At 43.1% G+C, this 143681-nt stretch overlaps 5 protein-coding genes across 6 annotated transcripts; 3 read left to right on the top strand and 2 right to left on the bottom strand.

Annotated features, from left to right (window-relative positions):
• Window positions 1-7109: 7109 nt before the first annotated feature.
• TGM4 (transglutaminase 4) lies at window positions 7110-17571 on the top strand. Its single transcript, XM_083871525.1, has 13 exons — window positions 7110-7417; window positions 7552-7655; window positions 7979-8108; window positions 8754-8872; window positions 10252-10359; window positions 10916-11090; window positions 11561-11696; window positions 11958-12061; window positions 13313-13564; window positions 14206-14553; window positions 15988-16157; window positions 16633-16769; window positions 17261-17571. The coding sequence occupies exons 1-13, from the start codon at window positions 7150-7152 to the stop codon at window positions 17400-17402; spliced, it is 2193 nt and encodes a 730-aa protein (XP_083727651.1). The 5' UTR covers window positions 7110-7149; the 3' UTR covers window positions 17403-17571.
• A 758-nt stretch (window positions 17572-18329) lies between these two features.
• Window positions 18330-52273, bottom strand: ZDHHC3 (zDHHC palmitoyltransferase 3). 2 transcript variants are annotated; one of them, XM_083857071.1, is made up of 8 exons: window positions 52216-52273; window positions 40655-40977; window positions 37790-37914; window positions 34486-34582; window positions 32504-32585; window positions 30579-30709; window positions 21991-22265; window positions 18330-21655 (listed from the first exon to the last, which is right to left on the bottom strand). In XM_083857071.1, the coding sequence occupies exons 2-7, from the start codon at window positions 40958-40960 to the stop codon at window positions 22023-22025; spliced, it is 984 nt and encodes a 327-aa protein (XP_083713197.1). In that variant the 5' UTR covers window positions 40961-40977; window positions 52216-52273; the 3' UTR covers window positions 18330-21655; window positions 21991-22022. The 2 variants fall into 2 exon arrangements, with proteins under 2 accessions (XP_083713197.1, XP_083713198.1); XM_083857072.1 differs by lacking the exons at window positions 18330-21655; window positions 21991-22265 and adding an exon at window positions 26168-27846 and having other exon boundaries at window positions 52216-52265.
• A 3134-nt stretch (window positions 52274-55407) lies between these two features.
• EXOSC7 (exosome component 7) lies at window positions 55408-76265 on the top strand. The gene is made up of 8 exons (XM_083871901.1): window positions 55408-56244; window positions 57591-57692; window positions 58346-58440; window positions 63074-63236; window positions 67683-67753; window positions 72349-72472; window positions 73420-73575; window positions 76130-76265. The coding sequence occupies exons 1-8, from the start codon at window positions 56188-56190 to the stop codon at window positions 76232-76234; spliced, it is 873 nt and encodes a 290-aa protein (XP_083728027.1). The 5' UTR covers window positions 55408-56187; the 3' UTR covers window positions 76235-76265.
• Window positions 76266-83206: 6941 nt separating this feature from the next.
• Window positions 83207-93496, top strand: CLEC3B (C-type lectin domain family 3 member B). The gene is made up of 3 exons (XM_083871911.1): window positions 83207-84451; window positions 89092-89190; window positions 90523-93496. The coding sequence occupies exons 1-3, from the start codon at window positions 84340-84342 to the stop codon at window positions 90921-90923; spliced, it is 612 nt and encodes a 203-aa protein (XP_083728037.1). The 5' UTR covers window positions 83207-84339; the 3' UTR covers window positions 90924-93496.
• A 9380-nt stretch (window positions 93497-102876) lies between these two features.
• CDCP1 (CUB domain containing protein 1) lies at window positions 102877-127904 on the bottom strand (the record flags this gene model as incomplete). The annotated part of the gene is made up of 9 exons (XM_083884646.1): window positions 102877-105605; window positions 106798-106879; window positions 108103-108468; window positions 108788-109168; window positions 109848-110075; window positions 112235-112603; window positions 113898-114254; window positions 115584-115760; window positions 127829-127904. 9 exons carry the CDS (start codon window positions 127902-127904, stop codon window positions 105155-105157), a joined length of 2487 nt encoding a protein of 828 aa, XP_083740772.1. The 3' UTR covers window positions 102877-105154.
• Between the last annotated feature and the right edge of the window lie 15777 nt (window positions 127905-143681).

The following is a 143681-nucleotide window of genomic DNA, read 5'->3' on the forward strand; positions in this document are numbered from 1 at the left end:
GTGGTGCTGGGTTGGGCACAGGGTGATACAGTTTTCATTCTTTCTGCAGGTGAATGCCCAAAGCCAGTAACCTGTATCCCTAATTTAGGTCCAAAAATCCTCTTTCAGTGTTTAGTTGGAAGGAAGGAGTTGGGCTTCAATGACCCTTGTGGGTCCCTTACAACTCAGGATATTCTATGATTTCATGATACTATGAAACAGTGGAATTTCCATTATAATTATAGTGGCATCAATCACTTCTCAGGTATTTGCCTCTGTGAAACTCATTACCAGGTATCTGGGGCCAGATGACTTGGAATCAGTTAAGATCTGGGCTTGGCCATCTTGCATCAACCCCTGACGTCCAAATGCCTACCACAAGTTGGCTCATGTTGGATGAGAAGTGAATTTGCCTGCTGGATACATGGGATGCCCTGTGGGCACAGACCACTGCATGGTCCATGTATGTGAGTGAGAAGTGATCAAATCAATGTTCCTTTCAGAGTAACAGCAGCACTGGCATGTCAGGATCATTGCGTGGACGTGATGTGTCTCAATACTAGGACATTCCTGAAGACTGAGGTACAGCTTAATGAAATTGTGAGAGCAGGACCAAGGTAGCACCTCAAATCCAGCTCAAAAGAGATGGACCAGATCCTCAGCTGTTCTCCATCTGTGCGTTTTTTGTCTTTGACACCCCCAAGATTTCTTACTACTTATCATTCCCTAGGCTGTGATTCAAGCAATACTCAACACCTACTATGTGGTGCACATGGGAGCAGTCCTGCTGTGGTCAGTTGAGGACATCTCACTGTGGTGCCCCTCAGGACCCAGACAGGGGCTGTGTCCATGTGTACCATACCAGAAGCACTGCTCACCCTCTGACACCTCAGAGCAACCCCATAGCAAAGCTGAGAGGATGAGTTCACCTTTGCAGAGCACTGAAAAGGAAACCTGGGCTGCTTTTGATCTGTTATTTATTTTGAGTGTAACTCTGACTAGACATAGAAAAAAAACCAGACAAAACAAAGGCAACTTGAAGCCTCAGGTGTTTATAAAAAATGTAGCTCAGTAAATTGCTGTTATAAAAGGCAGCTTCTCATGGGGTTGCCAATGAATGAAAATGTAAAGCTAAGGATTTGTCTTTCCTGCTTGGCATCAATACCTGTGGTCATGCTCTGGAAGTTTGACTTGTTTTGTCATTTTTGATACACAAAACAAACAAAACCTGAGACAAAGGGCAAGCTTGTAAATAGGGGAGCAGCCACTGGGGAATTTTATTTTATTTGTTTGTATTTTACTACCTTCTAGTTCCAGCTAATTAGATGACCTTGCAACAGACCGATGCAGATAAGGCTGACCGCCTCTGTTGTCTCATTTTGCAAACTGGGAATAAGCTGCTGAAATTATTGGGAATAGGGAGATTTCCTGAGGGGAAAAAAATCTCCTGCTACTGTTAATTAAAAGAGTATAGTTTAATGAGACAATTTGATGTGATTAACTGTCATAACTGTTTGGGGGTAAAAAAGTGAAATTAAAATGGGCTGGTATTTTTCATTGCTTCACCAAGAAGAAAAAAGCCATGGTGCTGAATCCAAGGTGGATTGCCTGTAAAAAGAGGCAGAGACGGAAAAAATTCCTGTAGTTAAAGCTGAAATTCCTCTTCTCAGACTTTGCCAGCAACTCTTGGAGAGTATCAGAGTTTAATGGCCTTTCCTGGCAGGGCAAGCTTGTACGAGCCAGGGGCGGAAGGTTGTGTTGGGAGCGTGGTACTGTGCCAAGTTTAGTTTTGTTGAATTGAGGTACTACCAGTGTGTAGAGAAAGATAATGGGAATGGGCTAGATCAGCAGCTGCTCAAAGCAAAAGGAGAACTGAAACCATGCCCTGATGGCCAACCCCTCACACACACCCCCAAACAGGTCAATCACCTTCCAAGATGAAGTAGGTTCGTGGCAGGGCAGAACCCACACCTATATAATTTTTACAATCTTTCCTCGAACTCTGAGGTTTAAAGCAAGGGTCAGGACATGCACACTGTTGAAATCAAGGTTTTGCAAACTCCACAGGAGTGGAAGTATGACTGTCCCTGGTGCATACATGCCTGCTTCCCTTGCTCACCCTCCCAGCACACATCTAGAAAATTTCTTTTCAGAAGCAAAGTTTTGCCAACATAAATCTCTTCCTGTTTGCAAAAATCTGTAATTTTGCTGCAGGACTATCATGTCAACACAACTTAAGATGCCTCCAACCAAGCATTGAATGATGTATAAAACAGGTTGAGACTGGATTAGGAAGCTATTGTCGGTGACTTCAACTGATGTGGATTACTTTTGCTGCAGTTAGGTGGAAACCGGTAAGATACATCGTAAATGTTCAGATTACATGCATTAGTGGTTATGTTGTTGTACCGACATTCCATGTATACTTTACTTCATCCCATACTGCTTCTAAACAAAAATGTCTTCCACTCTCTAAGAGGAAGGAAATGCAGAATAAAAGCAACACAGAAAGTTAAATCAGGGCTGCAGTGTTCTTGTCAGTAGTGAAATATGTAGGTGCCAGTGCATTGTCTGGTGCTGAATGATGAGTGATGCTCCATCTGCTAAGAACATTGGTGGTTCAGATGTTCTTGCAGATGTCCTGTGAGATTATGGATGTGTGCTGAACCCTCAGTGCCCTGTGGTGCCCTAGTCATGCTCTCAAGTAAGGACACCCAACATACACCTGCCAGCAAGCAGTGACATGCTCAGAGGGTGGCATCTGCTAACTCAGCTCCTCGTTTGCACCAAGGGAAACAGTCTTCCTAAAGGAAATACCTACTTACCTAAACCAATGGAGAAAAGTCAGTGCCTTTGAAAGCTTCCAGAGGGAGATCCTCTTTAGGAAGAACCTACATTTAGATGTGGCAGCCTTGCAAACAGAATTCTACTTTGCTGAACCCTGGGCTGCTGCCCTTGAGGGAGGCATCAGGAGACTGAGTCTGCTCCTACAGCTGGGCCACCTCTACATTTCTGGGTGCCTGGGGACATATGTATCTCTTTCTGGACACTGTGCCCATGTCACTGGTGGCCTGTATACCAGCTCTCCTCTCTGTGGTGTAGACTCATCTCTCCATCTTTGGTCACCCTGAAGACCAGGGTGGCAGTGGGGCATGTGGAGTTCAACCAAGGCAGACACCTTTGACAGAACTGTCAGCAAAGAGCAGCCAGCAAACAGCCCCTTTTCCACCACGTTTCTTTCTCTTCCTGGGCATAGCCTGATTCTCCTCTTTACCACTCAGTGCTCCCACTGTGCTGTCCCCCTTGGTGTCCACTTCATCCTGTGGGGAGGGGGACAGTGCTAGAATCCTTCAGCTTTTCAACCCCCATGTGTAAACACTGGATTTTAGCCCGTAGCTCCAAGTATTTCTGTCCCAAATGTGATGACAAAAAATTCATTACTTAAAAGAATGTTAGACTGGTCCTAATGGGGAACTCTGCTCTCCTAAGGATTAAATATTTGTGGGCTTCCTTGTAAAGTTAGCCCTGGAGCTGCAGTCCTGGTGACCTGGATATTAGGGCATAGGTGAATTCTTACTCACCTAGCCTGTGATTTTACTGTTTGTCAGTTAAGGGTCTATCCACTTGTCATCTGATTGTGCAAATTCACCTTCCATGTGAGTCGGGATTTAAGTTTCGCTGTTTTTGTCTGACTATGTGCAGAGGGAATTGTAGTCTTTTTTTTTTTCCACGGGAACTTCCTTTCTTGAAACACCACCCCCTTGGCAGTGGACCTGCTGACACCTCAGAGCAACACACAGATAAAAAGGGCAGCCTGTCTTCCTTCTCCACACTCAGAAGCAAGTGGCAGAGACTACTCAGGAGCTTGGAAGCTGCTGGCATTGCAAGCATCTCAGGTAGAAACTCTGACAAGAACCATGTTCAGCGACACAGGTGAGTTTTTAATGCTTTATATGATATGTGAGGTGTGAGGTTTGGCAAGTCTCCTGCAGGGAGGATAGCAGGTCCAGAGGTTCTCACCCCTCTGATTGCCATGGGTGGCACCTTGAGGAAAGAAGTTTTGGTGCCAGCACTGCTCACAGAGGATCAGTTTGCTCTGGCTATGCAAATTCTGCTTTCAACAGATTGATAAACTAACTGCAAAGCTCAATTTATTTTTCATCACTGTTCTTCAACTTGTAGACATCTGGTTCTGTCAGTAATAATGTGAAGGAAATGCAGCTCTTTTAAACTTGCTCCACATCAGCGTTAAAAGAATTTCTTTCTTTCAGGCTACTTTATTATGTCGATTTTTGCTCTTTAGTGATGCTGATAGCATCTGATGGAAGTTTCAAAATAACTGAAAAGAGGATATTTTTGGGCTTGAGCTCTGTCCCATGGCTGTCCTGCCTGCACTGTTGTCAGGAGATCCTGCACCTACCTAGTGCTTGGGTGACTCCTGCAGCAGCTGCTGAACCAGCAGCACTGGCCAGTCCAGCCCCAGAATGCCCAAAACCCCTGGGGTTTGGGATTTAGCTGAGCAGATGCACATGTGGGCTGAGTGGTGCCTGCAGCAGAGTTGGGAGCAGGTCTCCACGGCTTTCAGGAGTTATGACACTGCTCTGAGTCCCTCAATTTCAAACTTCTGTACACTGAGTGTGAATGAGCTGAAATTTTCCAGAAAGTCTTGGACAACAGCATCTTTGGGATGTGATCTCACATCTCTGGGATGTGCATGAGTGTTTGCCTGGAGGCTGGCAAAAATCAGGAGTAAATGCAGGTATCCAAATTATGCTCTCTCTTGAAAAACTACAGTTCTCATCCCAATTCCCTTCTGTCCTTCTGAGCAGCCCTTATTCCCACTGAAGCCAGACATACTATAAATACCCTGCTCCATATTGATAGGTTTTTTTAAACCCCATCACCTCCTCATCAAAAGGGAAAAAAGGCCCCACATACTTACCAGTGCCAAGGTCTCAAGTGCTCATCTTTGATCACTGTTCTCTTGAAGCTCTGAACATCTCTCCAGGCAGGCAGCAATGCAATGGGGCTTGTGGGTTAGCATAGGAAGGAGCTCTATAAAGGATAAATCATGGAACTAGAGGACAAAATACTGCCTTGAAATTTTTTTTTCTATTAAAAAAGGAAAAGAAATCTGACAGCATTTGGGGCTTGGGTTTGCTTTTGGCCTGGCCCAGGAGCAAGCACAGACAGGACTGCCTCTCGCAGCCTGAGCCTCTGTGTCCTGTGAGTGGGCACGTTCTAGATATGCTCAGCTCTTCTATAAATCATTAATTTCCTTGTTGGCAAACCAAGGTGCCTGCAGGCAGCTGGACACAGGGTATGTGGAGGCCCAGGTCCCTGCCCAGGGCAGGAAGATAAAAGCAGCAGGTGAGGATTGCCCAGGAAGGACGAGCTGCGGCCAAGCCCCCTTGGCTGTGGTGATGGGTGTGCCACTGGCTCGCTCTGAGGCATTCCTTGGCACAGGACACTGTGGCAGTCAGATCAGAGGGTATCACGGGTGTGTTTGCACAGGAATAAGTGCAGCACAACTGACGGGCAGTGCTGAGTGGAGACAGGTCTTTGGCACAGTGCTCAGCATGGTCAGGTGATATTCCAGGGCAGCTGTTGTCAGTGAATCTTGCCTGTGCATCCTCAACAAAGGCCGACAACACTGGTGATGTCTAGAAATGGGATGGATATGCAGTCCCTAAGTTAAGAAATGCTGGAAGGATGGATTTTCTAGGGCCCTTTCCCACAGCTATCCTTTGTGTTAAATTCTCTTGAGCATCCCTTTGCAGCCCTCTCCCAGGACCAGGGCTTTCTGGTATCTTCTCAGCCCAGCAGCAGAGTTTTCCATAAAGAACAAGGTTGAGCAGCTTTAGTGTTTGGAGATTTCTTAATGGTGAGGAAGATGCACTTCCTCTTTGTCCTCAAGAGGGTTAAGCTGCTAGTTCCAGCTGAAATTTTTTGACATAAATGCACACACACCCCATTGCGCAAAACATCAGCCCAAAGATGGCAACTGGCATGCAGCAAAAAAACAAAAAGCGCTCAAAGATTGCCTTGGTTAACAAAAGATGCTGGTCAATTTTAAATCTATTTGTTGTGCCACTTGGATCTGTTATGTAATTAAGATAAATATGGTTTATGTATTTACTAAGAAGAAATACACAAAGGTGTGTTGTCTGGTGGGGACCCATGGGTGGTCGGTTCTGTTTACTCAAGGCTCCAGTCACTGCACAGCACAGGTTGCAGGAGGAGGTGTGCCACTGATTTCAGCCTGCCCTGGGACCAGCCTTGCATGTGGCATCTCTCACCCCACACCAGCTACACACCAGCAGATTCCAGCCTCTTCAGTGTTAGGGATGGCTCTTGTTGATACTGAAATTTGCATGGTTGCCAGGTACTACCATGCAAATCTGTCAAGATATTTGGTGAATTAATCTCTTCAACCATTATGCTTTTGACTTGCTAATTTCAAAGTTACCGTAACCCGTTTTTGCCTCTCCCATGCCTTCATCTGAATCACTCATGAGAAGAGTGCTTATGAGGTATTGTTACTCCCTACCTGTTCACACGGAATGCTCTGGCTTTTCCTGCCACTACTGGGCAACCTGCCAAAGCCTGATGCAGTGACCCCCAAATCTCCATCATCACTCAAAGCTGAGGGCTTTCTTTTTGCTCAGTTGTATCACTGGGTTGTGCCTCTTGGAGCTCCACTCCTATGCCACAGCTCTGAACCCAAGCCACTGGGCACAAAGATGCTGAGGCTTTTCCTGGCCCTGCTCCCATCCAGAGTTGCAGGAGAGAAGACGGTCATTTTAAATACTGTTCCTTAAAAATCAGCTGCTGTGTTGGGAATGAATGGGAGCAAGGCACTTGCAAGAGATTCTTGCTGGGGAGTAAAGCTGAAGCTTTGCTGAAGCCAAATGGGAAAAGCAGCAGTTGTCAAGAAGGAGGACAGTGCTCTGTGTTGGGTGTTCTACAGCAATCCATCCAGAGCAGGGACAAGCTCCTGCCTTGCCCTCTGACTATCTGGCCCTGAGCTGCTGCAGCATGATTCTGCCTCCTCCTCTATTCATGTCTGCCCAGGGAGTCTGAGGTTTACCTCTGGGTATTTTTTTAAATTTTATTTTATTTGATTTTATATTGTCTTATGCTAGATCACTTGTTACTCTAGGTATTTTGATGATTCACAGGGCTGCATTAAGAAGAAGAAAACTGTCTTTACTGAGAAAATTACCATCAATCTCTTCTTTTTTCTCTCTCTTTCCAGACTCCAGTCTGAAGGCCACTGGGATTGACCTTCTGAAGAGCCAGAACACCCGGCAGCACCACACAGATGCATACAACATCAAGAACCTGGTGGTGAGGCGTGGGCACCCCTTCCAGGTGCTGGTCAGCCTCAACAGGGAGCTGAGACCTGCTGACAAGCTGTCCCTGCGCTTTGGCATCGGTAAGCAGGAGTCCCTCTGTGGCCACCAGGCAAAGCCAGAGAGCCCCAGGAGCATCCAGCTGCCTCTTCCAGCACTGCACAGGCATTGCAGGCCTGTACAACCCTCACACATATTGTCTTGGGCTTGTTTCTAGGTGAAAATCCAATGAAAAACAGAGGGAGCCTGATGTCACTGAAACCGGAGCGGGAGGATTTCAATGGGTGGAAAATCTCCCTTGTCAAGAAGGGTGGCAAAGAGGTAAAGCCTGTGGGCAAGGGGCTCAATGCCCGGTACCAAGCCCATCAGAAGCTACAGAGCAAAGTATCCTCCTACTCCTGTCCTGCTTTCCCTTAGGCCTATGATTTTGGATGGGCAGCAGCCTTGTCCTGCTTGGTTTATTGCTCCCCCCATGCACAGGCAGGCTTTGCCCTATCCCACTGCCTTCCCCTCTTTCCCTGCAGGGACCTCCATGGCCCCCAGCTTTGCCACTTGTGCCAGTTCTGTGGCACCATGTTCATGCCATGGCTGTGGCCATGGTGGGGTGTCCCTCATGCCATGTCTCTTTTTTTTTCCCTCCTCAGTGCCTGCTATCTGTCACCAGCTCACCCAATGCCCCTGTGGGCAAATACAACCTGCACGTGAAGACTGGCACTAACATTTACAAGCCTGAAAATGGTGTCATCTACCTTTTGTTCAATCCTTGGTGTAAAGGTGAGTGGTCCTGCAACTGGGAGTGATAATTACTGCTACCAGGATTGTCCCGGATGGAATTTTGCCTCACATTTTCTCTATTCTCTTTCTTACATACGTTGCTTTTTCTCCATAAAACACTGTAAGCAGCATCCGCATGGAGCTAATGAGAAGCTGGGCAATAGCAATGAGCCAGCCATTGGATATTCTCCAGTGCCAGGACATAGAAGGACATCTGTCTGTCACATCTGTTTGCACCTCTGTATCATTCCTCTCTGTTTCCCTGAGGCAGGAAAGATTAACTGAGAGAACTGGGCTGGCTTAGGATCCAGAAAAAAATAACCAGAATAAAAAATTGTGTGGTTGGTGGACATCAGTTTCCCAGTTCTCTCTGCTGTCTACCTAGTAGTCTGCAGTCTTCAGAAATAAGATGTTTGCAATAATAAAAGAGTGGTCACATAGCAATGGACCTACAGGGGGAAGTCAAAGATTAGTCTTACAGGAAATTCTTTCATCATAGGAGCAAAAAAAAATGGGAATGCTGCATGGTCGTCTCTTGGTGTGAATATTGCAGATTCTTGGCTACCCCAGTTAGCTTTCCATGGAAAATTTCATATAGGGTGGGCAAACCACCTGATGTCTGAGGGTTTGGGATTTTTTCTCCAGATGATGTTGTCTACATGGCCAATGAGGCAGAGAAGAATGAATATGTGCTCAACGACACCGGCTACATCTATGTTGGGTCTGCGTACAGCATCTACAACAGGCCCTGGAATTTTGGGCAGGTAAAACACAGCTGTCTTGTCAGCCCTATGACCCTTCTTCATCCCTTTGGCATGAAGCCCATGAGTAGCTCAAAGTGCTGGAATGACCCTGCCAGCTTCACTGGGAGGGCTCACCTGCTTAGAGTAATCTATGTGCCTACATGTTCTCCCCACCCACAGCTGGAGAACGGGGTTTAGTGGCACATTTATAGTCAGATATGTGACCCCCTGATAAAGGATGTGGAAACTGGGGACAGGGTGTTTCTGATTGAAAAAATTCCCATAAGGGAATTCCTGCTCTCATGCAAGTGTAGGTGTTGTTAATCAGCTCATGAGACATGGAGAAGGCTGATGGGGAAAAAAATCTGATTTACCTGTTGCATCATAGTTGGGAATAAAAAGGATAAAATTACAGGCAGAGGCTATCACCTTTCAAGTGGTGTTTTCACTGACAGCTAACTATGCAGGACAAAATCAGCCACTCTCTCAAGAGGGGTGTTCCTGCATGCTGCCTCTGAGAAACTCCAGAGGAGCAGGATATCAAATTGGCTTGGGCTAGAGATAAGAAGTGGATTCCAGAGCAGATTTATTTGCACCCTGTAGAAAGCACACAGGCACCCAAGCAGAGTATCCTGCACCCTATCCAGACAGAAATCCTCACCAAAAATGTTCAAATCTGTTGTTTTGGGTTTTTTTCTGGTTTTTGTTTGTTTCATTTTGTTTTATAAGTCTGCAGGATATCTGCAGAATATGTATCTGCAGGACACACATAGCCCAACAAAGGTGCTCACACTGATGCCTTTACACAAAAGGAGCCAAAGGGCATCATCCGTAGGGCTGTTCCTATCCTAATATTTATTCTGCTGCTAAGGAATGAGAATTGATATTGATATTCTGACAAGCTTCATTGGATCAGGTGTTTGACATCTTTCTGAACTGGACCTCAGGGAGCTTTATCAGTAATTGCTACTTAGGAATCTGTGCTGTAATAATTAGCATTTACATACCTTTCTTTCTTCCAAGGTTTATTTTGCACCTATGTCAATAGACTTAATATCAGTGGAGATCTTAAATTTTCATTACTCTTGTGAGTAATTTGCAGAATTGCGGGGGTATGACGTTGGTGGCTTTTGTGCACAGGAGTAAAGATTGCTGGGTCAGGCTCCAACTGTGTTTGCAAGACACACGAGGCAGGCTTTTGTCTTCCAAGGCTGGGTTTCATTTTAGCCCTTCTTTGGGAAAACAGCTTTGGGAGGCCCCACAGCCTTGGAAATTCAATATCATAAAGGAAGTTCAGAAGTAAGAGCTACTCATATATTTTCCTCCAAGTACATGCTTTACAGTGACAAGCAAGTTTTAGAGTGGCATATAAAAATATTTCCATTTTCTCCCCAAAACAGTTTGAGGACTCCATCTTGGATGCCTGCATGTATCTGCTGGACAAAAGCAAGCTCAGTCTGACTGAAAGAAGGGATCCTGCAAATGTGTCCAGAGCCATGTCTGCTTTGGTAAACCTCTCTCAGTGAAGTGCCCCTCCATATCTTCCCTCCTCCTTACTTGCTCTTCTTTCCCTGGGACCATGAACCAGGGAAAGATGCCAGGAGGCATCTGAAATGGATTCCTTAGGGAAACTGCAAGCAAAGACACAGAGGCATTTTTGGGTGGAGGGAAGAGGCAAACAAAAATACAGCATGTTCCCATCTCCAAAGCTTGCAGCTGCCCCAGTGGTTGTGCTTCCTCATCAGTTGTGTTGGTGGGGCCAACACCACTGGTGTTTTGGGCAGGTAACTGCTCTCTGTGGTGGGACCCTTTTGGAGCCCTGTGGTTGAAGATACAAGATGCAGAGTTAATCTTTACTGCCCTGAACAGAGATGCCACCTCCCTCTACATGTCTAGGTGGAGGCTTTCTAACCAGAGGAGCCCCCAGCCAGCACCAGCAGCCTTGCTGGGTCCCACATGGCTGTGGAGCACCTGGGAAGCCACAGGGCAGGCAGAGACCCTGGGGTTTAAGCCTCATCTGCCTCATCCCTTTATTTTTCTCCTCTGCTTGTGTGTGTGCCACAGGTTAATGCCAATGATGACAATGGAGTCGTGCTGGGGAGCTGGTCAGGGAATTACATCGGTGGAACATCCCCTATGGATTGGATTGGGAGTGTCACAATTCTGCAGCAGTACTACAAAACAAAGAAGCCAGTCAAATATGGCCAGTGCTGGGTCTTCGCAGGAGTCCTCAACACAGGTGAGCAGTGACCTGCCTCCTGTCTCTGAGACCCTGATTATTGTGCTAGTAAGCCAAGCTACTGTGCCTCTGAGCAGCAGAGGTGGCAGGGTCTGTCTGTAAGGAGGGGCTGAGGGAGCCAGGACTGCTTAGCCAAAACAAGAGAAGGCTTTTGGGGTCTGATCCGTGTATGTAAACACCTGACAGGAAGGAGTGGGACACAGACAGGCTCTTCTCAGTGATGCTCAGTGACAAGACCAGAGTGAACCTGGGAAAATGGCTTTTTTCACTGTGAGGGTGGCCAAGCACTGACACAGGCTGCCCAGAGAGGGCAAAGAGAGTCTGTATCCTTGGAGATGTTCCAAAGCCATCTGGACACAGTCCTGAGCACCTGTTCTAGAGGACCCTGGGTGGGCAGAGGGGTGAGATGAGAGGATGCCCACCCGTGTGAGGGATTTTGTGACCCTGTGTTTTGTCTGTCTGTGCTGCAGTCATGAGGTGCCTGGGGGTGCCATGCCGCTGTGTGAGCACTTTCGATTCAGCCCACGACACGGAGGAGAACCTGACAGTTGACATTTACCTGAATGAGAAAGGAGAAAAGATGAACATATCCTTCGACTCTGTCTGGTACTGCCAAATGGGGATTTCTATGCCATGTGCTTCCTATGCTCTGTGCTGCCTTGCAGTGCCCCATTTCCCAGCCCCAGCAATTCCTCTGAGAATTTCACTACTGTTTGGGGTTTGTTGCCCTGGAGAGAGAAAGCCAGGGGGTTTACAGGGTTACCTGCAAACACCCATTTAATCTGCCCTTACTAAAGGATTAAGGGAAGAGATCGTGACTCTTCAGGCTGTAACAACTCCCTTTCTTTCCAACCCAAATGCACACAGGAACTTCCACGTATGGAATGATGCCTGGATGAAGAGAACTGACCTGCCAAATGGGTTTGATGGCTGGCAGGCAATTGATTCAACCCCTCAGGAGCAAAGCCAAGGTAGGATTTGCCTAGAAAGGCTCTTCTGCAACTCCTGAGGGAGGTAAGGACATTTTGTGTGAAAAACATGTTTTTCAGTCAGCAAACTAGGTACTCCCCATGCACAACTTCATGCACTGGGGCAGTGACACTCTAAAGCAGCAGGTCTCACTCCTGCCACCTCAGCCCAGGATGGAAGGAACAGCTTTTCTTGGCAGGCAGAAAACCAGCCTTGTGGGAACATGAAAGTTGTTTCAGAGGTTAGACCACATCTAAGTCATTGAGGTCATGAGCCTGTTCATTGGTAGATGAGAGGAGTGACCACCAAAATTGGTGACTACACTCCCTGCGCAGGTTCAGGGAATTTGAAGATGAAAAAAACCCAAAAGGTTAATCCTCAGGGAAGTGCAGAAAGTGAAATATTGCCTAGAGATCAAACATGGGTGTCTGGATGCTGTTGACTTCGTAACCTGATACTGAAATTGGCTAAGGAAGAAACTTTCTAACACAATTTTGAAGCATTAGAAAGCAGGTATACATTATTGCAGCACGCTGGACATCTCCTCTAATTGGGTGTATCATGAAATTTTACAACATGTTATTTATTCCATCATGATCATACATATTCATTAGAGTACACATCCTGGCTAATGCATAGATATCACTTCTCCTAGAACTAATTTGCATGCATCTGCCCTTTACTGGAGGGCCTTTTATGGTCCTGGAGGGTTGTCTGAAGGGGTCCCTGGAGGTCGTACTCACTAAGTACCCCCAGTACTACAGATTTCCTTGTCTTGAACTTCTCTTAGGGCACGTGCTGTTGTTTCTTGTCACATCACACTGCCACAAAAGCCACTCTATTCCTCATTATCTGTTTATCTACTGGTTCCAACTATGTCTAGCATCCTGTGTGGCTACTTTTACATTCTTTTATCTACTTCTTTTAAAACACATTGCCCTTGTTTGGACAAGGCATCGTTATGTTCAGTTCCTTTTATCAAACCAAGCTGTGTCTTTCTAACCTTAAAATTATCTAAATGAGGGGAAACATGCAAAAGCTCCTACCAAACCTTGGTCATCTATAAAAAATTCCCAAGCAGCTATGGGATAAATGAGAGGTTTTGGAGTTCATTACTGAGTTGGAGGACTATTTACTGCTAAGTATCAACTACCATGGCCACAGATTCCTGCTTGAGTGTGTCTGAGTATGGAACAAAAATCGGAGTCACAGCTTGTGTTTGGAAAATGAGCTGATGTTAATGCCCTTTGCAGGTCGTTTCCAGTGTGGCCCATGCCCGGTAAAGGCTGTCAAGGAAGGAGATGTGTACCTGCCCTACGACAGCAAGTTTGTGTACGCCGAGGTGAACGCTGACAGAGTCTACTGGCTCGTCAAGAAGGTGAATGGCAAGGACAAGTACTTCAAGATTGCCACGGAGACCCAGGACATCGGCAAGAATATCAGCACAAAAGCCGTGGGGCAGAACAGGCGGGAAGACATCACCCGGGAGTACAAGTACCCCGAAGGTAACAGCCCCCGTCCTCTAACGTAGTGCCAAGGAGGAGACCTCGACCAAGCAGGTCACTCCACAGCATGAGTTGTTTCCAGGAGAAAACTGCAGGAGTAGCTGTAGTGGCAAACTCGTAAGGCCTGGAGACCCTCCCGGGCATCCTCATGCCCGCAGTGACACCTGTAGGCTGCTCTTCAGGGACACGAGCAAGCTTGCAGGCAGTGAAAGAAACTGGCTGAGTGATGAACCTAGTCCTAAGACTGACCTTTGCTTATTTCTTCATTCTTCTCTGTTTTGCCTTTCCATTCCCCAAACCATACTGGGGAAAAAAAAAAATCCCACATTTCCTCCCCACAGTTCTCAAGATCCAGCCATGTTGTCCTAGACTGTTAAACATTTCTCAGTGAAGAGGGCAAAAATATCAGGCTGAAATATTTAAGAGTATCCATCTTCTAAATTGTTTCTTCCAGGAAATTCTTCCAGTCCAGAATCCTGCAGTTAGATTTGGTGGTAGCATAAACCAAGAAGCTGTCCTGAGCAGAGGGTGGAGGTGCTCTGACATCCTCTCTGCGTATTAGCAAAAGCATAAATAAAGGGAAGATAGCTCTGGGTGAGGAGACTGAGATACAGCTGTCACCCATATTTTTCTTCATCCAGGCTCCAAAGAGGAAAGGATGTCTATGCAAAGAGCTTACAGCTTCATACGTCCTTCGGGATTGATGCCTCGTTCAGGCTATGCTTCAACTGTGCAGGGACTGGGTGGGAACGCCCAGCCTTTGGTCCCGAATGAACCAGCCACCAAGACTGGGCTCCACATTGAGATAAAAAATACAGAACCTTTGCATCCTGGCAATCCCCTTGAAATGGCCATCACAGTGAAGGTCTCTACTCCTGGGAACTGGACCATTGACCTTACTGGCTCCTGCCAGCTGCAGTACTATACTGGAAAAGTTCAGGCCAATCTTGGAACTACCAAGGAGACCTTCAATCTTGAAGGCCCATCTGGTAAGCACAGAAAGCTTGCTGTGTTGTGTAGACTAATTTACTGTGGCAGTCTGGGGTTTGTACTGGCTCCACTACAGACCAGTGTATGGCTCTGTACTTTGTGAAGAGCAGAAATTGCCTGCCTAGAACCTACCTCCCTCTTAACTGCATTTGGAAGTTTCAGTTACAGTCTGGGGTCCCTCTGTAGCAGAGACCTAAATATGAATGCCCTGCTGCAGCTTCAAGGAAGTGGTTAGAAATACATGAGTGTGGGCAGGCAGAGGTTTTCATGGTGCGAGCGAGATGTGCTGAAGCATCTCCCTCCTGTCCTCACTGTCTAAACATCAAAGATGTCAGCACAGGCTTTGTGTGCATCCGTGTGGATCAGATCCCTCACAGGATTTAGATGGCTGGAAATTTCAGCCTTTTCTTGTTATTGTATTTGCCATTCTGATTTGGGTGGTGGTGATGCTGGTGAGTGTTATTTTCTGAATTCTTTGCCCAAGCAAATTCCCACCTCACAACTGCCTGCCTGGCTGATCCCTGGAGCTGTTTGCTGCTGTGCTTTGCACATCTTTGAGTAACCTGGGTTGCATTTTTGATCCCAAGCAATGTAACTGAAATTTGCTAAACAAGAGACTAACGAGTGATAAATAATTAACAACCCTTGCTGATTCCTAGGATGAATCACTCACAAAAAAAAAAAAAAAAAAAAAAAAAAAAAAAAAACCCAAAAAAAAAAAAAAAAAAAAAAAAAAAAAAAAAAAAACACCAAAACAAAAAAAAAAAAAAAAAAAAAAAACAAAACTTTGCTGTTGATGAGCGCTGAGTGTTTTCACTCATATACTGTTGCTGTCAAAATGGAGCAGGGCAGGACACAAAGGTAGCCCCATATATACATGCATACATATATACACTTAGGGAAAAGGAAAAGCATTTTTGGTTTTATTCCCAGAAATCAGGAAGCTTTGGAGCTAAAGCGATGCTCAAGCACCAGCACTGCTGACTTTGTTGCTTTTCTGAGCCACTGGAAGGTTCTCCAGGCAATTAAAGATAAAATCTGAAGTGAAAGGAAAGCCAGCAATTTTATAGCAGGCAGAGAAACCCTCAGAGGTGCAGGCTTAGATGTACCCAACCTTCTGCTCCTCTGCCTCCTCCTGAGTGGCTGGGCAGCCAGAGGTGAGGGCTGCTGAGGTGCTGGATGTGAGCCCAAGTCAGTGCTTTGTCTGAGCAGGGAGATGGTGGGGCTCAGCCACCCTTCCCATGGGCTGCATGGGCAGGTACCACCCACCCAGCCGGGATTCCCCCTACAGGGACTAGGCTAGAAGGGAAAGCAGGATGGTCTCAGCAAATATGGCTCATGCCACACCCTGGGACACCAGCCATCAGAGCCAACTTTGCCACCCAATTCCTGGGCATGTGATGAAGCATCAAGCTGTGATTTCTTTCCTGCAGAGATGCAGATCCCCCTGAAAATAGCCCCTGATGCCTACATGAAGACGCTCTCCTCCGTGGAAGATGAAGTGCTCATCCTTGTCACTGCCATTGCCGAGGTCAGAGAAACAAAGGACAAACTCACCAAGGAGACCTCAATGAGATTCCAGTATCCCCCCATCACTGTCCAGGTGAGGCAGCTGCCAGCTGGGCTCTTGGGGGACAAGGGTTAAAGCTCTGCTCACTGCAGCACCATGGTGGCATTAGCATTCCCAGGGGATCTCCCAAACAGCTGCCTCTTGGGATGCTCAGTTCTTGGGATCTTATTTGGCTATTCGACATTCATTTGAAGACTGAAAGCTGCCATGAAATCAAAGTTTTATTATCGCCCCATCTAAAAGGGGAAGGCAGGGGCTGCTGGAGGGAAAGGGATGAGAGAGGACAGTTTGTACAGGGCCCACCTCCAAGCCCACATCTCTCCCTCCTGAAGGAAAGACATGTTGAGAAACCAGCTGGGAAAACACAGTGCTTTGGGAGGGTGGAAAGGATATGAAGGGATTGTCCCCCACCATGGTGGTGGTGAGCAAACCTGCAGCAGCTCTGGATCTTTATTACCCCTCTAATCCTCAGTCTTTGGGTTTGTTTCTCTCTTTTCTCCTCTGCCAGATGCCAGAAACAGCCAGACTGTACAATGACTTCACCTGTGCATTCATCTTCAAGAACAAGCTGAATGTGACCCTGGAGAACTGCAAGCTGCTGGTGGAGGGCTTGGGCATATTTAAGATGACAACATTTGATCAGGGGTAAGGAGATGAGCCAATGAAATTACCATGGCAGGATACTGCTCTGTTTGTTTATTTATTTATTTTTAATATCCTTGAAGAAGCAGTTAGGGGATTTGGAGTGAGACGAACATTTGCCAGCTGTGGTTGAAACTGCACCATATTTGGCCAGAAAGACCCACAAAGCAGTTGATAAGCTCAGGGCAGAGGGGCATGACAGGGACTCTCCCCAGGCTCCTGCTGTGCTGCCTGACAAGTGTGAGCACAGCTGCTTCCTTCAGAGCTGAATCTTTGGTGTTTCAGCAGTATGGGGAACTCTGGGAAAGGTCCCCAGGATCACCAGGAACACCAGGCAGTACCTCCCTGCCCCTTTTACTGCAAACTGGTCATGGGAGAAGGGGAACACGCACCCTAAACACATGCAGTGACTATTTCTTTAAGAGAAATTATTCAAAAGTGGCAGATAACCTTAATTCATGCTGGGACTATTTTGGTTTTTCTTTTGTCCTTAGGGATATAATGCCTGGCAGGATCATGAAGTCTGAAATAATATGCACTCCGACAAGACTAGGAGAGAGGAAAATTGTAGCCAAGCTGATCTCAAATCAGATCAAAGGGATCTCTACAGAGAAGGGCATCATCATCACTGAGTAGGATTGCTGCCTTGCAAGCGTGCAGATGTTGGCCTTGCTAAATGTATCACACCACTGGCCACTTCTTGCCTTCTTGATTGTTGCATAGTACTTTTAAAGTAAAGAGCAAAATGCCGTAAAGCTAAGGGAATTAAACTGGCCTAAGGGCACAGTTGCATTGATTGCATTTAATTGAGATTCAATAAAGATTGTGAAAATTGACTGTGTGATTTGGTTTAATGATATTGTCACATTGAGATGGCTCTGAATCCACAAGGGGATGTTCCCATCTCAGACCAGGGATCAGAGCTTGTGTTGGTACCAGCTTCAGCCAGAGATGGGTTGAGCATGGTGGGGGGCAGCAGTGCTACATGGAAGGACACACAGGGACCTCACTGCACCAAGGGCTGCTGTGCAGCTCAAGGAACATTTCAAGCAAATCACTCCTGGGCAATTCCCTCTTCCTCCCAGCTCACCATCTGGGGAATGTACCAGCATGTGCCTTTCCTTGTCTTTAGCGCTCAGAAAGAGCAAACCCAGCACAGTCCCCCCAAACACCATTTTTCATACATCTTCCTATCCCCCTTCGTTTGGGGGGTTTCAGGCATTTTTGGAAGAGGTGCCATCTCCAGCAGCATTCATTACTGGTGCTTCCCCAGAAATGTACAACCCCTACTCTTCCCCTTCTACCCTGAACACTGCTGGACTACAGGAAGAACCTTGATGGCAGTGTATGTCAGGGGCTCCTCCAGCCATAGTGACACTGCAGAAAACAACAGCTGTGCACAGCTGGAGCCCACCCCTGCACTGCACACCCCAGAAACTCCTGAGCCCGCCTTTAGCAAGGGATTTCTCTGTCCCCCAGAGTGGGCAGCAGCAGAGTGGCACTGGGTTTGCCAGCTTTCCACAAGCAAAGAGGAAATCAGGTCACACAGTAGTATAGGGGGTATTTTATCTGTTTATTTAAAAGGCAAATGCTCAAGTAGTAGAGCGGAAAAAAGAAATGGTGACTACGTGGTTATGTGCCAGCCCATATAAAGGGAAGAGGGGGAAAAAAAAGGAAGGACATAAAAAGGCAAAAAGGTTTTAACCACTCTCTTGTTTTTCAAAGATTTGGGGAACTCCCAGAGAGCAGGCAGGTGGCTGCCAGGCTACAGAAGGAGGTAAAGGCTGCCCTGACCCCTGCTGGCCCCCAGTGTTGTGTTGCTCCACAGCAGCAGAGGGTCCCTGAGAGGCCACCTCCTGTGGTGGCACAGCAGGGAGTGGGAGCTCCTCTCCACAGGCAGAGCAGGTGCAGGGTCCATGTGTGTCCTGTCCGCAGAGCAGGGAAGAGCAGGTGGTGCTTGGCAGATGAAGTATTAGTTCTTTAGGAAGTACAACAGCAACCAAAGGCACAAACAGAGTTACAAACAGCAAAAAAATACATTTTTTCAAGAGATGTAAATTCCCTATTTGCATAGAAAACCTGCTGTAGAAGACACCAGGTAAGAAGTACGATAACACTTTACACATATGCCACGACTCTGTCCATCACATATTAACACCTCATGTCAGAGCAATGATGGGATCTTCAGCGGACCATGGCCCACTGAGCAGTGCAGCAGGAGTATCCTCCACAGCCCCATAAATTTAGGACACTACAAGCAGGCTCTTCAGGATGTCTTTCCTGGAACCTTGTGAGCCAGCCAGGACCATAGCAGCATGGTCTGAACATGAAGGCATGCTCTAGCAAAGGGCAGGAAGAGTGTAAGGGAAGGTAAACAGTGAGTTTAGTTTCAATTCCATGAAAACCGTGTTTAATCTCAAGCTACCAGTCAATCATTGAAGGAGGAGGTTTATACAAAAGCTGTGGATAAAACAGATTTTTCCAACTTGTGAAGACTTGTGATTTCTAACAGTTGTCACACTACATTGAGACAGAAAGGAGATACACCAAGGGGTACTGGGACTTTGGAAAGGGACAAGGGAGACTGACAGTCAAGAAACATCAGAACTGATTTGCTGGGCATAGGAAGTCACTCTGCCATGTCTTGGGGGCACCACAGCTGAGTCTGGCTGTCCATGCTCTGTGTAAGGCACAGAGATGTGTCCCTGTCTCATTCAGACTGTAACTGGAGGAGGGGAGATGACTGTTCTGGCTCTTACCCTTCCCATTCACACTATTTTCTGTTTCCCCTATTAAAAAAAACCCTAACCCAGACATGCCAGCACCTGAGGAACAACAGGAGAGGCGGGAAACAAGCAAATGACAACTGTTCTCATGATGAAGCAAACCAGGCTTGAGAGTGGAGGAGAAATTAGGCTACCTCCATCCATGCCTACCCAAAGCCATGTCCCAGAGTAGGGTCCCTGTCCTAGGAAGCATCCATGGAATGCAGCACATGGATGTCTCTCCCCAGCTGACATCCCTATATGCCTGCCTCAAGCCATGGACTAGTTCCTCCCTGTAGCACCATCCCCACTGCAGACACAGCACCAGAGGCAGGGGTGTTAACTGGATGCAGAGGTGGAGCAGCAAGCCAAAATTAGAAAACATGAGCTAAAAAGGGCACTCTTCCTCTTGCAACATCCCCATTGATCCCTGCAGGAAATGCCTTACAGACCTGTGTGTGTTCCTGATGTCCCTTTCCTGTGGGATGCTGACAGAGATGAACATAGGCTAGTGCAGAAGGAGGAGAGCTTCTTCCCTCAATACCCTGATGCACAGAGCAAAGACATTCAAGACCTCATGTCTCAATGACATCAGAAGATATCTCATTTCCCCTCAAATGTGGGGTGTTTCCCTTTATCCTAAAGGTTATAAATACATAATTCCTAATGGTGTTTTCTAGATCTACTTTTCACTGACAAAGAGAAGAGACATCCAGAGGGAACAGGGGATTGGACAACTATTCAGAAATACTCCCTGGATTTTGGTGAAGTTGTGCTCCTAACAGTCAAGGCACTCTATTTGTTCCCAGTGCCTTTGCACTGTCCCAGAAAAAGGGACTGCTGTGGCAAAGGACAAGTCCACGAGAGAATCTCATCCCTCATTAGTAGCCCTGGATGTCACACAATTAATGCACACAAAGATGCTGAGGGGTTAAAATAAACAGAAAAAAAAAATCTTGCACAAATTCCATTTGATATTACTCTTATAAATAATAAAAACTTCAGGTAGGTCTTTCACCATACCATGCTTTCATCCCAGAAACTCCTTTCTCTTCCTTTTGAGAGGAAGCAGTTATCTTTGGTTCAGGTTAGAGGGGAAGAGGAGATAAAAGCAAGCATGTTCTGTGGGGGGAAACCAGTAGCATATTTCTAGTTGCCTGTAAATTTAATTACAATTAACCTAAGGGATGTGATAGAAGAAGAAAAAAACCACAAATGAAGAACAGTCTAAATTAAAGGAAGCCTGACATCTGGAGGATGCCAAGTGTTTGCAATGCATCTGAATGCAGCAGCTGACAACACCTCTGCAGGATTTTGCTGCAACTACTGCCTCCTGCAGTGATGCCCTCTTCGAGTGACGGGCGTTCCTTCTACAGGGTCAGCAGCGTCCTCCAGGGGCTGGCTGCAAAATTAGTGTAAGGAAACTCGGCGTGATGGCATGTACTAGTGGGACAGTGTTAAATACCTGTAAGATTAGGAGGCACTATTCATTCTCTACCAACTCTAGCTACCAAGAAAAGAAGAGAAACATCTGAATTAGACAAGTCAAATGGAGAGAGGTAGTACCTCCATCACAAAGTGCTCACATTGCCCTCTCTTTGACTGCAAAAACAGCCCTGGTACCTGGCCTAGACCACTTCCCTGCTCCCTGAGCTGCAGAGCTCAGCCACGCAGCTCCCACTCCACACATCTCACATGTGAATGAACCACACCCCCGGGGACAAGCTTCCCCCCACCAGCACCAGCAGCTCAACATCCCAGCCAACATTTGCCCATTCTTGGCTGCACTGGCTATGAGTGAATGTTCCCACCTGCCTGGCACCATCACAAGCCCACCACCACCTCCAACAAGCACCACCAGTCCTGAGCAGTCTCACGAGCGCAGAGGGAAAAAATTAACCCCTGGAGATACTTCAGAGCCCAAAGGAATCACACCCAGGGTGAGCTCATCCATCTGCTGTATCCATAGCCTTGTATCCCACCTCTGCTAAGACCAGTGCACCAGCAATATTCATAACCCAGAAGCAGCAGCCATTGGATGGGATGGGCTAAAGAGGATGCATTTTTCCAGGAAACCTTCAGAGCTGGCTAATCTTGCCATCACATATTTAGTCCTCCAAAGGGCTGTAAAAACAAAAGATTAACCAGACTCCTTAGGATGGCACATTTCTGGGAACTGGAGCCAGTCTATCTGACAATTATAAACTGTCCTTAAAGGCCATGTAAGAAAAAATCAATAAAGCAGTTGACACAAGTCTGAAAATGAGCTTATGAAGCTTATGAACCCCATCACTTATGAAGCTCTCTCTGGAGATTTGCATTGCTTCTGCTAGTGCTGTAATGTCTGTTCCAGACCAATACTCCTGAATTTTTTAATGCACCAGAAAGTATGTTATAAAACAACCCTCGAATCTCCAGCATGAGTAATTATTAAAAAAAAAAAAAAAACAAACCAACACCTGAAAGGTGTTCCAGGAGAAGGACGCTTTGCTTATTCATGCAACATTTGGATGGCAACATCTCGAGCCAGAAACTGCTCAATTTCTTCTTGGGTCATTATTTCAGATGCAGGAGCTCCTGCCACTGCTTCAGCTGGTGCTGGACTCTGGCAGTTCAGGTTTGAGAAAGGGTTGAACCAACCAAGGGAGAAGGCACCTCCAAACGCCAGCTTCATTCCTTCCCAGCCACTGATCTTCTCCCAGGTTGGCTTCTGGTTTTTAAGTCGCTCAATACCCTGCAAGAAGAGAAGAGTTTATGGTCGTCTCACACTTATACAGGTATTTGGGCACCAAGCACTGTAGCACATGCAGAACTTGCCTACCTATAGCCAGGTTGATGCTACTCCAGTTTGAGCTAACAATGAAGACAGACATTCTGCATTACTGAGAGTTTCATCTCCGAATTTTACAGCAAAACCCTCACACAAGATCAAATTCATGGACAGTCTGAATCTTGCTGATGTATTTTGGCATCAGTTGCTATTGATTTTTAGGGTACACAGATAGCTTCTGAAAAGCCAGCCTTTTGGGAAACATGGACCTCTTCTCACATAGCTTTTTGAATCCTTCCAAGGAATGACAAAATACAGTTACAACTTAAGTGTTTCACCTTGTTTGAGTGTTTTTTGCAATAGTTCAGACACAGCCAAAATATTGCACCTTTTACCAGTGATCAGGAATTTACCACCGCCACACCTTAACTACTCACTAGAAGTTCACTCTGTGCCAATTAAGAGCAAATATTTAAGAACACAACTTCCATTTACCAAAGTGTCGAAGACAAATCACAGTGCAAGCCAGATAACCTGCTGGGAGTTGAGAAAATCTGTACAGGTTAAAGTAGAGGTTTCAAAATGGGACAGGAGCCTTGGTCAGTCAATATTCTGATTCATTCTCCAAGAACGTCACTTTTAGTAAAGCAAACATTTTGATTGTACTTAAAGAACAGATCCATCAAATTTGGGCAGTGAATTTTTTTTCCTGGTAGTTTTCTCCATGTAGAAATAGGTAACCAAAATTTATTTTCTTAATGATTTTCTTAAGGCTACCACAGTGTGAAATGGGGCACAATTTTTTATGCCCATCTTCTGTATCATGTAAGAGAGGAGTCAGATCTGCAGCTGTGTATGATTCACTTGTGATGATATACAAGTGACCACACAGAAAGTCTGTTCTTAGAGAAGCAAGAATACTGGATCCAAATTTTGAGAAGCTCAAGGAAAGGAAAAAAATGTGCAAACTGGGTTAAAACTGTAAGAAAAAACTGTTTTAGAAGAGCTAGATGAACAGTACACTTGTCACGTTCTAATTCTACAGATTTTTCTTGACAACACACAAAACATCCAAAGCTTTGCAGCGAGGGGAAAGGAATACATGCAGCAGCTCAGCGGCACCACAGCTGCACTCACTGTCAGCCTCACAAATAACACAACAGCAGCAGCTCAGTTTGTAATAACATTGAGTCAGCACAAGCAGACCCAGGGGAAAACACACCATAAACAGAAGCACTTCGTGCAAAGCTTTTGTGAACTTCATTCCTTCATTCATGCCCCCTTCCTCGTGCTGACTTAACAGCAGTAAATGTGCAGAAAGGAACGAGGCAAATCAAGATTCCTCAGGGCTGTAATTTGGGAAAAAATCAAGTCCTGAAGGACTTTGAATGCTAAGCACACGCCTGTGGCACCTCACCCTGCTCCCAAGCTTGCAAATGTACCATTTCAAGTGCTCCAGGGAAAATCTCTTGCAGCCTCTGGTCCCCTGGGATGCCACACTTGGTGTGCCACAATGAGGGCCTGACCTTACCTCCCTGATGGGCAAGCTGGAGAGGAGCAGAGTTTGTGCACAGCAGACCCTTGGCAAAGTATTCTAGCACTACCATGAGCTTTTCCTCCAGGATACTGCATTTCCAGCACCCAGTGGCCGTGCAACCAGGAGGCAGAGGCTTTGGCAGCCTCTAGCAGACCACCTTTGGTAGTGCGCTGCTCCTTAGCAAACTGCAGAGGTTTCCTGTGTTAGTAACAAACTGGCTGGAGCATGGCTGGAGCACTTACTGTGTGAGCATCTAGAGAGAAGGAAAACAAGTAGCACAGAGCAGGAGGAGAGACAGATATCAGTCATTTAAACCCTTCCCTGAGAGCACAAGCTTCAACCCTGCCCTCAGTCATTTGTGTAATCCGTTTCAATCCCTGCTGCCATCCAGACTGGGAATACAAATTTTGAACACTTCTGGGCAGCAACCCCTCATTCCCTCCCCCCAAAAACACTGCTCACCTGCTCCTATCAGCATCTGCTAACCAAGGCAGTAAGCAAGGTCAGGCTGAGGTTGTGCTAATGCCAATTAGGGAGCAGCTCATCAGAACAGCCAGGGGCATACTTTCTCTCTCCCAACCTGACCTCACTAATCCCTTCACAGCATGTATTCAAAATAAACAGACGTTTTATAATTGTATCTTGATCTAATTTTGGCTGCTGGCCACATGGTCAGTAGGGCATGAGGTTATGCCTTAAAAAGAATCCAAGGGAGATGGAAGGAATGCACAGCTGTTGAAGATATTTCATTAATGTTTAATGAAACTTTTTAAAAATAAATATATTTACACAAATCTCTCACCATTGTTTTAGAAAGTGAGAATTTTGTGTATTGAACTAAAGCAACACCTGTTTTTCTTTCCCATCATGCAGCTATTCCACTAAATAAACAAAAGAAGTGCTTACAAAGCGTCATCTTTCCCTATTTCAAATTATGCAATTTTGAACCAATACTGAAAAGACATACACTGAGAAATATAAAATATTGGACATTCCTCTTTAATTAAGAGGCGCAACATTATGAACATGGGGATCATTTAGACAAGGTTGACCTGTGACCACTGTGATGCTGTAGGATAATATCCTGTTTCTTCAACTACTGCCCTTGGTATCTGCTCCTGCCCTGTGCCAGAGGAGGATGGTGGGCTGCATGGTCTGACCCAGAGGCAATCTGCAGGACAGCTCTTGAATATTAGAAGAAATGCATTAATTTCTTTCAATGCACTTTTAAGATAGGAAGGGAAACAGCATACAAAAGACAAGCAATGAGACAAACTGATGATTAAGGAGATGGTTAAAGAGAAAACACAGGAAGCATTGCCATTGGAAATCATGATTAAGGCAGAACTTCTCTTACAGCAGTTCCTTACACACGTTTCTGCATGGAGCACTACTTAGTTTTCTAAAACAGAAGTGTTCTGACTGAGTTTGTCCTTCAGTTTCTCTTGGCCACACTAAAACAGAACCAGCATCTGAAATCAGATAGTCCTGACCAAGAACATACTTTCCATCAGCAAACCAGTAAGTCTGCCTTTCTCATATTAATACTGACTAACTTTTAGTACCATTCAAATTGCATCAAAGAAAGTCGTACAGTGCAAGGAAATCTGAAGGCCTTGGTTATCACCACACACACAACAGGTACTGATGGCATTTCTGTGATGGTGCCTCATTTAAAAAACAAAACACACAGTTTGACTGAAAATATCAGTATTATGTAATGCTGTTTAACAATTTGAATTTTGGTTTGAAACAAGAAAAACTCAGTAGTTACACATTTTTCCACAATGGTCAAAAGGCCAGAACGATGTAATTAATCTTCCTCCAGAACACAGAGCTAATAAGGGTAATTAAAATAAACCCAATCTGGAATGTAGAATTTGTAATCAAAACAATTTTTGAAGCAGCAGTGAACTATAGAGAGATGCATTCATTAGTTAATTGCCTAGGTGACTAAAGCCTCTCTCCTCAATATATCTGATTTTGCATCAAGGCAACTTTAGGGTCAGATTCTCTGCCAGTTCAAATTATCACCTGCACACGTCTCACTGCCTGGACTGACCATGGCCCAAGACCCAGCTTAACTAATTAAGCTGGGAGTGTTCTCTGAGAAACACCATCACATACTCAAACCAGAGTTACAGCCTCTCCCAGCTGGTGAAATAAACCACTGATTAACAGATCAGAATATTACCAATTAATTCACTCTTCAACTGAGAAGCTGAACACTCAAGTTAATTAATTTCTATATGCTTTTGACTGCTTGCATACAAAAGTGAAAGTTCAGAAAACCATTACAGATTTTTCCCAAGATTTGGAGCAAAGAAAGAAAGAACAGGAAACAAGTTTTTGGAAAAGTTTTATTGCATTTGTTTTCCATATGGAAGCATTGACAGATTGAAAAGATGCAGCATTCACATTACTTCCAAAATGAGACATCCATTAAATTTCTCCTTCCTTGATTTCCCTCCCTTCCCCCATAGCTTTGAAGCAGTCTAAACAGGTCAGTTGCCAAAAAAATATTTTAAACCAAGGAAAGAAAAGATTCCTTGGAAGTCACAGATGCAGCTGATTTGTGTATTTCCTTTGTTTGCAATTCATTTGATGAGCCCATGGGAGTTGTGAATCAAAAATATAATAAAATTCCTGCCTCAACACAAGATGTTGTAATTAACATTAACAGTTGGAATTATGAATGATTTAGCTCTACCCGTTTTTGGAATGCCTTCTGTCCCTCCCACTTTTCATCACCACACAGTTCATAACAGCATGCATGCTCCTTACCATAAATATTTCCAAATTTTAAACCTTTACACATATATGTGTGTGTGCTTATACACCTACACATGTATGCATAAACAGGAGAAAAGATTTACAAAGCTCTAAACCAGGGCAACGTTAACAATATAGAATCCATCACCCTGGAACACTTACACATCCCATCAATATTAGTCTTTATAGTAATCTGGGCATTCATGTCAGTTTTTCACGTTAACACCATTTAGCAGGCATTGCTCTAACAAGTCATTTACCAAGACAAACACACACCAAAAAACATGATTCTGCTATTCTAAACACTTGAAAATTAGCTTGCTTTCTTTCCTGGAAGTGTAAGGCATGTAATAATCCAAAGAGTCTTCTAAATCTGCCACAGTTATCCTAAAGGGGCAACAATTTCCTGCACACAAGGGAGGGAACAGATAAAATAATGCCAGAAAGATGGAATCAGTTCTGTGGCTGGAAGGAAAAAGGAGGGTGGAGTGGGAATTGGTGTTGGCAACATTTAAGTACTTTAACTGTTTGTGATCACCAGGTCAACTGGCTCACTTGCTGTGTTGCCTTCTGGTCTTGCACCTTTTGGTACTTGAAGTATCTGCTTCCCCATCCAAGTTCACTTATGAAAGAGCAATGTGCTCCCTCAGGAAGTCCAAAGGTCTCTGTGTAGGGCTGTTGGCACTCACATGTCATCCACAGAGCTCATCACAGTCAGGAGACAGCATGAGAATTTGCTCAGAAGAGGTGGGTCATAACAGAGAAGAGAGGATCCCCTTCACATTAGTTATGCCATACAGAAAGCAGAGAGGAACAAATGCCAGTAAAGTTAATGTGATAAAAAAGAAAGGAAAAAAAAAGAAAAAAAAAAAAAAAAGCAGCAGCAGTTTCAGCCAGAGATATAGAATTATCTAAAATGGTGGAATACAGGGCTTTTTTTTCCTCTGCAATTATCAGCCATTTAATAGACATAAAAAAAAGTTCATTTTGCTTTTTGTTTTAAACATTCATGGAAAAATTGTAACAGTAGTGCTGTAATATGTTTCTATTTTAGTGGAAATGCTGGTCAGGAATTCCTCAGACCACGTATTGGTACGGGTCTGCTTTTCCTTGGTCTGGTGTTGCGAATGGGCTAAGCCATGCTATAGAGAACGGATGGCCAAATACTGCTTTCATGTTCATCCATTTTGTTTTTTTAGCCCATCTTCTCTCTTCCTTTTTCAACTGTTCTATTCCCTGAAAACAGAAATATCACATTTTCAGTCAAATACTCAGGTTTTGTAGCTCTGGATTCGGGGAAAGCTCTACTCTCAGTTACCCCTTATCCAAAGGACAGAGTAAGAAAACACAAATGCATCTGCATTGCCTTTCCTTTTCTTCTCACTGTTTTTTATTTAAAAATACTACAGCAAGAAACTGTTCCTTGGAAATAAAATTGCTTTCATTTTCTTCAGACCTACATATTTCAGAACCATTTTAAGACTGCCATCCAATTGTCTCTGATGTCAATTAAAAAACCCCACCACTAAAAACCAAACAAAAAGTATGTGCTTTAATGGCTGAATGCATTATGTGCTAACCAGATGGAAAAGTTTTAGAAGAAACCATTACAATGTTGCAGATCAAAAAAAAAAAAAAAAAAAAAAAAAAAAAAAAAAAAAAAAAAAAAAAAAAGAATGAATCAAAAAACCCACAAACCCAAAGATAATCTCTGTAATGCTCCCAGATTCACCAAGCAAGTTCAGGAAGTGCCCAAGTGCCCATGGCTCAGTGTAGCTGAGTCTACCTGGTGCCTCTTCATGTGTCATTAGAATCACTGCTAGAACATGCATGGGCTGACAGCAGGGAGAGAGGGTTAAATAAGATACTGATTTGAAGAAATCATTGGAATTGTTTAGTAAAGGTTAGAGGCAGAACAAAAATAAGCCATCAAGCAATCAGCTATAACATTCACTAGTTAAACATTAAAAAGAAAATAAAAATCCATATTGTGTCTGATACCCGGAAAGTGAATTTGGTCTTTCAGGAAAGCCACTTAAGCCTGGCTGCCACAGATGCACAATGAGTAAGAGCAGCCACTGGAGAGCATCACTCTCCCACGGGCAGCAGCAGGCAGATCACCCAGTTCCTTGACTCTGCATCTTTTGCAATGTAAAGTTTCTCCTGACCTACATGTATCTCCCATGCTACACAGTAATGCACTGCTATACATCTGTGTGCCTCAAATTACTGATGCTGGGAGCTCTGATGAACACAGCATGGGTCAGCTGCAGGAGCTGTGCTGATCCCTGGTAAATGTCACCTCCAGAGACAACAGCAAAATACCAGGGTTCTGGGTCCCTTCAGGCAGAAAGGAACCATCTTGATGGGACAGCATACTCAAGATGAGGAATGAAGTCTCCCAGTGACTGGAATGGAAAGGTGAAAAAAGGGCAACACACAGCTCTGTCTCTAAAATGGGAATTAGAACACTGCAAGAGAGGACACCAAGAAGCACTTCACCTGGAAATACTCCTGTGCTCAAACAGCTTGCTTGCATACAGCTAGCTCAATGCCAGCAAACCAACAATGAGAATTCCATGCAGCAGAATCCTTACTGGTACATATTAAAAAAAAACCCAAAAATAACCAAAAATAAAAACCCACAACCCAACAGGGGAAGACCATATTTCATTCCTTCATTTTAGAATACTGGCATTGTTCCTTTAACATCTATAAGTCCCCAGAATTAGACTGGAAGGGAAAATCTGGGGACTTATTTGGGTGCCCAGCTGTAGGAAGCAGTTTCTAAAAATTCTTGACAGGTTCCTAGGATAGAGAAATTCAAATGATGATTTCACAGGCAGCATTGCTAATTTACACGCTTACTGATGAATACAAGTTCAGCAGGATCTGTACCACACTGTACTTCTTCCTGGGGCTCTCCCCATCATAAAGCACAGTGAAGTCTTCCCCTGAACACAGACAGGTGGAAAATCAGCCTCTTGCAGAAGCCAAGCATTAAAGAAAGCACTGCAAAAAAAGGCTCAGAGCAATGGGCCCATACAGCACATAATGCCAGTCACAGCTCTCTGACCGCAGCAAAAACATCTACTCTAGCTTCAGCTGGCCATGGGCAAACAAGGGGAAAGAAACCTAAAGGAGGCAGGGAGGAAAGAGGAGTTGTCACTCTTTTAAGACTATCATTTCTCTCCAGCCACTCTGATTAATTTAATTACCTGAGCATGCTTGGTGAAGAGTGGAAGTATTCACAAGTGTGGGAACACTCCCAGGAGTCACCAGCTCCACGTTTACAGAAGTGGGCAAATACATGGATTTAGGACTGTAATATTACTAAATAATCTCTACTATGCCACCTTCAAATTAGAGATGGCTTGGTGGATTTGCAGCAGATTGTATCCAGCAGGCTTCCATGAGCCTACTCTTCTCCCTTTTCTTTTTCCCCATGGCAGGAGTTATTGTACTTTTGAACAGGTAGCTAAGGCTGGAAAATCTTCTAGGCTAAAAGGAGTCTGTGTTTGTGTGTGTGTGTGTGTGTGTGTGTGAGTATTCCTCCCCCAAGTACTCATCTTGGATTTCCAGCACATAAACCTGTTAATAGTGACAACCAGGACAGTAAGTTGAATTTCAGACAATACCAATGTAAAAGCACTTCATTAAAGGAAAAAGGTTCTCCAATTCACAGGGACAAATACTCTCTACAGAGTAACTCCAGCTACCTATGCCTACCTTATGGGAGGTACTGTCAATGCAGCACCCCAGCCAATAAATACACAGGGTGCCCTACTTTCTCACAGGAACCCTCAGAGAGCACCATCCAGCACTGAGCTAGCTCAGTTTTATTACACTGGATGTCTCCTCAAAGGGTACATGGGACTCCCTGTGCCATGAGGTAAAACCCTGTAGCCCATCACTTTTTCTACAAATGGTGAGAGACAGGGTAAAAGGAAAGAGTGTGAGACACCCACCGTTTCATCAGTGCAGATGGAGTGTACTTGAGTCCCAAACATAACTGAGGTGAAGATGAGAAATAGGAGAGCCTCAAAACACAAGAGGATGAGTAGAATCACTGTAGTTGGTGGAGAGAAGGAACTACATTCTGTGAAGACAAAACAATGGAGTTGGAAGGGCAGACATCAAGTAATGCACCAGCTGCAAAACACCTGCTAACCCATGAGTTTCCCATACCTAAACTATCAAATAAATCATATAAACAATATTCCCAGAAAGATACAGAGGGAAGTTCTGACATCCAACTGTAAAATTATGACTCCCTCAAATTTCAAACCAAGTGAAAAAACCCACCAAAAACCCTGAAACACTTCAAGATTGCAACTTTTTTTTCCACTTTGGTGCTTCTCCAGCACACCGACTAGGACACCATTCTCCTCCATTTCACCTGGAGGTTGTCTCCTAAACCTTAGACTTAACAGATTTTCCACAGTGATAAGTCCATTAGAAATCTCAAGCTGGCAGTCATGAGCATATGTAGCACCAACATAAAACCAGGGTGTGCTTCCTTCCGTAACTATTCTAAGCCATAACTTAAAGGTCAGATTTAACCCAGTTCCTATTTTTCCTCATACTCAATAGTGCAAATTCAAGAAAGAGCTGAAAAAAATAAATCCCAAGAAGGTAATTAGAAAGGAGGAGCAGAAGAAAGAAGTGTTACAGAGCCAAAGTCATAGTTGAGTGCTGTAAAGTTACAGTTGAGTGCTGTAAATGCGAGAACATCTCCACATTTTCCCAAAATCTAAGACTTTCACCAAAAGCCTATATGTTTCTAATGAGATCTTAGGCTTAAACAGATCCACCATAATCAGAGAGTACCACAATCTGCACAAACACAAGGCAGCTGGAACAACATATCCATCTCTCCTAAGAGCTCTGTTCTGCCACCTCAACCTGGGACAGGTAGGGAAGTGGTATGAAAGTGCTTTCCCCACAGGAATAGGCTCTGAGAAAGGAGACAAGGGAAACTACCTTTTGATATATCCTTCCCTTATGGCCCTGGCCACTGCAGTCAAATGCAGATGTTCTGTGACAGCTGGCAGCTGTTTTACAAAGTTTTGAAGTGCAGCATAACCTTCCAAATTCAATTCATGTGTATCCTCTGCAGTACTGTGAACTAAAACCAGTCATTATATTGAATAACACTACTGAAATTCCAAGGAATAAACTCCTCCTCGTTTCCCAAAAAAACCTCACAAGTAGTACATACATGTGTACACACACTCTTTCCCACCTTTCTGTTCAACTCAGCATTACACTGAGGATTTCCTATATCCATTTGTGGTTTTAGGAACATAGATAAACTGACTGTAAAAATGTACTCACTGACTACTTCAGAGTGAATGCTGAGGTTTTTTGTTTCGCTTTTCTAAGCTGCTTGGGCTCTGTTTTTGGTTTGCTGGGTTTATTTTTTTCTGAGGAAAGGAATTGTTTGTTCTTCTAAGGGTGGATTTTTGGATCTGAGCTAGCATGTTTTCCTGGCAGTCTTGCAAGAATGATTCACAGCAGTCATTAAAAAAAATGGGTAGACATTCTTCTTATCTTTCGTTGGCATTCAGGAAATTAGTGCTGTGTTCATATCAACAGTAGGTTATTGCACACATACTCCTTAAGTGTCTTCACATATCAGCTTTTTCCTAGGCACTATCAGGTTAAAACAGGACAGTTTTCAGGACAGAAATTCAAAAAGCATTTGACCTCAACAGAGGTCAAAAAGAATTATGAAGTTCTAGGACTGATCATTAAAAAGACCAAAAAAAATATATATAGAGATAGCATAGCAGAACCTTGATAGCACTCTTCTGAAACAAGGAAACTGCATTTTAAGTTCTTATTCAAAGGATAATCTGTTATTTTAATAAGGCGTTTTGCTTATACTCACTTGTCCAGTCTTCTTCAAAGCAGTACAAGAAGTGAAATCCCACCATGATTAGAGCATGCAGGGAAATCAGTGCTATATACATCTGAAAAAAAAGGATGTAAGTTCAGAGACCAACATGTTAACTCTTCCAAACACTTTATTTAAAAGCATAGTGCTAAGATTTCAAAATAAAACCAAACCACAAAACAACTCCAAAAACCACCAAGCTCTCCCATCTCTCCTGAAAAAGCACCATGAAGCTGGCAAATGCCATGACTACACAGACTCATTCTCTTCTTATGAACAGCTCTGAGTGAACACAAGGCAGACTGCTGAATTCAATGCCAGCTGGATCCAAAACCCAGCCTTCTGTGTCCCAGAATGGCCTTCCACACAGCTTACTATCCTTACCTCAGCTGAGTCCTGCAGGACTTTCAGGGAACAGTAACACTGATCAAGTATTAATTGTGCAAGATACAAGTATCCTGTTGTCAAAGCTTACATCCTTGCTCTTGACAGCACCAGTTTCGCAGAGAAATAACAGTTAATTTGTCTAACCAGATCTATTTCCAGTACGAGGTTCAGAAAAACGATATATTTTTTTTAAGAAGTACTTTCTCCTGAGGCAGAAACTGGCATGGAAAGTTTCTCTCAGGCTTTAATACTCTGTACTTAATAATTTTTGGTTTAAATGAGATCTTAGCTTTGTAATAAAATGTGTATGTAAAAAAAAGTTAGAACAAAAGCTATGTGCAATGTTACACATAGATTGCAATTTACTAAGACAGGGGCTAAAAAAAGTTATCTTCTGAACCTTCAAACTCTGACAAAGATAGGCAGATAGTAGAAGTGACAGACACTTTGTAACAAGAAACACGTCTGGAAGCCCTAAAAGGCAATAGGGGAGCATTCTGGTTTTCCCTGCAAGTTGAGCCTACTACTGTTCTTTCACCTCCTCATGTGTCAAAAAAAATATCCAAGAACAAAACCAGCTACCCTTATTTTGTTTCTCTCAACCAAATTAGGTCTTAAATACAGTCTGCTTGAAAGTAACTATCAAGTTTTAATAGAAACTGAAATCCTTCTGAGAGGACTAGAACACCCAAATCACTTCTCAAGGTTAAAAAAAAAAAAAAAAAACAAAAAAAAACCACCAAAACAAAAACACACACTTGGTCATTTTGTTCTGTAATCCACATACTTGCAAACCACACCATAGAACAGTAAGCCTGTCATTTAAGTGAAAATCTCCTCATTTCTGCTTGGTAATATGAGAGCATACTTCCTCAAACCTACAGATGTCTCAAAAGATTTATTAATAAAACAGAGCATCACTGAAACTCAGCCTTGTAATGTTCACTCTACTCCCACGGGATATTCACAGTTCACTTTGATGAAACACATTTCAAACCTCCCAGAAATACCCACTGTTCAAGTCTGTACTGCTGTTTTCTTACTCATGATGCCACAGATATAGTACAAAAAGCCAAGCACCTCCTTGGTTTTCAAGTACAAAAATAAACCACTTGCAATTAAAAGGTGGGTAATTCTTATCCAAGGGGATGCAGACTTCCCACTCCTTCTTTGAGATATGAAAACAGCTCTTATTACATGATCCCACACAGATACTCATACAACTACAATGTTTAGGAACCCTGCATATGGCCTGGGACCCTACCAGCCACTGTTCGATGCAAAAGGATGGCCCCTCCCTCAAAGAGCTCAGCACCACAATACACTACTCATAGTTACAAAATAGGTGCTGAATCATCAATGAAAACCTTAAAAACCCCTGACAAATGCTTCCCATGATGCCCTTTCCCACTGCTGTGGATGGGGGGGTGGGTGGGGGGAGCATTCCCTAATTAGTGAAACAAGCCTGCAGCAGGTCCCCAAAACATGAAGGAAGAGAACATCAGCCCTGAGAGCTGCTTTACAGACTGTGCACTGCATTTCAGCACTTCCCACTGGACAACCTCAAGCATCACCTGCAAAATACTTACTGTAAACAGTACAAAGTACTTCTGGTTATTCTCTCCTACACAGTTATTGACCCACGGGCAGTGATGGTCCATTTTGCGAATGCACCTCTTGCAAACACTGAAAGAACACAGGTATTTATTAACAGCACTTTCCATTCCAGGAACACAGGGTTTTACAGGGGTTCAGGGGACAAACTCAGGAAAAGACTCAGAGGTGAAATCTGAACATAAAAGAATTTACTTGCCACCATATTTATATTTGTGGTTTGCTTACTCAACTAAGCCTCTTCAAAACAAACCATACAGTACCAAACCACCATTGCAAAAATTAATGCAACATATCAGTGGTTCTTTCCAAAACACGGTTTGAACAATTTGGGCAGATGGAAAAAAATCTGTGATTTTGTTTAGTTTTAATCTATTTGGCCTGTAAAGATGTCCACAGATTAAAACCTAACAGAAATCACAAAGATATAAAAGGTAGTAATCAGTAAAAAAACTCTTCAGAGTTGCTAACAACAAACATTTATTTGCCAACATTTGCTGACAGCGCAAATTTGCAAAAAAAAGAAAATTAAATGAGGCATTAGAAAAGGTTCTTGACATCAAGGTAAGCCACATACTGGCAGAAAATAGCTGTGGCAGTCAGTCGGGAAGACGGTACCACAATATACATTCCAGGTGAAATTAGATGTTAAAGCATTTCACAAAACCAGACTAATAAAATCAAAATTCAAATTCTTGCCAGAGTGCAAATTGTGGCTGGAAGTCAAATAATTAAAACATTATTACTTTGTCTGAACATCATTCTCTTGCTTAGTCAGTAACTGCTTCAACTCACATAATAAAGGAAGTCTTTTTCTCTGCTGCTTTCTCATAGGATAGGAGACGAAAGGCAGTCAGTCTCCTGATACCACATTGTACAAACAAGCACAGAAATCAAATATGAAAAAAACACAAAACCCCAAAGCAAACAAACAACAGACCCAGAAAGGAAACAGCCATTCCAGAACAATTCTGGCAGCAATGAAACACAAAGGACTAAGCGCTCTGGTAATTTTATTTTTCTTCTCATAACAAAAAGCATTTTGACCTTAATATAAATAATAAACTTCAACACCCAAACACTCAAGGGAAACTCAAACGAAAACATAAACATGTTCTTATCAGCATGTATGGATAAATAATAGAAAGCCTCTCTGTCAGAACAGCCTTTCACTCACTTTAATTGGTGGGAGGGGATAATCCCCAAGGATATATGCTACGCCTGAAAAACAAATGAGTTGCTATAGCCCTGATCCCAAATGAAAGTCCAGGCAGGCAGGCCCCAGCCTCCCAGAATGGGGACAGATAGGAGCTCCTTCTCCTCAGGCAAACCTGGGTGCCCTACTACCTGTCAGCCCCACTTGCAGTAGGAAACAAGAAAAGCCTCATTTTGCCAGAACAAGCAGCTTAAAATTATTTGGAGCTACATGGGGTCTAAAATCAGCAGGTACAGCAAAAGCAATTTTTCTGCCAGGCAATGTACTGTGTAAGACAAGTATCTCTCACTGTGATTTAAAAAAAAAAAAAAAAAAAAAAAAAAAAAGGGAGGGGTAAGATGAGGAAGGTGGTGAAGGAGGAGGATGCCTCCCTGTGTGCAGGTGTGCACACACTTCCCTTGGGTTCTGGGAGAGGTGAGTACCCAAGCAACCCTCCAACTGCTCCTGCTTCCCCAGAGGGGACAACCTGAAGCAGCCAAGCCACAGATGTGAAAGACACAGGAGAGGAGGCTGGGAGGGGGACTTTATTCCATGTACATGTTTCCAAAAACAGTTGGATGACAGGCAGAACAGGAAACTAACTGGTGAAAAAGGAAATACAGAAACCACAACAGTACAGGGAGCAGGGATTTCCTCCACCCAAGCACCTAGCTTCCAACTACTGGCAGGAATAGTTTACTGGGCACAGGAGACTCACTAAATAGCACATTCATCAAAAACACCCTGGTCCCTCTGGCACACAGCTAGCAGCATCTCCTGCTGATGCATACGCCCAACCTTGATGTGCTAAAGTCAAATAAATCTCTCTAGGCCACAAAAAAAAAAGTCTGACTGAAGATTCTCAACACCATCAGTGCTCAGTGGATCACCTTCCCAAATCTTAATGTCTGAAAATTTATCTTAAAGGACAGAAAAAAGGACCATGCTGACAAGGTTTTGTGTTTAGCCAGAGTCCTTTTCATTTACCTAGACTGTGAGTCATCATCAAGACAGCATTTTAGATGTGAAGTTTCATTCATAATTGAAAAGCTGTCAGAGGGGATTTTACAGTAGCATAAATAAGTGATAGGCATGATCACATTGCTCCTGCTGAATAACCAACTCCTGATTTTCATTAAAATTAAAAAAACCAAAAACAAAAACAACAAAAAAGGAAAACATTTGCAAACCGAAGCTCTGAAAACAAATATGAAAAAAGCAAACAGCAGGACAAGTTTGCTCAGCTCATTACCATGTATTTCCCTCCCCACACGACCACTGCATGAATCAGCACCAGCCCAGGTATGAGCTCTCTCTGTATGTATTGGTTTTTGAGTAGGTAAGGAAGTTGACACCAGTGCAAACTTATTAACTACTTACTGGAAAGCAGGTTCGCTTGCTTTAAAAGCAGAAGAGAATTTTAGGAAGTAGTTATTTTTTTTGCTCACTGCCTTTAGTACTAAAAAGCTCACTACCAGTTACTCTCTTCCGGGAAGTTTATCCTACCAGAAAAAGAAAGGACATGACAGATCAGTAGGCATACTGATCTATCGCACAGCACAAAACAAAGTCACAGTCACTCAATGAAAATGTGGAAGTCTGAACTCTTAAAAAATATATACAGTTACCTTCACTCCAGTTTTAACTTAAATATCACTTCTAAATAGAATACATGGTTAGACAAATGGGTTTGTGAATAAAAACAAAAATGGAAAACACACTGACCCTTTAGGAGACGTTTTATGGATTTCTGTGCATTTTGGTATAGAAAGTCTCTTTCCAAGTCCTGTTTACATGAAAACTTACTGAATGTCAGTTACAAGTCTGGAACCAAGGCAGCAAAAAAAAAATTTAAATGTTTCTCACTTTGCACAAAGTAGCCCTGGCCTCCTATATATTAAAATTTGTCAGAAAAGGTATGAGATTTTTCTGAGAAGCTTCAATGTGTCTGGTACTGTTGGCAATAGAATCTGTATGCCAATCCCTCAACTGACCCACTCCAGTCTCAGACTCCAATAACAAGGCACACTGGTGAATTATTCTTGAGGTCTTGATAAAACAGCCATCCTCAGAAAAGCCTTTACCTGCAGTGATGTGCTCTGTCGGGTTTGATGCTACAACACTTTGGGCACTTGTAAACCACCTGTCCTGGCTTTAGCTGTAAACTCTCGATGAACTCTTTTGTGGCATTACCTTTGGGTACAGCACCCTGCAGGAAAAAATAAACAAACCAGGAGATTAACTTGTGGACATTATGGCTGATAAGAACAAAAGGATGACTTAAAACTATGGGAGGGGAAGGAAGAAAAAGAAATAAAAGCTTCTCTAAGATTGACGGGGTTTCAAGAAGAGCAAGAAGATTCAGAAAAGAAATTTAAATGTGGTCTTAAAATATGGAGCCACATACTCACACATAATTTTGGTGGGGCTTTTGCTCTTCTTTTTAAAAACATCAATAAACCTCCACTGAAGCAATTAGTCTTTTGTAATCTTACAGTAACCTTAAAATATTTAAGAATCCTCATCCCTCTTTTCACATCAACAAATTTATCATGCCAATGTTTCCTATCACAAACTGACAACTGCAGATGTTTTATGCCAGTGGAAGCAGCTTCTTCTGAAGTATCATTGTGCACACTAAGAGTTGCTGGTAAACAACTCATGTATTTATAGTTATGCTTCCACGGTGTATTTGTTATTTAAATTAGGGTTTAACATTCAAACAGTGAACACTAAGAATTGTCACACTTGAATAAGACCAGGTAAAACATTCTTATCTGTCCAATTTCCACTTTAAAGTACATTGTTAAATAGGTAACATTGCTGCTACAGGAGCCCAAGTTCACAAGTTTTCAGTCTTTATAGGGACAAAAATTTGTTGTCAAAAAAACCCAAAAACCAAACAAACCCAGACCAAAGAAACTTCCTCTGCTCAAAACAAAACAAAACAACAACAACAACAAAAAAAAAGCACCATGAAACATGGTGTATGAAATCACTGCTGATACATTGGCACAACTTACTTCTGTGAATTTAAGGCTTTTTAAAATTGAAATAAAACCAGAGATGCAATATTTGAATAGATTTCTGATGGAAGTCTCCTTTTAATACATCTATACAACCTCCTACAGCAATAAACAGGAATGATACACGAGTCAGAGAACTGTACATTAAACCAGTAGTATAAGGCTTTTTAAAGCAGTCTTTGGGGGGTTTTTCCCACAAAAACTCCCAACAGGCCTGACTAATTTAAAAATTACCAAAACAAGTTTCCACAAAATGCTACAACTCATGTTCTCTTTCTTCAGTATGCAGCAAAGGTCAAAGCTTTAGGAATGTTTTTAGCAAGGACCCATTGGAAACAGTTCCTGAAATGCAGGACACACACTATCAATTGTAGAAAACTGAGATGTTCATTTATTTATAATAAGAATTCTGCTTGCTTGCCTCAGCAGTGCTTTCTGTTTCACTCTGATCCTACATATGCCACTGCTTCCCCATGTCCTAGAAGCTTCCTTAATCCCAGACTCACTGTCTGCCAGATGTTAGTGCATCCCCTCTCTGTATCTTCTGTCCTGCATTTTATTTAGCTGAATTCCTCATTAAAAAAACGAAACTAAATCCCACTGGCTCCCCATCCACATACATAAATCCCACCTCACACTAGGAATTAACATATCTTTCCCCAATTACTCTCAACAGAGATTGTATCTGCTTTTCCAACACTGCTTGCCTAGTCCATTTCAAAATACAGCTTCTGTTTCACAAGAGCTGCTGCTAACTCTGCAAAATCATTCCAGCGACCTGAAGGTCCCTAATCATAAAAATCATACAACATACAATAATTAACCACCACCCTTAGGATACAAACTATCTAACAAACTGCTGTAACCCTCTATTCCCAAGTCCAGTGATCAGAAGTTTCAGAGGTTGAACTACTGCTTACATTTCTGCCCAGCAGCAGTAGCATGCAATTCAACAGTCTTTGCCATAAATTGTGAGACTACCCCAAACCAAGACATTTCTGCAGTTCTGTGGCTTCTGGAAGAGCCAGAATCTAAGAAACAAAGACTATACTGAAGTCTTAAGGGCATCTAACAAGGTTTCAAGGGGGAAATAACATTTGGAAGGGATAGAATATCAGAGGCATACCACCATTCCCAACAGCAACAACATTTGTGAGGAAGGAGACAGGAGAACTCTAAGCTTGTCTTTTCTTCCACTGACTTAAAGAGATGGGGTTTTTAACTGAGTCTACTGTCCAGAGGTTATTAAGCAAAATAAACCATCACAGGTCAATCAGAATTAGCATCGTGGTGCTAAACTTTATCTTGTCACAAACTGAAAGATGAGAAAGCAGCAGATCTGATCTTGTAAAAGCAATGTCCTAAGGATACATACAATGGGATCTCACAATTCTGATGCTTCCCAACTTGCCTAAGAACTGCCATCTCTTAGCATGCTCAGACCATTATTTATTTTAGCACTGTCCAATACACTCAACAAAATCAGTAGAATGAGAGATGGCAACACATCTTTTCTAAACGACACATGTTCTGCTCTGTTCTGCTGAAGCAATACTTGCCAAGGCAGACAACCAAAACCAGCTTTTCCAGCTTGCCTGTTTGTCAAGACACAACAAGCCACAAACACAAGATCTGCCAATGGGTAGAAAACAGCATCAGAGAGAAAGAAACACTCTCCTTCCCAGTGCAGAAAGAGGAGCTGCTCACACACCAGGAATCTAATGCTGGGTCCTTGACTTTGCATCTGACTTGAGTGGGATGAAAAATTAGCATACCACATCAGCAGCCTCACTCAGCAGGCTGACACACAAAAGTTATTTAAATCTGCCACTCACTCAGCAACTGAGTTACCCAACATCTAGCAGACAAGAAAAAACACCGCCTATTTCTTTCCGAGACACACAGAGAGAGGTGTATACTTACTGGATCTGTCAGCATAGCACGAAAATGTGAAGCCAAAGCGAGGAAAGCCAAGGTGTTGAACAGTGTGCCATTGATGACACTATAAACATAATCTCTCGATGGAACTAGCATGACAAGAAGGACTACAAAGTCGGCATAGAACACCAGCATCCAGGTAACGACAGCACATGCAATACCACAGCCATCTCGAATAAACCACATTGTTCCCAGGGAAGCGCGGCTAGGAGGTGGAACACACTTTTCTGGCTGGAGGTATTCAGGTGTCCTTTCAATATCTCTGAAGCGGTGGAGTGGAGTAATCATCATAGGTTATTATGTCCATACTTGCATCTGAAAGAGAGTCAGAAACAGTGCTCACTGCTCTGCCAGACATCCAGACCTCTGTTCGCGTAATGGCATGGTCGTCACGTGGGAAAGTTGCAGAAAGTGAAATGAGAAAGCAAAAAATGGTAAATAAATCAAACATAAAAGAATGGATTGGGAAACCACACTCTTGCGCTTATCGGAACACTCCTCACTCTCAGAAGACTCTAAGTGCTTTTAAGAAGTGCTTAATTACACACTAGGTCTACCTGTGTGCCACCTACACCTCCCTAAGTGGAAAGGCAACAAGCATTTTAATGAAGAAAAAGTCCTCAGGTAGCAACCAACAGGAGCTGCCACAACAGGAACTGAAGCAAGAACTCAGCACTGCCATGTGAGGGGAGAAGAGAAAGTTCTGGCACAGCTGGCAGGGTCCCCTTTTGCTGCTTCAGATTTGGGGAAGGGAGGGGTCTTTTGCAGACATACTGGGAAACTTAGCAAGTGGAAGAGGTTTCCTTTCTCCTTACCCATTGACTCCCAGCTTTAGGGTAAAAGTGCAAAAACAAAGAGCTGTACAGTTAGATTTACAGGAACTGATTAAGAAGCAACTGAGAAGAGATCTTGACAGGAATTTCTAGTCTTGGCTGGAGGGTGTGATTTCCCAACAACAGCTGTCTCCCACTTTCACCTCCTCCTCCGGCCTTACATCCCTTGGAGGTCTTCTGCTTTGCCTGCCACCTTTGCTCCATCCCTCAATGGCATTTGTTTTGCCTCCCCTTCATGATTTCCAGCCAACTCCACTCTACTGCAGCAAGAGCACCAACACTGACCCTGTCCTCTCCTCTCCTCTGCAGACACCCTGTCTATCCAGACAGTAAGATCCATCTTGGAACCAGAACAGTAATGCTCCAGGTATGTGCCATGCTTGTGTAGTTTCAATGTAACTCCCACCAAATACAGGCATTTGAGAAAACAGAGAAGGTGCTGCTAAGTCTTTGGCAAGGGATCAATCCATCTGCACTCAATCCATCCACCACTCAATGTTGGAGCACACCTGGAATGCTATGCTTTGAAAGTAGCTCTTTACGCACCCAGCAACCTCTTCCAAAGACTCTTCTACTCAGAGTATTTGCTCAGTGCTATAAACACTTCATAACACTACAGCTTCTAATGACACACCTTCTACAAAAATGGCTATGATAATTCTACTGCCAAATACACTGAACTGCATATCCCTGAATGGTAGGGATCAGCCTCCTGCTATTTCAAAATGTAAGGCTTATTCTCATGGCTTTGCAAAAAAGAGTGTTCATTATGCCATTTAAACTCAGAGAAAATGTTCACCACTAATTATGTTTTCAGCCAAAAAAGTTCACACTAAAGCTATTTTTGTCTTTAACTGATAAAAAATGGATGTATTTTACAATACATAGTGAGAGAATTGCAGAAATCCCTAGGACTTCAAACTTTTCTCCAAATTTTATGGCTAAATTCTGCCAAGTACAAGAAGAAAGCTCTACTCCACCTAACACCAACCTAAATGGAGACGTTGCTGCCCCATCTCAACAGGGAAGGAGATGATAGTTTACTTTTCAGTTGTTATTTTAAGAAGACCAAATTCATAAGAGGACAATTATTCTTTCATGGCCAAAGAATAAGATTATTAATAAACAGGATGATTAATTGCATCCAAGCACAGAAGTGATGAGCTTTGGGCACCCAAGTGGGAATGACATGAAGAGAGGTACTGGAACTGCTGTGGCCACAGTGAGAAGCAAAAGCCAGGAGCACAAACTTCCTAGGTGTGCAGGAGCACATGAACTAGACAATTTCCAATCTTTGTTTTCTAACACAACTCATATAAATAAACTAGGAGAATTAGGTATTTTCTTATCTTTCCACTGTGAACATTTAGTATGCTGCCAAGCGAGTTTAAGATGATTTATGAATCTGAGGAAAGTCACATGGATTAATGTTAAAGCATATCAGTCTTGTGTTTATACACACATCACACAGAACAGAAATATCAAGATGAAAATGTCCTTGTGAGGATGTCATTTACTTTGGCAAGAAAAAAGCCCACAACAAAAAACCCCACTCCTCATTCACAAAAATTCATATAACACATTGTAATTACTCAGTATTTTAACCACAGCTACAATGTAGCTTCATGATTCCTGATATTTAGGAAGACAAGCTATGTAATTTTCATAAACAGTGATTACCCAAACAATCTGGCAGTCTAAGTTCAGAAAAATCTATACCTACTAGTACATGCATACCATTTCTACAATTTTTCACAATTTCTGTAAGGACAATTATGTATTCATACACTCACACAGACTTAACAAGTATTTCTAAGACTTAGTTCTTCCACTCCCTCAAGGAAACAGGTTAACCTTCACTGCTGTTGTTTAATAACCTTATTAAAATTGCTATGCTTGTTTGCCAGCTTGAAATAAAACTGACATAATTAAAGACTCACACCTGACAACAGTGTTTGGTTTACAAGAACATCACATAACATTAAAAAGTAAGAAAGAAAACTGTAATTTAAGTGTTCAATTTTCAATTGAAAGTTTAGACTTTACACATCAGGCACAGTAACAAGCTGGGACAGTCCTGAGCACAGACTCTCAGGATTTTTTGCCTAGGCTCTGAGCTTTTTTTTTTTTCCCCTAAGGTTTTGTATCCCAAAGCAAAGGAATTGAACAGTCCCAGGAAAAGCAAATTCCTATTTAACAAAGGAATCAGTTTGACAAGTCATCTTAAGGTCAGTATTAGCAAAGACTGACTGAAAGCTGAACAAATACACAGTGATTAAGCTGTGGGTTTAGTCCTGAACAGCACACTTCAGCAGTGAAATAAAAATTAATCTCTCTTGCAAGTGCAGGAAGTAGTTTCAGTCCAATAAAAGTTCGACAGCTTTCTCTCAGAAATATCATTGAGCCAAACTGGGGGGAAAAAAAAGAAAAATCTATTGCTGTGTAACTGTCTAAGGAGAAACTGGAAGGAGCCCTAAGGCCTCCTCAGCCTGAAAGTCTGGAGACTCATTTCTGCAGTGAGTTATGAGGACAGCACACAGGCCCCTGATTATGGCTGGAGGACAATTTGGCTATTTAATGTACTCTGCCATTTAATGCTTGCTTTAGAGGCCTTATGAGGCAACAAAATAAATCAGTACATAAACACCATACATTGTTTGAGAAATACGTATATGTTTTAGTGTTCATTATCTTAAGAGTCAAGCTATAGGAGCTTAGAGTCTCAGCTTCTCTCCTCCATGACCCGGTTAGTGGGGGTTTTTAAATTCCTTGTTCTTACATACACATCTGTTCTGGTTTGTGGTTTATGTTGTCCAGTTTGGTATTTTCAGATAAATAATAAAACAACCAAAAAAAAAAAAAAAAAAAAAAAGGTTGTAGCAGGATGGAAGCAGCAACTCGCCCTAACTGGTTTGCCCTTCAATCATGCTGCATATGAACTTCATTTATAAATACAGATGGAATATGTCAGCTCCTCCTGCTCTAGAGCAAACAATATGTAAACAATGTAGGCAAAGGGCTTAAGGACTTAATCTTGGTGTCAGGCTACAAGAGAGGCCACTAGGTAAGTGTGAGATACAATGACAACACATACATCAATTCAGCTTAATGACATGACAGAGCAAAGACCTTTTCTCTTTTTTTATCCGGAAGGCATTTGGCAATACGGGAGAAATCAAAAAACTTGTAATACATAAGTTAGAAATGTAAACAAAACAAATGAAAATCCACTTCCTGCTACAATGAACACTTAAAATATGCTATTACACCCTATATAAACTGTCTTTTTATCTGCCATAAGCCATGTCAAAAAAATCTGGTTTTTAATGGCCTGTGACGGCGAAAGAATGTGCTAAGAATGTACAAACAAATGATGTGGGCCTTCACCCAGTAAGTACCTGAAAGCTAACTGAAGTTCTGATGTAAAACTTACAGCAAGCTTAAAACCACCATCACCGTGAGCCTGCTGATTTTCATGTCATTATTCATGTTAGTGAATAATGTCAAGCACATGGGTATGACTTGCAGAGCTGCAGCATTACCATGTACATTGCAACAATTTCCTCTATTACAAGTCCTTTAACACCGAACTTTGCAAAGAGGTTACATTTTCATTCTGTCATATGAACTAACTGAATTTCAAGTCCTGCAAATTACAGGAAAACAATAGTGAGGAAAAAAAAATAATAAAAAAGAAGACAGATCAGGGCAGATGATGGACCTTTTTTTAGGTTTTCAGTTTGGTCTTTTATTTCCTTTAAAGAAATACTTCTGGACAGCTTTTATGACACACATAGTACCCTGAGAGATGACAAACAACACTAAAGTTAATTTTTTATCACCAAAAGGAAGCAAGCATACATAACTAGTAATACTATATTTACAACAGCTAAAGTAGGCAATGTAGATCCAGAGGACAGATGTCCTTTTATACAAAATCAACCAGCTCCAGAGAGATAGAGAGAAACCGCAGGAGAATTTATTTTTAAGTTTATTTTATTTTTCGGTACATAAAACTGCATAGATTAAAACACTGAATATTTAACCTTTCTTTGCAAGAGATGTAAGAGAAGGTGAGTTTCCTAACTAAAAAGGTTTTTACCTATGCCTCTCCTGCCACAGTTCCATGCAGCCAAAATCTAACAAGCTTGTGAAAACTTGCCAAAGCAGAAATAATACGAAAATACCAGTATTTATATGTATTTTCCTAATGGCTCTTGCAAAGCCTAAAAAGCTTTATCTGATCTGCAGGAGTGCAACAAACAGGCCAGCTATGCTGAGAATTTTTGGCAGTCTCCTGCAGATTCATCCAGATATCCATCGGCATGGCAGTTTCCAAGCCCTGGTTTACAAAACCTTGGAGGGTCAATGGGACATTTCTAACAGGTCTGTGAAAGGCAGCTAAAAAAAGGAAACCTATTATTAGCAGGCTCAAATTTGCTACAGAGCTGTACTTCCATTGGAATACTTTCAGGACTCCACACATGGTTTAAAAAAACCAAACAAACGACAAACAAAACAAACCTCACCCCAACTCGGGCTAAAAACCCAAACGGGTAAAAACCTAATCCTGGGTCACAATGGCAAAGGCAACAGGGAAGAAGCGGGCACGGAAGTTACGACAGTGCTTATAGGACACCCGATGACTCAGATCAAATTATCACAGGGCAAAGTCGGCGCTGCCAGCCCTCCTCCAGCCACTCCAGGAGCAGGGACACAGGATTGTGCCCACCACATGTACTTCTTCATTTTTCTCCTGGAAATTCAGGCTACATTAAGGACTAGAGTTACAGCCTAAATATAACATTATCAGCTATACATCTGCTTTTAGCAAAAGGCTCACAAACATCTCAAGATTCTCCTGAATCCTCTGGCTCCTGAAGTCAGACACTTTCAGTTCCCATACTGAAGAAAAATGGCATAAAGAAATCTTAAAAAAATTACCAGGGTTAAAATAAATTTGTTTTTCCTGAGGGTAAATGCACAGGCTTGGATTACCTCCCTTGAAAAGGAATAGAGAGCACGTAAAACCAGAGGCTAACCAATTTATAACATTTTTCTATACATGAAGGGAGTAAGTGGCTGCATTACAATGCTTTATAGTATTTGTTTACAAAAGTGTTCATAACATCAACTATTTGATGTTGTTTTCTATTTTTAATTTATTTCTTACTTCAAAGAGGTCACACATGAACAAGACCTTAGTAAATATGCTTCACACTAAAATCACACTTTCATTATTTTTATTAGAAGCGTCTTATTAGAGGGGAAGACTTAACTGAAGTCATGCCTTCCTGAAGAACACATTTAAATAGGAATGTGAATACACAGAGGGAACTTCTCCCTAAGGAGAGACAGGGGAGGGGGAAATTACCTCAAAGATGTCTGTCATATCCAGAAACTCCATCCTGAGGGCTTGGATCGGGCTGAGAGTGACAGCCTCAAAAGAGATGCAGCCACATAAGGCACAAACCCCTCAGTCCTCCTCTAATTTACATCAGTGTAGACAAGAAGCAACTTCAACAGTGCCAGAGGAATTCCATTAGTAGAATTGAAAGGAAAATAAGGCCATGTTTTCTGAATTACAAATACAGGGGTTTCCCTATCCTGATGCTCGTGGTATGTCGTCTCTCAGGGCAGATGGTAACAGCTTCCTGGTTAATGTCGGTATCATTTCTGTTTAACTAATGGACATGTATTGTATAAATAAATTATAATGCAATAAAGACTGACCTAAGAGTCGGAGTTATCTGGTGACTGCACCCCCACCAAAAGGCCTGTCAGCTGCTGGCTGGAGCAAAGGAGAGCAAAGACAATGTAGTTACTGTCCAAGGTATAAAAACACTGGACCACTATGGATGAGCGACAAATTTGGGGCAACATGTAGAAACAGAGCACAAATCACAAGGGTACCAAGACTGAGGTCAGACTTGGATCTCACTTGGTCTGATCACAAAGTTAGTGATCTTAATAAGTCTTTCATCAGAGATAGAAGGTACTTTATAAAACTGCCATTAAGTAATGAACCATTACAAAATAACTGATAAGTTTTTAACTATCAGAGCTGCAAAGGGAACAGAGAAAATCTGTGACTTCAATCTCACAGTTTCCCAATAGACTAAATACACACAAGCTACTTAACCTATGTCGAAAGAGAAATATTAATCCTGAACATACCATCTTTGCTGCATTGCCACCTACCTAAAATTAAGCTTCGGAAGGAAAGAGCAATCATGCAGGAGAGACTGCACCAAGAAACAGAAAACAACAGATGGGGATGTCATGCTTTCCCACAGCACTGCAGTTATCTTGAATGCACAGCCTTATGAGAGACAAAACAGGAGAAGCTGCCCTGGTCTTCTAGACAGCTTTGCAATTTACATGCTGACTCAGGACTTAAAACAGCAAGCCACTGGATTCAGGGAATGCAAATTCTCAATTTGTCCTTTATCAACTTCCTTTTTTTTTAAGAAAGACATAAATTAACAGGGAAGGTTTATCTATAAAACTGGTATTATTTTTAGTTTCAATTAAAAAAACCACACAACTTTCATGGCATAAGGAATATGCTTTGCAGAGCAGGAAAGAGCTGCAGCTTTAAAGTTTTAATCATAATAAGAAGCTAGCAGAACCCCTCTAGTAAAAAAAAAAAAAATCTAAATAGTATCTTTCGAGGTAGAAAGAGCACTTTAACTACCAGACATACGTTTTCACTCGAGATGGTCTATCACAGGATCTGGCTCCCACCTGTCTTTGCTACAGCCCCATCTTCACAAGCATGAACAAGTCACTCACTTTCCGATTTTATTCCCTTGTCTGTAGTTTATTCTTCTGCCTTACCACATAGCAGTAGGTAAAGATGTAGGTATGAAGGCTGTAAGGCATTCAGATTTTAAACCTACATACTACACTTAAGCGGATCCCCAAGCCAACTACAGAAAGTACGCAGGGCATACATTAAAATTGCACATTAACAACACAGGAACCAAAAATTATCACCTCTATCCTGCAAAGTTAAAATCACAACTAGAAGAAACATATGCTGCTACTTCAGAGAACTGGAAAAACCTGCAGGTTCAAAGTTGCTGTAGGTTAAAGCTTTTGAAACATAGCAAAGAACATCTGAGTTGGCAAACTAAGCATTTCTTGTTTTGCTCACTGTAGCAATGGCAAGCAGAAGGCATCCTTGCTGCCATAAAGAATACAGTCTCTGTGTGTAAACTTTAATTTTCCTATCTTTTGAATTACGGAGAGTTCAAGACCAGACCAGCTACCGTATATAATATCTTCCTTATCTATTCTGTGCTATATTGGACATCAATAATTCAAGTGGCCACTGCAAAAAACCAAGATGCATATCGTATTACTTTTTCACCTGCTACAGCCCTCTCTGTATCTCTGGTATGGTACTACTGCCTTCCCATTAAGCCTGTATATGTCTTTTCTTTACCTTTTTTTTTCAATAGCATAGTACTTTACCTTTACTCACTCACACTGCTTCAGCTTCAGCCCACTTGTTTTAACTTCTGCATGCTGCATCACATTTAAGATTGGTCACCCCGTCAGTTCTGCATTATTGCAAAACTCACAGCTGAACACGACAAACACACTATCCACCAGCAGCCAGGAGCAGAAATATCAACAAGGGCCTTGCATTTCCTCTCATTCAACATTCCTCTGTTGTCGAAGGATCTTAACAGTGAGTCCTCTGTGTCCTTTTTTACTTGCTGTTTTACTTGCTCCTGCAATAGCATTTCCCAACATTTTTCTAGCTGAATTCTGCTGCTGTACCCTTCCTTCTCATTTCCTTACCTTCCCATGCCCATCCTCTTTCTTTTTTCCCCCCTTCCTCTTGCACTCCTACCTCTTCTCCTGAGCATACCCGTTCTGTATGGCCACCCTGTAACCTGGTGGTGCAAAGGGATATGTGGCTGTAAGCCTAGACAAATCTGTCGCTCCAGTCTCCAGAAGCACTCCCCAGCAGCCCCCAAACTGGGGGCACAGGCAGAAGCAGGCGACAGGAGTTAACACACCAGTGCCCCCGTGCAGTGAGCCAGCACCAAGCTGCACCTTGCCTCTAACACCTTGCACCTCACTAGCAGGGAACGGCTGCCATATGGGGAGGTCTTTGGCACCCACACCCTACAGACAAGCTGGCTCGCTCTTTTGGACTCTCAGAAGGACAATGTGTGAAGTGTTACTGGCAGACTTGCTGCACTGCAGCTCCAGGCAAGAGCTATCTTCTTTCCTTATTGCCTGCACAACCCAGGAAACACACAGCCGCAATTAGGAAAGCTTTAACTTCTCGTTTTCTTGAACACAACCCGAAGCTTCAGATCAGTTACGTGCACAGGTTAAATATGATGTTCCAGGTACAATTCGTCACATTTAGTTTGCTTCAACCAGATAAGCACAGGATGGGGGAAATAAAAACTGACAACAAGCTATTCTGTCGTGTCATATTTTACATTATCTGCTGTCTTCTGTCACGAAGGCAGAAAAACTGTATTCCTGAATATTGCCCTAAGAAAAAGGTCGTGTCTACACTGCAGAGGGATCAGAAAAAAGCATAAGCTCAGCCAACTAACATCTGCAGAGACTGGCTGAGCTACAGCCAGTCCATTTTCAGACTGATACCACTGTGGGTGCCCATCTAGTCTCCTCTACAGGAGAGATGCCTTGTTATAGCCGTATGGGAAATGTCTGCACAGTAAAACTGGCTCCATGAGCATGTCTTCCCGAAATAATGCAACACACAGGTTTAAACTGCATGGAGTATGCAAGACACAGATTTAAACTGCATGGACTATGCAACACTGCTAGCTCCTGTTCTGTTGGAAGTGCACAGCAATCCATCCACTGAGAAAAGTAAATTCATATTAGGTAAGAAAAAGAGATTCATCAAAGCTGAGCTACCATTGCCCAGGATACACACATACTGCTGAAGACTGTCAGCTGTTGCCCTTTGATGATACAAAGGAAACTGCCCAGAAAAAAACACATAACTACTTGGGCACTGCGTCTGTGAAGGAATTAAGCATTCATCTTCTTGCAATCTGCTTCCATTATTTGGATTAAATTACATTTGTGTACTTTTGTCTAGTACCAAACAAGCAACTTAAACTGAAATAGAAACCCTTGTCTGCAACTACATCACTTAAAATGAAAATTAAAAGGAAGCATAAACATACATGAGAATACCCAATAGATGTTATTGTTACAGGTCCTAAATGTCACAACGAATACTTTGGGTTTTAGGCAGACCTGATATTTGCCCTTTTATAAACCTATAAACACAAAGAGTTTCTGGGTCACACCTTCGAAATCTCAGTGTTCAGTCAGACACAACTTACTACCAGCAGCAGGTCCCACTGGTGTCACAAACAGTATTGCATCAGTGAGGCAGCATGAAGAGCTACGCTGACAGAGTCATAGGCTTTGAAGGAGAGGATCTTTATTGCACACGGAGCTGCATTTTTAAAAGATGCAAGAATGGCGTGGCTTGCCTTATGATGACTCTTATCACTGAAATGCCTGTAACACTACACAAAAGACTTATTTGTTGCTTTCATTTAGCAAAGAAAAACATGGTCCTCCCTACTGCTTCTCTATGTACACCACTACACTACGAGACACCCAATGCAGTCACCCACTGTAACTCACCAGTCCCTCCCTTCTCTGAGATTCCACTGTATCAGAACAACCATCTAAATTGGGGCTCCTTTCCTACAGATCTGACATCGCACACACGCCTTTGCTGTGCCAGGAGCCTGCCACACTGTTGCTCTCTCTCATGCTGAAAAACACAGTTTATCTTTTCTGAATCAGGATCAAGCGAAAGAGATCTAAATGAACTCTGCTGTCCATTCCACACTCCTCACTGGTACACCCCGAGTGCAGAGCCCATCAGGGACCAGACTGCTGCCCCCTCCTCCCCAAGGCCTGTTTTCTTGATTGTTGAAGACTATTTCCTAACGAGCCGTCACGAACTCCTGCTTCTTCTTAAAAAATTACTTGACACGACTACTCCAGTAACATTTAGAGAGGCTGCCGTTCTAAACCAGTCTGGATCACTTGCTACTGCCAGGTAAAACTCACCATCCATTCCAACCCAACCCGCCCCATCCAGCCCATGGTTCGGCCAGGGATTGCCCCCCATGCCCGGGGCACACCTGCCATGGGACAGCCACAGCCCGGTGACCGGGGCCACCTCGGAGGCGACAGGGCCAGCTCCGCTCGCTGTCCGGGCAGGTCCCATCGCTGCAGTGCATTAGGGAATTACAGGACCACTGCAATCCACCGACAGGTCACAGGACCCCGGCGAAACCGCTGGAAGCTCCGAAAGGCCGCGGAGCAGACCTAAACCGCGTATTTAGCCCGGTATCATTGAACGCGTTCACCCTTCCGGTATTTAAAGCCCGGCGCTGGAGGGCTGCTGGCCTTTCCCGAGCGATGCCCTTAGGTCCAGGACACGACCCGGCCCCGGCCCGGGGACCCCGCTGAGGGATGCGGAGCTCCGCGGGGCCCTTGGGCGGCCGCGCCATCCCCGGGCTCCCTCACGGCCGAGGGGCAGCCGGACCCGCGGCAGCGGGGTGGCGTCCAGCGGCGGCCCGCTCCCTGTTCCCAGCTCTCCGCTCCCAGTTCCCGCTCCCGCCCCGCACACACCTGCCCGCCCCTCAGCACCCCCCGCCCCGCGCCAGCAGTCGCACCCACCTACCCCAATGGCCGCCGCCGCCGCCGCCGCGGGTCCGGCGCGCCCCGCCGCCCCCGCGCCGGCAGCGGCCCGGCACAGCACGGCCCGGCCCGGCACCGCACCCCCCTTCCCCTCCCTTCCCTTCCGCCGCCCTGCGCGGGGGTGGAGCGGCCGCCGGCAGGAACCAGGAAGTGAACGGCGGCGGCGGCGGCGGCGGGAGGCCCCGCGGCCCGGCCCTGCCCTGCCCCGCCCCGCCGAGGGCTCCCCGGCCCTGCCCTGCCCTTCCCCGCCCCGCCGAGGGCTCCCCGGCCCGGCCCTGCCCTTCCCCGCCCCGCCGAGGGCTCCCCGGCCCTGCCCTGCCCCTCCCCGCCCCACCGAGGGCTCTCCGGCCCATGGACGGGCACCGCCGCCAGGCCCCGCGTTACCCTTACACCCCGGGTGCCCGGGGCGGGGGAAATGCGGGTTTTGTGAGGGAAAACCCCGCACTTTTTTTATTTTGACGTGCGAACAGATAGTTCTGCCTCAGCGGGTAGCTCTGAGCCCTAGGAAGGTTGAGGGTGGTTGTGGTTTGCAGGTATCCAGAATCTGGTGGCACCCAGGGAAGAGCCGAGCAGCGCAGAGCAGTGAGGGTGTTTGGGGACTGCAGTGTCATCCTGAGGGGGAAACGCTGAGGGAGCTGCGCCTGTTCAGCCTCGAGAGGAAACATCATTAATGTGTATAAATGTCTAAAAGCAGGGGGGTATGGATGTGCCAAAGAGATGGAGCCGGGCTCCTCTCAGCGGTGCCAAGCACCAGGATGTGAGGCAATGGGCAGAAACTGATGACAGGGAGTTCCACCTGAACATGAGGAAGAACTTTACTGTGTGAGTGACCACACACTGGGAGAGGTTTGCCCAGAGAGGTTATAGAGTCTGCCTCGCTGGAGGTACTCAAGAAGTGTCTCCACAATCCTGTGCCATATGCTCTAGGATAGCCCTGCTTGAGCAGGGAGGTTGGACTAGAATGCACACTGGTGCATTCCAACCTGCCCCATCCTGTGATTCTGGGACATGCAGGTGTCATGTTCAGAGCCAGAGCAAGGGCTGACTTCGCTTGACACTCTCCACGTCAAGGCCTTGCCCAGGTATTAATTATGCAGTGCAAATCTTCACCTTTCAGGGGGTTGCCTCAGGCTGGCTTTATTTGGGCTCTGTTGATTTGTCGCAGCCTGTTTTGTGGTAGTGGGGGAGGGCCAGAAGTGGCTTCTGTGAGAAGCTGCTGGAAGCTTCCACCATGTCTGACAGAGCCAATCTCTGATGGCTCCGAAGATGAACATGCTGCTGGCCCAGTTAAGAGAGGCTGGTAATGCCTCTGTGATGACATATTTAAGAAGAAAAAACAGTGCACAGGCAGTTTTTTCCAGGGGTGGCAAGGCGGCAGTGCCGGGGCCATCCTGGCACAGCACACGGTGATGAACTGCAGCCACTGCCGTCTTGGTGAGCCCCACAGCAAGCCTCGCCTGCTTGGGCACCCCTAGCCAGCTTTGCTGTGAGCAGAAGGGCAGCAGCAGCAGCTTCTCTTTCCTGGTGTTCTGTGTGAGGAGAGGCGTTAAATAGCACCAGTGCCACAGTGGCCGCTGCTGTCTGCTCCGTGGCTGTGGGGCCACCTGGCCAGTGGTCGGCCAAAACATGGTGAGCAGCTCCCCGACACAGAACCTAGATGAGATCAACCTCTCAGCGCTGTAGGATCCTGCAAGAATCTTTGAAGTGGTGCAACTTGTGGTACCTACAAGCAGCAGTTTTTCTTCTAGTTGGAGAAGAGGAGGAGGAGGTGAGGACATGTGAGGGAGAACAACATGGAGACACTAAGGTCAGTGGAATTCCTCTGAGATTCCTCTGCAGGCCCTGGTGAGGACTATGGTGAAGCAGCTGTGCCCCTGCAGCTCATGAAGTCCATGGGGGATGCAGAGATCCACTCACAGCCCGTGAGAGAAATACTCATGCTGGAGCAGGTGGATGCTGGAGAAAACTCTAATCCAGTGGGAAACCTGAATGGAGAGAGAGGGCCCCCGCTTCCAGAGATAGACAGCCCTTGCTTCCAAACTAGAATAGCCCATCCTTAGAGGACTGCACCAGGTGGAGGAGTGACCCAACAGTTTTGAAAAGACTGCCCATGGGAGGGACCCCAGGGCATAGCAGAGGAAAGACTCCCCTCCCTGAACAAACAGAAAAAAAAAAGAAATCTCAAGTGACAATCTGACTAAAAACCCCCACATCCTGTCTCCCTGTGCTGTCAGTGGGAAAAAGGGAGAGGCTGGGGGGGAAAAAATAATGTTTTTAAGGCTTATTTTACTTCTCATTATCTTCCCCTGACTCCGTTAATAATAAACTTACTTTATACCTTTAAATTTGAACTTGTTTTGCTCTTAAAGTGTTTTCTCCCAGTCCTCATCTCAACTCAGGAGCCCTTTGTTAATTTTTTTCCTCTCCTCTGCCCAGCTGAGAGCAGGAGGAGGTCAGCGAATGGCTCTCATGGGTGCCTGGTGTTTGGCCAATGTCAAACCACAACAAGGGTCATTTATTTACCACAATGAAGTTAAAGGTACTGCTTTGCCTTTGTTAAAAAAAAAATAAAATCAAAAAACAAACAAACAAAAATAACCCCAACAAACCCAAGAAACAAATGGCATCCTTTTTGTATGATAAGCTTCACTACTTCCTTGTGATGGAATGTGAATGTCCTCTTTAGAAAGAAGTGCTCTTTAGGGCAAGAGGTTGCCTTCTGCCCTTCCTGAGGAAAAATGAGCCAAACTTGGGCTCCTCCTACCTTTGAAAAACTGCTGTTTGCATGTGAACAAGATTTGCTAGCTAAGCCTCTGGACTATGCAAGAATTTGATTAACATTAGGTAGACTCCCAGCTGGGATGGCGGAAGTGGGAAAAAATTTAACAAATCACTGTTTCCTGGCAATTATAACTGTTAGCTGCTGTGGGCTAAGCCATGAGAGCCAGGAACTAAGATGAGAGCCAGAATCTCCTCTCCCTGTGCTCTCAGTGCCCAAATGTGGCTCCTTTTAGATGCAGGTAAGCCGTGGGAAGAGTCCCAGAAATGCATCTGCTCTGCCCCAACTGCTGATTGATAAGCAGCCTGCCACAATGGGGCCAGATCAAGATAAAACTTCCAAAACCATCCTTTGCTCCTGAAGTTTGCTCTCACTGCATCATGCCACCTGCTCAAGTAGGCACAGCCAGGAATGCTTTGTACATTTGAGTGAACAAGGAGTTGTGGAAAGCTGGTTAAACTCCGGCAGTGTGCTGTGTAATCCTTGGGAGCCATGGATCAGAGTGAAGTCAAGATAGCATCTTTTAAAATGCACTGAAAATTACACACAGCTGTGCAAAAAGGCGTGCAAACTTACATTAATGACTGTTAGGAAACTTTCAATTAAGGCTGTAAAAAAAAAAATAAACACACAAAAAACACCAAGCCTTAATTATTGTTTTAATATATAGTGCGAGTTTTTAATCCCATTTCCCACGCCAGTCTCCCAGCGATATCTGGCACAGGACCAACAGAATCTCCCAAGGAAAGCATTTTCTTCCCTGCAGCCGCACCAGCCTTCCTTCCCCGCCCACCGCCCCTCGCCGGGACCTTTCCTGAGGCTAAAAACTCCGCAAAGAAAACGAGCAAACGCACAGCACTGTGACCACGCGATCCATTTCTGAGACCGAGCTATTTCCGCAGCCTCCTGCGGGAGCTTTCGGCAGAAAGCCGGAGCTTTGGTTCTATCGGCCTCTTGGACGGGACGTTTTGCGGGATGCGGGGGGCGCAGGGGGTCAGAGCGCTGTGCTACTCCACGGGAAAGGCTTTGCGGCTGCACAGCCCCCGCTGGGAGATGCTGGTGCCGGCTGGGCGGGCGGGACAGCGGCCCTGGAGAGCGGGCAGCTTCCCCACAGCGGGCGGACGGAAGGCAGGAAGCGGGTCACTGCGCAGGTGCGGCGGGAGGCGGCGGGAATGGCGTCCGTGGTGCTGAGCGAGGCGGAGAAGCTCTACATCGTGCACGGCGTCCAGGTACCGCGGGCGGCAGGGAGCGGGCTGGGCTGGGGAGGAGGGAGGAAGGAAGGAGGGAGGGAGGCCTCCACCGTTGTGTATGTGGCGAGCCTCTGGAGCAGTGATGGTCAGAGCACACCCAGCATCGGAACGGGAAGTAGCAGGCTGAGAGCGGGACGGGGATTTGTTTTCACAGAATGACACAATGTGCTGAGTTGGAAGGAACCCACAAGGGTTATCGAAGTCCAGCTCCTGGCCCTGCACAGGGCACCCCAAGGGGCACACCATGTGCTCGAGAGCGTTGCCCAAAAGGCTCTTTAACCCTGTCAGGGCCGGTGCTGTGACCACTGCCCTGGGGGCCTGTTCAGTGCCCAGACACCATCTGAGTGAGAACCTTTTCCTGATGCCCAACCTGAGCCTCCCCTGACACAATTTCAGGCCATTCCCTCGGGTCCTGTCACTGATCATCACAGAGAAGAGATCAGTGCCTGCCCCTCCTCTTCCTCTCATGAGGAACTGCAGTGAGGGCTCCCCTCAGTCTCTTTCCAGGCTGAACAGACCAAGGGACCTCAGCATCTCCTCAAACGACTTCTCCTCAAGTCCCTTCATCTTCATTGCCCTCCTTTGGATGCTCTTGGAGAGCTTAATATCCTTCTGTCCCCATTTGCTCCTCTTTCCTTGCTCTTCCCTGGCTCTTCCTCAAGTTATTGCCATTGGATAGAGTTTTAGCCTGTAACTTACTGAAAGAACATGAGTGGACAGAGGAGGAAGAGTGAAGGGTGTCTGAGGAGAAGCCCCAAAGAGAAAAGAACTGTATTGCTGAAATTTACTGAAAAACAACCCAACCTGTTTTTATAGAAATGAGCTGTATAGTATTGGAGGATGTTTAATATTCCTTTATGGAATACAAATGGATGAAAGTATTTGGAAGGCTAGTGTATTATTTTTGTCTGCTGGGGTCTTAATTACTGATGTAAAAGTACAGAACTTGCCTATCCCAGAAGGAGCTGGGTTGTGTTAGGTAAAGTACCACTTAAAGCCATGGCCTTTACAGTTCTGAAATCTGAGGCTTTCTTTTGAGAATTAGAAGGGCTTGGTGAAATTCATGTCTGCCTTCAGATTGCTTGTTGCAAGCTCTACATAAACGAGATATAAATGAAAAGGTATAGTTGGTTCTTTTGTATTCCATGGTGAAACTACAAGCTACTGCTTTTATATCCTCCTTACTGCTGCATTTGGTATAGGAGGAGGAAAGTTTAGAGTTACAGAGTTTTCGAGTTGTGGTGGGGTTTTGTTTGTTTGTTTGTTTTGTTTTTACTTTTCATTACTGATTCCCTTAAGTCCAATATATTGGTTGTCATACTTAGGAAGACCTTCGTGTAGATGGTCGAGGCTGTGAAGATTACAGATGTGCAGAAGTAGAAACAGATGTTGTATCAAACACAAGTGGATCTGCAAGAGTAAAGCTGGTAGGTAAATTTCTTAGGGGTCGGGTACCTTGCTGATGAAATTGTTCATTTGACTGGTTAAGCTGATGCTGTTTGTAGATGGGTTTGTGTGTGCAATAACGTGTGTGTATAGCCATAACTGGAACCATAGGATATGGAAATAATGACAACATATATGATTTGTTCAGGCTGGCTTGAGCTGGATTTACTGTAAAGTGCTTGGATTGCCTTCAGTCTGAACTAATCTAACATTTAATCTTGGAAACAGAAGTTGCTGTTTTGCCTAGTTTTGGAGGACACAAAGATTTCTGTTCCTGTAAAATGAAGCAAAACTACTTCTGACGTGTTGACTGTGAAGAAGATCAATGTGTCACCATTATGAAGGTTCTACTGTTTACAGAACCAAAATGGCAGAGGTAGTCTTGGATATTAAGAGTATTTTTAACTTTGAGAAAGGTAATATGCACGATAATTATTTGAAGAATCTTCTTGCACTTAATATTATTCTTCTAAAGACTTTTACTTTAAAAGAAAAAAAGTTATTTTAAGTTCACTCTGATAGAATAATCCAATAACTGAAAGGTAGAAATGTCAGCTTACCATAGACATTTAAATAAAATGGATAGTTCTGTAATTATAATTCCAGTTGTATGATGTGTTTTTTGTTTTAATAGGGAGAAACTGATATCTTGGTAGGCATAAAAGCTGAAATGGGGACGCCGAAGTTGGAGAAACCAGATGAAGGTTACCTGGAATTTTTTGTTGACTGGTTAGTATACTGGAAAATAATGAAATAGATCTAATATTTGGAATAAATGACTAATCAATTCTTGCCATTGTTCAGAAATTTATGCCTTCATTCCACTAATCTCCTTTAGGGGTTTCAGTAACAGAAGCAAGTTATTTTACTGTTTCAGTAGCAGTGAGTGTTGAGGAATTTTCTGCTGGTCCTGCAAACCCAAAAGAAGCAAATCATCAGGAGTTAAAGAACAAAAACATACTAAATTAAACAATCTCAAATTGCATAGCATCGCTGCAGCTGGAAATGAGTAATGGTCAAGTATACACACTTAGAACTGGACTTCATGACTAAAATGTCAGCTGTTGTTTTTACCATGATAAAATAGAGAAAATCTTTTTCAAAAAAGTGAGTTGGAAGAAAAGAATTGACCAACACAGACTGTACTTTATTTGTACATAAAGGTTTGCTTACTTTGTCTGTGAAAGCAGTGGAAAAAATTTGAAGTGTGTTTAGTACAAAACTTTGTTTAAAAAAAGAAAAACACCCAGTTTAAACTTCAGATGCAAACACTAATTAGAAATTTTAGTTACATATTTATCAGTGAATCCATCTTTCATTAATTAAAGGGGTGTTTGTTTTTAATCAGATTTCTTGCATTTTGCTACAAATGGACTGTTGCTTATCCTTACAGTCTTCATAGTGTTTGAACTGTGGAAGAAACTAGAAGAAAACTGAGAACTCTTATTTTCAGGTTGTTCTGAGATAGCACAGTGACATCTCAGTGTTGGTCTAGACTGTCTGCAGCCTGAGACTACAGTATCCGTGTCTTGCAGACTTACCAAGACTGTTCTTTACAATTTAAATTGCTTTAGTGACCTCTCATAAAAGTCTTGGCATTGCCAAGTCGGCTGCTTTGCATGTGACATCTTTTCATTTTTCTTAAAAACAAAAAAATGTTGCTACTCTGACATTAAACCAATTATTAAAGCTAAGGTATGAGAGCTACTAAGTGTATATCTGATAATCTTTCTGACCTAATGGTCTGTGTCTGCCTTAACATTGATATGTCACATTATGCAGCTTTATCTAAGACTGCCTCTCTACATCAGTATGCTTTAGTTAACTGTGAAAACTTAGGCTTTAAAGGAAAGTACTCACCTGTGAATTGATGGTTTGTTTAAAATTGCTGTTCAAAAAGTAACAGATGGGAAGATGGTCTTGAATGTGGTCCTGCTGCTAGAACTCATATATGGAGTGTCTTAAATGATACATGTTTATTGTTTTGGGGTTTTTTTCTGGTTGTCTCCATATGAAGAAAGCACTGACGGCAGGGATATTTCCTTCCTAAAAAAAGTAGTCTCTGGACCCGTGGCAATTCTGTGACACTTCGTCTGTGTGTAAATAGATACTAGAAAAACTTCAACTTATTAGATTGATGTTAGCTTGTATTTTCTGTTAGTCTCTGCTTCATGGGATGGGAGGGAGATGGGGAAAGGTGTTCTTTAGCTTCCAGAAAGACACAAAAGACAAAAAGTGAAATGGAGGCAGCTTGTTCTCTGTCAAGGGGAATGAGCTGCTGTCAGTACATTGATGCTTTTCCAGACTGCCACTGGGTGGTAGTAACTGAGCATAATTCAATACCCTGAATCTTCTGGTGAAGTTCCTGTGTGTTCTATTTGGGTTTTATATAGTTGAAGCTAATAATAAAAACTCAGACTGCAGTGATTACTACCTTAAAATGCTTATTTCCTGAAACTTTCGTGGTTTCTTTTACTGATGAAAATAATAATTTGCTGAATTGTGTGTATAATTCTCTGCTCCAAACCTCTATTTCTCTTTATTCTGCTCTGAGCCCTTTACCTGAAATCTGAGGAGCACACTTAGTCCCATTTTGAGACAGACTTTAATGCAAGTCTCTGGAAGGGATGATTTTTGGGCACTAACTTGTGATCCTAGAAATTAATTACCATAAAACAAATGTGTGTCTTTTGTGGTATTCTTACTGCCTGTCATCACTGGAGAAAGCATTCATCCTGGCCCTTGATGTTGAAAAACTTCTATGTCTGCTTTTCTCACATTTGAGTTTTGTGGCTGGTCTGATTTATCATTTTCAAACTGTAAGAAATAGAAACAAGGAAAGCATCTGAATTCCTTGAATGCATCAGATTTTGTTTGTGGAATTAGGGAAGCAAGAAATATATTTGTCCAGATCTGACCATCTGTAGATTACAGTATATTACTGCCCTGAGCAGTAGTTGAGAAATGTTTAACTGTTGCAACAGAAGGAGTTTTGAAATTCAGTAGAGATCTGTGGTTAGAAGCATCATTATGCTTTAAGAGGCATCTTTGATTGTTAGGCAATGTGACACTGAAATGATTTTGATAGTCTTGAAGGTTACATGCTGCTTGGGTGTAGAAATTCTGTACCATTACTGTGTTGTTTCTATGCTCCATAAGCCAAGTTTTTTATCATTTTCTAGTGTGTTAAGACATCTCCTTTCCAAATTTTGCCCAGTATGTTACTGCAATAGTCTGTAGGCATTAGGTGGCAGTATTTACTAAACAGTTATAATAATATCCTGTTAACCTTACTTCATTATTTCACTTTGATTGCAAAGAAATGAAGTGTTAAAATAATAATGGAAAGTGAAATGTACAGTGATACTCCAGCTGAGTCTTAGGTTCTTTGTACTCACTGTCAAAGGAAGTGTTCACTTGTAATCAGAAAATACAACATTTGATAAAACTTTGTGTTTAGGAATAATAGTGAGGGATAGATTGAAGTTTACATAACCTTGCAACTTGCCATAGGGATCATAATGCTTGCATAAATATGCTTTAAACAGAATGGCTTAAACAGAATGATCTTGTTAGCTTGCATAAAAGCTGCTTTCATGGATAAGTGCTTGTTTAATACAATCTGAAGACCTGACTCAGCACTGAGTTATATGTAGATAAGATCCTATCTCATAAAATTGGTGTCTAATAACCTTGAATAATATTGTGTGTCACACTTGTAATCCTTATTTGTGTGGCAAATGTAGTTTGGAAGTGCAGATCAGTGCTTAATTGGCTGTAGTGCTTCTTTGTATTTTTAAGCAAGTATAGTGCTGTCTGTTTCTAGTAGCAGCAAATAACTTCTTTAAAATCCAGTAGTTCTGCCTGGCATTCAGTAGTTCTGATTCATCAACTCTCCAAAAAAACAAATTGGGAGAATTACTGTGAGGTAAGGATAATAGTAGATAATGATATGTAAGCTTATAGATTCTGCAGTATTGTTGGCACAGCTCACTTGATGGTTTAAGTCATGCATTAATAATGTGAATCTTTAGTTGTTTTGGTTTGTTTTTTTTAAAGGTGACGGGATTATATTCCAAAGCTTAATTTTCTGCTGTATTTTTGTATTCTTGGTGTGTTAAGGTTTTGTATCATCATGTAGACACAGAACATTCTTACAGAACATGAGAAATTTGCCCCGTGAGGTGCCCCACCAGGAGGATATGGAGGTGTAACCATTACAGATTTTGAACACACCAAAACCACTTCTGTGTAACTACTTCTGTGTAATCGCTTCCTTTGATATGTTCTCTAATGAGAAATTTATTTGGTAGAGGTCTGACTGGTTTATTTTAAAGCAAGATTTGCAATGCTGCCACAGATCCACTGCTTGAGAATATTCTTGCCCTCTCTATAACCAGAGGCTGGGTTTGGAATCTTGCCTCATTATTTTGCTGTATATGCTCTATTTTATTGTTCTTTGGAGGCAAGACATTTTTTGTTTGGTTTGGGGTGGTTTTTGTTTGGTTGGTTTGGCTTGGCTTTTGTTTGTTCGGGTTGTGTTTTGTTTTTTTTGGGGGGGGGGTTTGGTTTATTTGGGGGGATTTGTTTTGTTTTTGTTTTGTTTTTTGGGTTTTTTTGTAAGCCTGTTTTCTTTTATTGTTAGAAGTTTTGTAGCTGCGTACTAGGCCACAGCACCAAAGGACTTTCTTGCATGACTGCTCACAAGTACCTTGTTATGTTGGAATCAGCGATGTGAAGACCACACACTTTGTCAGATCCCTTCAGGAAAAGATGATGTTTAGTTGCTGTTCTCCATAAGCTGTGGAGAGTAACGACGTGGCTTTCTTTAAGGGACTTGCTAGCAGACAATACACTCAGTAAAGAAATTACCAATTAAGGTTAGGCAGTCACGTTACTTATAATAAATTAGTTTTCTACTTGTCATATCATCATATCTTTCTCTTCTTAGCCAGTCTTTTAATAATTTAGCATTCAACTCTTACTAGACTGTCTCAGTAGCTGTTGTGAACTTAGTACAGATGTCCAATTTTTTTTTTTTTTTTAAGAGTTGAAGTGACATAAAGTGACAGTGTTTAAGAAATAATCTCTGAGAAAATTTACCAAATTTTACTTTGATTATGGCTGGAGAACTGAAAATAGTAGTGGGATTTAGTTGGTATTAGTATTTGTATAACAAAATGTCAGTATATTATCTGCATCAAAACCTTCTCTTATGCAAAATGGAAATAATTCCTTTTCAGATAGGATGCTTATTCTTGTACAAATAAATCCTTAGATACTTTTAATGCTTAATATCTAAGAAATATTATTTGGGCATTTGCTGCTTCAGAAGTAATTATTCTTTTCTTTCTTTATCTAGTTCTTCAAATTCTCCTGAGTTGGAAGGCCGGGGAGGAGAAGAGCTTGGCACTGATATAGCAAATACACTGTACAGAGTATTCAGCTGCGAGAACTGTGTAGACTTGAAATCCCTTTGTATTAATCCCAAAGAGCACTGCTGGGTTCTCTATGTGGATGTATTGGTAAGTACAGAAATGAAAACTAAGATTCAGCAAAATGTTTCTAAGGCAGACACTGACTTAGCATTACCTCCTGTATTTTCTTATTGAAAAAAAAGCTTATAATGAAATATAATGTATCACAGCATGAATGGCAGTTTTCTTTTGAATTTACTTTGAGTAGTTAATCACTAATTTCAGCTTCCCTTTTTCTACTCTTCTTGATGCTGCCGTTCCACTGCAGAACTAATAAAACATTGAATACTCCAAATCTGTCTCAGATAAAAAACAATGCTCTTATACTGACAAGGAAACTGCCACTAAAGAAGGGTAAACTTCTCTTCCAAGCTAGATGTAACAGCAAATATATTGTTCAAGTGAATGTAAGTTATCATGTGTGTGTGTTAGCCCTAACAGAACTATACATCTGTTTGGTTTTTTGTACTCTTAGCACTACAAATTCACTAAAGTAAAATAGAAACTTTTTTGGCAAAGATAAGTTTAGCCTAGGTGCTTTTTGATGAAAGTTGTATATGTGTATTAAATGAAGAAGATAAACTGAATATTCATTCCTATGACAGTAATGGAAACTGAATTTTATGCCTACAAATCCGATGCAAGCAGCAGCTCAATTTCCAAAATATGCTGCATTTGAAGGACTCTGTCATGGGAATTTCAACAGAAGTCTGCAACGTTTAGACTCTGCTGAACATTATTTCCAATTCTTATTGGTCCAAGGTTGAGTTTCTGTTTGTCAAATTTGGAAGTGAAAATATGTTAAGGGATCTTACAGCAATCCATTAGGGTCTGTGAAATAATGTGCAAAATGTTAAGCTGTATGGCCAGAAAATTAAATACAGGGTTTTGCCGAACAAAACAGGAACATTTAGAACATTTAGACTAAGACCTAAATAAATGTGAAAATTAGTTCACTAGGTATTTAAAAAGCAGTAGCATTAGCCTAATTACACCAGATACGGTACAACAGTTCAGCTACAAAATGATGGAGTGTGTACCTCTGCTGAGTGCTTTAACAGCCCCAGTCACTGGCTTATTGCAGCTTGGCTTGGCTTAATGGAGAATGGAGTGTTAGTTCTGAGAAATCACACTGGGGCCTTTAGTTACTAGGTAATTACAAGCAGAGGTACAGAATATTAAATGCTGTGCTTATTTAAGCAACATGCTGCTTAACATTGCATAGGCACTGCATAAACAAGGATTTTCATAAAGCTGTCTGATTCTGTGTATATATGTATATACACATATCTGTATATATATACACACACTGTTCTGTTTACCTTTTGTTTGAGATATAGCTGGTCGCTACCTGATTCTTCCTGGATAGATTTGTTGATTGTCCAGAGTTACAGAGAAAAACAGCTTCCATGTTTTCATGCTACTACTTGTATCACAATTATGAACATCAGGGCTTACGTTATGTTAGGAATTTTACATTTAGCTCTTTTTACAGTGCCAATAAAGAGTCTGTTGCAGAGTCATAATTATGACTCTAAACTTGATGAGTCTTTTTAATGTTATATTCTGCAGAGGTTTTGTGTGTGAGCCATTGAAAAGCTGTTGGTACAGTTAGAACGAGACACTGTTAACATTTCTCTCTTACTCTGTTCCACCCCCACCTTTTTTTTTACCGCCTCAAGCCTCTGTATTTTCACATTCTTGACATATTTGTAACATTTCCTTTTCTAGCAGACATGTATATTGTTTGTGATAGTGTATACCTAATGCAGGTGCTTGACACCTACAGATTTTCCTGAAGCTGCTGTTTCTGAATCATTCCTTGAGAATTCTACTTTTTCTAGGGTGTAGTGTAAGGGTGACACTTGGGCTAATGTAAAGAGCAACTCATATTATTCGTCATTTGACGGGGACAGATTCTGAGTATAAAAACAACACTCATGGAGAGTCCTTTGGGTGATACTTTCCTTCAGAATTCCTGGAAATTGTTTACATTGGTGTTTGTGTTGCATAGTCACATTGGAGGGAAAATAAACCTTAAATCATGAAGACATAAGGCTGAAAATACTGTTACCTTGTGGTCAGGTGTGAAGGTACTTGTCTGGAAGTCTCTCATTCCAAAAGACAAAGTTCGAGAAGGAATGTTATGAGCCTGGAAATACTCCATTAGCCATGTGCACTTTGGTTGAAACACCTATGTTCAGCTCCTGTGTGTAAACAAAATTTTACACATGCAACGTCAGAAGAGAAAATAGTGTGTTTTGCAGTCATGAAGCTTTATCAATTAAAAACGTCTCTCAAATACTTTCTAGTGGTCAGTGTACTTGGGATGGGCTAGAATTCTATACAATCAGACTGGAAAAAAATAACTTCAGCCATGCACACCACAAAAATGCAGACTTACAGACAAATTGAGATGGTGTTAAAGAGAATATATACCTTGACCTTTCAGAGTATATGCATTCTTTCTTAATAATGGAAGGCATTCCACTTCCAAATAGTAGTTTATCAGCGTGAAGTACCATAAAGGCCTATTCTCATCCTCTCTGTGTTTCCCTCAATTTCTTTCCTTTTCTAAGCAAGCCATTGATGTCACAAATAAGCTTTTAGGCATTTTTGAGTGGGTTTTGGTATATATATATAGTCTTCTCCCCATAATTTGCCCCAACAGCATGCTGGGCTAAGCAAGGAGAATCAAAGTGTGCAATCGATTATCATTCCCTACTCAGTCACGGTAGATTGTTTGTCAGGAGGACAGGGTGCATTAGGTTCTCTTGAAATTTTTGCAGTTCACTACTGAGCACGTTCCAGGATCTCCTCATGTTTTCTGTTCCCCCTGCCCCTCTCCCAGTCTGATTAAAAAGAAATTAGGAATCTCTACTTTTGGAGGAAAAGCTTCTCTGAATAAGGTGAGGTCTACAATATGTTATCTTTTCTTCCCCATAACTTTTTCACTTGCATACCAGTAGATTAAAAGCAGAGAAGAGCCCTCTGCTTCCCATAACTCACAGTTGTGCAGACTTTCTTAGTCCTAAAAATAACTAAATAAATGGGGGAGTGTCAGTACAAGGTATTTAAGTTGAGAAAGGTGTTTCTTTGTGGAGGAATTGCTGCACTATGCTCTGCAGGCAGTGTTCCTTGCCTCTAGGAGACACTGTAGTACAGATAAGACTTTAGAACAGCAGTCTGAACACAAGCCTAGCAACAGTGCAGGCACATCCCATTACTGTGTTTTAATAACAAAGATATTGTGAGCTTATTGTGTTATCGAGTTTAATCTAATAATGACCGAAAGGGGAAAGTTAACCTCTCTGTATCCAGCAGCTGCTTGCAAAGAAATAATCTGATCACCTTTGTATTTAGCTTTCTATCCCAAGTTTTTGTCATTCTTTTTACACTATTCAGTCTGTCTTCATAAAAAGTAACTGTTCTTACAGAATGTCTCATTTATGATTTGCTCCCTGTGCAGGAGTTTATCTCATTTTTAAATTAATTTTGAAGAACAATCAATGCAATCAGGATTGCAGAACATGTTTTGCTCTCATCATACAGTGTAGATTGATGTCACGGAGAAGGATCCATATGTTCTTGCCAAAGTAGTTCCAAATGCCTGCTCTGTGTGTGTTCTCAGGAAATAGTACTGGCAGCTGAGAGCTGAGCTTGTCAGAGCAGTGACAGTAGGCTATGGACAGACACATCTCGGACTTGTCTGGCAGCCTGCAGAAGGTATTAGTGCATTTGGGAGCCCTCCCTTATTACCTTGTATGCAGTGCTGCTTTTCCCTGTGACTGTTGTTCTCCCCATCTTCAAGGGAAGAAGCTGAGCTAGGCTCCCTCCACACACTTCACTTGTTGATAACACTCATTTGAAATAGACTTTGACATCAGGCTCTCCTTAGATCACTTTCAGCTGCAAGACAAACCTGACGATGACTCTTTCCCATAAAGAGAATAAATCATGATGTGCCTTCATAACTACACCTTATATAACTAGCTTTCCATACCATGTTCTCGGTGACAGTGTGTGTTTCTTCTGTGAAAGCAATTCTCCCAGTTGGTTTTGTCCAGCTGATATTTTAAAAAAGGCTCCTCTTCGAAATAAAATATAGAAAATTGATTGGCTTAATGTAACACTAAAGAATTAATGTGATGAGTTTATAAAGGGTATTCTGTTCATAGTCTAGTTCAGAACTTTAGCGCAAGAAGATTAAGAACAGTGGTGGTTTCATTTCAGCTTCTATTATTAAATTTTATCATTAATTTTATTATGAAGTGCATTAACTCTTCTATTTTGCATGTATAATACAGTTAGCTGAAATCTTGATTTCCTATCTGTTTCTTTTCATAGATAGGCTTTAAAGACAACTTTGTTTTTTAAAAACCTGTTCTGGTAATTAATTTTCTTCGTTTTCAAGTAGGTTTAAATAAAATAAAGGCTTCATTTAAAGGCCTTAGCCTGATTTTCTTTTAAAGATATTCTTCTTTTCCTCCCCAGTTATTGGAATGTGGTGGGAACATCTTCGATGCTATCTCTATTGCAGTGAAGGCAGCTCTCTTTAACACAAGGTAAAGCACAGATCTCATTTCATGTGGGCGGAAGTGGCATGGGAGGTGGAAGAGAGGTACTTCTCAGTCAGCAGAGCATTTTCAATGCTTAAATATTTAAATAAGAAGTACCCAAGACAGCTTGCTTTCAGATACAAGTCATTTGCATGCAAGTAACATGAACTAATGTTATTTTAATTCAGTTTCTAATGATCAAGTGTGGTATCGCCTGTTACGCACAATCATGCTCACAACATAACTTTTGTTGTAGCCAGATCCAGAAAAAATAGTCTTCACCATCTGGGTTTGTAGCAAGTATTTGGAGGCCTTGGTGTTAATGCCTTGTGTGTTTGAAATAAGTATTTATTGATATGTGATGGTCCTGAATAAGAGGCCCTCTGTCAGTGTGACTACTGATTCGTAACTAGCCCTGATTTTCCACTTTTGATTTTGTTCTGATTAACTGTCAGCCTACAGTTCTTTTTAAAACAAAGAGGAAAAACATTAGAGTGAGAGATTGTAGGGAGGGGGAAATGATGTGTCTTTAAAAGAACTTTGCCCCATGCACTTCAATTCAAAGAATGGAAAAGTAAAATCTAATAGAATGAATAATGCAAGTCTTCTGTGTGTGTTTTTAATAAGATTCACTACAATTTTTTCTATTGTTTTTCATCTTCTTTATCCATAGGTGAAAAGGAGTACAGAGCTTTGAAGCACCCTTGAGAAAAACAACCTAGTGAATAGCATTGCTAAAAAACTTGGCAGGAATAGCTGGCAGAGGTGCAAAACCTAGACTCCTACAAGCATAAAGGTTTTAAAAGCGGATCTCAAATTGTTCTTCAGCATTAAATTAGAGATCTGCTGAAGTCACTAGTGTCGTTCTGGCTTATTTAGCAGGGAATCAAGGCACACTACTAGATCTGGAAAAGTACATGCAAAAAGAAGAGGAAAATATGCTTTTGAAGACAGGCAGTATATCAGGTTTTAAACACTTCAAAAGGGATAAGGGGAGATCCATCTGAGACTCGAAGTTGTATATGTTGCTGAGAAATTTCTCATGTTAATCAAGTTCTCAGCAGTAACCCTTAACAGTAGATTGTTTTTATGACATTAAGAAATATTTTTGGAAATAAAATGGCTCACAAAGGAGTTGGCAGTACAGTAAAAAGAAGAAATGCCTGTATTTCTGTGTGTGAGTTGCCAGGATGCAAAAGTCATACAGTTAAAACGGTTACTACCATGTGAGTTGTTTTGCAGATCTACAGCTCATACTTTATTTATAAAGTAACTAGGTCTTTTTTCTTACTTGAACCAGAATAAAGAGAGATGATCATATAAAAAGTAATGAATTAAATAAGTGAATAAAAGAAAATCTGTTGCCCTGGGAACATGGACAACATGATGGAGAGTGTAATTATTTTAATGTTTCTTACTTATTTTTATTCCTCTTACCTCTTTATATAATCTTTAAACTGTGGGCAAACATCACGAATCTTGTTGAGTATCATTTCAAAATGTGGCACAGTATGACACAGCCTGTTCATTTTTTACCTTTGAAAACCCTGTCTTATTGATTTGAACAGAGAATGCTAGTACAGCTCATCTCATGCAAGCTAAGAAAGTCAAGAGGTGAAATTCAAAGTGAAAACCCATTGTTCTCATTCACTATTCCTCTCCCTTTCCCTTTTTTAGCTGCTGGGATTTCTTTGGATTGACACAAGATTGTATAAGAGTAGTTGCCTGTTCTCCATAAAATATTACTCTCCAAACAAGACAAGATGTCAATTTGAAGATTGCTTCAGATTAAGTGTTCTGAAGTGTGTTCGACATGTGTCCCTCTTTGACTCTTACTTGCTTCTCATATTTTGTTTACAACCAGGTTTTTGTACTAAGTGCTTTCAGATCTTGGCCAGCCTTGACTAGAGCATTGGAACAAAAAGCAGGGGAGCTAAAGCTGCTGTTGTTTCTTTGAAGCTACAAAATTTTAGATATTCAGATAGGCATTTGAAAACTTCAGCTTCAATTTAAAATCTTGCTCTAAGCATTTTTGTAATATCTGTGGACACATCTTGCTTTAGAGCTAAGTAAATCCAGCATCATCACTTAAGGAATTTTGTGCAAGACTTACAGGATTTAAATCCTTTGAATGCCTGACCTGACTTGTTCTCTCCCCATCAGGCATGGAACAGTGACAATAGAACTGGTTTAGGGGGAATATTTATTTACTCCTCACAGTTTTGTATTGGTCATCAAGTTCTAAAAACTACAATCAAGATCACAAGATAGGAGATACCAGATTTTCTTCTTACTCACATCTCCCAGATGTTTAAGGATGGATTTATTAATGATGGAGGTTGATACTGCAAAATGTGCAGTTAGCTACTGTGTCAGGACATAAAACTTGGTTCCTTGCAATGTGCCTGCTTGCAACTGAGGCTGCAGAAAATAGGCAAGTTACAAAAATGACAACGTTTATAACACAACAGCCCTGCAGATACCAAGGTTTTTGCTGCACAGCACGGTTGAGGCAGAACTGGTGCCTGCTTGGAAGGGTGGGACTGCTTTTGCATTTGTGAAATCTGGACCTGCACACACAGAATAGAGCACTGTTTGTTACATGAGTGAGTCTTGCTGTACAGATCTCTGCCCTGATAAGTTGCAGAAATCAAAATAGAAAAATAAAAGTTGTAAAGTAAACATGTACAGCTCATTCTCAAGATAAATCTTCACAAGGAAATCTATGGTGTTCTGGAAAAACTTTGTGCTACATTCACTTTGCATAGTTTTTGTGTCCATATACCCCCTTTTTATGCAACTGTGATGCTTGTGTCTGATCTTTTTGCCTTTGCAGTATTTCTAATTTACACCTCTCATCTGTTCTTGGCCAAAAAAGCTCCTTGCAGGCATTTTTCAGACATTCATTCTGGCAAATTTTTCTTGCAGACTAAACACTGTTCTGGTTTCAAAGCTATTTTAGGTTGGATTTAAAAATTGCTTAATCTCACAGATTTTCTTAAAATCTTGCTTTGTTTTTTAAACACTACTTTGGCACGTACAACTCTTGCATGACTTAGCTGTTGTCCACTGTTGTCCATTGTCCTGTGTAGCTTGAGGGTTAGTTGCCTTGGTACTTAATTCCATCAACTTCTAATGGAATTATTTTAAACTTGAAAATAGGCTTTGATGCATTTCTAATGAGTTGGAAAACATTTGGAGTTTCATTTCTGGAAAAAGCACACATCAAAATTGTTCTGCTTACTAGAAGTCTTGGTTTTGGGTTGGCTCAGGCCAGTGTGCTTGTAGGGAATTTGTTGTCCCTGGAGCAGGGTTAGCTGTTTTGAAGTACTTGCCACTATGACTTCTAGCCACAAATGACTAAAATATTCTTCCAAGGATCAGTCAAAATCACTTTGTGTTGGTGGGAGCAAATGTTCATTATATCAGTCCCTATCTCCTCCTCTTTTAAAAGAAGAGCTTTGTTACAGAGGGCATAAAAGAATGTAACCTCCAGAGTCTAGTTATAAAACACAATGCTACTGTAAAAGCAGGAACATAAAACCAGATTGTGGTTACTGAAGTTAGCTGTTTTGGGACATCTTCAAATATTTTGTTTTCAAATGCAAATGTGTGAAAGAGAGAGTAGTGTGGGTAAAACACACTGTGTGTGTTTTACTGGCCAGTGATGCCAAGTCTCTCAGTCAATACTCCATCCTAGCAGGCACCTGGATAAATGATGGGATATAAGATACTTACATTCTTGGCAGCTTGAGATACCATCTTCTACTAAATTGTTTTAAATCACTTTGTTCATTACGCTAAGGAAACTGCCTTAAATCATCCCATAAAGCTTCCATTAGATGGCTATCACAAATACAATGTATGTAGGACTGATAAGGAGCCTGTCTAGCTCATTTGTGAGAGAGCTCATCATTCACAACTGAGAAGAAAGCGTTTCTTGGATTTCTGCCTGGGTTTTCATCACTGCTTTGTCCTGATATGTTATATATTGCTTGTATGTCTGTCCTTAGAACAGTAGAGTATCTTGCCAATCTTCTCATCTTGCTAGAGAAAGGATTTTACTGATGTCACCTTTTCTCTTCACCCCAAATCTCTTTAGTTGCTGCTATTCTTTCCTGAACGGCTTTACTACTTGTATTTGGTACTGATGTCACACCTTTGCCAAGCAATGCAACTGATGTAATCCTGATGACTTTACTGTTGTCTGCAAGGTTGGGAACCACAGAACAAAAGAATTCAATCTTGGTAATTTGTCTCCTGTACATCTGTGGCATTCCTGTACAAAGAAAGAATTGTTCAGAACTGATTTGGGCAAGTTGCAAACAAATTTCTCCTCGTGTAATAGTGTAAAAACCAGCTCAAATTTTAACTGTTTGACTGATGTAAATATGATGATCTTATCCTAACTATCTTCCCACTTACAGTGTTTTCTTTGTAGTCTCAGGGAGTGAGTTGTTAATACTTTGATCGCATTCTGTACTGTTCTTCTAAATATTTTGCCTCATTTAGAAGACCAGGGACTTCCTGGAGTTGTGACTGTATGACAGCTGTATTTGTTATGTGTTGTGGCAATGACTCTACACCTTTTGTTTCCACAGAATACCCAAAGTACGTGTTCTGGAGGATGAAGAAGGTACCAAAGAGATTGAGCTCTCTGATGACCCTTATGATTGTATTCGACTCAGTGTAGATGAGGTGCCCTGTATTGTCACACTAAGCAAAGTAAGCCTGACAAATTTCTGACTTTCTGCCTGGAGACTCCAGTTGCTGTTAATTTCACCTGCCAATTATTTTTTCCCTAGACATAAAACTAGAGTGACAGAAATGGTCAGTGTCCACTATGTATTTATTTGTTTGTCTTTGGCCTCCTAATTAAGACCTTTTGCTGAATAATGATTTTTTGCACCTCTGACTTGCAGGTTTCTACTTGATGCATTCTTAAAATGCATTTTCTTGCATGCAGAGAAGTTATTATTTTTTATCTGCTCCTTCCTTAAGATCCAGAGCAGCAGATATGTCAGTATGTTCAAACAAGAGGTCGCTGTGTTCAGGAGTGGAGGTTGTGTGATCTGCCTGGAGTTACATGCTGAGAATTTGTTGCTGAGGGCAGAACTCCATTTTCAGGGTGCAATAGCATCCCTTTCCATTCAAACAGGTTTTTTCTTCCATATATAGCACACAGCTAACACAGTTGGTTTTATGGGTACTGCATTTTCCATTGCTAGTGTTAGTGATTGGCTTAGGTACCTGAAAGTTGGCTTGGTATTTCTTTTAAGCAAATTGCATAAATAGTAGAGGGGCCATTGCTGAAATGAGGGCTCACCTGAGTCTTGGGATGTGTAATTTTCAGGTAGAGGGGAGCAAAGTCTATACTTAGAGTTGCAGGGAAAGGTAAATTTGGAGTTTCATACATATGAAAGGATGGTAGAAAGGAAAACAATATGAAACAGTGACATGCTTATCTCACCTCTGTTGTTTATGTACCCATAATTTGGAGTCAGGGGCTGTTTAAATCCTGTTCTAGCAAGTCAATCTCTGACTATTTCCAAAGGCCACGTGATTTTAGGCTGGCAGGCTGTAGATAAGTAACAAAGCCACCACTCACAGTTTGATTTCTCAGTGGGGGAGCTTTGAGAGCTGCAGACTAATGCATTGTCACTAACTTGCAGATTGGATATAGGCACGTGGTGGATGCTACCCTTCAGGAAGAAGCCTGTTCTTTGGCAAGCCTGCTCATTTCAGTGACCAGTAAAGGTGCCATCACTTCTATGAAGAAGGTGGGGAAAGGTAGCCTGGATCCTGAGAGTATTTTTGAAATGATGGAGGTAAGGAGTGTTGAGCAGTTGACTGTCTTGGGTGATACTGGATGACCTGGAGCTTGGGTGTACAGAAAGCTTCAGTAAGAGCTTTTAGAGCAGAGACCTTGGTGCTTTGATTTGATGCACAAGAACTTTGTGAAGGTCACAGGCAGTTTCTTTGAAACAGATTCTAATGTGAGTGGACACTGTCAAAAGCTTATAGATGCCTGAAATGTGTGGTACTGATGTTTGTTTCAGGCAAGTACTTCACAGCTGTAGGACAGTAAAGCTTAAGCTGAGAAACTTTGAGAGTATTTTTAAAGAACATGTTTCCTCTTCTATTGTTTCTTTCAAAGACTGAAAGAGCAAAACTTCTAACATGGTAAAGTCCCTCTAAGAGTAGAGATGGTGTTTGGAACTGGTGGTGCATGGTGTTCTAGCACAACCCATTTATTTTATGATGAGCTTACTGTTTTCATTTTACTGTTGTTTTTCTTTGCTTCTTTATTGAGTTTACAATCTGTCTCTACTTCATAAAAGTACTAGTATCCAGATATTGTCCACATTCATGTAAGATCCATTTTAAACCTTTCTTCAGGCTCTTCTTAAATCTGTTCTCCAGTGTAAATTCTCATGCCTGGGTTTGGCCTTGAGCATGAGACAGAAATGGGTGAACTTGAAAGTCAAAATGAAAATTAGGTACTTCAAGCTGGCTGTGTTTCCTAGAGACACAGGGCTAATTTCTGCATGGCCCTAGTGAGGAATGCTGAAGTTGGAGCCAAGTTTGACAACAGTATGTCTCAAGTGGGAATTTCTGAGTGTATGGCACTTGACAGAATCATAATGTCAATCCAGAGTGCTAGTCCCAATGGTACCAGTGGGCATTTTGTGTTCAAACATGCCATTTATTTCCCCCCTTACCTGGGTGGAGAGGTGTTGTCTAATTCCTCTGCAGGAGTGAGAGATAAAGCCAATCACAAAAAAAAACGCCAAGATGTTTTCTTTAAGGTCAGAGATTATCTGTTGGTCCTGCCTTAAACGCAACATCCTGATTAGGATATCAAGAAAAACAAAAGGGCCTGGGAATGCCCAGTGGAGGAGCTGAGTAACCTGTGTCTGACACCTCTACTCCCAAATGATTTGGCTGCAGGTCAGAGCATGTGCAGTTTTTCGTCACTGGTAGAGAGCAGACATTCTAGGACATATCTCTTAGGAAGGGAGTTTCATGGGAAAGCTTTAGGAAGCTGCCAGCATTAGGCTTTTTTAATGTGTTTATGATCTGATCCACTAGAGAGGCAAGCAGGAATAAGATGGCAACAATGTGGGGTCATACCAAAGTTCTGCGCAGTTCCCACTCACTTTGACCTGGAGTGAGTGATGTCATCCTACATTTGAGGAGAAGAAAGTGTATCAGCCCTCTTGACTGTGCACTGCTTGCAGTGATCTTTGTCCCAGTGCAGAGCTGTAGCAGTTCTCATTCTTGTGCCCCGCCCCACTATTTATGTAGCATGGCTCATGGTGTCTAGGATTGACAGCTACCTTGCTGCATCAACGCTCTTCCCAGATTTCCTTTGATACCACTGTCCATATTTCTGGCACCTGGCAATTAAAAATGTAGCTTATTTTCAGGTTTGTGCATGGTTTCAGTAATTGTCACCAGGAGGTGAAACAGAGTTTTGTGTCAGGCCTAGGCTTTGCTGCCTAGATCAGGAGCCAGTAAACTCATTTTATTATAATCTGCCTTTGGCTCTTTAGGGTTGGGTGGGCTCTTTATTTCTCTTTGCAGTCAGTATTTCAGGTCATTTAGAGAGACCCTGGGAAAGCTCCAATAGGCACCACTGCCTCAAGGTCTGCATTTCACCACTGCCCAATGTTTCCCTGCCCTGTGGCTTGCACAGTGATCTGCACAGGTGGGATGAGTAGAGGTCAGCACTAGAGCTAATCCTGTTGGGTTTTCACTGCTGGAGTTTATTTCTGTAAAGAAAACATTCTGTTCACCACTCCTTGGACGGGACAGAATTATACATCTTATGAAGGATCTGCCCACAGAGTGATTTGGTGGTGCAGCCAGTGTGCATTTTGGGCTTCTCTGGCCACAGGACAGAGTGTTCAACTGGTCTAAATTCACTCTGCTGATTCTGAGCACATTCAGAAGAGTCTACTGAGCTTTCTAATAGTAGGCTGCTTTGCTGGTCAGGTGTCTCTTGTCTTCTGGCAGCTAGAATATTGCTGCATGCTCTGTGTGCTGGGTAATTTGAATGTATGCTTGTGCCTGATGTGAAGTTAATTTGTATTCCTGGGTGATCCAGCAATGTGCAGATCTGGTGTTAATGATTGTGGGATGCTTCTCTGATGAATGAGAGCACTGCCTTTGTGTGTATGTTTTTCCAAAACTTAATCAAGTTAAAATGAAACTTTCACCACGATTATTTTTCTAAATTAAAAGCATATTTTATGATACCAGCTGGTGTATATGAATCATCAGAGGGAAACTATTTGTCAAAAGGAAGTGTTCCATAAGAGTTGTCTTCCTGTAAATAAACATATGTCTCAGGTTTGTTTTGCTTTCTTTGCCTTGCAGACAGGACAAAGAGTAGGCAAGTCACTTCACGTAGCCCTTCAGAAGATTTTGGATGAAGAAGAGAGTTTGGGGACTTCACGACCAAAAGTTGGATTTCTAGGATGAGTTTTTATTAAATGTTCAAAACTGTTTTTAATTGATTTTGCAATCTTGTCAGTTTGTATATAAAGAAAAGGTTGGGGGGGTTTTGTTCCAGTAGAGTCATCCTCCTGGCTAAGAGGCTTTCAAAATGTTACTAAGCATAAAGAAAGCTACAGTTAAATGCAAATAAGAAAATTTGAGGTGCTTTCCGTACTGGTAACTGCTGGCACCTACAAAGTGCAGTGGCAGTTGATGCTGTTGCCTGGGAAGTGCTTGAGTCTGTTTTCCAGAGTGACTGGACTGGTGTTCTTTCCACTTAATTCTCTTTGCATGTGTTTCACTTTTGTGAACCAGCTGCTGTGTTCTAGAATGCATATGGGGTTGTAGTGCAGCACAAATGAAAGCAGCACTAGGTGGAAATCTTCTTTCAAATTACCTTACTATTCTTTGAATAAAATGTGATTATATTTTACTGTAAATATAACATGGTCCCAAGTTCCCAATTCATATTTTAAACCAAGATTTGTCTGCAACTGCCTCACAAGGGGAACCAGGTGAGCAGGCACTGAACTGTTCTCTTTGGTGACCAGTGCCAGGACTCGAGGGAACAGCCTGAAGCTGTGTCAGGGAAGGTTTAGGTTGGGTATCAGGAAAACATTCCTCATCCAGAGGGTAGTTGGGCACTGGAACAGACTCTCCCAGGAATTGGTCTCAGCACCAAGCCTGACAGAGATGTGTTTGGACAATAATCTCAGGCACATGGTGTGACTCTTGGTGTCCTGTATGGGGCCAGGAGTTGGGCTTTGATGATCCCAGTGAGTTCCTTCCAACTCAGGATATGCTATGATTTCCTTGTTCCCTAGAGCTCTACCTATACCTTTTGCCAACAGGTGCAATAGTAACCCAGCCAAAACATCTCACCGTGGCTAAGGAGAAGGGACATGGCCAAGGTAAATAGGAAGCTAAGATGATCTTTAAGAGTTTGATAATTCAGCTGGAAAGCATAGTGGCTGTCAATAAACCTTCACAGGGAAAAGCAGAGATTACAGATAAGGCATGGATACAAGTTGCACCACCAGGTGTTGAAAGCACTGAATTCCCTCCCTACATCAACTGGATGGCCTAGCAAAGAATAAGAGGTGTTTATTTGGCATGATAGGAAGAGACAACAGATGGGAAAAGTGAAAGGAAGAAGTTGATTTTTAAGAAGGTGATGTTTCATCTGCAAATGTTAAGGATTGTTTTGAACAAACTTTATGGCAGAAGCTACTACAATAATCCAGGAGTTATTTAGCTCTTACTCAAGCAACATTTTCTGAAATTTCTGTTTCAAATTTATAGTATCAGGTTAAGAATATTCTCTTGACTTGGGGAAAAGGGAAGTAAGGCTTTTACTGAAGGAGAGCTATACATACAGGACAGAAGATATTACAGCTTAAACTAGTAATCATGATCACAATAAAATATATGGAGTACTTAAGGTCCCCAAATCTCTACAGTCCTTTTGCTAGAAGTCATACACATAGTTATTCAAGGTGACTGCAACAGCACTGTGTATTTCAGTATGTGCAGCCACTGCTGTAACAAGCAGTGTAACAAGCAGGCAGGTTGTTTAAAAAAAAGACGTCTCCCAAAATTTGCCCAAGGTTTGTATTTTGAAGGGTTGGGATTTTTTTCACTACATTAAGTAATGGTTTAAGTAGGTCGTAATGGTGCTACACAGTAGTAGAGCCAAGAAGTGACAGAGTGTACATACTGTCTTTTATCACTTCAGCAGACTTACTCTGTTTGAGGCAAATGCTAACCTGACATCAGCTTTACAGTAGCTGTGAGCCACTCTTTGCCATGCAAAGCTGCTTGTAAAAACACAGAAAGAAAGAAAACTGAAGGGAGTAAAAACCTTTATAGTATCTTTGACTTATCACAGGCAGGTTTTTTGATCACATACTGTTAAATGTTTCAGAAAATGGTTAATGTAAATGAGACTGCAAGTCTTGAACCTCAGCCATTCTCTGAATGTTTTATTGCAGATTTGTGGTTGGAGACCAAAAAGCTGCCCCGAGTTACACTCAGGGTGAATTTTGTAACATGAATAGTGTAATTCTACACAGCCTTCCAGCTGAAGGATCTCCAAGCGTTTTGCAAGTTACATCACTTAAGATGCTTCTTTTCCCCTCTCCAGATCCTTTTAATTTTAAATATATTTTTATGAGAGCTGGAGGTGGTGGTGGGAAAAGAAACATCACTGTGTTTCAAGTGTGCAAACTGACGCCTCTGTAGAGGGGAGTACATGTGCACTCCCTCCCCATTTCTTAATAAGGATAGCAAATATTTAGCCCTCTGAGATCCAGGCTGTGTGAGAGACTGGGTGCCAAACACTTCCTCAGAGCAACACTGTAAATTAATGGGGTGCCAGTGTCTGCAGTGCCTCCCCTACATGTGTGTGTCCACCTCCAGGTCTTCTGTAGCTGAGTGTGCAGGCACTGAGTGAGTTGGGGGTCCCAAGGGGTCCTGTGCCTTCTGTACCACTGCTTCCTATCTGTTGGCATGGAAAAGCAGTGGAGAGTGACCCCAGTTCAGATGGGGTCTGCTTCAGCCCCTGAGATGTAAATAATGAGCCCAGCCAAAAGTATTACAGAGCTGCTGGTTGGTCTCAGCTGCCTCTGGAGGTTTGCAGCTACCAGCTCATGTCCCAGATGGATAAACAAAGCTCTGACAGGGGTAAAAGGTCCTACAGCTCTCGCAGTTGATACAGTATCTGCCAAGAAATCTGTGAGACTGTGGTTCTCAGGCATGCTAAGGGCTATTTTCTATTTTTTTTGCTCTCTTTAACCCCTCCCTTCTATTCCAAACAAAAATAGCAGAATTTTAATAGAGACTTCAGCTGAGAATGCCCCTGTTCCCATCTGGGCTGGTGGAAAGTTCCATGTGTTGCTGTGCAGATACTGCCACGTTTTCATTGACTCGAGTCCAGTAGAACTAAGAGGAAACATCTGTGGAGTGGGATAGCTCTCTGTTTGTCCCAGAAATTAATTGCTTCTGCTGGGAGTGTCAAGAGGCTGAAAGCTGTGTACTAGAGATGAGGAGTCTAGCGACTCCTGCTAGGCTTCTACTCGTGTTGTTTAAAAAAGCACACACCTGCAATTTACCTGTTTCACAGGGGCACCATTCCTCTCAAAGCAGAAGAGAGCTAGACTGTAGGTGAGGGGACCTGGCAGATTTACCAGGCTCAGGATTCCCATTAGCCCACATTTTGCAACTACAGTTCAACACTGTAATTGTGTCATTTGGGGAGAAGAGAGGAGCTCATTCTGCCCTGTGGAGGCCATGAGGAGGAGCATGGCTGTGCCACCTGCAGTCAGGCTTTAAATGAAGCCTTCCTTCAGCACAGCCTGCTGTAAAGACAAATTGGTGTGAGCCAGAGTTTGCTCACAGCTTCTGTGAGACTGGATGAGACTGGAGTATGCAAGTCTCTCTTTGAGTGATTTTGTACCTGGATTTGACATAGAAAATGGGATATTTCTGCATTTGCTTTGCAAACAGCAATTACCTGTGGTTTGCCCATTTCGGCTAGGACTGCCTCCGGCTTTTCTTTGAACTGCAGCAAATGCCACTGCCCTCCTCAGCAGCAGAATGTTCTCCAGCCCTGCTATGGCACTGGTTTACTTCACCTGTGGTAAGTGGCCACTGGCACCCAGAGAGTGGCAGAAACAAAGCTGTGACTAGTGAGACCTGAGCACTCCAGTCCTTACCCCAGAGCCTTGTTCTCTCCGTTCCTTTAACATGCTGGAGAAAAATGCAAGAGCACGTCTGCAGCTGGTACTGAATTTCTTCAGCCATCAGCCTCTGTGTGATTTCTCACTGCTTGCCAGCCTCTTGTCTCCTTGTGCACTCCTGCCCAATTGCACTCACTACCCATGCAAGGCAGCTTTTCCTTCTAAGGCAAAATGCAGCTGCTCCTGTTAGCTGTGCCTCACAGAGGCGTCTTTTCCTGTGTTGAAGTCCCAGACTTGCAGTGATAATGCTCAGCCACAGCAGGGCACTTTGGTATGGGTCTCCCCACAGAGAAACTGCATAGCCTTGGGTTTTCCTTGGATCTGCATTTCTAGCTATCCAGGAACAAAGATGTTTTTGCTGTTGCTGCAAAACATCATTAGAATCTCAAACATGCTGCTAATGACTCCCCAGTGGTGGTTTAAACCTCCATTTCATTGACTGGAATACTTTTTAATAAAGCTGTGGTTATCTCTCGAGCTCTGTGAATATCTCTCTTGCTATCCTGATCTCAAGATTTGGGTAAGTTAAACAGCACAGGCATGGCTGAGTTTTCATGTCACACCATTTGTTGATGAGATTTGTTTTTCTTTATTTAGACAGAGATCATCATAGTTGCTGCAGCCCTTTAGCTTGTACCTTCAGAGGGCTAAGAAGAATTCTCAGGCCCATTCTGATTTCCTCCCCTCAGCTGGCAGTGGCAAGGACCACAGCCAAGCCAGTGTGATCAGGCACTGGAGGTACTAGGAACCACCAGCCTGCAGACCCTCCCTTCCAGAGGAGTTCTCTGCCCCTTCTCTCTGTGTTTTGGCAAATGGTAAGTTTAGCTATTTCCACAGCTGGAAACCTATGGGTTGCAAAGTCGTGATTTAAGTCCTACCTCTCTTTCTTCCCTCTAGGGAAAGACCAACTTTAATGTAATGAGGATTTTCAAGGCCATTGGTTGCTTTCTTTCTGCTGTCTGATCATGCAAATTTTTCTCTAGATTCAGAAAATTAGGGAATTCATGAAGCTGAAATTCTCTTATAATCCATAATTCAGCATCCGCACCAATATGAAAGCAAACCAATGCTTGAAGGTGAAAATGACATGAAGTAAGAGCCTAAGCTGACGGAACTGCTATCCACTGGCCAGTCCAAAAATTCTGGCCATCAAGTTCAGTGGTGACCTCGTATGTGATGCTGTGACAGGCAGTGGACCTAGACAGTTAGGAATTCCTCCAGAGTTTTTGGTATTAAATTTAGACACTACATTACAGTTTTCCTTTGGCTGTTTGGACTTTGGGATCTGGGCGATGGGCAAACACAAAGTAGTGAAGACAGACAGATTACCTCTAGCCTACAGGAGCTGCAGTCTCCAACCAAAAGGGAGTGCAAGTCCTTTGGTGCAGCTCCTTTGCGAACAGAAGAATTTTGAACAACTGACACTACTTGAACTCGTGTGCTCCACATTTGCATCTAGTTTAAAGCCCAAGAATCTACTGTAGAATGGATCCTTCTGTCCTGTATCCCTTGGGGTGTACATGGGGTAGGGATGTGAGGTGTGCTTGATATGGGATATGATGGGAAGGTTGCCACCTTGGACTCAGAGCCAGTTTCTTAAAGTTGATGCTGGGGATAACATTTTGGCAAAATCCTTAGTTTTCCCCATCATTGTCCTTATGAAAACCGCCCTTTCCTGAACTGTTACTACATTTCTTTTTGATTGGTCTCCAAAACAATGATCCATAGATTTGGCTCTCTCCATTTCAACCTGTTCCGATGTTTGTGCTGGTCGAAATCAGGAACTTTGCCAGCACGAGTTCAGGCAGCGGCTAATGAATATCAGAGATTTCTTGTGCTAGCCCCACTTCCTCACAGAGTGTTTGTTACTGTCCACTGCTGTTTCTCTCCTGTTCCTCTTTGAGGTCACTGTGGTGTCACTGACACATGGCCTCTACCCCTGCAGAGTGGATGTCACCAAATCACAATATTCCAAGTTGGAAGGGACTCACAAGGATCATCAAGTTCAGCTCTTGAGTGAATGACCTGTACAGGTCATTGAACTCACAAACCTGGCGTTTTTCAGACCAGGCTCTAATGGACTGAGCTAATCTCAAGGGAGCAGAGATATGAATTCCAGTGTGCTGCCTCAGCCATGGATCAGGTCCCCAAGCTGCAGGGCCCCACACCTAAAAGTGCTTTGGGTCTCCCCTTTGCTCTCCTGCTGTCAGTGCTGGCACGGGAAGCAGGAGCCTTCCAAGAGGAGAAGGAGCTTCAGGCAAAGAGCTGGCATCATTCAGCACTGGAGTGGCCTGCCTTTGAACTAGTGACAGCCCTGAAAGGCCAGGTCTGGTAACTGGTGATCTTGATAATAACCCTGTGAATACTGTTATCCAGTCCACCCTTGCACTTTCCAGCCATTGTGCGGCGGCGCTGCCTCATTTCTTGGCTTGGCCATACCTGCTCTTTTCCTAGGAGCCAAAGCAAAATAGCCTCTGATCTCGCTGCCCATTTCCTTGCCTAGCTGGGCACAAAATCACAGGTCTGCATTGCTGCCAGGAGCATCCAGCTTTATTTCACAGGCTTATTCCAACTACTGTTTTGCTAACTGAAAGCCTTCCAAATTCAGCATCCCAGCCTACTTACTGGGTTTCTCAAAGCCACGTAAACTTTTCTGTCTTCTTCCCTGCGGTCCTTGGAATGGTTTCCGTAAGCATTGGTTCTTCTGCTCTCCTTTTTCATCTCAAACCAGTTACCTTGCAATTAACAGGAGCTGCTCTCTCTCTAACCAGGATACTGGGCTTGAAACCAGGGAGTTAAGTGCCTTAACTGGGAAGTAAAATCCATAATAATTGCACAGATGTTAAAAATCATGGAGAAAACCTTGGTTTCTTGGCATAATTTTAGTATTTTGCTGATGCCTTCCAGTTCTATTAGTTAATCTCATAAAAAGGATTACCTCTACTCACTTCCCACACCTCTCTTACATAAAAAGTGTGAATCATCGGGATCTCAAAAGCCAAGGACCATTGAGAGCCCCACTATTTAACTGGAACCTCTAGCTTCAGCAGGAGCTTGGGCAGGGGATGGCTGTTCCCTGAAGCATCCTTATGCTGGATCCAATGCAGCAACACTTCAGCTTGCTCCCATAGCTGGATGGGTGGGGGTTTATGAGCTTCTGTAATGTCAAGGACTTTTATTTTCAGTCTACATTGGACAGAATTGGGGCAAAGGCCCCTGTGGATAGGTGTTACAGCTGGAGACAAGTGTTTTGAGTCTACTTGTTTTCATTTTTCTCATTTTTCAAGAAAAAATATTATACCTCCATCCACCTGCTGGAAGGTGCAGGGAGGGGTCCTTTTGGTGTAGACCTGTTCTTCAGGGACTAATGGAAAGTCCCCCTGCGCTTCTTGTTTCAGCTGGGTAACGCTCTGGTTGGTCCCAGACTGGAAATCTGAGACTAGGGATTGCTGTCAGACTCCACACCACAGCAATGTGTTTCATGGCCAGCAATAAAGGGAGCATTTTGGTTTTTTCTCCAGCTTGGCAGCACATGAATCAAAGCAAAGGCAGGCGTGCATATCTGGAGCCAAGGAAAACTGGGAGGTACTGAGTTACCTACCAAAAGTAGTTTTGAGTGTCAAGGAAAGGAAACGTATGAGTATGTAGGTGTCTGGCATCTCTTGGGCTCCATCCATCCCATTTTGGGATAGTCCAGGCAGGAGAACAGTAAATCCCCAAAATATGTACTTTCCAGTTTAAATTTGAGTGAGGGTTGGTGCACATGATAATGGGCAGCAAAAATCAAACTGTTCCTCCTATGCTTCAAAAGCGAGGAACCGAGGTGCTCAGTGCCCTGCCCTGCTCCCTGTGCCCCTGTTGGTGCCGGCACATCCCTTCGGGGCATCCCTCCCGAGGGGCGGGGGACAGGTGGTCCCTCTCTGCTCCCTCAGCCACCCAGGCGCTGTTTCACACCTCACCTTGCTGTTGCCATCACTGGCATAGGAGATCAAACTCGTGGCATTGTGCTAAAAGCCACAGGAAATCCTTCCAGCTATACTCCCAGCCTTTCCTTATGTTTAGCTTAGCAGACTGTCGGTACATTCATTCCCCCTTTTCTTCGTGGTCTGTTTTCTTTGTTCTTTCTTCCTTTTCTTTTTAACAAAAACAAGCAGCGTGCTAAGAGCTGCAATCCCTCTGGGAGGTTTTCAGCCTTGGCCGGAGCCGCCGGAGCCCCCCCGGGGCCGGGAGGCTGCCGCTGGCCCGGGCTCAGCGGGAGGTTTTCTGGGACAGCCATTCCTGGCTCCAGCCGGTGTCCAGGCGGCCGTGCGAGGGCAGAGCCACTGCAGCTCCGCTCGGACAGGACGGCACGGCATGGCGCTCCGGGTAGCCTGCCTCCTCCTCCTCCTCTGCCTCCTCTGCCTCGCCCAGGTCTCCGGCCAGCAGAACGGCAAAGCCCGACAAAAACCGGCGGCTTCCAAGAAAGGTAAGGGGCTGTGGCAGCTTCCCGGCAAGGAGGACTTACAGGGCTTGGAGGGGTTGCCATCAGCCCACTCTTGTGGGCATTTACCAGTGCTTTAGTGAAACTTCATAAAAAGCATCTAAAAGCCTAATAAAGTGTCTTCCTCTCCCCCTCCTCAGTGGGAATGTCTGTGCAGCTCTTCTGTAAAATAGTGAGGGTATTGAGAAGGTTTTGGTGGGGTCCTACCTTGAATAAATTTGTTCAACTTGGTCTGAATTTCAGAGGGAATGCATTTTCTGTGTTCCCTCTAAGGTTCATGCCAAGCTTTTCCTATAATAAACTCTCCCTTTCTATATCCCCCTCACCCCTTCTCATTCATTTCTCAGAAATAAGTGGCAGATGACAGACAGTTTTGGAGATAAGAACAGGCAGAAAATATCCAAGCCATTAAGCATCAGCAGCGTTCTTAATTTAAAACCACTAGCCTTGGGTATATTTCACACCGGACACAAGCTCTGACTACTCAGGCAGTGCACACACAAAGGGGCCTGGGTTTTCTACTCCCTGGTGGGTTTGTTTCTTCTCCTTTTCTTCTCCTTTTCTTCTCCTTCTCCTGTTTTCCTCCTGTCCCATCCTCTGACTCAGTGCACAGTAAGTGTAGGAGCAGGCAGGTGAGGTGAGGAAACAGCATGTGAGCCTGCCTGATGTGTCTGACTGCAGCCGCATGGGCTTGGACCGCTTCTGTCAGGCACTTTCCTGCTTGGAACCAAGTGGAGAGCAAGGAAGAAGCATCTCTGGAATTCACTTGGCCAGGCTGCTGTCTACACTCACCCAGTGGCTATTTTTGTCAGATTCCATCGTTGAGAAATTTTTGCCTTTTCTCCCATTAGATCTTTCTATGAATTCACAAACTTAGCTGCTTATTCCACATCTTATTCTGCAGGACATGGAATAACAGAGAAAACAGTCTGTGACTGTTTTCTAGAGCAAAAAAAAAAAACCTTGGGCTTATATAGGGCACATACATGCATTGCACTGACTAGAGGTACGAGGAGAGAGACATTTCTTAGAGAAAACCTGGTTTTATCTATATGTCATTTGTCTCTGATTTAAAAACTTTTGCAGGGGATATCCTGAAAATCAAGCCATCTGGACCAGCTGGGGGCAGGGTTTAGTCAAAATTTCTTTTCAAAGGAGAGATCATGTTTTCTGTGGAGAAGAAGGAAAAACCCAGCATTTTGGCCCAACTTGGTATTTTTTTGACCAGTCCCATCCAGCCCCATAGGGCATAAGCTGCCCTGCCTTTACTGAAAACTTCCAGTATTTCTTAGTTAATATTTTGCAGATTTTTACCAATGCCAGGGGGTAGGAAAAGAGGGAGAAAAGCACTAAAAATCCCCTATGAAGCTCCTCTTCGCCTCCAGCCCCTCTCCACATCCAAGCCTGCCTGCCCAGCCACCACAGGGGCCAGGGCTCAGCCACTTCTGCTCTGAACAATGGTAGGATGGCCCCATCTCATGCTCATCCAGGCATCCAGTACCCCTGTCCTGGTTCTACCCCTGGAGGGGGCAGAAAAGCCACTGGAGGGTTGGGGTGTTTGGCTGGACTTTTTTTTTTTTTTTTTTTTTTTTTTTTTTTTTTTTTTTTTTTTTTTTTTTTATCTATGCAACCAAACCACAAATGTTAGAAAAGAAAGCACTGATTTAAACCAAGCTTTTTTATGTTGTGGGGCTTTTTTAACTTTTTTTCCCTTTTTTTTTTTTTTTTTTTTTGTAATTATTGCTTATGTTTGGATCTGCTTCAGAATGAAAAATGATGCTATTTCAACATGAAAAAGCCAAACCACAGTATTTAGAAAATGCTGAGACAGCACACTCACTTTGCCTGCTGTTTTGTTTTTGCCCTCAAATTACTCCCCAGTTATTGTTCCAAATGCAGTAGCTCAGCAAACTCTCCCTGAGCACAATGTCTTGGGGTCCAGGTGGGATTTGCCCTTGTCTGGCTGCTCTGGAGGTCTCATCCAAAGGAATTCCCAGGGGAGGCAGGCACTGGCATCCCTGCCTGGGCAGCATTGACAGCCTATGACTTGGGGTGCAGGCATCAGCCTCAGGAGGGCTCCCCTTGATCACAGCTGTGGTGGGTTGCTGGGATCATGGAAAGGAGCACCTTTACATAGCTGTCATGTGTATTTCTAAGGTAACTGGAGACAGAAGTCAGAGTCTGGATACTTAATTCAGTGGATAGAGACTAATTTGGGTTTCTTGTCTAATGCCAGCTACTGCCCAAAATTTCACTGTATTCTTGTCTGGGTGCTCTTCCCTGAAAATGTCTGTGAACATTTACACTGCTATAAATCCAGTGTAGGTGTGTTCAGTCTCCTCCTTTGATGCAGAGACAGACTGCAATATGAGACCTGACTGTTCCACTTGGTACCGTTGAGGAAATGCCTGGTGTCACAAGAAATACCAGTGTCCAGAGAGCTTTGATGACAGACATTGGGAACCAGAGCAATGCTCATTCCTCTAGGGGACAGAAAGCTGTTTGGATCTCCAGGCAAAGCTAGTAAACCTATATATATATATATATATATCCAAATTTCATACAGGAATAGTTAAAACATTAAAATTAAGTACAGAGGGATTTGTTTGTTATTCAGCATATAATTAGAACAGGTGAGAGTTCCCATTCGCAGCTTTAAATACATTCCTGGCCAGGCTTTCAAACCAACAGACTATTGTGGCACACAATTCTGTGAGTCTCCTTTTGATCTTGCCCCTGCCCAGGCTTAATCCAAGCTCACAGTCCTGCACAAGGACCCTCTCCAGCTCCCACTGGATCATCAGCATCCCATATGCCAGCTTCCATCACAGAAAACCCAGACTGTAAACAGGCTTGATCCCTGGCTTTAGGAGGTGAGCCTTGAGGAAATGACAGCACTGAGACAAAATCCATGGCAATAAAACAGACAACACAACGTCTGTTGATGTAGCCATGGTCCTCACTTTATAGCTGAAGGATGAGTCAACCAGTTCTGTAGGAACATCCTGTGGCCCAGGATTTGGAAATGAGGTACTGAAAAGGGACAAGGCTCTTAGGTAGTTATCAAGGAGACATGTCACCTCTCATGGCAGGGACTTTCAAGGTGGGAACTCACCAGCAAACCCAGCTGGAACACCATAAGGAGCTGCCCCAGCAAGACTCATTGGTAGTGTCCTGCCATGACCTTTGGATGTTACTTAAACCTTCAAACATTTGTTCTGTTGCAAGACAGGCTTGCATGGAAAAAACCCCATGATTAATTAGACATTTCTCACAAAGTGTTTTCATCAAAGGCAGCAAAATAATATCTAGTGCCTCAGTGTTAACTGAATCCAGTAAAGTTAATTGAGCAATGAGTAAAGCAGCTTAATGCCCTCCTCCTGATGTGTCTGGCTTTTCATATTCATGGCACCATGTAATCTTAGGTCAGTGGTTTTGGTCTGCATCCAAGCTGCTTCCCTACTTGCCTGCCTTGGTTCCTCAGCTCCTTGGCCCTCAAGGAAGCTCCTCCTACTGCATTCATGGGCAAATTGTCCCCTTTCCTTTCACCCCAGGAGAGCTGCTAGATGCTTTCAACATGAGAACTGCTAGATGCATCCATGTGTCTCAATGACCGATCTCCCACCGTCTTCAAGGTCCCTGTGCTCCTGTCTAGAAGAAAACCAAGTACTGATTACAGCTGTTTGGGGCTTTGCAGAAGCAGCACACTTAGCAAGATGAAGGCTTTAAGAGCCAGCTCCCCAGCCAAAGAGGCATCTTCTCACAGCAGGAGAGTGGCTCTGGGCAGTGTTTTGGTACCTACACTGGGGGTGATGAAGGTAGAGATGAGGAAGAGGCAGTTGTGATGGTCCAAAGGATGGTGTGGTTGGTGCAGAGGCAGGTGGCTGGTGGTGCAGAGGCAGATCTAGTGGAGGTAGAATCTGCAGCTCTCCTAACCCCTTCCTGTTGAGCATCAGCCTGGTGAGCAAAATGCTTTCCTACCAACCCACCGATGATGGCAGACAAGAGGTCGGTGCAGCCAGGAGTGCATACAGAGAACATCATGTGTTAGGATGTTTAAGGAAAGCCAGGAAGGTGTGCTGTGAATAGAGAGAGAGAGCATATTTTTGAGGAGTTGGAAAAAAAAATCCTGTTCATCATTAGCTTCAAGTTGCCCAGAAAACATTTGTATGTGTCAGGACTTCTGTTCAGGCAAAGCAGCATCAGATGGTGTCCTCCTGCATTTTGGGAGCTCTACCCCAGTGCAGCACCACCCCAGATGACTGCTCTACACAGGAGTGCCAGAGACAAGCCTGCACCTTGCAGTGGTCATGCATGTGACCTCCTCCCCAGCACTGCTGTGGCAATTCAGAGAGTGACCCCTGCAGCTGGAAGATGCATGGGATGCACAGCCGCAAAACCTGAACCAGGAAAACAAGGTTGTTATTGATAGTGGAACCAGGCTGGCAAGCAAACACTCACTCTGATGGATGTGCAAGGGAACACAGGTGCTGGCTTTGTGGATTCCTTCTGTTTATCCTTCTCTGAGGGCAAAGAAACATGGAGTTTTGATGATAGGAACAGATTTGGTTGCCTCCCCTGGGATGCAGCCAATATTTGTGCTCTTTCTTTGATTTCTTCAACAGATGGTGTGAGCCTCAAAATGATTGAAGACTTGAAGGCCATGATTGACAACATCTCTCAGGAGGTTGCTCTACTGAAGGAAAAGCAAGCACTCCAGACAGGTAAAGAGCTTGCTGAAGAACACATGACTTTTACTTTGAGAGAGGAGCTGCTCATAAAGCAGCTGCAATTGATCCACATGTCTTGATGAGTGATGCCCAAGCACCCCACAGCAACAAGCCCAACTTGGGGAGAGAGGTTGGGGGATCAAAGCAGAGTGTGGGTCTCTGCATTTCCTCTGGGCTGGTGAACCTTCTTGGGCAGTCAATGACAGGAGCTGTGCAGTTTGGCCCCCCCTCCTCTTTATGTGCTTCCCATTTGGATATTCCTATGGTGCTAAGCCAGATGTTCTTTTTCCTTTATGAGGTGGAGGGATGGGATTTGAATTAGTCTGTGCTTTAACCAAATGCATCTTTTGTCTGAACCCCAGTGAAATGGCAACCTGGCCTCTTGTACACACCATGGTATTGCCCAGGGAAGTGCACTGTGGGTCAGTCCTGCTTCATTAAACATACACAGAGGACAGTCCCAAAATGTCCCTCTTCCAGACATGTTCCACAGTCATTCTGTGAAAACTCCACCAACATCAGTAGGAGTAGGATTTGCAAAACATGAAGCAGAAATGAGATGAAAATGCAAATTAAGGAGAATTTTCTCCGTAAAAGAAAAGGAACACAAGAAAAATCAAGGCTTTAGTTCCAAGCTCACATTTATTGAGAAGTAATTGGTTTGGATATTAATGTATGGCTCTGATTAGGTATTGTTTGGCTACAGTACTCCACACTCTAAAGGTTTAGAGCTTAAAGAAAAACAAAATAAATTGATATCCTTAACACTAAAATCAGAGGCAAGTAGAAATTTCCTCTGAAGACCTCAAGCTATGCAAACGCAACGTTTCTGATCAAAGCTTATTAAAAAATACTTTTTTTTTTTTCATCTTGCATAATTAAGATGATTTAATTGGCATGCAGGCTTTTTCCCAAAACACTCCAACACTCAGCAGTGCCCATGACAAACCATGTTTCCAGCAAATTCATCAGAGAAAGAGTAGCACTGGCTGGGGAAGAACAAAGCCAGGGGAAGGGGCAGGAGAACCATGTTGTGCCTCTGCTCCAGCAGCAGCAGAGCCCAGAAGAGTGGCAGGGGGACCCCAAAAATCCATTTCACCCAATGATTTGCGGAGGGGAAGGGCACGTCCCCGTGGCTGTGTCCCACCCTGCATAGGAGAGAGAGGGGCCCTTGGAATCCCATGCTGCCAAGGGTCACTGTGCAGCCGAAGAAATTAAGTTTGTAGTTTGGCTTCTTTGCTTGCTTGCTGCTGCCTCATCCTGGGCACCGTTTTAAAACCAAATTCTCCTTCTGTCTTTTTATTCTGTTCACATGTAACCTCTTAGTTTGCCTGAAAGGCACCAAAATTCACCTAAAATGCTTTCTGGCATTTTCGGAGACCAAGACGTACCACGAGGCCAGTGAGAGCTGCATCTCCCAGGGCGGCACGCTCAGCACGCCCCAGAACGGGGAGGAGAACGATGCCCTCTACGATTACATGCGCAAGAGCATCGGCTCCGAGGCCGAGATCTGGCTGGGCCTCAACGACATGGCCACGGAGGGCAAGTGGGTCGACATGACGGGCACCCCCATCCGCTACAAGAACTGGGAGACTGAAATCACCACCCAGCCCGACGGCGGAAAGTTGGAAAACTGTGCAGCCTTGTCGGGGACCGCCATTGGCAAGTGGTTCGACAAGAGGTGCCGAGAGCAGCTGCCCTACGTCTGCCAGTTCATGATTGTGTAGTGGCGGGGCCTTCCCCCTGCCCGCCCCAGCCCAGATCTCTGCCCTGGGCAGCAGGATGGCGAGGCTGTGGCAGTGTGTACATGTACATGATGAGGCTGTGGTTGTGTGTGGGCCTCCATGTACATCCTCACGCCCGCACGCACGAGTTCAGTAGAGTCACCCTTCGCAGAGAGAGTCGCCGCGGCTCGCTGTTGGGTTATAGAGCTCTAGAGCATTTCCTTTGGCCACATCCAGCCCTGTCCGCAGCTGCACTGCTCTTCCTAAGGCACGGTTTATAGATATATATTTTTTTACACAGGGAATTTATTAGGACAGCTCCATTTTTCCAGCAAAGAACCAGTGCAGCAGTCCAACCTGGCGTACAGCTGCCTCAGCTATCCAGGGCTGTCACTCTGCAGTGTTCTTTCCCATTTTACTGAGCTTTCTTGGGACACCAGCATAGGCAATTTCTGCTTTCTTCTCTTGTTTTGCTTCTCCATAAGCCCTGGCAGCAATTTGTCAGAGTTCCATGTTCCTCACAGTGTCCCAGTTCAGCCTTGTGAGGATCAATGTCCTGTCTCAACAAGCAGATGGAGCTACTTCTGCTTTGCATTGAGAGATGCAATTGGGCTTATTTGGCAGGGTACCAGCTGCTCAAGGGGTTGTCCAACTAGTCAAATTATGTGTATGAATGAATTACCAAGTTAGAGGCATGTTTGGTCCTTTTCTCACCAGCCAGAAGCCAGTTTCACTGACTTCACTGGGAGAGCAAGACCCACTGCCAGATCCTTTGAAAAAAAATCCCATCAGAAGCTTTATTTGTGCTGCAGTATCAAAGGGAAAGCAGTGAAGACTTGGAGCATCGTTAGTCAACAATATTACTAGAAATAGAAGGTGTGTGTATTACATAAATAACATAAATGTAATACTCTTAGGGAGTATATTGCTATATAAAAATAACTATATATTGAAAACAAGCCCCAGGACAATTCACTCCAGCAGCTTTAGGAATGACCTGACCTGTTTATATGACAGGAATTCAAATGAACTAGTCCAGTCTTTGCTGGTTCTTGGCAAACATAAATCTGTTGAGCACTGTCTGTGCCAATATAGTCATGCCCAGCTGGAGGTCTGACCTCAGTGATTTTTTTATTGAGAAAAGTTTAAAGTGAAAAAAATAATAAATTAAATAAACAGCAATGTTATTTACTCTGGCAGCTTAACAGAGCTTTGCTGGCTGTTGGCTAAAAGGTACCAGTGGTTCTTTGCAGTCCAGTGCTTGGAAATAACCCCTCCAGTTTGGGTCACACACCCTGCACTTCCAGGCTGGAGGTGTCAAGAAAGGATCCTGCCCATGGGACAAGTATTCCAATTTGCTGCTTTGTTTAAAAGCAGCGTGGTGGTAGGTCTTCCAAGACATCAAGTCTGAGCCAAGCTGGAAACACACGCACACACACAAATGCAGAGTGCACGCTTCTGAGATTGTCACTATTGCCAAACTTTCCGCTGTTCAAATGACTATAAAATAAAAATATCTATAGCTTGCTGAAGGACTGGAGTTGTGTCAATGTGATTGGATTGCTTTCTTCTCCTTGTCTTTCTCTTCAGAGCAGCTCCAGGGATATGTCTGAAGGCTGGAGATAACAAAAGCAGAGGGAAAAAGCAGAAAGTGAGCGCCTCCCACCCTGTAATACGCTTTATAGGATTCTCCCCCTCCTGCCCCGTTATCATCCCTGTCATACACAATACAGGCAGGGAATCCTTTCATAGGAAAATAAGATTTCCTTCCTTTCCTCCCTTGCTGCTAGGAAATTTCATTCTGGAATACCAGCTAACCCCGAAGGAAGGTCCCTCCCTCAGCCCTGTTTGGCAGCAGTGGTGGTGCTGGGGGAGGTGGCACCTCAGGTCCCAGCATGGGGCCAGTCCTTCCCAGGCTGCCTCCCACCTCCTCCACAACGAGCAGAACTGCAGTGGCACAAGGAGTCCCTCTCCTTCACCCACTGAGGAGGGGATGAGTTCTCTCTCCTTCTCTCCAGCACCCCATGTAAGAGAGAAGACCATCCATGTCTCACATCAGTCTGTGAAGTTTCATCTGCTGCAGGACTGCACGTGAAATTAGGTCTCATTTGCACAGCCCTTCATTGAGCTTTACTTTGGACCCTGTTCCTGATGTTTTCCCAGGCTCTTTGCTGTAGGTCATGGTTACACCCTACAAGCCAACTTGCCTCAATATAAATCCTTTAGTTCCTTTGGCAGATGTCCCCTCCATGTTTTGAGATACATGTGAAGGCAAGCAGCAATGCTGGAAGCGTTTCTGGCTTCATTCCTGACTGATCATAAACCACAAGGCCTTAAAACATAAATGTGTGGTCAGAGAAATAAACAGAGGGCTTTTATGGGAGCCCAGAAATGAAAGAGGAGGAGTGTTGAAAGCCATGGGCCCTGGCAATGCTGAGCATCAGGGAAGTTGTGGGTGCTGGAGCTAGACCACCTTTGTGTGGAGTGTGAATCTGAAAAACAGCCATGGAGATGGATGCCAAAGGATATTTCCAGAGAGGACATGAAGGAGTCAATCTGTCAAATCTGAAAAATAAGAAGTCACTCTCTGCAGACTTCTTTTTTGTATCTCTCTTGCTCTCTGTTTTCATAAAGTTAAACTCCCACCAGCCCCATTCCTTCATAGAGGTTTTGCTCTTCTCAAGCTGGAGGAGCACAGAGAAGGGTGGCTTTCCCCTTGCTGTACTTGTTGGATCCAGGATGGCAAAACTGACCTTGTAGTTTCAGTGCTACATGTATATGTTGACTATCATTCTTACAATCTTCTTCCTGTACATTATGAACTACAAATTTTCTTTGAAAAGCCAAAGAGAAGGAACTTCTAGAAGACTCCTCATCCTTGCTTACCACGGCAATGTTGTTTTTTGTGTCCAACCATGTGTTTTGTGGTCACAGGGAATGCCAGGATGCAGGGATTGAACGGGGGACAGCCACTGGCTGCCTCCATAGAAAAACTGTCCTGAGCACATGTGGTCCATCTGCTAGGGGCCAGAACAAGCATCACTTTTTTGATCTTCCATTAAATCCTTTGGCACTCGAGGCAGAGTGGAACATCTGTTGTCCACAAAGTGTGGTCTCAACCAAAGGCACACAGATTAATGGAAAGAAATCTCAGCTCTTCCCTGAGGAAAAGGAAATGTGGAAGTGATCATGTCTGAACCAATGAACTGTGATGCCTGCAATCCCTAACGAACCTCACATTATTAAAAATAGAGGATGTTGTGTAAGATCTTGTGCCTCTGGTGGCACTGCTCAGCTGCTTGTGGCTCTGTGACACAGCAGAGGAAAGATGAAGCGTGAAATGTACATATACTTAAATAAACAAAAGAATAAAAGTTACTGGGTGAGCCTACAGAAGGAGTTCCCTCAGCACTATGTCATCCACACCTGACTTCAACAGAACTGAGCTAACCCACCCCACTGATGGGCCCCACCCCAATTCACCCTGGTCCAGAAGTTCAGGATCTGGTCAAGGTCTTTTCCTGAAGGTCCAGGAAAAGGAACAAATGTTCAGAGTAAAATAGTTAATCATAAAATAGGCACTGCCTTTCTGAAGTCTCTCTCAGCACAAGGGCCAGAACAGCACAGTATTCACACACCTCAGCAGCCAGGTTGCTTTTGGCTTCAGTCAGTGAAAGAGCTGGGTAGGCAGAGGTGGGTAAGAATTTGGGAGTTGTGAGCCAAAAGCTTGTTTTGGGCCTTGAACACTTCTGTGGGACTTGCTAGTTGGTAGTCCAAACAAGAAACGCAACCCTACCCCTCTATTCCCTGTGCATGTCCACCAGCCTGGGTGCTGCTCAGACCAGAGGTTCTCTCCACATCAGGTGCACTCTTTCCCTGTCATCCTTTTCAAGGAACAGTCCCTCAACACCTCTGCTCCTGCCTGACACAGAGGGAACACACTTCCCACCTCTGTGGCTGCAGAATGAGACCATTGGTAGAATGAATCTCAAAAGGAAAGGACCTGCTCTGCCCCTGAACCACTGAGTCTTGTGATTCCTATTGGCTTTACTGTTTGTTCCTGCTCCTGTGTAAGCACTGAACCCCACTGTCAGTCTCTCCTTTTAAAAATAAAATAAAAAGCTAAATTTAAGTTACATTTCTCCATCTCAGAAGCCACCATAGACGGGGAAGTAGCCCAGATCTGTGAGACTCAGCAAACAAGGCTAAGCCAAAACATCCCTAGGAGCATAAATATAAACCTGCTTGAGGGGGAGGGATGGTCATTAAACTAGTAGAGAGCATAAATATAAAATCCTTGGGGATAGATGGTAGGATATCAGGCTATGGTGTACAAAACAAAACAAAACATGGTTTATTGTTTTTATATGTAGAAGCACCCAGAGGGAGTCCAAAGGTAACAGTTGGAGACTGTTCCAAATACAGCTGAAAACAAATCACAACCATTTTAGTTCACACCCAGCAGCCTCTCCACTCTGTCCTGTGCTGTGCAGACAGGTCAGTGTCTGCCACTATCTCCCTGTGACTCCCCTGTCCTGCTGTGCTGGAGCCTGAGGCCATCCAAGCTTGCAGCAGCCACAAGGCACCCCAGTGCCTGCAGCATCCCTCCAGGAAGGAAAGAAGAACCCAAGAAGCTGTGCTGCCAAGAGGTGAGGCCAGCTGCTGATCACAGAACATAGCTGCTCTCTCCTCAGCCCTTTTAGAAAGCTGGCCCTGAGCCTGAGGCAGAGAACACAACAGCTGAGCTGCTTGCCAGCCTGGCAATGGAGAACGTGTCTCAAAAGCTGTGTTTAGAAAACACTGTTTGGGAAGCACTTCAGCTTGTAAAAGAAAATGCAGGAGGGGAAATAAAACCTACAACCCCTACTGCTTTGCAGAAATGCCCCACAGACAGCTTGGTTTCCCAGTGCAGTGTCAGTAACTTCTATTTCTATCACACCCTATTTCTATCTATTTCTATCTATTTCTATTTCTATCTATTTCTATCTTTGTTAATAACAAAGATCCCAAAAGTGAGGTCTCTGACATTCAATAGTTTACCCTGTTTCTATGTTTCTCAGGACCAGTGAGGCCACTGGAGTGCCAGGTCTTGGGCTCTCCAGTACAGGAGAGGCTCTCCAGTACATGGACCTAGTGAAGTGAGTGAAGTAGAAGCATTTGTGTGAGGAGAGAGCAAGAGCTGAGACTGCCCAGCCTGCTGAACAGAGGGCTCAGGGGATCTCATTTTAAATGCTTGGTGGGGGAGGGTAGTGAAGAGAGAGCCATGGGCATAAACTGAAATACCAGAAATTCTGCTTAAGGAGAAGAGAATCCCTTTTCTCTGTGAGGGTAGTCAGACCCTGGCACAGGTTGCTAAGACAGGCTGTGGAGCCTCTACCCTTGGAGATACTCAAAGCCTGACTGGACATGTGGCCCTGGCCAATGGGACCTTGCTCTGAGCAGGAGGTGTAATCTGGTGATCTCAAGAGGTCCCTATCAACTTCTGTGCAAACACAGGCACTGAGCAAGGGATCCTACCGACATAACTTACTCCTCTTCTACAGTCGCAGGAGAAAAACAGCCATTTCAGGAGCAGGCAGCTGACCTCAGACACCTGATGGACAAGCTGTCATGTAAAAGCCTTCCTACAGAAGAAGGTTAGCAAGAAAGCCAATAAAATAATCCCTTGTGGGATGTGATTTCTACACTGTAGTGCTGCCAGAGCTCTAGATACTAACTAGGTCTTGCTGCTCTGCCAAGTGTGATCAGCAGACAAGAGCTGAAACTTCATTTAGTTATTCAACCAGAAGGAAACTGGAAACAAACTCCATTAAATCACCAAAAAGCAAAAGAAAAAAATAAATATATATAATATTAAATGTTCAATCCAAATACATAATTCAGGAGTGCAGATGAAGATGTGAATCAAATTAACCACAGTGAAAGATTTGCTTTACTGTTAGAGCAGGACAGTCCAAGAGCAGCTAGAATGTCATCTGGATTCATGTGCAATGTGGACATTGCTCTGTCACTGGAAAGGCTTTGATCCAAAGCCCCTGAGTGTCAAGCCATGCTGACATGGGGGATCCAAACCCCAGGAGATGGGCATTGGCACAGGCCCCACCTGCCCGAGCACCAACACAGAGGTGCTGCCACACACATTTATCCAGATAGGCTCTCACATTTCATTCTATAATACATCATAGCAGAAAGCCAAACCCCCAAAGGATCTTAAACCAGTCAAATTTTAGGAAACACTCCAGGAATTGCTCTGATTATAAACAGGGTTAAACAACTGGTTCCATTGAAGAGTGAGGACTTGGAAGGAGCTGTGTGGGTGGGGTGCTGTGTACCTACAGTGAGTGACTGACAAGTTTTATACCCAGCCTAGAAAGTGAATTTGCTTTCAAAAAAGAAGAACAACAATTAGTGGGGTTTGTTCCTAAATTAAAATGTATGCATCAAAAAAGAATGCAAATCCAGCAAGTAGTTGTAGTGTATTGCTAGAGAAAGGTAAACACTCCTGAAAGCATAGTACTAGGGAAAAACACACCTTACAGATAAAACATGGAGAACTTGAAAACAGACAGAAATCATTGTTAACTTAGCCTTCTTTTAAACATTCATAGGAATTATCTGCTAGCCTATATGAGTAGCCTATTTTTAAGCCTGCTGAAACTACAGACGTGGGTAGTGTTCACAGCCAGATATAAAACCACCTCATGACTTTGGTCAGGTGATAAATGTCCATTTAAAAAAGAGCACGGACAGTCCTGAAGGCCACACTGCAGCAAGCAAAGCAAATATTCAGCCTTTGATTCATGTGCTAATGAGGGAGCTGGGATGACCCCGGAGGTCCCTAGAAAGTCTTGGTCTTGAGTCTCAGGAACTGGCTGCATCAAGTGAGGCAGAGCTCAGTAGTGAGATATTGCCTTGTGGGCACCATCCTCTCACCTTCCCTGCAGGGCCAACAACACCACTCCTTTCCTGCTCTCCTTGGTCGTTCCCAATGCCCTGAACAAACACTCCTTGGGAATTAAAGTTGATCGTTCCAGAGAAAGAGACTTGAAGTTGCATTAAGTTTGTGTATTAAAAAAGCAAGAGACATTATGGTTGTAAAGCTCTGTAAAATAAGAAAAATAAGATATACCAGAATGAGGTGGAATCACCCCAAAAGGAAACATAAAGGAAAAATCTCTAACCTCAGAACAAGCACTAAGTTTCAGCTTAATGATTAAAATGAAAATTTATATCTGAGCCTTCAAGAGTGAAGGGTTGCATTGTTCTCAACATCTCTTTCTCCTCCCAGGTGGCAGGAAGGGGAGAAATGTTTCTCCTCTGTTTTGCTCCTCAGTGACAGAAAGCCACCAAGTCATGACTATTGTATCACCTAAAGGACCAGCAAAGACTGGACTAGTTCATCTGAATTCCTGTCATAGAAACAGGTCAGGTCATTCCTAAAGCTGCTGGAATGAGTTGTCCTGGGGTTTGTTTTCAATATATAGTTATTTTTATATAGCAACATACTCCCTAAGAGTATTACATTTATGTTATTTACGTAATATTCACATCTTGAATTGGTGGAGATGTTTTTACTACAGTCAGTGTTAGTGAAGCAAGTACAGATTTTGTAAAGCATCTTGGAAAAAGGTCACTGGTAGAGATATGATTCATTGCACCATTCGTGGACCTGGGTTATTGTTCTGCACCCTTCCACCTAATTTGGCGTATAATTAGATGTTACTTACACAAGAGGTCATCCATGTCAAGAGGAGCAGTAGTTTCCAGACTAATTTGAGTTTTTTCCTACATATATTAATACTTTCCCAAGTACCTCTCCAGCTACTTGAGATGTCAACTACTTCAAGTACTGCCACTCCAAGCACTGCTGAAGCAGCTTTGTGGCTGCTCCGTGGCAAAAGCTGAGGACCTTGCTGTAGCAAACTTCACACATCAGCTTTACTATAGTCCAGGCAGGTTCAGGTGAGGCGAGAGTAAGAAATATATTGTAGACAGAAGTTTATAAGTATTTCCCACCAACACTGAGAGAACATTCACATCCATTTGTTGATTGGGAGTGTGGGGAGAAAGGCAGACGAAAATACAAGAATAGGAAAATAAAGGAGGGTGATGACAAAAATTCATCTTTCAGAGGTGTTTGTCCTCCCAATCTTGTCCTTTAACCCAGATGGGTGACCATAAAAACCTAAGGAGAATATGAGAGAGTTTGACCTGCAGAACTGACCAGCCAAATGTATAAAATGTTAGAATACGCAGGTATATAGTCAAGTGCCCATTTTCCTAAGATATTTGACTAGCAAGCAAAAATATTGTCTTCTGAGATATTAGACATATGCTTGAACCCATATGCCTTGCTGGGCTGGCTTAAGATACTTAGAAATTTGTTCTTCAATAACCCAGGGAAGAGAAAGATCTAATCGCTAGCTGGTTTTTTTATTGCTCTTAAAGATTAACCTGTAAAATGTTCACCAAACAATCATACTAGAATATTTTATTAGGCCTTTGGTTACTTTTTATGGTTTGCCTCTTGTTAAATAAACTCTCATTAACTTAAGGAAACTATGGGAAAACTTATTAACTGTTTATAAGCTTTTGAATGAGTAAAGCATTCAGCTGTGAAAGGAATTAACAAGTATCTAACCAGGTTTGATTTGGCAGAAAGTACAAGAGTCTTAATTTACCACGCAAATTTGAAATCTAAAAAAGATTCAGGCTGTTGAGCCAGCATCTTACTAGAATGATAATTCTTGTACAAAAACATTTATCACTGAATTTTTCTTTAAAGCCCTCATTTCTGCGGATATCAGGAGCAGGGATGTTTTTCCGAGTAGCCTAACTCTGATAGTTTCTGCCTCAGGAGAAGCTGCCAGTGGATGTCCAGGTCTTCAAAGTTGAAAGCTTCAGGCTGTCATGGCCCACAGTGCACATGCAGAATTTAGTATGAGCAGAAGTCTACTTATCAGCTTAAGCTATAGCGCAATAGGGGTTTTTCCCCTTCGTAGTTAACCCCATATTACAAAACAACACCTTTACAACACATACTACAACAACAGATTACAAACAAGCATTTGTTCCTGGGTTACTTTTTCCAGAAACCAGCAATTAAATAAAAGTAACATTCTGAGAGGAAAAACACATCACTAGTTTGCTTCTCCTTTATTTTAAAAAAACACACATCACCTTTTAAATAAAAAGCATTTGCGATGATGAATTTGAAGCAGACACTAAAACAATTTGAATTAAGAGCCTGCAGTTCATACTCCTGAGACCAAGTGGTAAATCTCATGTAAGGACAGGTTCTTCTGTGCAGAAAACTAGATTTACACATGTAATTAGCAGCTGCTTTGCCACCATTAATCTCATGTATGAAGGGAGGTGTCCATACGGGCTCTGTCTGTCATTTTTGGCCCTTAAGGTAATGACCAATATGGGATATTTTTCCCATCATAGCAAGTGGCAAAAGTTATATCATCTTCAGGCAAAACTATTCCCAGGGTTCCTGAGGAAGAGGAACACCCAAGCCAGTCTCCATTTAATTTAAGGAGGTGAAAGGGAAGTGCCCCCTCACCTCCCTCCATATTTACCCAAACCAACCCACCAAATGATGCAGCCTCCAAAAGAAATGGCAACCAACAAGAGCAATCAACAACTGAAATAAAAATAAAATTTTAAATAAATTAACAAAATTAGTTTAATAAATTAAATATTAAAGGAAACTAAGTATTAAATACATGCAATTTGAAATAAAAAACCTAATATAATTTTAAAAAATAAATAAAGGGAAGCACATACTTTACATGAAACATTTAGTTAGTTCTAAATAATACTTCCTCAAATCAAAGTCTCCAGTTAGAAAAAAATAAAATAGTTCTGTTGCAAAGATGACAGGATACTGCCAAAACATTTTCTCTCATTTTCTTCTGAGAAAGCACTTTTCAGAAAGTGAGGTCATTTTTTCTAGCCTCATATCTAAAAAAAAGTGCTGTGTGCTGAGCGAGTGATGCTCTGTTGAAGTATCTTTGAGAGGATGCATCATGGCAGTCTTTCTACAGATTTAAGTGACTGCAGCAGTTGTATACTAGGATAAATGCACGTATCTATAGACAAAATGCACTCACAAATGGAGCAAGGAACAAAGCAGTTCCTTGGGTCTTTGAAGATCCATCTTGCCCGGAAGCATAAAGCCGGGTTTGTTGTGCTTAGTGTAGCAATTCTTTAAGACAAGAAATGGATACAGCCCAAACCACAAAAACCGCCTTTATGTGTTAAGTGTTGCTAATTGAAACAATTTGCCATGCTTCATTTATGTGGAAGAAACTTCTGGCATGTTGTTTCAAAGTCCTTGTAAAAGGACTGTTCCTTCCTCCAGGCTGGATTAGTTCTCCACGCCACAATTCCTCAGTCTTCAAGAAGATCACTAAGTTGGATGTAGAAAGCTGTTTATACACAAGAAATGTATCTTCCACTTTCCTTTTTTTTTTTTTTTTTTTTTTTTTTTTTTTGGTTGTTTTCTGAGGTTTTGTTTTAGTTTGGGGGTTTTTGTTTGTTTGTTCAAAGTGTTTGGGGAGGCAGTTTTGCTCCAATCTTTGTGTGTATCACAGGCTGCAGTTACATGCTGGCTGGTGAAGATGTACACATGGATGAGCAATATTCAGTGTTTTGCTTTCTCCTTCCTCCCCCCAAAACATTCACAGATTTAAATGTTTTCTCTGTCACACTCACAGGTATCCTACCATGGTTTCTTCAGAGTAACGTAATTTTCTCACCCCCAGGGCCAAGGAGTTGAAGTCTCACTGTAAGTCTGGTGTTGACAATAAAAACTTTCTCATTTCCTACTGGTGTTCTACAAATTTTGCTGTAATGCAACAAAATAGTAACTTGGCTTTTGATCTATCTGGAAATTTAACTAGAGTATACAGAAACATGCTTAAAAATTGAGCAATTACTGACTACTTTGATAGCTCATGATTGTCCAAACTTTACAAATTCAAGCCCAAGAAGCAAGAAGTATCTTTTCAGCTTTGCTGGTTTGGGCAACAGAACTCTGAGCTTCTCCTTGCTCTTCAAAAGCAAACTGCATTTGGGCCAGGAGTCCTGCAACTACTGTCCTCCTATGGACACCTACCTTTTAATTAACAGCTAATTAGACTTAGAAATGTTCATTTTTAGATAAAGACCACTGCCAGGGAATTACTCCAGGATGGCACAATTGCAGTGAAAAATACAAATGATAAGCACTTTTATCTACATTTGTATTAAGTGGCAGTTTTGGAGAAGGCCTAGGGACTGGACAGTCCTTGCCATGTTTCCCAAGATTTTCAAGTGGAGATCTCATTTATCAAGCCTAGGATCCATCCCCAGCCAATTACTGGGATCCTCAGTAGTAAGGATTTCAAACATTTCTATGTAAGGTGTGTTGAACTTGCCCCCAAATAAATACCCCAAAAGAGCAATCAGTATGTACTGATTCCATGAGCTTATATTTAAAACAAAATGGGCTTCACACATTTCCATAAGGATCACTGCTGGGCTGAAGGACTGTTCATAAAATGTGCCATTATCCTTGAAAAGAAATTAATTTTGAATTCAATTGTAGGTGTCAGTTGGCCATGAATAAATTACAAACATCTCGACCTACTGAGAAGCCACTGAACTGTTTATTTTTATATGAAATCTACAAATATTTTACAGCCCTTCTCCTCGGTGATCTGAACACATGCTTTAAAAACAGTTATTAACAGTGTATCACCAGCTATGCAAAAATAAGGACATGCACAGAGAGCAGTTTATTATCCCAGGAAGCCAGGTTCCCCAGAAACCCTTTCCTATTGTCCAGGGTGATGGCACAGCTACCAAAAGGCAGATGAAATACACAAATCAAAATACTTCAGCCTGAGTTCACACACATACACAAAAAAAGGAGATACATTAATTACTCCAGTTGGCAGTTGCATTATAATTTATTTACTTAATAAAAAAAAAATTAAGTCACAACTTTCTCTTAATGTAAAGCAAACTGAAATCTGTGCCTGAACTCTTTCTTTAAACACACCAAATAAGCACACTGAAAGTCAACCTTAGACTGGGAACATCTGTACACTAAGGTTTATATTTCCACATGAAAAGCCAAGTTAAAAAAGAACACATAAAAGTATCAGTCAACAAGAATCATATTCTCAAGGATCAAGAGGTTGTGAACAAAAGCCCAACCTCCATTATGTTTTCTTCACGTTGGTTACAAGGAACATGAAGCAAAAATTTCATCTAAGGAACTGCAGAAGTTGAGCAAGAGGGATGAGAAAACCTCGAATTTCTTTTACAGACTTCAATAAAACAGAAGCAAGAAACATAGACCAGACAAGTGCACAACTGGACTACTCTGATAAAAAATATTTTTGGCAATTCAGTTACCTGAGGAAAAAAGATTGCTGCAATACTGGTATCAGTTTAAGTTGTCAAATGACTTCAAAATGATCCAGTACAATGTAAAATACGTGAACCCAGTGAGTAGCCAGAGATCTAGGAATATACATTTCTGTATTGAAAGTGATAAAAATGAGCAGGAAAATACCTGCAACAATTAAAGGCACTTTTAGCTGGCATGTGTTTTGATATATGCTACAGAAAACTGTCAGGTATGACTTTATACTGAATTGTGTAGCAGTGCAAGCAGTATTAACACATTGTTAAATACACACACTTCAACAAATAGTCAATGAGCAATGCCAGCATAATTAACATAGGAAGAAATCCACATTTTTACTTAATGCAAACAGTAAGGTTTCTCATAAAGGCATTTTAATTTTAAATACTATTATATGTTTAGCATCATTGCATGTAACACTTGTCTAAAAGTTTCATGTCATCTCTGGGTATTATTAGGCCAGAAACAGTCAGGGTAAGGTATTTGGAGAGAAATTCTCCAGTCCTTGAGTCTAGTGCTGCACACAAAATTACAAACACCCTCAGTACACTGCACACCTGGACAAGGCAGATGTTTGTATATAAAAGGCAACTTCATTCCCACAAGAATCTGACCCTTGTGTTGTCAAAGGCACACACTGAGGGGCATGTTAACTACAGCACTTCAAATGAGACCTGATTTCAAGGGAGACCTTTCGAGGGCAGCTAGACATCTGAAGTGTAAGTTCTGCCAGAAGTCAAGAACTGCCCCACCATCATAACATGGTTGCTTAATTCAGACTGATACACACACACACAGAAAAATTTAAACATCTAGCCTTTTTTTATGGATTCATTCTTTGCATTTGAGACACCAGCTGCTGTAAACAAATTTCTTTACCCTGTATTTTAAACCTTAGTAACAGGTGAAGTGAAAAGCACTAGTAAACAGCTGAATGACCACATCATTATTTCTTTATTGAATCCTTACTCTCACTTGAACCAAAAGTGCAAGGTATTAGTAAAATGTGAATGTCACAGGCACCAGAACAGAACCACAAATTGGTCTAGACTTTTGAAACTGTTTTTATCAAAGGGCAAATAAAATAGTCTTTGGTGTAAGCTCACACAGTGCAATCCAAGTATAACAACATCAGTCAAAAATCAGAGAAAACTCATAACTTATCTTCTGAAAGAGAAGAGCCCAAGCTCAAGTGATGACACTGATTTACAGGCCTGGAGCTCTTCCAGGCAGCATACATGGTTTTTCACTACACTCACATGCCACTGGCATGCTAAATCTGATGGATTTTCAAGCTGCATGCAATGGAAAGGACAGCATCCCCACCTTTGGTCAGATACTAGCAGATTGCCTGGACGTGTGCAACCCGGAGCTGCCTTGAGACAGTGATGCATCTGCATCTTCTAGGAGTCCCCAACCACCACTCACACAAATAATGGCTTGTGAGAGGAGGAAACACTGGACAGAACACTCTCCTCCCATCTTTGGCCGGTTTTAAGCTGGTGGTTAGGAATTAACTTTCCTGATGCTCTCATAGTAAAAAGCAGAAGCACACCTTTGGCACTTGTTTCACAACCAGTCCTGGAGAGTCTTGACTGGTGTTGAGTTTGCTAGGTGTTCACTTTAAAACTGAAAGCTATCAACAGCTGAAGTTAAAAAAAAAGGACAAAAAACAACTGAAAACACACACAGGAAACAAAACAACATAAAAACATATTTAAAAATAACACTCCTCTTCAGTATGTTTTTCTCCTAGGCCACTGTCCTTACACCTGTGTTTCCACAGGCAACTGGTATACCTGGCATAAAATTACTCTGCTAAATCATCCTGTTCCTTATTTTCCAGCAAGGGCACACTTGTATCTCCCTCATCCTTTTTATTTGCATCTCCATTGTCCTCTGACTGCCCCGATTTCTGATGAGCAAATGTGTAAGTGTCTTGGTCTATGTCCATCAGGGGCAGAGGTTCCTCCTCAGTGACAGAAGAGCGTTTAATGTCTTTTCTGAAGGAGAATGGAGGTGGAGAAGGTGGCAAGCTACCCATGGGTCCATCAAAAGGCCGGTACACATCAACTTCTGGAGTGACTGTGCCATTAGACTCCTTCAGCAAGTGTCCATAGACCACAGCATCATCAATGACTGCATAGACATGAGACTCATTGTTTTGTCTCCCTTTTCCAAATAAGCCTTTTTTTCCAGGCATCTGGGTATTCACGTTAGCATTGTACACTCCCACCATGGGATTCTGGGTTTTCTTCTTCCTGTTACAGAGGTGAAATTGTCAACAGGTCAAGAACAACACGTCTGGTGTGATGGAACTCAATAACAACAGCTTCTGTTCACTCATCCCAACCACAAAGTGTCAGGCAGCCTACCTGGATTAAAGGCTTTACTTGCAATTTTGGGAGAAATAATTCTTGAGACTAGACATTCTTTTTTAACAGAGCAGAAAACAACTTCACACTCTTTGGTTACTCACTGCTGCTCTGCTGACCCTGAAGTTTGCAAGATTAACTCCAATGGTCTCCCAAGCACTGGGGTCCTGGCTGTGCACTGTACCAAGTCCCACAACATCCACTGGCATTAATAAGACTCAGAGACCATTAGATCCCCACAAAAACAAGACTGTGTTAATGAAGACAAGAAGGTAGTGGGGTAAAATGAAAGTCAAATGAATTTTTCTTAATTATGCTTTTCTAAGTGATTATCCCTAAATTGGAAAGAACAAAGGCTGAACAGTAGACTTTTAAGCCTATATTTGTAAAATCTTTCCTGTGTGGCAGGAAAATGTGCCCCTAACTGCACTAGTCACCCCATTGCATAAATTCATTCCAGCTCTACAGCTTCAGGGCCCAACCACCTTGACAGCACTGAGCATATATATCAGAAAGCCCAGCCTATCAATGACTTCAGACTCTGTTCATATGAGTAATGCCATGCATGTAAGCTTTGCATAACCCACTTCTCCCTCAAGGGCTCATCTCACAGAAAATTGTTCCCACTTGATGTGCAAACTCCAGAAGTTGCTGGAGGCTGTGCAGATGAATGAAAGCTCTGAGTGTATCTGTGTCAGTTCACAGCTTGTTTGAACAAAGACTTGAGTGGAATCATGCAGACAACAGCCACATTCATTGGGATTTCATGTTGCTGGGACTGCTGAGGAGGTCCAACCAACACCTGACTTACAGTATATCCAAGAGCTTGCACTTAACACCAGGGCAAGCACTGCTCTGCAGGTTGAAGTAATGTGACTCCAGGAATGCTGCTCTGCTCCTGAAGTTAGTCAATTTAGAATAAAGAAGTATTCCCAGGGTCATGCTACTTCCACCATGCCTTCTCTCATGCTTTAGACCCTGGTTCAAAGGGTATCAGCACATGAAACAGAGGGCCCAGCAGCTCTCCAAAAATGCCTTCTTGAACTGCTAAGTTACACATGCTGAATTATAAACTTACTTCTTCTTAACACAGAACACGGTCAGTCCAATCGCTGTGAGAACTACAGCCCCGGCCACCACGGCAAGAATGATTCCAAGGTCTGCAAACGGACAAGGAATACGGACACTGAGCAAAGAAAGAAACATCCAGCTTTCTCCTAAGATCTGTCTGGGTTTGAACCCCTTCAAAAGCTACTAAGCAAGGCAGCTGCTGGCAGAGCAGGAGGCCCTAAGCCACACTTGCCACAGGCAATTTCCAAGAGATTGGAGGCCAAGCAACAACAAACTCCTGCTGCTGGCAGTGGAGCACAACTGAAAAACCCAACCAACCCATCCACCCCTAAGAGTTTTTGATACAGCTCATGCACTGCTAAACTTACCCACAGCACCTCACACATCTCTGGCTGAATAGGCAAGGAAGAGATGAAAGCACAGAAAGAAAGAGAGAAGGACTCAAAAGAAGAAATAGTGACATTTCCACAGCTTCCCCTCAAAACCATGCCTTCCTCTGAAATACACAGGTTGTGCTGACCTGGGGTTTTCTAGGAGTCATAAAACTGATTAGGAAAGTCCATGCATGAGCAAAGAAAAATGCTGCATGTTAAAAAAGAAGTACACGTTTTTTTAAAAAAGAAGGAAAAAATCAAAAAATCAGAAATTGCAAATGTGAAGTAAATTTACATAAGCACAGCCTATCTTAAAAATGTCCCCTCATCTTTTTTTAAAAAACTGTTTATGTTTCAGGGAGATGAAAGGGAACAAGAACACAAAATGTGCTGCTAGCAGTCAGGGCCCAATCTCCCTTAAATGGCTGGACCTATCCTAGGGACGATTTCTTGCTCATGTGAACACTGAGACTAATTAAACTGCTAACATGAAGTGAGGACTACTTGGATGAATAAGTTTGCATAATCAAATCCCAAGCTGTTCACTAGGTCTGTGACCCTGGAAGGGAAAAACATCACTTGATCTTATTATACATTCTGTCTGTTACCTCCAATTAAAAAAACTAAATTTTTTTTTTTTTAAATGAAATCTAGTCTTACTACCTCGATCCTAGCCATTTCTTGTGTCAATGAAAGAAAACCCAGAAACACACCACCTGCCCCACAAAAAACCATACCACGTTAAAACTCCTCCTTCCTCCCCAGCTCCTAGAAGTGCCCAGCTGAAACTCTTGGAAATTTTTGAAGGACAGACATTTTCAAAGGCAGGAATCTCACAAACCGCCCAACATCCAACTTCCCACCACCCACTACTGTTACCCCAAGGGAGAGCAAGGAAACAAGCAGAAAACGAACCACCACAACCTTCCAGGGCTCACCTATCTGCTTGTCAGCAAAAGTCACCCAGAACTGCAAGGTCAGCTGTGTCTTATCCACAGGTTTGCAGTTGGAGACGTTCACCCAGAAGTTGTGGTACATGTTCCGGGGCTGGGGCAGGAGCTCGTCCTCGCGGCGCACGACCTCCTCCGCTCCCAGGAGCTCCTCCTTTATGTTGACGTAGGCACGGCCCGTCTCGCAGGCGATGCCCATGCGGTCCTTGGAGAAGCCCAGGCGGGCAGTCTGCCTGCTGGGCACAACGATGAACCAGGACACAGAAACGTAAGGAGGTAAACCGTAAGGCCAGTTGGGAGTCTGCAGGTAAACTTTAGCTTTTGGATTTGGACTCACGGTGAATATACACTCATCTGTAGCAAAGGGAGAGAAGAAAAGAAAACTTAGTTTTGATAATTATTATCCTTTCATCAGAGTTATCGCAATAAACACAGACATACTGGCAGAATTTGCCACAATCAACTATCCACTACCTGGAATACAAAGCTACTTCTCTCCTCCCAAAATAAACTGCATCACTGGTTCAGAAAAAGACTGATTCTAGAGTCTAGTCCTAGAGCCATTTCAATCTATAAAAGATTGAACTCTTAATTTTTGTTTATCCACATGTGCTTTAATAAGCCTATTGAGAGATCACTGTACAACAAAGTAGTATAAAACCCACTACCTTACCTTTAATATGTGGCACAAAAGACATTTTCAGATCCTGAGGGACAGACTCATTGATAAATCCTCTACCAAATGTTTTTAAAGATATAGTGATATTATTCCTCATCTGAATCTTTTCAATAGATCCACCAGGACAGAATACACCAACATTCAGCTCTGTCTCTGGGGTGGCACTAACAATGCTGTAACTGTAGCTCGTGTTGCACCTCTGCTCTGGGACGTGCTGCTGAAGTTTCAAGGACGGAGACATAATTTCTACGTTGATCAGATCAGTAGCCAAGAGGTTCCAAATAAATTTATACAGTCGAATTGGCAATCGGGTAATAGCCTTGGGCACTGAAAGGGAATAGATCTTCCTCTGACACCAACGAATATCCATACAGCCTGCAAAACCAAAAACAAAATTCCAAGGGTCAGGTATTTCTTGCAGAGGAAATACCTGGGCACACGCAAAGTACTTTCAGGTTGGTATTAGAGCATCTACCTAAGAAAATATCCTCTCTTAGTAACCTTTATCCAAACATGTATTGTTTGTATTTAAAGAATTTTCCTTAACAGATGCAGGACACCAAAAAAACAAACAGAAACATATTCAAAGGCCCTCACTCAAGATCTACCTGCTGACTGGGACACTGCTGCAGACTAGTCAAGGTACTGATACTTTAAATTTATTTTCTACCTCTAGTTGAAAGCATTTGGGAAAATCCTACATTAAGGAGAGACATGCATGCAGAACAAGATGCACTCCTGATAACCTTCGTCCTGCATTTTCATGGGCAGATTTATGGCTCTCTGGCTCTGTTTCCATATTTTGCAGTGACTTAGGTGACTTCTATGTATTCCCTTCTAGGAATAGCTACACAGTTCTTGTTCTTAAAGGTAAAACAATGTGCTGAACAAGGTCACCTCCAGATTCATTGCACCCATCTCTTGGCTGGCAAACAGCTGGTTTCCAACCTCAATCCATTTAAAGCCAAAGCAAGGGAGCAGGTTTGGCTGACCCCCAGGGAAAAACATGCAAAAGCATTCCCTAAGGAACAGCATTAAGCCACTTTTGTCATACCTATGCCTTTTTCAGCTGTGATCCTCAGCCGGGACAAGTCCTTGCACAGAAAGGAGATCCTGTAGACAGCACCAGAGGTCAGGGTCAAGACACGGTCGCAGGTGCGAGGATCCTTGCAGATCAGGCAAATGGGCTCTGACATGAGGGGGCTGTGGCTGGGCCACCCCTCTGAGTGTATTGTCACAGTCATGTTCTTCTCCTTGCTCAGGTCGACCAAATGGGTGACATCTGCAATGAGAAACACCCCAGAGCAATTACAGGCAAGAAGCACAGTGCAAAGCAGAACTTTCTTCACCTCTTCTCACCCCATTGTATGAGCAGCTGTTACAGCAAATACTTGGAACATCTAAAAGAAGAAAACAGAAAGAAAGAGAAAAAATGCAAGTGTAGTTCATAAAGATTGACTGTCGTGCGGAAAGATAGATTTTGGATCCACACATCATCCTAGTGCTGTTAATAAGGCACCTTCTCTGATGTCAAAGAAAGCAAGCTGGCCTAGTGCAAGTGTCCCTGCCCATGGCAGGGCAGTTCAGAATTGGATGATCTTTAAGGTTCTTTCCAACTCAAACCATTCAATGATTTTGCCAAGGACAGGGGGAAAAAATAGTGTACTTATATATGCACACATACTCTATTACTACTCTTCATTTTCTGGTTTTAGCTTTAGCTACAGATCTCAAAGTCAAACACAAAAGGTGAATAAAATAGCTTTCTCCTAAAAAAATCTAAAAAGCTATATTATTAATGTAGGAAATTGGGCAGACAAAAAGGCAAGTGGTCACATGGAATTATCCAAGTCATTGGCACAACCAAGCACATAACCTAGGACTCCTACCCCAAGGTTATAATTTTTCAGAATGTTTTTTCCTGCAGCAGCTAAACACAGGAAGAGTTAGATCAAGAAGTTATTGTGACTGGAAAGAGCTATATTTTCTTCTTATTTAATGACAAGCACCACAGACAGCTGTGGAATACCCAAATGTTTGGGAAGCTTTGAGAATATGCAGATACCAATGCATTTTTAATAAGAGCAATGTTGCAGATGGCAACCTGAGGGCTGAATTTGAATCTTTGATGGGACTTATATAACTACAAAATCAATCATGAAATCCTATAAAATCCCTAGAGAAACCACTGTTGTCTCTTAAATCCAAGTGGTTTATTACTTGCATTTCACTCAAGGAATGACAACCAGTTTTTAATTTTTTACATGATTATTGTCTTGTCTACTGGCCATAAATGTATTAAAATTCTTTTTGCTTTTCAAAGAAGGGAGATATAGCTGATTAACTGAATATAATGTTTTCATTCTGTCTAGCTTCCAAGATGCAACACACAATAAACGTAAGCAGACACAATTTTGTTAACAACAATTCTGTGAGGATTTGCTGTTCATAAACAGAGCCAGGCTAGACAGACAAAGAACAAAGAATTGTAACTGTGAGATGCTAGAGATCCTTTCTGGATATGTGACTTCAGGGCACAAGCCATTCAAACCTTATTCTCTCTAAAATTACTTAGAAAGCCTCTAAGTAGCTCCTGACACAATGGCAGTCAAGTGTGGACTTTCCTCCACCTGCTCTTCTGCAGTGAGTGCACCTTGATTATAAACCTCTACCTTGAACTGAGGTCAGAGGCTAACTCACTAACTCCATGGCTCATTACCGCAACAGGTCTTTCATTTCTTTTTTCAGAGAAATGCTCTGGTATTACAAGTCATTGTACTAAACCAATCTGAATTTGGGGCTAGAAAACAACAAAAAAAATTATTTTCTCAGTATAGAGAAAGATATGTAAAGAATATCCAAATATGTAGGGGATATTATTAGTGGAATACCTTACTGACAGCTTTTGTGTTTAATGCTACTTCTTCACACTTGTTGATGCTTAACCTCCTCTAGAAAACAAAATAAAACTCGAAGGAAGAAAGGAAGGGAATATGCATATTGATGCCATTAGCAATACAGAGACAATTTTACATCTCTCATTTCACCAGTTAATGCCACAGATCTTGCTACCTACTGCAACAGCGGGTTCAACCTTGTCAAGTGCAACTGCTCATGTAGGGAACAAAAACTGGGTTCATGCTTTAAGAATGACCTTTAAAATGTTGGGTCTCATGTCTGAAGGCAAAACACTTAAAGGCATTTTTCAATAACATGATTCAGGTGCTGGAAAGGTAAAAGAGTCTCCACGTACAAGTTACAGTGTAAAAAATACAGCAGCACTAAATACTCCATTGCAAATTTCAGCATCACTGCTCACCTTGCTGTACTGGTGGCCAATGGTACCCTGGGCAATAAAACAGGCCTCAGCGTTGCTTGGCAACCTCCTTAAACTCATGGAGGGACCAAAGTTCAAGGGAAATAACAAGGGCAGTTACTTACTCTCATCAACCTGTGGGTGCTGAACGACAACTTGGAAGAGCAAGCGAAGAATGCCCGGATTCTGGGCATCCTGATCACAGCCCTGCAGGGACATGTTGAAACTGCCAGCAATATTGGCAGGCTGGCTGTCGCTCAGCTTGAACACCTCTGGGTTGCTGGGGGAGCCAGGAATGTAGTACTCCACCCTCTCCTCCTTCCTTTCGCAGTTGGAGAGGCTGTAGTTGTGGAAGAACACGCTTGCTCTCATGTTGGGAGGAATCACAAACTGCCACGTCATGAGCTCGTCTTCTGGAAAGCCCAGCGGGTAGTTAGGGGACATCAGGGTGATTGAAGACTCCCCCTTCAAAACGGATTCAATGATGCATAACCCTAAAACAGGGAGGGAATCATGCCATATAAAACAAGTTCCAGTTACTGAAGACACACTGGTATATCTAGCACCCCAGAAGCAGAGTCTTTGACAGTGAGATCACCCACTCCAACTACAGGTTAGGTTATTACAAAACACTCAGACTAAAAAAAAAACTTGAGTTGATTCTTATGTCTTCAATTACAGAAAAGGTAAGGAATGTATTAATAATGCATTTTCAGTTTAGCAGGTTAACCTTTCAAGCACAAGGACAGACAAGCCTTTATTACTGACAAAGGCTACTTCTACATTTGGCTTTGCAAGAGCAAACACACAACCTGATAACTGCTTCTGCTTCACTGGGTTTTGGGAAACAAAAGATGCAAGCTTTTATAGCAGCATGTAGCTCTCTTTACAAAAACCTCCTATATTAACAAAAGCACACTAGCAAAGAGCCTCAAATAGGCATAATAAAGCACAAATGTGAACTGTGCAGATCGTGTAAGACACTTTATCCTTGGATGACTCTTGGCAGTGTGAAGTTGGGTACATAGAGATTACAGTCCCACTCTAGGACTCCAGTGATAATGTGCAGACTGTGAGGAATTACAAAACACTCATGTTCTGGAAGCTCAAATCTGGACCAGCTTTCTTTTATAATGGATAGCAACAACACTTGAATTCAAGTGCAGAGCAAGATTTGTCATGAGATCACAGAGTAACCCATTGACTGCTGTATAATATTCCAGGTATTTTAGGAGGATTATTACACAACAGTTTATGTTACTGTGCAGGTTGAAACAGATAAACGTATTTATCCAGCCTCCTGTGACTTCCAGGCATTGCTTCACCTTTTCCCACATTCCTCTCCTGAAGAGAAGCATTGGTTTGAGGTTCCAGAAGTTAAAGCAACTTTTTTTAAAAAATAAACATGCCGAACTACACACTGCACCCAGGAAAAATCTCTCTGGCTCATTATAATTATACTACCTAGTTTCACCTAGCTGAATGCATAAAACCAAGAAAGCAGGTATGTCTAAGTTTTAGGAAGTTGAAAGAGATTTAAAATTATTAATGTACACCAAAACCAGCAACAGAACAGTTTCCATAATTAAGAACCAACCAAACTAGGATACTTTGACTCCAGAAGAGCACTATCTAACCAAACTAAAAATCATATAATAGTTTCCAGAGAAGATGAAGTAGAAGGGAGTTAGGGATAGCAGCACCAAAACTGAAAGGTTAGCTGTGAAGAAAGGTTGAAATAGATCCTGCTGCAATCTGCAGGAGACAGCTGCACTGCTCTGTACTCACGTTTTATTGAAGCCCTGTTGGCTATGTTGAAGCCTGAGGTGGTGAGAGGTGAGTGCCACGGGAGGTGCAGGGACATGACAACTCCTCCCAGCAACTTGACACGAGACACAGAGCCGTTCCTGCAGAAGGTGCCAATGTTGACTGTGGCCTTATCAATACAGCTGTTAATGTTGTAGCTAATGGAGTCTGGGCATGTCTCTCCTGGTTCAATCTGTCTTAGCCACGAGGTAGTAAATTTTAGTTCAAGTCCAGCTTTTGTACTTGCCTTCACGTCCCAGATGTAAGTCCTGTTAAGGCGAGGTAGCCCCGGTGGGTAAAGATGAACATCTCCAAAGGGACATGGGCCTGACACACAGTCTAAATGCAGAGAGAGAAGAGCTGTGATACACTCTGATAGCATTCAATTAAATGGGGAGTTTGATGCTTCCCCTTCCTTGCCATTTTCACATTTTTTAGGTTGCACTCATCTTTTCCTCTTTGTGCACTAAAAGACACTCCTCTAACATGGTCACAGGTTGTCTCCAAACAGGACTGCCAGCCCACAGAATAGACAGGATAAACCTGCTTTAGTCAGAGCTGACTAATAGGAGGGATTCATTGTCCCTAGTATTCTGCCCTGTTTGCTGAAGAATTTAGAAGGTATTTAGTGAATAGGGCAGAGTCTGAATGGGCAAAAGGGAGAAATGCAGTGTCAAGGGAGCTGGAAATCACAGATCGAGAGAATCCATTTCATCTCATGTGATGACATGAGTCAGACAGACATGACATAGAGTTCCTGGCAAATCATTCATCTTTAAATTTTTTACTGCTTGCCATGAACTGTATTGTTTTTCTCTTGGTGCCCAGATGAACAACAACTGCCACTGCAGGATTCTGGGGGGAACCCAGAAAACTTTTATCTGAAAAATCCAAACAACTGACTGACACTCAAAATAAGTGTACTTTAATACATGTCTAGGTTTCTACTTTAAAGAAGAAATATCAAGTGTGTCTTGCAAATATATGAGATCCAGTAAGCATTACTATCCACATGAACCGTACAAATAAAATTCCAAAACATGAAGAGAATTATCCTTGAACATCACCCCCAAAAATAATGAAGATGTTACTAAAGACTGAATACCCAATGAAGTTTGGGATCTAACTGAGAAGTAGCACGTGTTCATGCCATTAAAGAGTACATACACCAGGGATAACATTCAAAGCAGAAGCTTTAGTTACACTTCTGAATTTACAGTTTCTTCACTTCAATAACACTCATTAAAGATAAAGAAACATGTGCAGGTCTTCAGTGTTTCTGCTGTCCTTATAGACACAATCAAGCTGTTCATCAAATACATAATATATTATTATAAGTGTTCAGAGGCTTTTGACAGGAACAAGAAGATCCTTTGATGGGTTTATAAATTGTGGGGAAAGAAAAGGCAGCAAGGAATTGATGCAGCAAACTGCCTTCTAGCTGTTTCCAATACAGCCAAGTCAACATTAATTCTGCCAGCTGCAGTACAGACTTCCTCAGCTTGCACAGCAGTAGCAGTCATTCAAGGTTATTTATCAGTGCTCAAAGATTTCTTCTTACCTAAGATTATGGCATGTATTATGCCTAATACAGCAGCAAGAAAAAAAGCATGTGGTTTGACGAGAGGAAAATTATCACTGGGGAAAAATTAAAAATCTGTATCTTACCAATATTCTTCTGAATTTCTGCGATGAAATACTTCTCTGGAGTACTACAGGAGAAAGTAAAAGTCACATTCTGCCCAGGTTTTATCTTGAGTTCAGACCACTTGACATTTTTCACATAGATTCTACAGCTTGGTGAAAGACCAGGTCTCAGTTTTATCGTAACTGTGGTGTTGTCCGCTTTATGAAGAGAGATTGTAAAGGAAGCTAAGAAAGAAAAAATATATAGAATACAGGTGTTTTGTTATTAGCATGTATGAATAACACCAGGCTCTCCACACAGCCCCACAGATGTCACAGTGTCCCAAGGAATGTTAGCATCCACTTCTCGGGAGCCTCTGGTGTATAGAAAATGCCTCCTCTCTTCCAGCACAAACAACATAAAAATATGCTTGCTGCATGTGCCCAGGAGAGGTATACAGGGAATTTGTGCAGAATCAGTTCTGCTCCAATTTACCCTCACCAGTGTAATTTATTTCACATTTAAAAAGTAGCTCAGCTATTCCTTTCAAATTTTTGTTCTCCTGATTTTTTGTTTTCAGCTTGTTATCACACAGCCTGCTTCATTTCTGCAGGCACTCATCAAGTCACGACTCAATTCAGGAAGTTTATTCAGCAGCCAAACAAACAAAAAACGAGCTTCAACTTTAATCACAGACAATGGTAACAGATGAATTTCTGGGTATACCTCAACAATTACTGCAGGCCAGATGAGGTATTCCAGCAATACCAAAAGCACGTACCAACAGATATTTTTAGGTGCAGTCATGGCCCTCTCCCACCCCTCACAACTCATTCCCTGAAGGTACAGGATGTCTGTGCTGCCCCACAGCAGCACAGGAGGCATCTGTGGCCTGAAACAGACTGTGTGTCCTCTCCATCTCTGACACAACCATCACTGATTCACAGCTTTTGGGAAATACTTCACAGATTTCAACCTATCCTCAAGTACTGCCAGATGCAGGAGCAGCTCTCACAGGAAATACTGGAGTCACTGAATAAACTGCTTGTTGAATAACCTTTTATTTTATGGGTAGCAGTTTATAAAAAAAAAAATTACTCATACCTGACTGACTTCTAAAAATACACACACAATGTAAGACACCAGAGAGCACTGACTGGACATCCAAGATGACTATTATTAACTTCAGGTGGATGCTTAGCAAATATTGAGGCCAGCCCTGGCTGAAATAAGTCAGGTTTGCAGTGAAGTCAAACCATACCCCAGCCCCAGGTGAAAATCTGAGGCCAGAACAGACAGTAAGTTTTCTGCTGCTTGTTTTCATTGTTCTCCATTCCTGATTTCAGTGTATGAAAGACAGAATCACAGCGTCTCCAGCACTTGTGCTTTTAGTGTATATGAGAAAAAGAATCATGCATATAAAAAACAGTAAAAGATCTAGAAATACAGGTACCCGGAGTTCAGTTCAAAAATATCTCTGCCTTGAGTGGGACATCACATAGGGCTGCATGACAAAGCTCTGCCCATATGCCAGGCTGGGAATCCTCCTGCTCATTAACCTCAATGAAAAAAGATTTACTGGCAAATCCAGCAGAGCAGCACCCTGAGGGAGCCCCTGAAGCCATTCCAATTATCAGGCAGCATGTCAGGAAGGTGTAGGAGAACAGCTGGCTCACACACATCTGCAGGATGCCTCAGGCTCTGTCCAACTGCTCAGCATCCCTCGATCACCAGTCTGGTCACACCAGCTGCTGCTGGACATCCTTATCAGACACACAGGGGCTCACCTGGTGGGGTTGAGGGGAGCGTGTCTGAACGCACCCTTGATCAGCAGAGCCCTCTAATGGCACACAAGCACACCAGAGACCCCCAACAAACACACCCAGCCAGCTCAAAACTTCAGTCATGGCAGCTGCTGAAAGCAGATTATTATTGCATTAGTGACTCAATTTCACACAGAAACCATCTGTTCTATTGAAGAGAGATTTAGAAACCTCCTAACTTTACAGGAATCTCAAGGTTTTGCAGAGCCGGATTTTCACAGCAATGCTTTGCAAAAGTCCTGGGGATTGAGCAGTCAGCATGGTGGGTCCCTGCCACTGGAAACATTGCAGCTTCAGGCCCATCAATGCCAGGCATCAAAAATCCCACTGCTAGGGGGAGTAGGGCAGAATAGAGTACTCAAAGACACACCCACCTATCGTGTTTATCTGAGTTTTGTTGGTCTTGAGCCTTTTTGCAGCCTTTCTAGCTTTTCTACACAATCTTAGAGTCAAAAGACCTAGCAAGTCCTTGAAACTGCCTTACCTATTTGCCTCCAGATCTAAGGTTTAGAATGAAAATCTCAAACACCATGAGGCTTGCCAAACTGCAGCACACATTTTTAACCACAGGTTTACCAACCCTCAAATCCCATTAGTGAGTACCTAGTCACTGAGTAACTTTCCTACAGCTTTTAAGTGATGGGACAATTCTCTGACCTGAGACCCTACACAGCATTCTGCTGCCTCTTCCAATGGCTCGCACACCTTATGTTTGTGTTTGTGCCTTAGAAATGCTTTTTGCAAAAGTTTTCAATGTGGATTTTCCTGAGGAAGTAAAAATGACAGTGTAGCCTGGGAACTGCCTGTACAATGACCTTCCAAGCACACGGGGACAATTGTAGGGGCAATGTCCATGGGGTGGGGAAAAGAAGAGAGTAAAGCCAAGCAAGCAGTCAGTGCTGCTCTTCCTCATTCTTCAGGAAAAAGCTGTTTCACTTTCTCTTCTGGAGAATGCTATTTCCAACCTAGCCCAGAGTTCCATTTGCCATACCTCTGGATTCTTTTTGGGTTCTCTTGGTTTTATTTACAACACTTAGTGAACAAACTACCCTTGACCATGTTGGTCATCATTTTTCTGATATTTAAGTCATGCAGATACGAAGCGTTAATAGCAAAAACCAAATAATTAATTACTATGGACAAAAGACATTTCTTCCTTGCACATGGTAATTGTCGTACTCATAAGTGTATAAGTATTACTGAAAAATCTGTTTCAAACTCTCTAACAGTTATCACTGCTCCTTTTCCCATCCCTGGGACAGCACAGCCAACCTGGCAGGACAGAGACCAGGACCACCAACAGCCAGAACTCCTCCACCACGTGCTGGCACACGGCTCTAATTTAAATCATAAGGATTAAATTTAAGCACAGCCTTAAGCATGTGACTGGTTTTAAATCAAAACAAATACACACCCTAAGCTGAAATCAAAGAACGGAAACTTTCAACATTTTGAAATAAGCAAAGCATTTCTACAAGGGTCAAAACAAGGCAAGAAAGATGCAGATCTACACCAAATTAAGCCAGCGAAGATGCCTGCTAGAAGCCCACATGAGAACATACACCTTCAGTGCATAAACAAACAGCTTGCACAGATGAAAACCCACAGATAATAATTTTGGCCAAGAAATAAGAGTGTCATGCTGTAATGCCAACAGCAGCCAGCTGCTAGGGATGTGCTAAGCTGCATTAGACTATCAAATCTAAGAGGAAAAGTAGAATAAAAGAATCATGCAGAAAGCATAGGCAGTGATCCCAAAGTCATTAAAAATAAATGAACAAATGGCTACAACTCCCCAAACTACAGCCACACACGAGCAGCACGATAGTCTACTTAAAGAGCACCTTTATTTGAGTTTTTATAAACACATGTGAGTCTCCTCGTGACTCACACTAATCTGTCTTTGTCTGTGACTCCCACTGCATGCCTTTTTATTAGGATTGCCAGTAACTGGACACATTTCCTGAAAAGAAGCAATTTCCACGCCTTATTGCTGCTGCACAGGGATGACACACAGGATATCCAAACCAACATGAGGAAGCACTGCCAAGCTGGATCTCATCCCTGTCTATACAACAATGAAATCGTTCAGCTAGAAGATATTAGAGGCAAAGTCTCCAGTCCTGAGCTGGTTCATAGCTGATCTCACCCTATTTTTTTTTCCCCCTAAGCAATTACAGTTTTGTAGCCTCCCTTGCCCTAATCTCAACCTACATCTCTCCTTTCCACAACTGGATTTTTCTACTGCTCATCTTCATTTCAGAACGTGCCTTCATGAGAGTTGTCTCATCACAGCATCCCTCTATTACTAGAGTAATGCCCCTCTCTGCACAAACACAGCTTTTTCTTAACAGTGCACTTCCAAACTTTTATGTTAGTGCTCAGAGCTCTCCCACTAGGGTTAGAAGCAAACTGCACTGTGTAAAACACAAATTCAATCACTCCAAAGAGTTGAGCCTAAATTTATTTACTGTGTTTGCATCTGACAATCTCATAGTAATTTTAACATGCATATCTAAATGTCAAAAGGACATTTTTCCTGTACAAGAGGGAGTGCAATGTAGAAGACAGCTGGCAAATAGTCAGGGCAGTAGCACTCACACGGAGTGTGTGTACATATACACAAGCAAAGGACTTGTCAGAACAGCAGTTTTTATGGCTCTGTAAAGTGCTTTGCTACACAAAGCAGGAGCTAGAACAGAGTCCAGCTAGTTTTGGCTTGACAGCTGCATTTTATTGCAGTAATTTACCCATAAGGATCTTTGGCTCGTTCCACACAACTTGACAGGATGGTTTAAAACAATCAAAAAAAACCCAAAAAACCCAGACAGACCAAGAAAACAAAACCTACAATGAAATCCCAGAGGTTAATTTATCCCAGAATTACGTACAAAAACTGTTGGTTCGCTCATTCCTCACGGGCTTGTTCCATGACAGGCATTTTTACTGAAACCCGGTTGGATGGGGCTGATTCAGCCACCACTCACAAGCTGGAGGAGCCGGGTTGCTGGGCAAGATGAGTAGCAGCAACTTGCTCTGATTATGAAATACCTGTATCCAAACTCCTGTTCTGCCCCAGGGAGATCTGAATCCACACAACCCACACACCTCTCCAGAGAACAGGCTTGTTCCCTGCAGTGTATCGTGCCATCAGCTCAGGACAAGGATAGCACAGGGACGCTGTCCTTTGCCACTAGAGCTTGGCAGGCTCTCCTGGGGGCTCACTGCCTCTTCCAAGCCCTTGCAGGGATGCTGACCTGCAGACACACTCAGAGCCTGCTGAGGTTATTCCACTACACATAATCTGCTGCAGGAGTCATGGCAAGAGAGTGGGAAGCAAGGGGTATAACACAGTAACTCAGTGTGGCGGTGCATCACCTCCAACACAATCCACTGCACAGTTCAGTCGAATTGGCCAAAAGCACATCAAGGAATATTTGAAAGAGTAAATGTCTCCCCGCTTTTCCAACTCAGTATTTTTGCACCTGCCTTAGTAACATCTGTGACAATCTGAGTCCAATTCTCCAGTTCAACTGCAGCACCCAATTGCCCAAGCATCATCCACTCCTCCACTCTCACCTGCAATATAATCCAGGTGACTGTCTTCACAGTCTTCAAGCCCTTAACAAAGTTAGTCAGAGACCCATACACTGTTTGGACTCCTCTCACCTCCTGAACAGTGCTGTGAGCAGCGAAAGAGAGATCACAAGCACTATCATAAACTACAACCAACCCTTCTCCATTTAAATGTTAACTACTCTATACATTACATTATTATCTCCTCCTATTTGGACCTGTCTTCTACCACCACACTTGTCTAGGATATGAGGTCCACAGTTTGTGAAAGGATTATTTTCAGAGAATCACCCAGAAAACCCCAGTGATAAAATCTGCAAAGCTTGTAAACTCTTAAGAGAGACAGATGGTGGAATTGCTATTATGCCATGGTAACCACACCTCAGGAGAGGGCACCTGGGGGAGAATACCCATTCCTCAGCCATCACAGCACAGCCCCCTCATCCTCACTGATTGTTTGAACTGATAGCCAGGATGGGGATGCAAAGCAGGTGAGACATCACAAGTCTCCCTCCTCATCGGGGAGGAAGGGCAGACACTTGTGGCATAGTGATGTTACAAGCCACTCCAGCACAGTTCACCAGACAAGATCTGTCAGCACCCCAGGTCAACAAGGTGGCTCACTCAAAAGTTGTTCATTCATTCATTTGTAATGCCTAGCAGGAATAAAGTACCTTCAGGTTTAAAATAACTGAAAAAAATCCCCAACAACTATGCATTTCTGTACTTACACTGCTTTCTCTAGAACCTTTTTGGAAGATAATTAAGACACTAATATAACTCGTGTGATAGATTTTTTAAAAGAAACGTTTTTCACAACAAGTGGGAAAAAGACACTGTTGACTTTCAGCTGCCTTTTCCTATTCCTTTTCCTATTTCACAGATCTGAAGTGCTGTTGCTTCTGTAGAAGATGGAGATGGAGAGCTCAGCAAACCCTGTCTATGAGCTGACCACCAGCATATATTGTATAAAATGTTCGACACATGGGTCTGCACAGCTTGATGAGAAAATTTGACAGTGGTTTGAGAAACATTCACACCACACAGGTCCCTGCAGGAGCCTCCCTTGATCAAAGGAGTGTTTGCTTGCAGAGTTTTTATCCCTACCCTGACTTAAGCCAGCAAGAGGACAACATCTCAGAGCATGTCTGAGCAGCTCTTCGGTCTTGGCTCTGGTTAACAAAGGTGTAAAAGCACATTTCGCAATCAGGGATCCCTCCCATGCCAAACATCTTCCTGTCAGCTCTTAATCTCTCACTTCTGAGGAACTCCAGATCACCTCTTTCCACTCATCAAAGCTTGCTCTCTCCTCTGTCTCACAGCCAGGGACTCAGAAAATCCAGGGCAAACTCCAAAATGCCAGCATTATTCTACCTTCCAAAATAAGAGTTTGATCAGACATCAAGTAACCACACTCACTTTGTTCCCCAAGAAATCAAAAGGCACAGCTCAAAGCAGGCTGCCCCATGGCACCCTTGTGCATGCTTGTTAAAAGGTGGCCAATGGAAGAGACAAAGTAGACCTTAATAGTGGTACAGGAGATAGATTTTTTAAAAATCACTTTTTCCACAGTAATGGCAGCCTGGGCACTCAAAGGCAGACTAGATCTTACAAACATCCTTGAAATGCATGTCTACTAAACACTATGGCACAATTCTTCAGCTGAAGGGCTTCGTGAAAGTCTTCTAGGAGGTCCCATTAATACTACCCACAGCAGGCAGGCTCAGTTGAAGGCAGCAAACCCCTGCCTCTGTCACCCACCAATACAGAAACTCAAGATGTTGCTCTGATGTAAAAGCCAGCACCAACAATTTACTAAGTGCAGCCCAGCCCACGTCCTTTCCCTCACACCCTGGTGGCACAAGCAGATGTGAAGCAGAAGAGACTGTATGGTAACATCTGCAAGAGATTCAAGAAGTTTATGAATCCAGGGATGGTGACCCGGCTCTACTGGCTGAATCCTACTAAGAGAGCACCAAAAGCCAGCAGCTGCTCTTCAGGAACTGGTTAATGGCTTGGTTCCAACAAGCCAACCCCTGCTGCAGTGGGTGTGTTGTCCTCTCCAGAGCTGAGGTTTGACAGAAACACCTGAGCAGCATCAGTGGGTTGGATGCTGTCCCAGGAAGTGCTGGAAGTGCTTTGTTAAAGCGGTATCTTTAGTCTTTCCCCCAGTCCAGCAAAGGTTTATAAATTACAGATCTTAAAAAATATTTTAATAGAAGCTTATAAGAGTAGTCCAAAAAAGAGCTCATTTAGATCAAAACTGGCATCCAAGGCTGTTTTCCCCACATTCTCTAGCTAACACAGGCTTTGCTGCAGCTGAGTCTTTCTAGGAGCTCTTGCAAGGGCACCAAGACCAGAAAACATCCAAAGGGAGAGCTCCAGGGAGCACCCAGAGGAGAACAGGAGGACTTTGCTACTGTAAGAGAACTACTGGTCAGCTCAGCTCAGGGGCACATTCCACTCATGGCAGTGGTGAGCAGTGCCCAGCTTCCTCCACAGCCCCAGGAATAACCCAGCACCACCACTGATCCCACCCCAGCCACAACACTAAGGGCTACAACTCCACACACATTCACTGCTCTTCTGCCCAGGACCTGAAGAAGGTCATGTTTTGCCATCAGCAATTACAAAAAGCAAATGAGAATAGGATCAATACCAAGAAACTGGTGAAGAAAGGAGCTATTCAGCCATCATCCACACTAATCTGCAAACACGCCATGCCCCTGTCACCTATAGCTTTAGTCAACACAGGTAAAGCCAAAAATATCTTGACTTTGCTCTCAGCATAGGATGGTTCCTCCCCCTATTTCCAATTTGAAATGTTTCTGGAATGCACTAAGTGCAAAGTTGTTCAGCCTCAGCCTAAGACTGAGGGTTTGGCAGTTGTGGATCACAAAGCTTTTCATTTAACATATACCAGAATAAATATCAATTAGGCTGGGTGATAAGGGCTACATTAATAAACTGAACCCTACCAACATTTATTTGTGAAAATACTGCTGCTGCTATTACATATTTCAAGAAGTCAGATTATTTTTCAGTAGGTTTTCTCCTACTTTTTTTTCTATTCCAACATTATTAGTAGATAAGATAATCACATATGCAATTAACAAGCCTGAGCACAACTGACCCAAATGACATCCGATATCAGGGTGGGGAAAGGTTCTTCCCTTATTCCATAGAGCAAGCCCTGGTTTCTGTCTAGAAACTCTCATTGCAGTACAGCAGGACAAAACACAGATTTGTAATAAAAATGAGAGGAGGGCAACCTTCTAGCTAACAACAAATAACTTCCTCCGTGTCCCAGGTCCATGGTGGTACTCTGCACATGAGATTCATCAGCCTCCAAACCTCTCACCTTGTTTCTCCCTTGACTAGTCCTTTGCCTTGAATCAGTGCCAAGAAATAACCTTTTTCAGCATGCTTTCCCCTAATTATTTTTTGGCTGATGAGCCACCACAACAAATGACAACCCCAGGCACAAAAAAGACACCAGTCACGGAAGGAGCCAGGCTCAGGAGCTGGCTCATCACATCCCCTTTCTTCTGGGGCACTTTGTAGCCAAGTGGCTGCTATTTGTTGGTGCTTCCAGTTTTGTGTATGAGTAAGCCCAGGACCAAGAGTACAGCTCTTGGAGGAACTTCATTCACACAACCCCAGACAAAAACCTTACTGAGGATCTCTAGTGGAGGGGAGGCACTCAAACTGGGGATTATTTGTGCTGCTGTGGACAATAAATTCAGCTCAGTGTATCAATCCTCAAATACTCTCACTTTCCCATCACCTCATGTACTCACTCAAGCCTTCCTATCACCTCTATATCCATTCAGACTTACAGACGAATGAAAACCATGCACAGACAAGGCTCACCTCTTAAAAACAAAGATCTCAAGCACACAAAGTTCCGGAATTGTGAAAAGAAAAAAAAATTGGCTATTTTCTTACCCTTAGGTGGAGAATTGAAGGTAGTAGTACCAGAACTGAGACACACTATGAAAAATTTACTATAAACACGTTAGTTGTTAGAGAGTAAAAAGTTAGCACTCCAGACTGATAATGGCATGAGGCAAGCAAAAAAGACCAACAAACCAACTAACAACACACGTACGTTGGTTGTAGTCTTAAAAGCAGAAGTCTCAATCGAATGAACAAATGGTGATTCAGAATGGAAACAATCCAGTTTCCACTAACTTTCAGAGGAGAAGAAACAGGGCAGTTATTTATATGCTGTCAGAGCAGCAGAATGACCCTGCTAACAGCTTGGGGGTTTTTATTTTATGAAATGAAGCAGCCTTACACGTTAAGACTGACGTGTGACTCAAATCAGTCAGTTGCCAAGAAAAAGGTAACTGGAGGGTAGAGCAAGAATCAGCATGCCACTATCTCTAAATTCACTTATTATAACAATGACATTTTAAAGACAAAGCCCAGAATACATATGCAGATTTTATCACATTCATAAGTATACTTTAAACCTGAAACGTTTATGTTTCATAGACAGCATAGAAGTCTAATTAACTTCATTATTAGTGCCTCAAAGAAACTCATTTTTAGTTGGAAAACACATTTACAAAGGTCAGGTATGCAATACTCTGTTCACACTCCCACGTCCATGCACAACCAGCACACCAAATACTTCTTTCTGTAATTTTCCAGCTATAAGTTAGAACCAATCTCTCATTTGATAATTCAGTTTACACATAAAGTTGCATCTCAAGAAAACCACAAGCTCCTCTGAGGACAATGTGACCAGCCATGCTGGACCTACACCTTCCTAGAGGAACACTGCTGTAATACTGTACCTGCTGGGAAAGGGTGCAGCAGGGGGCTGAGAGGAGAGAGAACTTCACCAAGATGAACAAGAGACAGCTTTAGAGACAGGCACACCAAAATCTGTAGCAGTCCCACCAGAGCATCACCACACCCCATGAAGAGCCACGTGTGGCTCACACACACCCCACGTGCACACCCAGCTTAAACCCAGCCTCGCTGAAAGGGAGGCAGCCAAAACACAGCAAGAGCAGAGGCAGTACCAACGTCAGCACCAGCACAACAGGAACTCCTTAAAATTACAAACTACATGGGCGTGCGGAGGAAAATCTTAACCTGAGCTGTCTTGGGCTTTCGGGGCAAACCTTTGCTCAGGGGAATGTTCCCACAGTTTTGGTGGTGCAGTAACAACAGCAGCTCTCCCACTTGGAAGGGAGGACACACGAGATCTCAGGTGCCAACAAACCTGGGAAGGCACCATTCCCCTCTGCCTTACGTCCTGCTCTCACCATCACAAACTTCAGCCTGCCAACACACCCTGCAAGGGCAGCCCAGACTGAGCCACCTCTTTTTGGGGGGACTGGAGGGGTCTCAAAGAGGAGAAAGGCACCACGTTAGAGAGTTAGAGAGCATGACAGAGGAGCTGGCACACAGGACAGGGGGGACAGAGCAGCGGGCAGAACCTGCAGCTGGAAAGGAAGGGACTGGAGGAGGGGCCACCATCAGCAGCAACAAACCCCTGGGTCTATCAGCGGTGTTGAGTGTAATTTCACTGTTACTAACTTTGCTTTAAAGAGCAACTTCAGGATACGCCAAAAGGCAAGGCCAGAGGTTGGGGAGCTCTTTCTCCCATATTCCTCCAGATTAAGCTAAGATCCTTGGACAGTCTACCTCCTCTGCTTCTAGTGCTGACCCATCTAAAGTTTTAAATATTTGTTTACTCTGAAAACAAAACACAATTTTTAAACAGCATTATAGCCTTTCTTTTTTCCTTTGAAGAGGCTTAGAGAGGCAAATTGCTGTTATTCACCCAACTCAGAGGCAATACATTAAATGCAAATATTTTATTTAAAAGACTTCACAGCTTGAAATTTAAACCTCGGGGCTGCCCAGTTTCAAAGGAAGCATTTTGCTTGTATTGTTTATGATAATAATGGCCTGAACTCCACTTAAGCAGAACCACTGCAGTTAAAGGTAATAGAAATATTAAAAAGGCACAAATTTCACATCAGACTCTAGGTAATTTACAGTCACTTCAAATAACTCACCAGTTATTTTGTACATAAGGACTCATACTTCAAGAGGAGTCCTTTAAAAGCACTACTGATAGCAGCTAAACACTGTTTAGACTTGAGGATGGACATTTTTTGCAATCAAGCAGCTTTGGAAAGTAAGGAAAACACCACACACAGTCCCTGTGTTCATGACTGGAATTCTTTTGGGGTCGCACACAGGGTTAGATACACGGGATTTTAACAAGCATCCAGGAATTTCAAGAGATGCAGAGCTGGTAGTGAGCATTGAACTATCTGGGCATATAACCCATTCCATTTCCCTGCACCTACGGTTCACCCATTGCTCTATATAAATAAAAAAATTCGGGCAACTGCAGGATCCCACACAGAACACAGCCCAAGGAGCTTTACAGAGCACTCAGCCGCCCCTCTGGCGTCCGGGGAAAAGGACTTTGTGAAGTTACTCGCCTAATCAATACCCCAGCAAGCGAGGATGTAAAGATCAGATACTTTTCCTTGTTAGCCTTTTCAGAGAGAAAGAAAAGGGAGCATTCTGACTGGAAGAGCTGGAACCGAAACGTCCCACCGCACGAGCATTGCGGGCGCGATCCTATCCCACCACGCCTTGTAAGTAACTCACAGTTATTAAATTAAATTAAATCGGCGGCACCACAGGGGGATAAGGCAGAGTCTCCGGGCTCCCGCCGAGTGAAGCGAGACCGGGCTCGGCCCGGCGGCCCTGAGGGGGGACCGGGGGGCAGCCGGGTGGGGTGACGGGAATGGAGCCGGGGGTAGGGGTAACCGAGCGGAGGGCGGGGGGAGCCGGCCCATCCCTGTCCCCGTCCCTGTCCCCGTCCCTGTCCCTGTCCCCGTCCCTACCTTGCGGCGGCAGCAGCTGGGCCGAGGCGGCCAGCAGCGCGGCCAGCAGCGCGGCCAGCGCCCGGCCCGCCGCCATCTCCCCGCATGGGCCCGGCGCCGAGGCGGGCGCGGGTCCCTCGGCCGCTTCCTGCCCCACCTGGTACCTGCAGGGCCGGGCCGGGCCGGGCAGGTAAATCCCTCCCCTTCCTCCCGCCCGGCGCGGGCGGTGCTCGGGCCCGGCCCTGCGGGGTGGAGCCGGCCTGGCGGGGGCCGGGGGTGCGGGCCCTTGTCAGGGAGGTGTTATCCTGCCCCGAGCGCTTTTCCCTGCCCGTTCCTCACATCGTTCACACTTTCCGAAAGGGGTTTGAGAGGCCGGTCACCAGGTTCCCGTCTGGCCCTCGGAGGTGTCAGCGCGTTAAGGGCCCCTCGCCTGCCAGAGCACCTCCGAGCTGCAGTGCTCACAGGGAACTTAAAATAGGGCCAGACTTCTCTTACCCAGAAAAGGGTAATGATTTTAAACCACTAGGGCAGACTGAGACGACATTAGGAGGAAATGTTTTGTCATGAGGCGGTGAAAGGCTGGCAGAGGTTTCCCAGAGAGGTGGGGGGTGCCCCATCCCTGGGAACACCCACAGACAGGCTGGACAAGGCTTGGAGCAACCTGATCTACTTGAGGATGTCACTGCTCATTGCCAGAGCTTTGATGGCCTTTAAAGGTCCCTTTCTCTCGGGGTTTAGGTCCGGTTGTTTCCTCACCCGAGATTCCAAGGCTGGCTGGTGGTTCGTGTGGGCACGAAGGGAGTGATTTTCCCTCTTGACCTCTGAAGGATTTAGGGTCTGCTGTCTGACTCTGTGTCTCTGTGTTCTGTGCTGAGCTCGGTGCTCGGTGTTCGGCGCGAGAATGATGAGGAGTCTCAAGGTCTTGCTTTTCTGGTTTCTCGCGTTGTTTATTAGTTCTTATCTTACAATTCTCTGTGTCCGGCCATGGTGTTCTCAGCAGCTCGGACACAAGGCGACTCCCCTCCTGTGTCCGGCCATGGTGTTCTCAGCAGCTCGGACACAAGGCGACTCCCCCTCCCCTGTGTCCGGCCATGGTGTTCACAGCAGCTCGGACACAAGGCGACTCCCCTGTGTCCGGCCATGGTGTTCACAGCAGCTCGGACACAAGGCGACTCCCCTGTGTCCGGCCATGGTGTTCTCAGCAGCTCGGACACAAGGCGACTCCCCTGTGTGATGGGAGGTCGCTACCTCTTATACAGATAACTACGTACCCATTGTTTACAATTCTATGCCAATGTCTATCACCTATACTAACAGGGTCATTTCTACTTTGATCCAATCCACTGAAACTATTTTGTGCCCACGTCACTGCAGAAGATGGATGCCAAGGGAGAAGAAGAAGAACCCAGGGCACCGCCCTAAAATCACCATCTTGTCCCTTTGCATCTACATTCTAAAAATCCATAACTACAAAATCTTCTGCACAGTGATAACTACACTACTCTCAGTAACACCTTTGTGACTTGCAATTCTTCTCTCTGTTGGATGTTTTTCTCATGGACCAAAATCAAAGCCTGTGTCTTCCTGGGCTCTGTGCCAGGCAAATCCCCCTGCACAGACCCCAGACCCTCTTTTTTGGGTCCCAGGCCTCTCTACCGAGGTCTGTGACTTCCCAGGGCGCCCAGAGGGATGCCCTGGACTCCAACACCTTTCAATCCAAACCATTCTATGTTTGAAAGTGCCAGTTTCAGAAAGAAGTGGGTTCCTCCCAGCGAACAGCGGTTTCTATCCTGTTTGTTAAATATTTGGGGACTTTGCAAGGGAAAGCTCTGAGCAGAAACCATCATGACATAGCCTGGAATAGATGTTTGCCCAATGACTAAATACCTTACTAACGTCAGACAACTCATCTCCTGGTAATCCCATGCAGTTGCTTTGGAGCATTTGTTTCTTTGGCAATATCATTACAAAACCCCAGTACATTTATAGTAGCCCTCTGCAGCACCTGGCTGTTATAGGAATGTATGGGAATGTACAGAGGAATATTCATGTTCAAGGAAGGAGAGAAGTCCTAATGAGATCAGAAATTCACAGCCTGTTACAGATTTGAGACTGAGCTTTGGAGAGGACACTTTGCTCTTGCTGATTTCAGCTGGCAGTGAGGATACTCAGTTCTCCTGGGAGATCTTTACACCTCTTTTATAAATAAATCTATTTTTCAGTGATCTTGGCTTTTAACTCATCTTAAAAAGAATATGCAATTAAAAGAAAATATATCTAGAAAAAAAAAAAAACAAACAACCCCAATCTTTAGAGAAGGATAGTGCTAATAAGAAAGTAATTAAGTGGTTATATGACTGCAGAGAAATGAATTGATAGGAGTTTTACATTCACATTAGGAGGAATAGAGAGATTCTGAGGGGCTCAAATCAGATCTGATGCCACTTCATTAATTTAAGAAAATAAGGGAAATCAAGAGTTTTTCTTTTCTTCTACTGGAGAAAGAGGAAGGTATTTAGTTTATGTTAATTGTGTCTTACCAGATTTCACATCTTCATAAAGTTCAGTATTTTCCTACTAAAAGTAATTCTTATCTCAGTTTATATTACCTTACAGTTCCTCTTCTCTCTTTTCCCCCCCTAACATCTAAACATGGAAAAAGCTTAGACTTCCTGAGAAGTTAGACTTCCTAGGATGGATGTGTGTTTATGTCCATTACAAATCTTAACTCTACTCTGTCGTTTGTAAATCTGATGTAGGAACACAGGACCAGAAACCGCCCACTGCCTGGCTGCTCTTATGTTGTCCTCAGTCTTCCCCGTGGTTTGCTGGAATTCCAAACAAGAACATCACCATCTAATCCCTTTGTAAGCTCTATGAACATTTGCTGGCCAGGCTAACATCACCTCTGTGAGACAGTTAAGTTCAGTTCCCTCTGATTTGGAGCTGATGTGCTGAGGGACAAATCTGTACGACTTTCCTGGTGGGATAGGAGAATAAGTGCTCCTCCCCTGTAGGGTCCAAAGAGGTGCATATGATGGACTGGCCACGTCCATCATGAGAGTCCCTTCCTGGTAGATTTGGACAGCTACTGTTGCATAAACAGTGTAGATAGCTGCATTGAGATATTTAAAATACTTGACATGGGAAAGCATGCAGAAACAACTGTCTCAATTCAAAAAAACATTGACTGTTTATATATATAATTTTATGGAGGAAAAATCACCAACACAAAGCGAAAGCATTTTCCATTGACTTCTTCAAGGCTGGCTCATTTAATCTGCTTCTTTACAGTGGCAGCAGTCCTGGTGACTGTTGCTGTTCAGCAACAGTGAAGGAGTCAACCTCCACCCTACATTTTGTCTAGACATGCCAGGATGCTGTAGCAGAGTCTCAGGAGTTGGCAGAGTTAGTTACAGAGTTGTTCCATGTGTGGCAGGTTGACCCTGGCTGAATGTTAGATGTCCAAAGCCACTCCATCAGCTGGGCAAGGGAGAGATAATAGAGTGAAAGACAAAACAGGATAATGAGAAATAGACCTGAATCATAAAAACACCTTCCCCCATCCCTCCCTCCTTCCCAGGCTCAACTTCACCTCCAGTTTTCTCTACCTTCTTTCCCTCTGAGTGTTGAAGGGGAGTGGCAGTGGGGTTGTAGTTCAACTCATCACATGTTGTCTCTGCTGCTCCTTCTCATTGTGCTCTTCCCCTGCTCCAGCATGGGGTCCCTGCCATGCAAGACTATTTTCCACAAACTTCTCCAACATGAGTCCCTCTCACCAGGTGCAGTTCTTCATTAAGCACTCCATCACGGGTCCCTTCCAGCCTCTCAGGAACAGACTGTTCTAGTGTGGGTCCCTACAGGGTTACAGGTCCTGCCAGCAAACCTGCTCCCGCATGGGCTTCTCTCTCCATGGGTCCACAGATCCTGCCAGGAGCCTGCCCCAGCATGGGCTTCTCAGGGGTCTCCTTCAGGCACATTCCCCTGCTCCAGTGTGGGTCCCTCCATGGGCTGCAAGTGGATCTCTGCTCCACCATGGACCTCCATGGGCTGCAGGGCCACAGCTGCCTCACCATGGTCTACACCAGGTCTCAGCTCTGGTGCCTGGAGCACCTGCTGTCCCTCCTTCTGGGCTGATCTCAGTGACAGCAGGGTTGTTTCTCTCACATATTCTCGCTGCTCTCTCTGATGCTGTTCTGGAGGTTGTTTTTCTTTTCCTCTTCTTATGTATGTTATCCTAGAGGTGCTACCACTGTCACTGAAGGCCTCAGCCTTGGCCAGTGGTGGGTGTGTGTTGAAACTGGCTGGCCTTGGGTTCTAACAACTTCTCAGAGAAGCCACCCCTGCTACCAAACCCTTGCCACACAAATCCAACACCTCTACCCCAAAACACCCTGACCCTCAGAGTACAGTTCAGATGGAGGTGCATCATCCTATGCGATGCTATCCAAACATGTAGGAGGTAAGAAAGCATCCTCTGAAGGTGAATGCTGTTAAATAGATATCCTGCTAAAATCAGACTTTTCCCCTCTGCAAAAAGTGAGGACCACAGGTGAAAAACTGTCACTCTAGTGACAAGAGTTGAGCTGCTAAGCATAAAAGTAACTTGATCTGCTTTGCTATGACCTTAATTTCTACATCTCTGTTTTGAAGATGAAGAAAGAAGGAAAATTTGAAGAGGAAGAGACTCTTTTCCTTTCACGTACCTTTTAACCAAACTTGCCTTTCATATCAGCTTTCACTTCAGTGTATTTTTTTGAGAAGGTGAATGCTCTTGTGATCCTGTCAATTCATCCACGTGTCTGTTGTGGCTATTGCAACTGATGAACAATTCCCTAAGTCTGCCTTTTTATTGAAGATAAATAATTTCTTTTTAATTGTTCCATCTTGGAGTTTTTTTGTTTGGTTGGTTGTTGGGGTATTTTTCTTTCCTAAAACATTTCTGGTCTTCCTCTCTTTTTGATTATGCCTCTATACTGGCAGTGATGTGAAGGATCTTGTTTTTAGTCCTAATGCAGGTTAAATGTAAAAGTGTTTGTAAGCAAACCTACCCTCTCAGGCTGGAGCCGAGCGAGAGCAGCACGTATCATTTTACATTCTTCCTCCCTGCTCTAAAGTCATTTCTCAGAAAAGAACAAGAATCAGCTGGGTCAGATTTAGGGGCCAGACTTACTGGATCAGCTTGACGTGGTGTGCAAGTCTATGGATTGAAGCTCCCACGGGTTGAAAAATAATTGAGTCTGCAGTCACTGTGCGCCCACACACAATGAAAGCTCCATCAAGAACGTCTAATTTGGCTTTTACCTCTCATTAGCTTAATGCAAAGTGCCCTGGTCCAGCTGGAAACGGTGTAGAAAATCATACAGTTTAATCCTCATTAACATTATTTGTTGTTTTTATGGTATTCTTCTTCTGCAGGTCTTGAAGGGTGTTGTAGCAGCCATTTCGTGTGGGCCATATGCTGCATTTCACTTGTGGGCTTTGCTGACTGGCTGACCACAGTAATGTCAACACACTTCTGAGGAAAGGCTGGGATAAGTCATCATGGACATGTGAATTTAACAAGGTCATCCAGGGAAGAGGATAAAATGGGATAAAATAAGAAAACATGTATGTGCTAGTTAGTCAAAAACATTTCTATCCTTTGTTTATGGGAAATACACTTTAACTTTGAGTGTGGAATCATATCCTTTGCCTGGAAATGCCCTATAAATTACACATAGCAAGTTGCAAGAAAACACTGAAAAGCAATAAAGGGAAGCACATGAATTCTGGACTGTACTGGTTTTGGGGGGCAAACCTCCCACTTCATCTTCCTTATCTCCCCATCCAGTATGTGTAATAGCTAAATAAACACCTCAAAGAATGGGACAGTGTTGTCCCTACCAATTGTTGCCTGTAAGACATTCCGCTCCCTAGTTTTTTCACCTGAAAAGAAATCATTAAAGTAATAATCATAAAGAACACGGGCCTTATGGTCAGCCCAGGCAAAATTCTGCTAAGAAAATATTCAGTCACCTCACAATGAGAAACAGGTGCTCTTTGTCCTAATTAGAGAATATTCACTTGAGTAATTTTTAGGATGGTGCTTTCTACTGTGCTCTGACTCTCAACACCAGAACAAGCCTGGTGAATCCTGAACTGATGGGATATGTATTCGGTGCAGATGTCAATGAGGCAGGTGGTAGAGGAGCCAATGCAGACTCAATGAGAGCAATCAAGATGCAGTTCATCGTGCTTGAAACACAGCTGCTGTGTGAGATAGTATTTGCTTTCGCTGGGTAAACCAAAGCAGCTTTCAGCCAGCTGTGCAACACTCATCCAGCTGCCCAAAGAGCACCAGGCAAGTACCTCATGCTGGTGAGAATTAGGGCACTCCTGGGGTGTTCCAGATGATTTTCCAAGTATTTAATCTCCTCTGTTAAGATCAGATCAAGCAAATTATTTATGACCTTATACCAGGGTTATGGCCTGAAGACCTTAACGTGGAGAGCTTGAGCCTTGTCACTGTGCCAGCTCTGAGAGTGAGCCTTGCTCCACAGAGCATGGAAATGCATGAGCCAAAGGTGAGAGAACCCCATAATGGAGAAGAGGATGTGTTAGAGGGAGCAGAGCCTGGGCTGCTGGTGCGTGTGCACACCGGACAGGGGTGAGTGTGGTTACACATCACTGGGGGCTGAAGTCCTGGGGAAATTGCTGTGTCCTGGCTCCTCGCTTCTGCTGCAGTTGAGAACAGCAATGATGCACAGCATCTGCTTTCCTGAGCTGGAAGATCAGCTCAGTATGGCAGGGAAATGGTGAAAAGTACAGCATCTCCTGCAAGAGCACAGGAATAAAATGCATTTTTCAACTCTAGCAAATTTTTGGTGTATTTTTATCTCTATCTGGAGCTTATTGAAATATAATGAATATGCTGCCTCCTGAGGTAGGCATGGAAATATGTAATAGCCTATTTATTTTTTTAGTTACTTTTACTTACCATGCTTAAGGAAAGTGATCAATTCCCGTTGTACTGTAGTTGCATCACCCTACCAAACTAATTAAGACAGAGCTAATGTTAAGGAAATATTAGCTTTCCTAATATTAAAGAAAGATGTGAAAGCTTTTTATGTTTTTTCATCTCTGTTCAAGGGAACCAAAGACACTGTTTCCTCTGCTTCAATCCTAGCAGGAACATCCAGCTGTAGTAATACAGCACATCTGTCACAGCACTCGTGGGATGCAACTCTTCTCTGCTGTGCATGCCAGCTGTGTGGAGAAGAAGGAGTTGAAGTCTCATGACTGTCTCAACAAATATGGAAGGCAGGAGATGGGGCTTTTATTGCCTGCCAGGCATACAGCTCCACATGGTCTTTTACGTATTTGTGAAAATGTGAGCCATATGAGCACATTTCATTCCCTTGATAACTTCTTAAAGCAATTCTCCTGCCAAAGCAATTCTACTGAAGTGGTTCCACAGGCTAAGTCAGCCCCTGCACCCCTGACCAGGTCTGGTGAGTCACTTCTTGGGGGAAGCAAGTGACTCAGGAGGAGCAAGGGAGAGCAACAAACAAAAAGGCCAAGGTGCATTAGAGTCAGAACCCTTCTGATAAATGTAGATATGTACTTAGATAATTATGTTATCAGCATGATCAGTGTTGTACTGACACTGGATCTAGTCCACTCAACCCTCTGGACACAGGATTAAGTTCATCTCTGTGGGATAAAATGGAGCTTTCCACAACAAAACAGAATTATTTGCATTGCTTCCCATGTAGGATCAGAAGAAGTTTCCTGAGTTGAAGTGTGTTTGGGAGCTACTCTATGACAGTGTTTATCAGGGATACACATGATGCTAAATAAGCAGTACAACTCTGCATGATCTGTCACAATATATAAATTATTGATCATTAATTTTAAAAAATGTACCCAGCTATAATAATGATCCATGGAATATTTTGGATTCAACAAATCAAGTCTATAGACTGAAATTATGGAGCACATAATTTTGGTCAAAAGCTTAATTATTTCCAAGTTATTCATGGTGGTTAGATGAATTGTAGGAAACATAACAGTTACAGCACTTGAATGCTGATTCTGATTAGTTTTTGAATTCGAGTGATATTCAGTGATGCTTGAATGCAGGGCTTTGAGCCAAGGCTTGTTACCTGAAAGTACACGCACAAAGCACCTCAATAGCTTATAGAAATTTTTCTCATGCCAAAACATTTAAAGTGTTCTTGTTGATATCTCTGAATTGACTTGGCAGGTCTGCACAGGGAGTGCAGAAACATTTGTTACTGCTTATTCAATGATTTTATGCCACAAAACAAACAGCCCTGGAGGTGACTGGTTACTCTCCCGTTGATTAGTTACTGTGGGGCTTTTTCCTCGTCATAGCCTTGATGTGAAAATGATGAGACAATCAGACTTCTGCAAAGATTGCGACTTGTAGGTGCAAGGTCTTATCCTGTCATCTTTTGCCCTTTGCCTGAGACGTCACAAGCGGGGCTGGATGGAGCAGCAGAGCGGAGAGGGATGCAAAAAGCTGCACCCTGAGCCCGGGGGAGGTGGGGCACAGGCTGCCAGCCAGCTCTGCCCCTGGCCAAACTTCTCATGCAGTAAGGCTCACCAAGACGAGCAGGATTTAACCTCTAGCATGCTTCAATAAACAGATAGCTTGTAATTTTCCTGTGAAACTGGCTGTGAAGAATGTGGTGCTGTTACAGTAGAATGGGAGAGGAATTGCTGTCCCCCTGCTAGGTTTTCAGTTATCCTTGGTATAAAGTTACTGTTTTCTTCTTGATCACAGTTGAAAGGGAATTTACTCAGGAAGAAAAACAAGAAGGATTTAATGAGGGGCAGCCTTTCCCACTTCTGTTTTGTGCTGTGCCAAATGCAGGAGAAGGAAAAAACATACCAGCAACCCAGAATGCTTGTTTGGCTGGTTTGTATTCATCTGCTCCCAAATGGTGGTCAGGGGTAGTTCAGCAAAAAAAAAAAGTATTGCCTTCTCACATGAGACACCGTGGTCTGAAAGGAGTGACTTGCTTGCATAGGAAGGGAGTGCTCATCACATATAACACAGACAGGCAAAGGAGACAGCAGAGAGAGTCTTGAGGCTCAGGCATTTCTGAGCTGCTGGGAAGAAACCCAATTTTTTGTCAGGAAGAATTCATATTCCATCATCTTTATCTGTCGCTAAGTGAAACCCTAACAAACCAGCTTAACAGCAGGAACATTCCTCATCATGTCAGCTCTGGCTATTTGTTGCATACTGTATGGATCTCTGTCACTTTGTACAGACATCTCTGGTACAGATGCTCAAGCTCTGATAACAAAAGCTATAAATAGTTTGTGTGGTAAACAACTTGTAGAATAGAATACCAGTACCAAATGGCACACATGCCTATATATGTGTTTAGCAGAGACAGCCTGAGTCACATCAGGGTCTCCAAGGGAAAACCAGCATTTCCCCATGGCACGTATTAAGTGGGACCTTTATATATGGGAATTATTACTTAAACTCTCCATGGCATCAGAATGTGACTAAATATTGCAACAATATCAGTGTTGCATATCAACAACTATCAGTGATGTGCCTGAACTATCAGCTGTATTGATAAAAACATGGTAAAGCTGAAAAGAGCTTGAGACATTGACATTTCCTCCTTGGGCTGTGCACAAGGTTTAGCATTCCCATGCCTTCATAAAGGTCTGTGGCTTTGTTATGAAAGTGAACCAGGTGCCTGCTGCATGATATTCTGCTTTTAAAAGGGGTTGTGCTATGTACTGAAATGATCCAATTCACAAAGACACTGTTTGTACCTGGCACTTACAATCTTTCCATCATGGATTTTTAAAGCTCCCAAGCAGGGGACTTGCATCCCAAGATTTTCTGTTGTCACTTGTACCTGGTCTTATTCCTTCAAAATATTTGTCATCTCTGGTGGACATGGGAAAAAAAGGACTAGGTCAGGGATTAAAGACAACTGTGGATTTATATGAGATTTAGTGATGCTGTTATAGGTACAATTAGTGCATGCTGTCCAGGAATCTGAAGCTAAACTTCTTATTCCACATGTAAATCTGCTAAGACTTTCCTGGAAATGTTTAATGAGAAAGAAGTGAACATATGTTGAAGCTATTTTAAGTTATACAGAATGTATTAAAAAAAAAGAAGTGAGATTCTGCCCAACAGGCTAACGTGAAGTGTTAAAGTTTTGTTTTAACCAAAGTCTGCAGTTAGATCCAGTTGTCACCAAAGCCAGCAGAAACTTTCTGTAGAGCCTGTTAACATACAAGCCTGGGGTGAGGTCTAGCTCTATTTTTGTGTCTACAGCTTATCACACTGCTCTTTTGGGTACTAACTTCAAAATTCATGCTGTTATACTTTTGCCACAGAGGTGATACATTCACAGATCTCAAAGCTCATCTATCTATTAAAGACCAAAACCCAAGTGAAAGGCACATACTAGAAAATCAGCATTTCTCAGAAGATAATTGCCACACATTGTATTATATAGTCATTATAAAAATACCACAGAATGTATTTACCTGGTACATATGCTGATTTTTCCAAGAGCAAATAATGTTTCCAGCAAAAAGATCTTCTTCCTAGGATTTCAGAGCTGGACTTCAAAAAACATCTACTTTACACTAGAAAGACTTATCATCCTTAGGAGAAGCACAGACTCAGTGAAAAATTACTTTACAAATGTCCAATTTGTTGGACAAGGAGAACATGTTGGCGACAGGAGGCAATGTAAGATCCTTCTGCTTTAAAAGGCTCAACATCTTTTTCTTTCCTGATCCCTGCCTGTGCATTCGAGCTCAGCAGACGGCACCAAGCCCTCTCAAATGAGCCCCTACAGACTCATTTGAGCTGGCTATCTCTTCCTCCTAGCAAAGCTGTGTATAAAACAGGAGGAGAGAGGGAGCATATTCTCCAGGACACAGCATCTGTATCACGAATCAATTGTGAAAGTCAGTTGGCTCTCACTCCACATTTAGCCAAACACAAATTCACATCTTCCATCTCAGAGGAACACTTTGAGGAAAGTAGAACATCTCCATTTAATTCCATAACAGGACATAGCATAAGCCTTTCCTGTATGCTTTAAATGCTGCTATTTTCCTTGCTTGGTTTCATTTGACTCTTTTTGTGTTGTCAAATATTCCTGCTGTTCTACACAGGTAGAGTCAGCTGGATGCAAATGTCACTGCTGCAGAGATCTACGTGAATCTATCTCCTGCTGGAGCATCAAGCCCTCTGTCAGCTTTTTACATCAGGGGGATTCACATTTGTGGAAGAGAGCAGGGACAGAGCCTCGCACGATATTTATAGCTATCCCCTGCTCAGGTGCTTAAACTTTCTTGACTTCAAATTCTGCACATTTGATTCTGTACCACATTCAAAACAGAGGCCTTTGGTGCAGGTTTGTAGGGAAAAACAGGGAATTGACTCACCTTTGCTGTCCCCTCCTTCCAAGAAGCCTACTGGCCTCATCTAGATCCTGGGCAATATCCATTATGCAGCAAATGTAGAAAAATTTCCTGGATTTAGGGCTGGGATGCAAACTCAGCTCAAAATCCTAAGGAGCCTTCCTAAAGCTTAGCCACTCTGGGGGCAGTTGCTACATGGATGCTAATTGCCTCCTGAAATATTCTTGAATATCTTCGTGCTGTCAGATGGCTTTTTTTTTTTTGGAGCTACAGAAGATGGCGCAGCTTGCAGCATCCTCCCCATCCCGCCGCGATTCCTTACACGCTGTCCCCAGGACACAGGCGAGGCCAGCAGGCTTCTTGGAAGCGAACAGAGACTGTGGGGGAGACTGAAATGGATTGCTTTGCTGAGTGCACATTCGCTGTGTGGAGGCTGAATGGCCCTCGGGTTATTTCAGCAGAGCAATAACTTGGATAAAAGTGATGGTTAGTTTGTTTCAGAGGGAAACTGTGTGAAATGGAAAGCCAGTTTCTCATTTCTCAATAGACAACAGCTACAGGTAGAAAAAACTTATTAGTGCCCAGCAGTTCACTGGGACATATGTTCCTTTGCAGACACCTTATACAGGTAGTATGAACTAATGCTGGATCTGCCAAGGTCCAACACAATTCCTTGCACAATGGAATTGTGTTTCTTTAATAAAAGACCCCAGTGAACATATGAATATATAACTGCACAGAAAGAAAATCATCATGATCATCATCATTATCATAATTCAAGAAAACAGCTCTGTACCATGGGAGGTACATATCATACATAACATTTAATGGAATATATAATTTTCACCCATTGTAGATTGGGAGTGGCACTTTCTGGTTAAGATTGTCTAATGCTTCTCTCTCTCAAATGGTTTTTGATTGTTTGTAAGCCTGGTGCTGAAATTTTTCATGCTATTTAATTCATCCTGAATTCCTTGAGTACATTCTAGCCAAATTGATTTAACTGATTCAATAAACTCATAATTTTATTGCCGGTAAAAAAATATGGAAAGCATTTCTTTTTTCAAAAAACTCTGCTGTTCATATGCTTTGGAGCACAAACTAGAAATAAAATGGGGGTGGTTTGTCTGGCTAGGGTTTTTCAAAATTTCTGGCAGTCTGAAAGCTGTTTGCCTTCTGTTACTGATGCCATGTAGTTTTCAGGTGTCCCAGTTTGCTGAGCCAAGAAGCTTAAGGCAACAAGCTCTCAAGGAGATGTGAGAAAGGGAACAAGAATACGCCCTTGAGGTGATATGAGACAGAGGACAAGGTAGGAGACAGGGCAGTGCTGTCGTAAGTAAAGGTAACTCTCTCTCAGGTTAAAGCAGCAGAACCAAGATTTTTGATAAAAGTTTGTCTTATCTGAAAATTTCATCGAACCAGATCGCAAAGCAAAAACCAGAGACAAGGCCAGGAGGAGATCTGCAGCTCTGTCTTTAGAATAGTACCTGGCATGGAAGATGAAGCTTTGCCTGTCCTGGTGGGAAAATATCTGAAGTATGGTGTGTTGGCGCTTCCTAAATAACCACCCCTACTGCCCTTTGCACTCAACACCTGCTTCAGGAAAGAGGTCTCAGGAGCTTGGGGAATACCACTGTGTATTAGCACCTATCAAAAGCTGCAGGTTACATGCTGAGAAGTAGAAGAATTTTAATTTATTTTTGCTGCACGCTCATGGATCCCCAAAGCACACAAAGTTTCTGCTATCATATTACTGAGAATCAAACCAGCTCACCAGGCTGCTGCAATCTTCACTTGCAGCCACATGCACTTGCGCCTTCTCCAGAGAGTGTATAAGCCATTTGTCATCTAACCTTTACATGGATCAAGGCTCTCTTTATTTACTGTAATTCTTCTTCCAACCAACATTTTAATCAGTCAAGTTTTGAAAAGGCATGTCTGTTAAAAAGGGTCACCAGTGCTGTGCACAAGGGTAGACAGAAGAAAAAACAATGAGCAACACAATGTCCCCAATGCACTTTAAAACACCCCCAGATTTTTCAGTTCATTTGCCAATTTTGTTTACTTTACCATTGTTAAGGAGACTAAGCAAAGTTTCTTTGTCATCATTCTTCTCTCCCTGAGACATAAAGTTATTATCAATACTTACCACAGATGAACAAATAATTAAAAATGAATAATTTATACAATTAATGCAGTCTTTGTTCCCATTTATTTAATAACTGCCAGAGGATCACAAATTTCTTTTGCATTTATTCCTTAGTTAAGTTTATTTGCTACAGCTTAATGATCCTACTGCTCAGTAGATTGAATGTTAATTTTGAGTAATTATTCACACTCATTAATATGCACATTGTTTTCTTGTGGCTGGTCAAATAAATCAAATTATGTCATTTTTATTTGCTGGTTGAATACATCTGCAGTCACTTCCAGTACAAATGTTCATAAACATGAATGCAATGCTTGTTTGTTTGAACAGCTGGGCATATACGAACTTTGAAAATTCTCTTCTGAGTTTATTTGAACTTGGAAACCATGATTTCCCCCATATTTGCAAGCAAATGAGCACAAAAGGTGTGGCAGCACATCTATACCAAATGTATTTAAAATTCAAATGGGTATTAACTTGTGACTTGATTATTTGTACATCTTTTTCCAGTCCTTTAAGTGCAACCGATGCATTCAGGCCTCTGCTATATAAAAGATATTATTCCCTCTGGGTTCTGACATCGTCCTTTCTCTAATGCATTCCCAGCAGATAAACAGCATTCTTTTATATTTCTGATAGGCATTTAAGAGCTTCTTTATCCAGTTCACAGCAGTAATGAGAAATAAAAATTACTTTCCTGGTACTGCGTCGCAATGACCTGCTTTAGTGCGAGCTTTTCTTTTGACTTCAGTGGCAGATGGATCCTGGCTCCTTTCAGTAGATGGTTCCTTTGCTCAGAAAAATCATCATTTCTTTAGCAGCAGCATGTAGTTGTTATCAGAGGGAGAATCATACCTGCCTTCCCAGGGTCTCTGCTGTCTTCAAGAGACAGTTGCTTTTTCCTGTTCTATCAGTCCTCAATAAACCCCTTCTCATCATGGCCCAAAGCTCCTGGGAATGAATGTCACTGCAGTGCCTTGAAACCTAAGGATTAAGATTTCCTAAAAGGTGAAGCATAATTATTGCCATCAGCCCTTGTTTTTTGTGAGAATTGGAAGAGTGATTTTAAATCAGTGAGATGTTTGATATTACTGAAAAAAATATTATAAACCCAAATATAATACAACAATCCAGTAATAGTACAACAAATATATCACATAATATAACCCCAAAATTACACCACCAAAAAACTATTTTGGTGTGAAATCTACAAGTACTGTGGTTGGGGAAAGTCCTCCCTCTGCACACTGAAAACCTCTTTTCCGGAGAAGTATCTTTGCAAAATGATTCCCACAGAAATGCCATATACCTGCCTTAGTGAACCTTGGGTATTACTGAAGTTGTGGAAGGCTTTGTTACTGTCAGAGAGCCAGGCCAGCTACAAAATTGTTTTAATTTCTTTCACTTGCCATAATAGGTTTGAGGACAGGCTGGAATAGGTTTTACCAGAGGAGCAGTGCACCAGGAGGTGCAGGCAGACATGTAAGGAGTGATGCTTACGGCTCCAGCGGGTGGGTTGCCATGGTTAGTGCAATCCAGTTACTGTCCAACTATCCAAATCCCAGCTCAGGGGCAAACACTTTGTGTTCAAGCCAGGATTTGAAGCAAGGGCCGCAGGGTGCTGAGCTCTCGCACGGGCTCCAGTTTCTCCTTCCCCACTGGCACAGAGCTCTCTCTTGGCTTCCTTCCTATCTTTCACTCTCTGCAGATTTTTGCTTTTCCACAGATATTACTCACCTGCCCTGCCTTTGTTTTCCCTTCAGTTACTAACATACTCAAATATCCGCTTGATAAAGCATTTCCCCTCCGATTCCACCTCCTCCGACTGCTGTTCATCGTACACTCCCTTTCCAAGGGTATCCAACTTAACTGAGCTCCCTCCTGAGATTAATAATAGGAGATCAGTAGGACAGCCTTGCAAGGCATCATCTCTTTTGCAAGTCTGAGTGTCCTCTTGCTATTTGTCCATTTTTTTTTTGCATTTTGGCTCATCATTATTTTTGCATCTGTAGTTGTGAGTGCTGCTGCTCTGCTGAGAGCCTTTAACACTGCTATAAGTAGATAAACTAAAGGAGGTTTCTCTGATAATAATGTACTGGTCCACTTGTGCATTGGAGGTTTGGGCACGAATGGGATGGGAGTACTGCTAGATGTTCCTCAAGCCTTTATTGCAACATCAGCCTCATAACAGGGTTTCAGACAACTGAAAGATGGCAACAGCTCACATCTGCCAGCAGCAGCCAAAGATTTTTTTGTCATGGGGAATTTTAAAAGTTTTCCAGCCAATAGCATATTGTTAAA

This window comes from Zosterops lateralis (assembly GCF_965231275.1).
Source record: "Zosterops lateralis genome assembly, chromosome: 1".
Classification (NCBI taxonomy): domain Eukaryota; kingdom Metazoa; phylum Chordata; class Aves; order Passeriformes; family Zosteropidae; genus Zosterops; species Zosterops lateralis.

What these genes read in the sequence shown, in the direction of transcription:
- TGM4 (XM_083871525.1), top strand. Translation starts at nt 7,150, where the DNA reads ATGATTCACAGGGCTGCATTAAGAAGAAGAAAACTGTCTTTACTGAGA. An exon ending in GGCCCTGGAATTTTGGGCAG is followed by an intron (nt 8,873 to 10,251) that starts GTAAAACACAGC and finishes TCCCCAAAACAG; the next exon opens with TTTGAGGACTCCATCTTGGA. An exon ending in CAATCTTGAAGGCCCATCTG is followed by an intron (nt 14,554 to 15,987) that starts GTAAGCACAGAA and finishes TCTTTCCTGCAG; the next exon opens with AGATGCAGATCCCCCTGAAA.
- ZDHHC3 (XM_083857071.1), bottom strand. Translation starts at nt 40,960, where the DNA reads ATGATGATTACTCCACTCCACCGCTTCAGAGATATTGAAAGGACACCT. An exon ending in GTGCTATGCTGACAGATCCA is followed by an intron (nt 37,915 to 40,654) that starts GTAAGTATACAC and finishes TTTTTCCTGCAG; the next exon opens with GGTGCTGTACCCAAAGGTAA. An exon ending in GACAGAGCACATCACTGCAG is followed by an intron (nt 34,583 to 37,789) that starts GTAAAGGCTTTT and finishes GTGTTCTTTCAG; the next exon opens with TGTTTGCAAGAGGTGCATTC.
- EXOSC7 (XM_083871901.1), top strand. Translation starts at nt 56,188, where the DNA reads ATGGCGTCCGTGGTGCTGAGCGAGGCGGAGAAGCTCTACATCGTGCAC. An exon ending in GATCTGCAAGAGTAAAGCTG is followed by an intron (nt 57,693 to 58,345) that starts GTAGGTAAATTT and finishes TTGTTTTAATAG; the next exon opens with GGAGAAACTGATATCTTGGT. An exon ending in GTATTGTCACACTAAGCAAA is followed by an intron (nt 72,473 to 73,419) that starts GTAAGCCTGACA and finishes ACTAACTTGCAG; the next exon opens with ATTGGATATAGGCACGTGGT.
- CLEC3B (XM_083871911.1), top strand. Translation starts at nt 84,340, where the DNA reads ATGGCGCTCCGGGTAGCCTGCCTCCTCCTCCTCCTCTGCCTCCTCTGC. An exon ending in ACCGGCGGCTTCCAAGAAAG is followed by an intron (nt 84,452 to 89,091) that starts GTAAGGGGCTGT and finishes TTTCTTCAACAG; the next exon opens with ATGGTGTGAGCCTCAAAATG. An exon ending in AAAGCAAGCACTCCAGACAG is followed by an intron (nt 89,191 to 90,522) that starts GTAAAGAGCTTG and finishes GTAACCTCTTAG; the next exon opens with TTTGCCTGAAAGGCACCAAA.